Consider the following 144,179-nt stretch of genomic DNA (forward strand, 5'->3'; position numbering starts at 1 on the left):
TTATAATAAACAAACCAACATCATAATATTAACTCAATTATTTTATGATAGTTTTCATCATGTCGAATTTGTCAAAGCTTGAATTTGTGGCACTTGACATTTCTGGAAAGAACTATTTGTCATGGGTACTTGATGCTGAAATTCACCTTACCGCTAAGGGTCTTGGTGATTGTATAATCGAAGGAAATAAGGCATCAAGTCAGGATAAAGCGAAAGCTATGATTTTCCTTCGTCATCATCTTGATGAAAGCCTGAAGGTTGAATACTTAACAGTGAAAGATCCACTTGAATTGTGGATAGGTTTGAAAGGGAGGTATGACCACCTCAAGGCAACGGTATTGCCAAGGGCTCGTTATGAGTGGATGCACTTACGGTTTCAAGATTATAAAACCGTAATTGAGTATAACTCTGTTGTATTCAGAATCACTTCCCAATTAAAATTATGTGGGGAAGTTATAAAAGATGAGGACATGTTGGAAAAGACACTAACTACTTTCCATGCCTCCAATATGATATTCGGCAGCAATACCGTGAAATGGGTTTTAAAAAATACTCTGAATTAATCTCATGCCTTCTGGTGGCTGAGCAGCATAATGACCTTTTAATAAAAAATCATGAAGTCCGTCCCACTGGAAGTGCTCCATTACCGGAGGCCCACAGGGTAGAAGCACACGACCAGTCTGAAATAAGACAAAATAATCGGGGCCATGATAATGTGCGTGGACGTGGCAAAGGCAAAAGACGATATAATAATCATCGAGGTGGTGGTCATAACAAAAGGGAGAACAATATGGGTTCTCAAAATAATCCTTCAAAAGGCAAGGGCGATCACTGTTATCGTTGTGGCCTTAAAGGTCACTGGAAAAATGAATGTCGGGCACCTGAGCATTTTGGCAGGCTGTATCAAAATTCCTTTAAAAGGAAAGGGAATAAAGGTGGTGCCTCCTCTTATAATGCCCGAGTAGAGTCACATTTGACTCTCACAGATGATGCTCAGGCAGGGTCTTCTCAAAAATATGATGAGAATGTTGAGGCGAATTTAGCATTGAAAGATGATGCTTTTGATGGGTTCGATGATATTACTCATCTAGAAGCTGAGGACTTCTTTGGGGATCACAACTGAAGATTGATAATTGAACTGGAAAATGAATAGTGTTTTTTTTAATGTATTTTTAATGTCTTCATTAAAGTTTATGTACTTAAGATTTGTTTTGTTAAATTTCGTACTTCTTATTAAGTATTTTTATTTTTATGAAGATAAATAAATTTTTCCAGTCTTCAGTTGGATCCAATATGAGTAATGGAGATATGTGCCTTTTGGACAGTGCCACAACTCATACGATACTAAGAGAAAAGAAATATTTCTCTCATTTGGTAATGAAAAAGGCATATATTAATACAATATCCGGTAGTACAAAATTGATTGAGGGTTCTGGAAGAGCGGCCTTATTACTACCTAGAGGAACATTATTGATAATTGATAATGCATTGTATTGTAGTAAGTCTCAAAGAAACTTGTTAAGTTTCAAGGTTATTCGCCAAAATGGCTATCATGTTGAAACTGCGAATGAAGGAAAGGTTGAATACCTTTATATTACTACAATAAATGCAGAGAAGAAAACTGTGCATGAAAAATTGTCTGCACTTTCTTCTGGGTTGTACCATACAAATATTGGTACAATTGAATCACATGCCGTGGTAAACAAAAGGTTTACTGGTTCTAATAATTTTATCATTTGGCATGACCGGTTAGGCCATCCCGGTTATAATATGATGCGCAAAATAATTGAAAATTCACATGGGCATACTTTGAAGAACCAAAATGTTCTTCAATCAAAGGAATTCTCTTGTGCTGCTTGTTCACAAGGAAAGTTGGTTATCAAACCATCAGTGACTAAGGTTGGGATGGAATCCCCTGCATTTCTGGAACGGATACAGGGTGATATATGTGGACCTATTCATCCTGCATGTGGACCATTTAAATATTTTATGGTCTTGATAGATGCATCTACAAGATGGTCTCATGTGTGCTTATTATCAACTCGCAATATGGCTTTTGCGAGGTTGTTGGCTCAAATAATAAGGTTAAAAGCACAATTTCCAGATTATGCAATAAAAACAATTCGTTTTGATAATGCTGGTGAATTTACATCTCAGGCATTTAATGATTATTGTTTGTCCACGGGAATAACAATTGAACATCCTGTTGCACATGTTCATACTCAAAATGGTTTAGCAGAGTCATTGATTTAACGTCTTCAATTAATAGCTAGACCATTGTTGATGAGAATAAAGTTGCCCGTTTCTGTTTGGGGGCATGCTATTTTGCATACAGCGGCACTTGTGCGCATAAGGCCAACCAGTTATCATGATATCTCCCCATTACAATTGGTTTTTGGTCAGGAGCCAAACATTTCCCATCTTAGAATATTTGGTTGTGCGGTATATGTTCCAATTGCTCCACCACAACGCACAAAGATGGGTCCCCAAAGAAGGTCGGGGATATATGTTGGGTATGAATCTCGTTCTATTATAAAATATTTGGAACCTAGAACTAGAGATTTATTTACGGCAAGGTTTGCTGATTGTCATTTTGATGAATCAGTATACCCAACATTAGGGGGAGAACAAAAGCAGTTGGGAAATGAGATAGATTGGAATTCACTTTCACTGTCTAATTTAGACCCTCGAACAAATCAATGTGAGCTGGAAGTTCAAAAGATAATTTATTTGCAGAATATTGCAAATCAACTACCGGATGCATTTACTAACCTTCCACGGGTTACTAAATCATATATCCCAGCTGCTAATGCTCAAGTTCGAGTTGATGTCCCGATAGGACAAAATGTTAAGGCAAATAAGTCTGGACCATGCTTAAAACGTGGTAGACCAGTTGGTTCCAAGGATAAAAATCCTCGAAAAAGGAAAGGAATAAATGATCAAGATGATCATAATATGGAGGCAATTGCGCATGAAGAGCTCCGAGACATAATAAATTATGACACCAAAGAAGAGGTCCATGTACCAGAAAATAATGAGAATGAGGAAATCTCTATCAATTATGTCTCGACGAGAAAAATGTGGAATCGAAATAATATTGTGGTGGATAATATTTTTGCCTATAATGTTGCAGTTGAAATAATGCAACAAGATGAGGATTTGGAGCCAAGATCTGTCAATGAATGTAGACAGAGAAATGATTGGCCAAAATGGAAGGAAGCAATTCAAACAGAATTGGCTTCACTTGAAAAACGTGAAGTTTTTGGACCAATAGTCCGAACACCTGAAGGTGTCAAGCCAGTGGGTACAAATGGGTTTTTGTCCGAAAATGCAATGAAAATGGTAAAGTCGTAAGATATAAAGCACGACTTGTGGCACAAGGATTTTCGCAAAGACCTGGCATTGATTATGAGGAGACATATTCTCCTGTGGTAGACGCAATTACCTTCAGGTATCTAATAAATATGACAGTTCATGAAAAGCTTGAAATGCATCTAATGGACGTTGTCACAGCCTATTTATATGGCTCACTAGACCACAATATTTTTATGAAAATCCCTGAAGCACTCAAAGTGCCTGAAGCATATGAAAATTCAAAAGAAAGTTGTTCAATAAAGCTTCAGAAATCCTTATATGGATTGAAACAATCAGGGCGAATGTGGTATAATCGTCTTAGCGAATATTTGCTAAAAGAAGGGTATAAGAATGACCCTATTTGTCCTTGTATTTTTATACGAAGGTCAAAATCTGAATTTGTAATAATATCTGTTTATGTTGATGACTTGAACATCATTGGAACTCCTACAGAGCTTTCAAAAGCCGTTGAGTGTTTGAAGAAAGAATTTGAAATGAAAGATCTTGGAAAGACAAAATTTTGTCTTGGCCTTCAGATTGAACATTTGAAAAGTGAAATATTTATCCATCAATCAACATATACTGAAAAGGTTTTGAAGCGATTTTACATGGATAAATCACACCCATTGAGTACCCCGATGGTTGTGAGATCTCTCGATATAAATAAAGATCCATTCCGACCTCAAGAAAAGGATGAAGAGATTCTTGGTGATGAAACACCATATCTTAGTGCTATTGGGGCACTAATGTACCTAGCCAACAATACCCGACCAGATATTTGTTTCGCAGTAAGTTTATTGGCGAGATTTAGCTCATGTCCAACAAGAAGACATTGGAAAGGTGTTAAGCATATATTCAGATATCTTCAAGGAACAATTGATATGGGATTGTTGTATTCTAATGCATCCAAGTCAGAATTGATCGGTTATGCAGATGCTGGCTATTTGTCTGATCCACATAAAGCTCGATCTCAGACAGGCTATTTATTCACATATGGAGGTACAGCTATATCATGGCGTTCGATGAAGAAAACAATAGTTGCTACTTCTTCAAATCATGCAGAGATAATAGCCATTCATGAAGCCAGTCGAGAGTGTGTATGGTTGAGATCAATGACTCAACACATTTTGCAATTATGCGGTCTTTCTGTACAAACAAAGACTCCAACAATATTGTATAGAGATAATGCTGCTTGCATAGCTCAATTAAAGGGAGGATATATCAAAGGAGACCGAACAAAGAATATTTCACCTAAGTTCTTTTTCACACATGATCTTCAACAAAATGGTGAGATAAATGTTCAACAGATTCGTTCGAGTGATAATATTGCAGATTTATTCACTAAGGCATTGCCAACGTCAACATTTGAGAAGCTAAGATATAAGATTGGAATGCGTCGTCTCCAAGATATCAAATAATTTTTTCATCAGGGGGAGTAAAATACGCGTTGCACTCTTTTTCCCTTAGCCAAGGTTTTGTCCCATTGGGTTTTCCTGGTAAGGTTTTTAATGAGGCAACACTCAAGGCGTATTACAAGATGTGTGTACTCTTTTTCCTTCACTAGGCTTTTTCCCATTGGATTTTTCCTAGTAAGGTTTTAATGAGGCACATTATCTATAAACATCCAAAGAGGAGTGTTACAAATCCACTTAATTGTGTGGATGTTTCTCCTAATCTATCCTAACGTAATGTATCCATTTATTATTATAGTAACGTATTGTCAAATGTTGTAAAAGGATGGTTTAAACATCCTATAAAAGGTAGTCTTCACCCTTAGAAAATTGACACTTGAAGAGATTTATATTTTCCATCACCACTTATCTTCCTATATTGTTTAGTATTCTTATATTTTCCTCTTGTTTTACAACACTTAAGTTATTGTTATTATCATTAACTTATTTTGTTGTTACTTCACATTCTTTTCTTTTGTGAGTTATTATGATATCTATTCATTACTCAATTTTACTATTACTTTAATTTAATTTTTAATATTTTTTCTATTCATTATGCTTATCAAAAATGCCTACTTTTTATATTTTTCTATTATATAGAAAGGTAAAGAGAGAACTACCAATGGCATTTTTGATATTCTGATTCATTTTAGGGTAAACCGGTAATTATGTCATTAGTTGAGATGAAGAGGGTGTTTGGTTTGGCTTAAAAGTTGGTCTAACCTACTTTTAAGTCAGTTTTTTACTTCTGGAAGTGTTTGGCAAATATGAAAAATAATTTAAAATAAGTCAAAAATGACTTTAAATAAGTTGGAAAGTGTTTGGCAAGGTAAAAGATGACTTAAAATAAGTTTAAAATAACTTAAAATAAGTCAAAAACTAAAAGTAGTTCTCCCCCTACTTTTATTTTTTGACTTAAAAGTCATTTCAGTTTGACTTTTTTATTTTGACTTAAAAGCTACTTTTTTTAAGTCAATCCAAACGGGCTCGAAGACTCTAGAATGCTCTGTCTTTCTCATCTTTTAAGAAATGAAAACACAGACGCAGCAACCACAACAACTCTTATCTCATCTTCTCATCCGAGTGTCTGTAGGTGTGTTTTTGTTGGAGAGAAGAAGATTTCTATTTCTTCCACCATTGACACACAGAAGAAAGGAGATGAAATGATTGGGACAAGACTTGATGCTTCTAGATCTTGTTGGAGAAAGATTGAAGTTTGGCATGGGCTGAAGTGGGCTGCAGAAAGATACTTGGGGCTTAATGCAATTGGGCCTCTCAAATAGCATTCAGCCCAGTAGTGACACAATGAATAGAGGAATAAAATATCTTCTAGAATAGATGATCTGTACAGAAATTAGTTACAATTTGTTACATAGTTTAGGTATTTACATTTTTGTATGATAGTCCTTATTTACTTGTATAAAGCTATATAATCATTAATTAATACAGGCAGATAAAATTCCCCAAATCATTTTCATTCTTCAATCTTTCATGGTATCAGAGCGGTAATTCGATCTAATCATCTTCAATCTTCTAGATTCTTGATCAATCATGGGAGATAATCTTCCCCCAACACAATCCAAAGAGGATGGAAACAGTGGAACCATTGACAATACCCATCCTTATCATTTGAATAACACAGATTCGCCTGGGATGAATTTGATCAATTCGATTTTCGATGGTAAAGATTTCGCAGGATGGAGACGGTCTATTCTGATTTCTCTTTCAGCCAAAAACAAATTGGGGTTTATCAATGGGTATGCAAAGCTTCAGATCTACTTGCTCTAAATTATGAGCAATGGAGTTGTTGTAATGACATGGTGATGTCTTGGCTGTTGAATGAACTATCTAAGGACATTGGAGGCAGTGTCATCTACTCCAAAACAGCAAAGGAGTTGTTGGATAGCCTAGAGCAAAGGTTTGGGAGATCCAATGGCGCTAAGCTCTATCACCTGTAAAAAGAAATATCAAGTTTAGTACAAGAAAACAATGATGTTGCAGGATATTTCACCAAGCTCAAACGTTTGTGGGATGAGTTGGATTCTCTAGATCTATCGTCTTGTTGTAGTTGTGTGTGCACATGTGAAGGAAAAGGAAAACTCATTAAGTCTTTAGAGGATCAACCACTTGTTCAATTTTTGATGGGATTGAATGACACATATACTCAAGCCAGAGGAACTATCTTAATGATCAATCCATTGCCTTCTATTAACAGTGCTTATGCCTTTGTTTTGCAGGATGAAAACCAAAAGGAAGCATATGTTAATGTTGCTAACACAATCGATGCTTCTTCTTTCATGTTGGTTGGTCAAGGAAGAGGCAGTTACAGATCTGGAAACCCACCATTTAAAGGAACTCAAGCAACACAAAAGGTTGGGAATACTGGAAATCAGAAGTTTAGGTAAGCATTTCCCAAAAACAAACCAAGGAGAGTGAAATATAATCCAAATGTGAGTTGTACCTACTGTGGAAAAACAGGGCATGTGTATGATGACTGTTTTAGGTTGATTGGGTTCCCAGATGATTTTGAGTTCACTAAGACAGAATTTTCAGAACTTGGTCAAAGGAAATGCAGTGGTTACAAGGGAAGAGGCTGAAGCTTTCAGTGGGAATCATGAGGATTCAAGGAACATGTGGAACCCTCAGTTCCCTAACAAAGAAAATTGTAACCAGTTTTTGAGCAAAGAACAATATTCAAATCTAGTCAATCAAGTAAGGATCGATGTGAGAAACAATCAGGGAACCTACTCAGGGACAACAATCAATGCAAATGCAGTTGCCGGTACAATTCTAAAATACTCAGGGTCATGTTTTATAGTCTATAATTCCAGGACTTGGATTATTGACTCAGGAGCCTCTGAGCACATGTGTTTTGACTCTAAATTCTTTATATCTCTTATTTCTTTATCTCTGCCTTTACATCTCACTTTACCTAACTCTTTTAAGGTCATTGTAACACACATAGGTAGTGTAAAAATATTGCCTAATCTCACTCTTCACAATGTCCTATATGTTCCAGATTTCAAATATAACTTATTATCAGTTCATAAGTTAGCAATCATCTCAATTGCACTGTTTTATTTACTCCTAGTGCTTGTGTCTTAAGGACCATTTAATGAGGAAGGAGCAAGTTTTTGGTGAAGTAGGTGATGGTCTTTATCTTCTCAAAGCTCCTAGGATGCAATAAGATTCTCTTAAAGAAGTTGTTTCTTTTCAAAAAGGAAGAAATTCCAAATATGTCTCTAGTGATTTAGTTTCAATTACAAAAGGAAATATTTCCAGTAATGTAACTATTTCTGTTTCTAGCTCTAATCTTAGGTCTGTTTCTGGTCCTGTTTATGCCAATGTTATTCCTGATGTAGCTTTATGGCATGTAATACTGGGGCATTTGCCTTTTTCAGCAATGAAAAATCTTGATTTCATTTCCTTTCCTTCTGCTTCTCCTTACATTTGTCATATCTGTCCTAAAGCTAGACAAAACAGATTACCTTTTCCTGTCAGTAGCATTAAATCTAAAAGGATCTTTGAGTTGATGTATATTGACACATGGGGGCCTTTCAAGACTTCCACTCATGATGGTTACAACTACTTTTTGACCATTGTAGATGATTTTAGCAGGGGTACATGGCCTTTTCTCTTAAAGACTAAGAGTAATGCCTTTCCAGTTCCTAAGGATTTTCTAGTCATGGTAGAAAGACAATTTGAATTAAAGGTGCAAAGAATAAGATTTGACAATGCCTTAGAATTAGGAAGGGGAAGTCAAGAGACACAATTTTTACATTCTCAAGGAATTCTTCATGAGAGATCTTGTGTTGCCACACCTCAACAAAATGGGGTTGTGGAAAGGAAACCCAAACATCTTTTAGAAGTAGCCAGAGAATTTTTTTTCAAGCTAATCTTCCTATTCAGTATTGGGGTGAATGCATTTTAAATGCTACTCATTTGATTAACAGGTTACCCTCTAAAGCTATTCTTGGAAAGACACCTTATGAGATTCTCTTTGGTATTTCACCTCTTTATTCACATCTTAAAGTTTTTGGTTGTCTTTGCTTTTTCTCTACTTTGTCTCATGGTAGGGATAAATTTCAATCTAGAGCAAGGGAATGCATTTTTCTAGGATATCCTTCCAGCCAAAGGGGTTACAAGGTGATGGAGCTAGCCAATAGGAAAATTTTTGTCTCAAGGGATGTCAGATTCCATGAGGATCATTTTCCTTTTTCTGTCCATCTTGATCTTTCTACCAATAATCCTTTCTTTTCCTCCACTACTCCTGTCTCAGATTCAGAGCCCTCTTCTCCCACTAGGATTTCACATCTAAATCCTTTACCTTCTTCACCTGAGTCACCTACATCCTCTTTAGATCCTCTGGTCACAGTGTCCACCACTCCTATATCAACTGCTTCTCCCACAGATTCTACACCTCCTATGAGAACCATCAGATTGAGTCACCAACCTTCTTACCTAAAAGATTTTGTTTGCAACTCAATTTTACTCACTGATGTCACTAACTCTTGTTTTGTTCATTCTCATAGTCCTAATGAGTTTATATTTAGTGCTTTGTCTGTGCCAAATCAAAACATCATGCAGATCACAGAGCCTAAGAGTTTTGTTGAAGCCTGCCTACATTCAGGCTGGCAAGAGGCAATGGAAACAGAGTTTGCAACTCTTCACTTAAATGACACTTGAGAGGTGGTGCAATTTCCACCAGGGAAAAGACCTTCGCCATGTAAATGGGTTTACAAGGTCAAGCATAACTCAGATGAAGGCTAAAAGCTAGATTGGTGGTCAGGGGGGACATTCAAAACGAAGGTGTTGATTTTAGTGAAACTTTTACACCTGTGGTGAAGATCACAACAATCAGATATTTGCTCACTATTGCCATAAAGAAGGGTTGGAGAGTGTCTCAACTTGATGTAAATAATGCCTTTTTGCATGGAGAACTACAAGAGGAAGTGTACATGCAATTTCCTACTGGTTTTTCTCCACCTTCTCCTAATCATGTTTGCCTCTTGAAGAAGTCCCTTTATGGCTTAAAACAAGCTTCAGGGTAGTGGTATGTACGACTTGCTGGTGTTTTGGCATATAAAGGCTATTCTAGTTCCCTCAATGACTATTCTTTATTTTTTAAGACTACTAGTGACCTTATATCAATCTTAGTTGTGTATGTGGATGACATACTGCTAACTGGAGTGACACATCTGAGATTGCTTCTATCACTTATTTTCTGAACTCTAAGTTCCGTGTTAAGAACTTGGGAGACATTCACTATTTCTTGGGCATCGAAGTCATTAGAGAGAAGCAGGGATTCATTTTATGTTAGCGTAAATTCACTCAGGACCTTTTAGGGGAGTTTGATTCTTCAGGATCTGTGGTGTCTTCTCCCCTAGACCCTTATTCTAAACTACAGCATGATGATGGGCCATTGTTGGATAATCCTACTATTTACAGAACATTGGTAGGGAAGTTGAATTATGTTACTCATACTCGCCCTGATCTCTCCTTTGCGGTTCTTTGTCTCAGCCAATATATGTAGCGACCTACTGTGTCTCATTTTTCCGCTGCCCTACGTGTGTTGCGTTATCTCAAGTCTGATCTTGGTCAAGGTATTCTCTTGTCTTCTAATCCTTCTTTCGACTTGCTTGCCTTTTGTGACGCCGATTGGGCTTCCTGCAAAGACACATGGAGATCTGTTAATGGTTTCTTCATCACATTGGGAGGTGCTCCTATTTCTTGGAAATCCAAGAAACAAGCTTCTATTTCACTCTCCTCTGCTGAAGCAGAGTATCGCTCAATGCATCGTGTAACAATTGAACTCACCTGGTTGGTACGTCTACTTGAGGATCTCTCTGTTCCACCAGACCTCCTTGTTCCTATTCAATCTGATAGCAAGGCTACCATTCACATTGCTCGTAATCTAGTGTTTCATGAGCGTATGAAACACGTGGATTTGGATTGCCATTTTGTTCGTCAATAATTTCTCTCTGGTCTTATTTCCCTTTCATTTGTTCCATCAGACGGTCAGCTCGCAGATCTGTTCACCAAGCCTCTCAATGGGGGTTCTCATCAACGCATCTTGGACAAGTTGGGTGTGATTTCCATCTCCTCCAACTTGAGGGGGGATGTTGGAGAGAAGAAGATTTTTTTTCTTCCACCATTGACACACAGAAGAAGGGAGGTAAAATGATTGGGACAAGACTTGATGCTTCTAGATCTTGTCGGAGAAAGACTGAAGTTTGACATGGGCTGAAGTGGGCAGCAGAAAGATACTTGGGGCTTAATGCAATTGGGCCTCTCAAATAGCATTCAGCCCAGTAGTGACACAACGAATAGAGGAATAAATATCTTCTAGAATAGATGATCTGTACAGAAATTAGTTACAATTTGTTACATAGTTTAGGTATTTATTTTGGTAGTCTTTTACATTTGCAGGATAGTCCTATTTACTTGTATAAAGCTATGTAATCATTAATGAATACAAGCAGATAAAGTTCCCCAAATCATCTTCATTCTTCAGTCTTTCAGTTTTGGTTAAAAATTTTGTTCACACTTTTTTTCTATTGACTTCGAGCTAAAATCATGGATTTACAGCCCTCCCCGGAATTTTTTAGATGCTTTGTATGATTCTATAAAAAAAAATTGAAATTGGTATTTCAAAATTTTAATTGAACTCTTATTTCAAAGATAAAATTGACCAGACAATTGAAACACTTGAAGTTCGTACCAATTGAGTTGAAGTAATTTATTTTCCAATGACGGATCTTGTGCTAACTTGGAGCGAACCGAGTTGCAGTATTTATCAAAATCAAGAAATGTTTTTGGATTTATGAGAAATTCATTTGATTCGACATGAGAAAGTAGAGAGACATCGACTCATTCATATCTTTAGAACAGGATTGGTCACTAATAAGATCTTCGTCTTCTCATTCGGATTTTGTAGTAATTGGTAAGTTTTTTTTCTCAATTATTGCCCTGATTTTCTTCCTTCTTTTTCGTTGATAACAAGTAAAAAATATTGTAGTCCTTAAGTTCAAACATGTGTTTAAGGACATGACTGTGGACCATTGTCTATTTGATTTTCTCACCATCAGTTCATGTAAAGAGAATCTCTGTGAATTGCTTTTCATAATGTAGCCCTGCATGTAATTAGTAATACTGTTCCTGCATTTCTGTCCCAAAGTTCTAGACCTCCTAATTTATACATTTATTTTACATTTGTAACATCTCCAACCCTTCATTACATCTTGTGTTTGAGTGAAAAAAATAAAATACACCTTTGGCTGATAAGAGAAAAGAGTCTATTTACGTTCAATGTTGTTCATACTTACATAAAATCACAATCTCTTCGGTGTTCTTGATACTATTAAGATTACTCCATTTGTGAAATAAAACCTTAAATTTATCTTGAGAATGCCGAACAAATAAAAAGTTATCTTAAGTGCAATGTAAAAGCCAAAGACAATGAGATATTTTAATCCATTTCTATCACCTAAGGTATACTATAAAGCTAATTCGACTTCAATATTTTGTATGTTTTTCAAATTCATAATTTTAAGCATGATTGTTCAAATTAATACCTTGCATATATTTTCATTAAAGATAAAATATCATACATTTAGTTGCCTTTCATGTCTCTGTATAAATCGTGCTTCTATCAATTAACGAGATAATGGCTTCAATAGAAATTTGACCAAGGAATTGGGCATTGAATCAAAAATAATAATAGTGTCATTGCTATTACACCTAGCACGTGGGTGATACTGTGATTATGCTTAAACTTGCAATAAAAAAATATAAAATAATAAGATCATGAACTACATTGCTTTATACAAAATTGCAAAACAACTTTGGCATTGCCCATGTTTGTATCAGATGTTGTTTGGTGGTTGGAGCCCTGATGCTTTCTGTACATGTAGCAATCTAAAATAAAGTTATGAACTAAGAGAAAAAAAAAAGACAATTCGGTGTACTAAAGATCCCGCTATAAGGGTCCGAGGAAGGGCGAGGTCTATTATAGGTAGCCTTACCTTTGATTTCTGCCAGTGGCTGTTTCAAAGACTTGAACCCGTGACCTCTGGTCACATGGCAACAAGTTTACCAGTAACTCCAAGGCTCCCCTTCTAAAATTAAAATTGTGAACTACTTGGTGTAATACAATCCTTATTGATTAATCATGTGTCCAAGTCTTATTTTGTAAGACATTTGTCGATGTTTTAATATTTTTGAAATCTCAAACCAAATGTTATATTTGTGCTTGCATGTATTTTGTTTTTTATTGCTAAAACTTAGAATGTTAGTTTTCTTGTGTTTAATATTGTCTATCTTATTTTGTGGCAAATTATCGTGATGCTTCATAATTGTTGTAAGTGTTATTGCACTATATTGATGGAAAAATAAGACTTTCAACATACTACATGAAGACTTATGCTTTCTTGAAAAGGTGCAAGTTTGTTTTCATTCTTTACCTTTTATATTTCTAACAACAAAATGATCAATTTCTATTCGACGGAAGAGGACTGTGGAAGGAAGTGATATCAAAGTTTATTTGGTACTAAGGTCAGTAGTGTTTTAAAAATCAGTATTTATATTAAGGCTCATGATATTGTCTTTATCTTAATAATTGATGGTGGTTCACTGTATTTATAGATTTTTTAAAAATATGATTTTGTATTGTTAGACATATGTGTATTGTTCTTTAGAGCATTTCTAAATTAGGATTTTGTGGAAACATGAGATATTGGTCCCGATGAGCAATTTGATTGTCTTGCATTGTACTGTCACTGGTAAACTTGGGGTAAGTTTCTTCCATTTTTCTTTGGTGAATTTTTCTAAATAAACATCGGGTGCTACGGTGATTTCTTTTCTTGTATGTATTGATGTTTGTCATGGGTCAATATATACTTGCAAAGGGGTTGTAGTTGGATAAGTAACCAGTTTCGAGTTCAAGCATGAGAGCTTGAATCTGAATAAGTTGGCAATTATGTTGATACTCGACACTGAATAAAAAGAAAAAAGTTAAAAATCAAAAAAGTCGAAAATATATTTATGAATTTCATATGACTTATAATTGACTGACTTATAATTAACAGCTCAATCTAATATATATATATATATATATATATATATAGGAAAATATTAAATTTGAAAATCAATTATCTCATCACCAGGGCTCTATTCCCCCTTCTTCGAATTCTGCGAAAATGCTCTCCTCCGTATGCACATCCTCTATTCTCTAGCTCTATTCGTTCCTCTAAGATTTTTTCTCTCAATCCTTTAATCTTCCCAATCTAGGCTTCAACTCCAATACTGACAATGGATGTTAAATTACTCTTGACAAATGCAACTGTTTGGTACATGTACTTTCCACATTTGTTCCTTAAATTGTATTGGAGATTTACTTACTACTCGCTACGTTTTGTCGTAGTTTAATTTGGTACAAATTTTTAGAAAATAAAAATGTGTGGTCTTAAACTAAGGAGATAAATAATGTACCCAAATGTCATTTAATCTTTTATTTTTAAACATGTCATGTGGGATATTGAAATTAAAGAGTTATAAATTAGGAAAAAGATACTTTTGTTTTAAAACTGACTAAAAATGTAAGTGATGATATATTATCAAATACTTATTGAACAAAATCACTAATATAATTACTATTATGTTCTACAATACTACTTAAGAAAAAACTGCTTGAAAGAATTATATTTCAGTAAAGTTGTACATATAAGTGTTGTTCCTTTAAGTAATCTTCTACATTTCTGAATTCATTCAAGTATATGCTTAAACGAGAGAATGAGGGTATCCATCAAATAGTCATTGAACAAAACACATACATGTTGTGATCTTTGTGATAGAAAAGAGCTCAAAGTAATATCTATTGATAACTCAATATTCAACTATGATCCTCATGTAAAGTTGAGATGCATCTTATAAGAGAGATCATGGAGTTCAATGGTTCTGATGACGAAACATTTATGTATTGCTAACTTTTATGGGCATTTTTTGTATTTTTGAGTTATATCTCTTTTCTCTTCTCTACAACATCCTTCCATTTATTAGCCCTTTGTTTTTCTTTTTCTTCATTTGTCCTTGAATAAACCAACTGCTTTCTCTGTATTTTATTCCTTATCTTCTCTTGAGTTTGTCCTGCAAGATGTTGTCCCTTCCTCCACAACTCTCTCTGGCTATCTTATCTTTATTGTTTTTTATGAATAACATGTAACTTGTAAGTATTTATGGCTTTGGGTGTACTCCTTCCTCCTTGAATTTCATAGACCATATTTCATGCTTCACATAGCTCTAGAATGTACGAAATTTTCTGATGCCTACTTTTTTTAGTCTCTTTTTTTTCTTGGTTATGATTTGAGATTATATGGATGCTCATCAGATTAGATGGATGTTGTCGAGATTACACAAATAGAGTTAAATTAGATTTGTTTTCCAAGGGAACAGAGGAGTGTTATTGCTATTGCAGTTCTCCTTCATACTTTCAAGAATATCTTACTATTTTGAGGTATGATTTCCTCTCAACTTTTGCTCAAATCTTTCTTCTTTTCCCACTATTTTCTTCTTATATTTTCTTATTTGTTGTTGGTCATTCTATGGTGACATTTCTCCGTCTATAAATGGAAGGAAAAAGACTGAAATTTTGGGTTGAATAGAACTTTGATTTGATACGATTTTCCTTGCTATTTTTCACCGTCATAGTGAAAAGTGCAAGATCAAAACTAAGAATAAAAGCAAAAAGGGAAACTTAAAGATCAAAATTGGCATCTAAGCTGACATGAGAAAATTTAAGACATGTTTAGCTATGATCTTGTTTGATTTTGTAACCATAATTTTGTTCATCCGAAAAATCCTTATGATGCATACTCTCATTTAACGTCTGATCGCTACTCAGAAATGTCCCAAATGGATCTGAATTCAAATCACTCTGCACTGCTGAGGTAAAATTCTGACAACTAAATGTTGTTGTTGCTTGAAATGTAGGCAAAGGTGTTAATGAAAACATGTTTGCGGCAATGCTAGTATCCATGTGTAGCGTTGAAGGTTGTTCTGTCGATGTGTTTTGTAAAAAAATGTTTAAAGTGGTTAGTTGGTTCTATAACTGGAATTTGATTATAGTTATTCATATTAGAAATTGGTGTTAGGCTACTATTTGAAAACAATGTCAATAACTTCTGATTATACAATCCCAAGTAGGAAGAACTGGGTTTGCTAACGTTGTTAGAGGTGATACGCGATGCTTTTGTTTGTGGAGTTGCTTTGAATAATACCATATTCCAACCACTATTTGGACCATTTCTTGATACTGTTCTGATTCTTGACTTTCTTGAAAGGCATTGAAAGATGGCAATGATGATGACAATCTGAAAGTGTCGTAGTTGTTAATGTTGTTAGCAATAGTAGGATGAAGCTAATATTCTGACTATATTGTCATTTTTAGATATTTTATTCACTTAGAGCTCGATGCTTCAGAAAATTAATGAAAAGGTATAAAAGTTGGTAACATTTGGACAAAAAACATACTGGATTGATTGTGTTGATTTTTCATTTTAGGTTTACATCCAATTCTGACAAGGTGAATAATAAGTATTATCTTGAGTCTGCTTCTTTGGAAGAGATAGTCTGGTAAGGACTTTGGTTCCTTTATTTTCAGCTCGGGTCTTTACCAAGATACAATTGCCGATGCACTAAATTTTATGTCTCTTTTACAAGCAAATTGTGACACCTCTATGTTCATGGTCCTATAGGGACAACAAAGGATACAATTTCAAAATGGATAAGGCTAAGTATAATATTTGTCATGAAGTGTGGAAAATTCTTGAAATCAGGCATAGACTATTGATCTATGTCTAAAATGTTTGATTATGAAATTGTCTTAGTATAATAGAAGTAACTAATTATGCATATATTGTACATAAACTATTGGATATTGTTTGTTTAAACTTTAGTATGTATTAGTATTGATTTTATCTGTCTTGATGTAAGGATAAGTCAATATTATTTAAAGGTACTATATGAGCTTATCCTTTTTGCATATGTACATGAAAAATATCATGTTCTATCCATGTTAGTAGAAAGACATTTGACTATATGTAGTTGAACTGTATAATTTATACTGTTATTACAATAATAATAAAAAAAAAGCAAACAACAAAATCAACCATGTTGGGCTCGTGCTTAGCACGGGCCATATTTAATCTAGTATTAGTATATATATATATATATATATATATGTGTGTGTGTGTGTGTGTGTGTTTGATACGCTCAAATTACACATCCCTAAAGAAGTATACACGATCGTTGTAAAAAAAAGAACTCAACTTGTAGGTTGGGGTCGATTCCACGAGGAATATGGTTCAGACTTAAACTTAACTTACTATTATATTCGTTTAGTCAAACTATTTTCGAGACAAGTAAATAAAGGGGGGGGGGGGGGGGTTGTAAGCAAGTAACAAATTTTATATATATATATATATATATATATATATATAATCAACCATGTTGGGCTTGTGCTTAGCACGGGCCATATTTAATCTAGTATATATATATATATATATATATATATATATGTGTGTGTGTGTGTGTGTGTGTTTGATACTCTCAAATTACACATCCCTAAAGAAGTATACACGATCGTGTCAAAAAAAGAACTCAACTTGTAGGTTGGGATCAATTCCACGAGAAATATGGTTCAGACTTAAACTTAACTTACTATTATATTCGTTTAGTCAAACTATTTTTGAGACAAGTAAATAAAGGGGGAGGGGGGGGGGGGGGTTGTAAGCAAGTAACAAATTGTTGATCAAGTAACAAGTAAGCAGGATTCAAACTTTGAGATATCAATATGAGAGAGAAACTAGGGCATGTGTATTCCCCTCGAGCTTTTAACGTAGTAATCCTAATAATAGTAATCATTTCCTAGTGTTTTACATGCAAAGTTGGTAAGTTAGGTATCCCTAAGTGATTAGTCCTCCAAATAAGGAATTTCACTACGCACCTTGGTTCGGCTATGAATGTATGTTTTACTAACCCTTACCTTTACCCCAGATTAGACATCATATCAATATATGACTTAGTTTTCACCCTCGCACCAATTGACATTAGACTGTTAGATAACATCTACTAAATCTCTGTTGTTAATTCTTTTCTCATTCATTACCTCCTTGGTCCGGCAAGTAGGAGCGAGGTGGGTTCTAACGTTTGCAACCGTTAAAAAGACTTCTAAGCGAAAGAATTACCAATACATGCATAAACACTATTCAAGAATTACTTAATTATTATTCATACGTTGTTAATTTCTCATGGTTCCCACAATCTTAGTTGTGGATTTATCTACTTATGCTTGAAAGGACACAATTCATATTTTGATAAAAAGAATTCATGAACTTACGATTAGAGTAGATAAAACTCGGAATTTTCAATTGAATTTTAAAGTGAAAATCTTATAAAACGAAAACCGAAAATCAAATTGCTAAAGTTTGCAAGTTAATTCCACAAAACGCCAAGAACTAAAAATATAAAATGTTGTCTAACCCAAAAGAAGAAGAAGAAAAGAACCCTCAAAAGTATCTCTTATCAATGATCTCTCCTCCTTCTCAAATAATTATTTTTATGGATTATTTATAGATATAAAAACTCTAAATAAAATAATTAAGTCCAAATCAAATTAGAAAATCAAAACCTAATTGAGTCCAAATCAAATAAAATAATTGAATTCCTAATTGTACGCGTGAATTGTGCCGCCTCAATTTTCTTTTACTGTACAGCCTTCCATTGTGACACGTGCCAGAAAGATTCCTTCAATTTCTCTCTTGTCTTCTTTGTTGCCACGTGGCAGTTCTTCACTTTGCAGTTCGCAATTTGCGATTTGCAAATTTTCAATTTGCTGTAAGTTATATATTATTTATTATTATATTCAATTTAATCTATTAAACTGTCTGCTTAATTTCCTTCTCCAATCTTCTATCTTTAATTCGTTTTAGTTCTAAATTTTTTTATTTTTCCACAAATTTAATTCTACAAATAAAATATATTATTAGCACATTCATAAAATTCAGGCTCAAAAAGACAAATATAAATAATAAATGTGAGACAAATAATGATTAAAAATATGTATTTTAGTTTCACATCAACACCCCACACTTAAACTTTTGTTCGTCCTCAAGCAAACATTAAAGCTCATCTCAAAAAATCAAAATAGGAATGTCATCACTTTGGCTAATACAAACAACTAGGCCATATACCAATTTCAAAACATCAAGTAGATTTCTCAATCATTATGCAAGACATCCAAATAAACAGCACACCTCTAATCTCCTAACCTCAAGGAAGGACTTTGAACTCATCAAATTTAAGCTTGCTCACCTACTCTCATCAAAGAAAGCTAATAAAATCACATATCTATCATGAAACAAGTGCCCTCACAAGAAGAAATAGTCCATACACTCAATTCAAACGATTAAATATAAATTAAGGACTTCATATCAAGAACAACTCTCACACTCGCAAACAAAATTCACATGTATGCACAAAGAACCATAGGCTTGCCCATTATGTACACCTTCACTAATTAAGCATGTTTGAATAGAATCAAATAGCACTTTAACGGGTTGTAATGTAGGCTAGGGGACGGGTAGGAAAACTATATAATAGTGACTTACACTTCCTTAAGCACTTTGCAATTTTAGACTTCATCACCCATTGTTTTCTTCTCTTTATTTTCAACCCTCTCTTCAACAATTATTTCACAAGTAATTCTCATAATCTCAAGAATGATTCAATTTTTTTTAGTTTTCCTTGATAATAGTCACCCTCAACTTACGTATTTTACACGCGTTAAGGTGTACGATGTCCTTGGAAGGACCAGGGCCATCATCAAGGTAACTTCTGAAGTAACCACCCTCAATTTAGGCTTTCAGCCCGAGTTAAAGTGCACAATGTCCAAGGAAGGACCAGGGCCGACACAGAGTTTTACAACTTTTCTTAGGAAAACGTGAGATGTGTGGATCTCAATCATAGGTCATCTTATCTTTTACCTCTTCACGCTCCATTAGCTACAAATCAAGTATTTCCACCCTTTACTTCTACCATTGTTCTCATTTTTCTTCTTACATAGTGCATTAAGGATTTCTTTTTGGCTCGAATAGAATTATGGTAACAATAAAAAGAAATTCGGCTTGATAATGTGGTTTACAAGAAAAATATAGGCAAAAAGGCTCAAAAGGGTGATATAATATCTGAAAAGACTAAAATTTACAAGACAAATCAAAGAAAGCCTATTGTCATCTCCTAAACAAAACAACACTTTTTATTTCGCTTTAATAACATGCAGGGCAAGTTCTAGACTAAGATGCAAAACATGGAATAAACAAATTCTCACCACACATGGCACAAGTATCAATCAAGAAGCATCAATTCCACTTCTAAGAGAAACAAGATCATAACAATCTACAAAATAAAATAAGCTATATACAAAGTCACAACCATGAACCTAGATGTCAAAGAGTTTGCAATTTCACTATTAATCAAACATTCACAAGAAAGTACTATTCAAAAATTAGGTCTAAATAGCAAGTATCACACCACTCAAAATGATTTTTTCTTTTCTCTCAAAAGGGTCTTTTTTTTTCTCTTAAATAATTATTTTTATAAATTTTTATAGATAAAGAAAACCCTAAAATAATTAAGTCCAAATTAAATTAGATAATCAACCCCAGACGAAATTGAATTCCTAATTGTACGCGTGAATTGTGTCGCCTCAATTTTCTTCTACTGTTGTAGCCTTCAATTGTGACACGTGGCAGAAAGATTCCTTCATTTCACTCTTGTCTTTCTTTGCTGCCACGTGGCAGTTCTTCTCTTTGCGTTTGCAATTTGCAATCTTCGGTAAGTTGTATAATATATATTATTATAGTTAATTTAATCCATTAAGCTATCTGTTTGGCTTTTTCAATCTTTTATTTTTAATTCGTTTTATTTTTAAACTTTTTCATTTTTCCATCAATTTAATCCTATATATAAAATATACTATTTAGCACAATCCATAAAATTCAAGCTCAAAAAGGACAAATATAAATAATAAATGTGAGGCAAATAATAATTAAAAATTATATATTTTGGCTTCACATCAATGTTCATGAATTAATATATATATTTTAAATAAAGATGCATAAAAGAAAAAATAAAATAGAAAATACTTTTAAGAAAAAAATAAAAAAAGAAAGAAATTAATAGAACAATTAAGTTGAAAGAAATAATGTCAGCATTAATTTTGGCTCTTTTCAAATCAGAAATTACATTTTCTCTTATTCTACTCCTAATTTGATATGAATTCCATAAATATATTAATTTTTTCTTCAAATAATTATTTCTTATTCTTCTCTTCATTTGATATAAATTTCATAAATAGATTGATTCTTTCTCCAAATATTCTTCTTGCCCTTTGAACATTCTCCACTCTTATAAATTTCTCAACCAAATGAATTTGTTTTCCCAACAAATATCTCTTTGTAGGATAATTATAGTGCAACATCCTTTCAAAAAAGTCTTTTATTTTGAGGAGGTACGCTTATTGCATGACATTTCTTCTTACACTAATATACTCCCGCTTTCTCTGTTCTTTTTTTCTGGATGAAATAGAATTATGTATAATCCTATGTTCTTTCAATTGTAAATATTTACTAAATATTTTAATTTAGTAATATTATATACGAGATGATACTACACACACGTGCAAGTGAAACTAGTTTTTTTTTTTGTGTAAATAAATATGAGTTTAATTTTCCTATAAAGAAAATTGAAAAAGAAAATGGAGCTCCCAAGCATGTTTTAAGTTTGACCAAAAAGGGCTTTGTATTTTGGGGAAAAGCTCCAGTAATTCATAATTTTGTTTTTGTTGACACAAGAGGTGGAGAAGATGGAAGAAGAAAGGGATTCATCCAAAAACAAAGCATGGCACTCTTACATCTCAGAGGATCTGCCTCGCACTGTCCAAGCGTCTACCGACTCCGCCATTCGCTCTGCCCGTTCCATACAAAATACATCCTCCACTCACCTTCGCACTCTTCAGGTTCTTTTAATTTGTATTACCCTCCCATTTGTAGCACTCATTCTACTATATGATTATTATTGAAACCCCATCTATTTGTTTTTCTCTGTTTTGTCCTGTAAGTATCAGAGAAAAAGGATTTACTAGGGTAGAACCATGATTTCAGTGTATGTGTCTTCAAGGTTGTGAAAGTTAGTAATTAGATTTTGAAGCCTTACAGGTATGTATGATGATTGCTAAATTGTCGATAAATAATTATTTGCATTTTTTTTTTTTTTTGGTGAGAGCACTTGTTAGGTATGCAATCTGCACCTCAAATTTCTAGTTTCCTCTCGTAGTTGTTGCTCTAAAAAGAAACTAAATGTAGAAAACTGATCAGGTAGAAGATTAATAGTTTAATTTGAAGGCTTCGCAAGGACCTTAACTTAATTACAGTTCTGTTACTGTAGTTTGAAGGAATAAAACTAACTTTCCTCATGCCTGAAGTGCTAATATGGTGGTATGGGGGAGTGGGGGTTTATAATACATATCCTTCTCTTTGCATTTATGCAAAGAGGCGGTTTTGCATCTTGAACACATGACCTATAGGTCACCAAAGAGCAGTTCTACCCTCGTGCCACGGCCTTTCCTCAAAGAAGTTCAAAGGGTTACCATCTTCTTGTGAGACCATTTGTCGGGCGGGCTGAATTGCTATGAAAAAGTTCCACTGGAGATATGCAGTAGAAATGGAACAAATAATCCTTTGGGCACTCTGTTGAACCACCAGCATTAAGTTGGCTAAATATAAAAGGGAACAAATAATTCATGAGAGGCTGATTAGATATTTGACACTTGCACTTCTCAAATTAGAAAACATGTGCAATTTACCATAAGAAAAAATATAATGTTGATGATAACGATGAAAAAATGTAATATTGATGATTAAAAGAGACAAGTTTTGACAGCTTTTGTAGAAAAGCCAAAAACTCCTTATTACCTGAGTGGAGAAGAACATGATGTTATCTCTTGAGCTTTTCAACATCGAGTTGCCAGCTAAGTTTATCTCCTCTTTCTTTATCTTAAAGTCGGTTTAACTTCTTCAACCAACAACATGTGACAATGAGCTGATACCCAAAGCCATTATGACCCCCAAATCTTTTTGTTTTTGTTTTTGATGAAGTAATAATTTCATTAATGACATCAAGCGGGTGCAAATATTTACACAGATGAACTAAACAAATAGAACGATATTGTCAGTTTTGGAAACTAAAACTACGCTATGACTAGTGAACTGACAAAATCCAAAAATGGTTAAAAGTGTTGGGTTAAACATTTTTCTTTCAGAGAGTGACATGAAGTTGGGATTCCATCAAAACATCTTCTATTCCTATCTCTGACTAAATGCAACAAAAAATAGCTCTAGGGATGTTATGAATCTTTAGGGAAGGATCAATTCACACGGAGATATATAAAGGGAGGCTGAAATCTTAGAGTTCATTCACAGAGACAACTCCTATCTCTTCAGCTCTTCAAAGGGAGACTGAAACCTTAGAGTTCAATGGAAGAGAGAACTCTGATCTCTTGCTTTTAGCTGAAATATGATTTACTGATTTATTCATTTAAATCCCCTTTAAATAGGAGCTTTATTACATCAGTAGGAAGTCTACTTCTTATGAAAGTAGGAGACCTAAATCCTATTTCAAACTAATAACTATAGCTTAACCTAATCCTTATAAAACTATGAAACATAAACCCCATTCTAGAATAATAAATAAAGTTACTTAAATTATAAATAAATAATAAATAAATCTACTTAAGAATATAATTAAATACTTAAATTAATTGACTTCCTCGCATCCACATCAAGGGACCATCAGCCAAATGTTCTTGATGGCCTTATCAACTTTGTATCTCCAGCTCCTACAGGCCTCTTTAATGTTGGATGTCATGATCTAACACATACCAAAAATTGAGAAGAACATATTCCATAACCCTGAAGCTACTACAAAGTGGAGGAGCAGGTGGTTGACACTTCCGGCATTAGGCTTGCACATGTAGCATCCTATTGCGAATTGTATGCTTCTTTTTTTGAGATTTCCAGGGTCAAGCATGCTACATGCAAAGCTGTCCAGTAAAAGCCGATGACTTTAGTGGGTAACTTGGTTCTCCAATTAACTTCCATTGCCAAGAGTCAAATTTTTTGAAATGTGGTGAGCATATCCTGCCTTAATTATGTTTACCATGCCATCCGAATTGTTCCAAGCTATAGTGTCCCTCTCCTGGGGGTTCAAACTTTTTAGTCTTATAAGTAGCTCAATCAAACTTCCCATCTCTCAATCATGCATGTTCCTTCTCAGTTGTAGATTCCATGCATTCCCATCTCTGTTTGAGCACTTGATGAATCATGATTTCTTGCTAGCAAAAAGAGGTGGGGAAACTCATTTTTCAGGATGCTGACCAGCTACTTGTCCTTCTAGAACTTTATGCTAGATTCATTCCCTACTTTGAAGTAAATATTGGGGACAAACTCACCCATAGGTTAATTGTATTTCCAAGACCCAGTTCCATGAGGGCATCTTGTCAGCGTAGTTACCAATGATTATACAAACCATGTTCAGCTGTGACTACATCTTTCCACAACCCATGACATAAATGACCCTAAAATCTTTAAAGTTGGGAAGTAAAAAAGAGAGGCAATTAGGCTAACAAGAAATAGATTATCCTTTCTGTGAAGATCACCTCCTTATAATTTAGGCTCCGGGAAGCAATCTTGAGTCTGGCCAAAGCAATTCTATTACTCAATCGTGAACAACTTGCTTCCAATACTCTTAACTTGCCAAGAAGAATGACTTGACTAGCAAGATAAATTTATTGGAAATAATTAGTGATCTCAGTTGAGCCACTCATAATATAACCATAGTGTTACATAAAGAGACTTATGGTGGTCATCGACCTAGAAAGACATAGGACAAAGTCTTGATAGAGATTTTATGGAGATTTTTTTGAGTCTAGAGGTGTACATGTGGCATATGTTAAAGTGAGTAATGACATGCAAGATGGGGCCAAGACCAAGTAGGACAGTGGGAGGAGACTCAAAACACTTCCCTGAGATAAGGCTGTACCAGGGATCAACTCTCAATGACTCAACTCGTTTTGTTACCCTTGGTAATGGATTAATTGACACTAACATATTCAAGAGGACGTACGATGTTGTATGTTATTTGCAGACAATATAGTATTAAATATTGATCGATAGAGACATGTGGTGGAGTTAATGATAGACGGGAGATATGGAGACAAACCCTAATGTCTAAAGGCTTTGGGCTGAGCAAGACTAAAATAGAGTACATGGAGTGCAAGGTGACTATCTCCATCTCATGAGGCGGATGGGGAAGTGAGGATTGATACACAAGTCATCTCTAGGAGAGGAAGCTTCAAGCGTCTTGGGTCTATAATTGACGAGCGCAAACACACTATAAATTAGTGCTTTGCTAGTCAAATATAGTATAGTATAAAGATAGTCTCCATAGGGATTGGTATAAATTGTAATTCAGTCAAATGTTGCTAACTATTATTCAGGTGATTAAAAAATAAGAGCTGACTGTGGTTATGAACCATGATTATCGACTAAATTGCAAATGACATATAATTGGTAAGTAGAAAGTTTAATATCAATATATATAAGAATATAGGGTATAAGGCAAAACCGCAAAACCGGTGCATAATGCTAGCCGAGATCTGATCATGTTCATGTGTCATATCTAACGTCCTATCGATTCTCTCGAATTCAATATTTGATTAGGGTAACTCATAAGATTCAAATTTCTCTTTCGAGTAAATCTCAAGTTTAAGAATAAACTAATTATACCCCAATGAACACAAATATGCAAGAATATAGTTATGGATTATTTTTAAGGAAGAAACCATTTTCCTGATGATTCAATCAATAATTTTCAACAAGCGCTTTTTGTTTTACTTAGAAGAGATATATTGATTCAAACAACACAAGACTATGCTAACAATATTCACTAATATTCCTCTTTCATATAAATGAAATAATGAACAAGCTTGCAATTAAGTTCAACTCCCATAACTAATTCAAGCATCAAAACGAAAATTATAATCTTAACATATTCATCAATATACCATGTTTGTCAAATACCCTCTAAGAAACTACTCATTCATATCCTCACCTTTATCTCGCTCTTTTTCTCGATAAACTAATTCTGGGACAAGTTCCAAACTCCTATAGCGTTGAGTCTCTTGCGAAATTCTAAAATTACACCTTGTTTTGATGGCGCACCCCACACTGTGTGGTCGTGTAGCTGGGTTTGATCTTTTCTTCTCTATTGTGCGTCGATAGCTTCAGGCTACACAATTGCGCAACTTCGCTGTGAACAACTTCACACTTTTTTTGTTCTTTTCATTCCTTTAGTACTTTTGTTGGTCAATCAATTTTGGGTACTTCGACCAAAATCAATGGAGAAACTCTGGACATATTCAATGGAAAGGAGTGACCCGTTTTGGGTACTTTGAAGAAAATGAAATAAAAATTTCTGTCACTCCTTTTCCTTTTATCTCCCATGATCAATATTTTTTTTGAGAAAGGTAACATTCTTGATCAATATTTTCTACTCAAGTTTTTCACATCATGTCTCAAATTTTACGTTTTATCACCCTATTTTAGATATTTGAATTATTTTTAGCCTAATTCTGCACCCCTATCCATACCTGGATCCGTATCCTGAATCTTAAAATTTAGACCGTGAAGGATCCGATCTCTAGATCCGCACCGATTTGGACACCCACACCTGAGTACGAGGAATTATTTCAGTTGAAATACTCCCCAAACCAAATTTTCAAACTTTAAATACCCTATTGCAAGTTGAAGTTGAAATGATTGACCAAATCGTGAACTAGACTTAATTTGGAAATAATTTTTGAATATTTGAAATAATGTGCATGTCTAAATGGGTCTTTATTACCTTGGTACAAGCACTAAAGCAATGCACCACCTAAGCGAGGGGAAAAAATAACCTAATTTTTTATCTAGTTTCAGAGGTTAAATGCACCTTAAGCTAGCCTTAGACAACATTGATCCCACATTTGTTGAGGGAATGGGTTGTTGTCTTCTTGTATGGTGTTAGGTATCCTTCACCCTGTGAGCTATCTTTTGAGTTTGAATAACATCAAAGGTCCGTTTTCTTCGGGGTTCCATCAAAATCTTTTCATATTATCTTATCTTTATTGCCAATTCTGATCTATAAGTAATGTTTTGCAGGATTTTATTCCGAAGATTAAAGGCCAGTGTAGAACTTATGAAGAGGTTTTCTTTAGGAAAATTAAAGGTAACTTGGACATGCCTTCTTATAGTTTAGTATGGACAATTGTGCTTATATCTTCCTGAATGGATAGATTTAAAATTGATTACTGAATGCTGTCTGCCTTCTATGCATTATAATTGCAATGCTTCTCATCATTTGTTGGTCAGCAAGCTTTTGTTGCACATTTTCAAAAACAAGTGAACCTCGTTGGTTTATAGATGCTGTGAGTCTTGCACACTTCTTATACATGTACTATAAGAGAATTCCTGCTCTATATGTACAAAGAGAAGTCTGTCAATCACCTTTTCCCCCACTTTGAGATCGTGTATGACCTTTCATCACGCGCTGCTTTCTTCAAAATCAAGTGAACGATGCATCATTCATTGAGGAATTTTTATTGACTTGTCAGAGAGTCAACATTGATAAAACTATAAGGAAAAATTTGGGATGAAGTCTGCTTTGCCTGATTGGGGGTCAGTCCAATGGGAAAAAACTGTAGTCTATGTTTTGTGGAGAATCCTTACCAATGAACATGATAAAGGTGTTCTGCATGCTTCCTTGGGCAGGAGAAAGCTGTTCAAGGAGATGATGAGCTTTTCACTTTTCTTTGTTCTTTTGGTAAGCCTAATTAGACTTTAAATTTGACTAGTTCCTATTTTTCTACTTGTGCTACGGTACTTTATGCACTGTCTTGGTGCATTCGTTTATCACTTCAATTTACTCTTCAGTTATCTGAGGGAATAAAAATGAATGCGTGAATGTTCATCTCCTTTAGTTCTACATCGATATCCTTAACTTTTTATTGTTACCTTTCTTAACCTTTTATTGTTACCTTTTGGAATTTGACAGAGACTATTGTGACTATTAATTAATCTGACAGTAGGAATCTGATTTGAGATTAACTTGGTAGATATATTTTTCTCCTATAAATGCTCTTCAATCTATCCTTTCAGATGAGTTGGTATCTGCAAGAGAGCACCCTGCTATTGCTGGGGGAATTGGTATTGCTGCTGGCCTCCTCCTCATGCGAGGTATTACATGTACTTATTTTTATTTTTTCATGCATAATGTGCTGGCAATTGATTCGGTATCACTTATAGCCTGTTTGGACGTTGGCCTAGTTTCTAAAATTAGCTTATTTTGAAAAATGTTCATTTCAAAAGCACTTCCGAAATATGCTTTGAAAAGCACTTTTGGTGGGAATTAGTTTGTGTTTGCCCAATAAATTTGAAAACACTTTTGAACAACAATTAGTGTTTGAACAAGATGTTTTTGAAGTGTTTTTAAGTGTATTTTTCTCAACAGTGCTCTTCGAGAAAAAAAAAAATTTTTTTTAGCTTCTGAAAAACAGCTTTTGCTATTCCCCATAAGCACTTATTTTCTCCCAAAAGCTTGTCCAAACACTTCACTTTTAAAAATAAGCACTTTTTAGAAAAAAATAAGCACTCTTGGGAAAAAATAGGCTGGCCAAACATTCTATTAGTCTTAGATTGCTAAGAAGAAGTTGGCATTTCGTTTGTATACCGACTCCTATTCCTCGTTGTTTTTCTGAGGCTTCCTCATTGATTAATTCAAAATGTTGAGATTACTGTGAAGTGATCTTATGCGTATTGTTTTAAGTTATTCAATGTGAAAAAATTAATCTATTCAGTTAAATGAGGATTAACAAGGCTTAAAAAGTGCTCTCAAATCAACAGACATTGAATTAAGTTATTATAGCAGGAGATAAAGAATATATAAGCCTGTGACCGGTTAAGATCCCATCTCCAATATGCAGTGACAAACTTCTAGTGATTTTCTAAGCTTTTAGACAACTGTGTATGAAATAGCTAGCATTTGCATCTTGTTTTCACTTTCTTTTTGTTATTTTTGATGTTGAGATTTAGTGAACTTTCCTTTTTTCTGTAGATCGATTTAAAAGATCTAATTTGCATTCCCTCAGTTTTTTTTTTGCTTTCAGGATTTGGTCCATTCTGCTTTCTTCTCCTGAATTTTAGTTCTTAACTTGTTATTATTGCTTTATTGCATTACCTATGCCTTTCAAAACTATATGATAGCACCAAAACTTTTGAATTGGGATTAGTAATTCTTTGATATTTGTAAAAGCAATAATTATATTGATGGTGTGGGCAAACACCCAATGTACTAGTGACATACAAAATAATAGAGTATAGTCCTCAACAAATGGAAAGAGTATAGCTCTCCCTTTTTCTCTCTCCACAACATCCACATAAGTTCTGAACAGAATGTGGTCAGGAGATGAAAAACTAAGGACAATACGACATAATATTCATGTACTAAAAGTATAATGCTCATGGCAGGTATATGAGTATTTTGTCTTTAAGGAGAAGGGAGATTCGTGTTAATTATTTCTGAAGCAACTTTGAATGCCGGCTAGAAAGACATAGCATTTAAGATAGGAAACTTCATTAAATGTTCTCCACAATTGGAGATCGTTGAGCCTCTGAGAATCACTGAAGCCAAACTACCTATATGCTAAAGCTGTTAAAGATAGTAAATGGCAATCCAAAAACCCTGGCGAAGCCTCTGTTAGTTCCAAAAAGGGTTACACTCTATCTCTGACTCATTCGGAACGGAGAATGATGGTTTGTTGAATAGATGTGTAGTTTAGTATTTCGGGAAGGAGATTTTAGAGGAACCCACTCTATCAGGCATAAGAAGGTAGACCTCTAGTGCATACAAGCCATATGTACCTAGCTTGTCACAAACGTAATTAAATACGAGGACCGATGAGGGGCTTGGCGAAGATATTTGCAAGTTGATCACTTGACTTCACAAAATTGACTCAATGTGCTTTGTCTTCTCATAAAATACTGAATTTGATTCAAAATGTTGATGAAACGCGGAGTGATCAACTCCAATATGAGTCATGAAAAACTGTGTTGAACTTTCCAAACCAAGCTAGAGAAGACTATTTCAGACCATAGAGTGACCCTCGTAATCGACATTCAAGGCTACTAGGCTCACCCTGATCAACAAAACCATATGGTTGCTCCATATATACTTCTTCCTTGAGATCATCATGGAGAAAACCATTCTGAATGTCCAACGGATTAAAAGGCCAATGGCGAATGACAACCATAGATAGAAAGGCGGACATATGCTATTTTAGCCACGGGAGTGACAGTATCACCATAATCTAGCCAGAAATATTTGGGTATACCCTATTTTGGCAAAAGTGAATATGAAACAGGGAAAGCTCAGATCTACCAGAAACAATGTAAGGGTCGCTGGGAAGTGCTCAAAATCAAGAGACTAGTCGATATTGAACAAGAAAGTCCCTGATAAATTGGATGGCAGGCTCATGCATCGACATAGTCGCTGGAAGCCTAGATTTTGCCGTATGTGAGGGAATTGCGATCAATGACGTTTGTTTGGCTTTGGTCGCCAGAGGTTGGACCTTGAGGTGGTGTTGGATTTTGCACAACATTGACAAAGATTGAAACTTCATATGTCACATAGGAGCTAGTCAACGCACAGAACTACGCAAATCAAATCTGAGGAGTCATCAGAAAGACGCACGACGCGTCACAACTCAAATATAAGAAAGTTGTTTGGAAAGATGCAAGGTGCTACACAAATCAGATATGAGAAAGTAGTCACCGAAGAGATGCATGCTGCTACACAAATTAGATATGAAAAAGTAGTCACCGAAAAGATGCAAGGTGCTAGACAAATCAGTTATGATAAAGCAGTCACCGGAAAGATGCATGGTGCTACGCAAATTGGATATGAGAAAGTAGTCACCAGGAAGATGACACGGTGATGCACAGATCAGATATGAGAAAGTAGTCACCGGAAAGATGCACGGTGCTACTCTCTGTGTCCCGAATGCTTCTCAATTAAGTCCTTAGCATGAATATTTTTCATGCATATAGTATTGCCCGAAATTTCGCTAACATAATCATTGATCAGATGGCGACATATATGGGTTATAGCCACCCGCGGACAGTGGAAGCTCTTTGATTCTCTACTAGGATCGTGTAAGCTCTTATATTATGTGAGAAATATTGAAGAAGAATATTATTGTATTGTGTATCTACATTATTACATTGAGACCCTATTTTCGAACACTACATTAGACTTATTTTCCAACTAGGACACTACATTATAATCATTTTCTAACCTATTCCTATTTCCTATTGAATGTAGGACTGTATAAACTATTCTTGTTCTTATTCCTATTTTAATAGTTTTATATGGGTGTCGTCCACATAAAAATTATGTGATAACATTACCACCTCTCTCCTGTTACTGCCAATATTTAGCCCCCTAATCCTTACTGGCCTTTGTAGGAATATACTGGCAAAAAAACCCCACTACATTACTTGTAAAGTGATTCCATGTTTTGAACCTCCATCGTTCAGTTCTTTTAGTTTCTTCTGAACTTCATACTCCAAAGAGCCGGCTTTCTTGATCACCGTGTACTTGAGCTGTTGATATTCACTTTGGCTCGAGATATAATAGATTGTTGAGAAAGCACTGTTCATAGTGTACCGACTAATACATGTAGCCACCTATGTCTCTAGATACTTATTGTGCCCCTACCCCCAACTACTAAAGTGATGTTTCCGCTGAATTCATCCGGCAGACCCACACCTCTGTGAAGTTTGTCTATACTCTGCACTTGTAAGGTAAGGAAATAGGGTTGCTCCTCCATCTTCTTATAAGTTCGTAACTTTTACTCTAGCCACTTCTGCAGTAAGATTTTGTTAAAGAACCAAATATCACGTCTAATTTATTGGAGGAAACTTGTTTATTGTCCTCCTTTGTGGCTCAAGGAAAATATCTTTGAAGTCTCTCCAATCAATTTGTACCACTAACTGGGACAAGTAGTCTCCTTATTCATACTTGGGCAATTCTTCCTTCACGAGCTAGGTTTTGGGGTTGAATTAGGCCCAAAGACCATATCTCACATAGTATTAGAGCCAAGTCCATTCCTGTTTGAACTCCCATGTTATGTTGCCCATTCTCTAGTTGGCAGTCTAGGCGAGGGAGATTGTTAGAGACCCACATTGGTTTGGAATGGAGGGGTGGTTTTCTAATATGGACTCGGGCAATTCTCCCTTAATGAGTTAGTTTTTGGGATTGGGTTATCTTCACTAAAAAGAGAATTCAATTAGTGGGGTCCATCTTTTGCTGTTTGCCATGTCCCTTTTTATGCTTGTTTCCAGACACAACCTCTTATAGCCACTCCCATTGATTACAAATTGTTCTGTAATGCAACTACAGTACAAAGGGATAATATTGTGGTCCCTTCCCAGAAACAAAGAAAAGATGAAGTCATGAAAATTTTCCAGCATCTCCCACTACGTCAAACGTGATCTCCTTCAGATTGATGCCTTGTCTGACAGCAATGTTTGCAGAAACCAATAGCCGCATTTTCTTTAACTAAATTATCTCTTTTTAAAACCATTTGAGGATCATATCACTAAGGAGATGAATGTTGGAGGATTTAAGCGTGGTTGCTTTAAATGAGTTTGCACTTTACCCTTGAAATAGTGTTAGGTTCATGATCCATAGACAACCATGTGTATTGCTAAGTTTTGTTTTTTTCCTTCTACAAAGATGCTTATTACTTAGTTGCATTCACTAAAATAATGACATTTTTTGGTAGCTAATATCAAGCTTTCTTCTGTGCAACCTAAACGACCCCTTCGTGCAGGGCCGAGAAGATTTCTGTACCGTCAAACACTGGGCCGTCTCCAGAGTGAGGAGGTAGTCTGCTCCCTTGTTCATTCAAATTAAAATTTCACTTAATTTGTATGCATCTCGTACTAAACTTCCATTGGGAGTTCTGGCCCAGCAGCTGACATGATTGAGTCTCGTGCATATGTCATCTTTTTTCAATCTGATTAAGGTAATACTTCAACTTTTCAGGCCAAGTTTATTAAAGCTGAGAAGAATGTGAAAGAGTTGGGCCTGTCTGTTGGCTTAATGAAGAAAGAGAGTAAAAAGTTGCTTGAAAGAGCATCTCTTGCTGAAAAGGATATGAAACGCGGCCATTCTGACCTCATGTAAGCTGTTTCTGTATGTTTGTTTGTATCTTATCTCTGTAGTTTCTGCATTTGATCATTTAGATATTTAGGGTTGCTGGGAATCAGATTCAAAGTGTTGCAAAATCTGTCTACAAGGTTGAAGGTCAAGCTGCTGGTTAGTGTACCCTGGTTTCCTTATTATTTTACAAATATGTACTTTTTCTCATATCCTCCATTACCCACAGCTTCTCATTGTTTGCTACACGAGTCTGCAACCTATGTTTTCTCTTGAATGGACCCATGGTCTAGCAACCAAATTATCTCCACTAAATTAACAGAAAGCTTGAGTTTTTGGACAAAACTAGGTTTGCTTTGCTACATGAAGAAAGTTTTAGCTTATACAAATTCTGGTTCCATAAAGCTTGCACTTTTTCCGGATTGCTTGAAGTGCCTGGTTTTGGAGAACTACAAAGGAAAAAAAATATTAAGGTCCTTATCGGAAACAGATGTAAGGACAGGCTAGTAGTGAATAAACCTGTTGTTTTGCTTAAATCGGAGATTTTTTGATTGCTCGGTATCTTGTTTTCTGCCTAGTGATGTTGATTTAGATTGTTGTATTTTGAAAAGTTACCTTTTATTAATTCGACCCATGTCCTTGCATCAAATGACTTGACAGACATGGAAAATCAGGCCATACCTTGTTTCATTTGTGTTTTATGAAAGGAAAACTTCCCTTTAACCAATGACTCCTTATGTCATTTGTATTTTTTGTAATAAACACAACACTACTTTACTAAAGGTAGTAGGATGGATTTTCTGGAAACTTCATTTCAAACCCCCCAAGTAAAGCTTTGTTGATGTGCAATAAAAAACTTAATGGAACTTATGTTTCTCAACTGATAGATTTGATGGATGTGCTGCGGGAAATTCCAGGTAGAGAGGCATTAAAGCTAAGAGCAGAGGTATGGTGAATGAATATTATTTGCACGTGTTCATCAATTTCTACTATCTAGTTTTTGATTTATATCTGCATTGAATTTTTTCATCCTTACCTGAGTATATCACTCAGGTTGCTTCTATGGCGTCACATCTGCGTCAACAAAGAACTGCAATTGACAAAAGGATTGTCAAAATTTCTGAATTAGGTGTTCCTATATGAGAATTGCCAATTTCAGAAGAAATGATTTAAGACCATTGCACTGATTTTGGTTACCTAATAACTTAGGATGAGAATCAAAGAGGTCCATGACATATGGATGAACAATGAGCTGTGCATTCTCCTACATCGTTTAAGCTTTTGAATGCAATTTGTTTGTAGGAACTGTTACGGCATCTCTGTCGTAAGATTACATACCATAAACTGTAAGCTTGTGGATTTTTTTTATATGTTTTGAGTTGGCTCTGTGCAGAAACTATGATACACAAGAAATGAAAAGGAGATGTCTTCCCTCTTATTTGTCTGCCCCTTCCACCTAAGGTGTGGTGGGGCGAAGTGGGGATTAGAGGTTCCACATATCTTGGTCCATAAGCAATTAATTTAGTTTTACTAGTTAGAAATCCTCCGTTTTCTGCATCATTTGCCTGTGGGGCTGGCTGTGCACAATCTGAACTGATTTATCTTTTTGGTTTGTCCAACGTCGAATTTAGGTTATCTGGTTTGGTTTTAGCATTTCAGGATCAGTTTACGGTTGAGCACATTTAGTAACAAACCGCCTGAAAATCTCCGAACTACTTTAGTTTAGTTACTATCTAATAAAAGGGAATAAGCACACAATTCCCCGTCAACAGCTTGCCGTCATAGGCTACTTGTATTACTTTGTTTGTTCTAGGGACTTGATATTTCCCACTTTGCTTGTTCTAGGAACTTTATTTTTCAACTGTGCTGACCGCAAAACCAATATTATTTCCTCTGATCTCGATTGCACCATTGTGCTGGTAATTGGTTGAGTTCAACTACTTTTTATAAGTCACATTCAATGGATAATGCCCAAATAGGTCACACATGCTTTCACAAATTCGCTAATGTCATGTTCATGTACTGTATTTTTTTTTGGTAATAAAGGAGATACTTATGGATCAATACAAATAAGTGGCAGAGCATTGTTTCTGCTAAAACTGTTTGAGGGGCCAGAGGGATCGACATAATATAAGTTACGAATCATCTGCAAGTATTGCACGTACGTCTAAATAAAGGAAGTTCTTACTTTGTCTGCCTCTAACGTTGTTGAAACAAACAATGGCGGAACTCTCCAAAAAGCAAAAGAGTTAGCATCCGTTAGCTTAGATCCCCCTTTAGCTAAAGCATCTGCCACTTGGTTCTCTTCTCTGAACATTTATTGGACTGGGGTTCCCCAGCTTGCGCATTAATGCCCTGCAATAACACAAAGGGTTGGATTGATAGGAGATCACTCCCTATCCAGGGAGTGTTGGTGGGGTTCTAAGGATGAGGCAAAAGGATTAGCTTCTTGAGATGCTTTGAATAAATTGGAGAAGTAACGATAGACTTGGTTTTTAATGCCATCATAGTCGTATAACCACTGACCACTCTCATTTTGTAGATGAATTATGTGGTTTCTGCATTGTCTGTTTAAGGTTGTTGTATGGAAGAACCTTATATTAGAGTCTCCATCGTTAAGCCATTTTACCTAGATTTTAATTTTCAAAAATCTTCCTCGAGTTTTAAGATATGATTATATTCCAGTATAAGGGTGGCTTCTAATTCATGAAGGAAAGAGCTGGTAATATAGTTAGGGGTCTTTGTATTCCTTCTAACCTTTAACCGTTTTTTTTTTTGAGGAAGATGTTTCCAAATTTAGTATTATTCTATATTGAAACATCGTTTTCAAAGTCGGAGATAGCTCCTGATATAACTTCTTTTTTGTCTCAACTTTTTATGATAATATCTTTTAGATCTGGGTGTGAAGTTCACATTGTTTCAAAGAGGAATAGCTTATTACGCTTAGCAGACCTAGCCTGTGTTAAGGATAAAAGGAGGGGACAATGATCAAAGTGTGTTTGGGGTAGGCGATGACTCAGGCGTTTGGAAACAGTGTATCCATTTTTCGTTAGCCAAAATATGATCTAATCTTTCAAGGATTAGATGAGATTTGTTCTTAAAAAGTTTATTTAGCCAGGTATATTTTCCACCCTTAAACCCCATGTCTATTAGCTTGCAATAATTGACTACGTCCCAAAAGTCGCTTGTACGAGGCTTATTAATAGGTCTTCTATTTTTTCAGGTCTAGACAAAAGTTTGTTCAAATCTTCTCCTGCTATCCATTTATTATCGTAGTTGTCTTTTATTTTCCTAAGGTTATCCCATAGTATTTTACATGAGTTTCTGTAAGTACTAGGATAAATTCAACTAAGAAGCCATGACTCGTTAGTTGAATATACCTTGACCATTGCATGTATTCCCTGTCCAGTTGTAGCAATGTCATCTAGTGTCATCCCAAAGGACCACCATTCCACCGGAATTGCGTACTGCTAGGACTTGGATCATCCTATTGAAAGGGAAGTCGTCTACTAGTTCCTGATGGTTTTCCATTTTAGTTTCTATTAGAGAAATACGGGGTGGTTTGTTCCAATCCATAAGAGACCTAACGTTTCTCCTAAATTCTGGCTCGTTTCCTCCTCTACAATTCTATATTATGAAGTTCATTGAGTTGTTGAGGTTGGAGGGGTTCAATTCTGACATTTGTACTGGGTTCAGTTGGTTCCCAGCCCTTATCATTGGGTTCATTATTACTATAAAGCTCCCTAGCTCCGGGTTTTATGGAGTTCTTATATCTAGCAAACTTTTTTGTAGGTTCAGAGGGCAGATGAGTGTATATTTTTTTTACAAATCTCGCTTTGAATAACATTACTTTAATATCCTTTGGAATCATGATTATGTTCTTGTTTCTCACATGAGTACTGGGGCCTCCTCTAACTCCCCTATGCTTTGATTCACTTCTACGATTTGCACTAAGTTCTTCAGGGGAGGGGAAGGACGGGGTTTGATGGTACCTGGAATGATGAAGCCACATGGTTTGGAGTTGTCAGAGGTGTCATCTCTATTGTACTGACATGGATGATAGGTGGGTTGGCTGGAGGTACCTTGAGAGCTATCATGAGGTTGTTCCAGGGAGTTATCACTACTTCTGGGATCTGTTGAGGAAAAAAGAAGGGAGGGAATATGACATGGTCTAAGTTTGTTACCTAGATCAATGGGTTGTGTAACGACATCTCCCAAGTAGGGACATAATAAAAGAGAATATGGGAAACAATAGAGATAGGTGAGATTGAAGAATAGAGGTCATCCAAAGATGGGTATTGTAGGCTTCCATTGCTAGCCTCATTCCCTCCAAGACTACCTGAGATATAGAGGTCGTGTTTTGGACCACTATGACAACTCAACCCTCCAAAGTCGCCGAGAAGGACTTGGCATGATCTGTAAGCCCATTTCCACCCAAGAATGTGGGATCACATTCTGAGGGGGAGCCTGAGTGGCGTAAAAGGTGTTCCCTCCTATAGTTACTGAGAAAGTTTGGAGGAGAGGAAAGGGAGCTCGGAAGGGGGCTGGAGAGTTCATTTGGTTTACTGGAGTCTGACTGTGGGAGGGACGAGCAGTGTAGGGGGGAGTGTTCCTATTCAAAGGGGATCTCCTTTGTTGAGACAAGATTGGAAGATGAGGCATTATGGCTTAAAGGAGGGAGGCCATTAGTAATTATACTTATGGGAATATTGACTATCTTAGAGTGATTTATTGGTTAAAGTGGTACTAGGTATATTCAAGCTTAGTAGGATTTTATCAATAAAAAGGGGTTTCTATAATTGGAAGGTCATCTAGATTCTTTAGGGGGCCACTAGGATGTAGGGACATTTTCTTCTCACCACATAAATTAATATTAGGTGTGTTACTATTTGAAGTGTTATGTAGGTGAGTCAACTATAAGTATTAGGGGCGTAGGTAGTGTCCATATGTTTATTAAAGATTGGCTGCATTATGGCTTTTGTACTTTCTCCTGAGATCGAAGAGTCGGTTATCATTCCCTCTATGTGGGTAGAGTATGCAATTGTAGGTATTTTAGGGACCAACTTAGGGGGCGTTATAGTATGGTAGGGCACCGTACATGGGGTTTTTGCTAAAATCTCTGTTCTTGTGGAGCACTCAACTTGGGAGTTATTATCAGTATTTTTAATAATTTAGTTCCTTGATTAGTTTACTTATATCAGCCTTAGTGTTGTCATTTGACCTAACGTAAGAGGGTCTACTCTTTTGCACTTCATGTACCTGACCTTGGGATCGAGTCACCGGAGGTTGCATATCTATTTGTTTTTTGAGACTGAGGGTGTATCTCCCGGATTTGGCTCTGGGAACAACTACTTGGATTAATAACATTTATGTGACCCTTATGATTATGGTTACGAAGATCCATGGACTCGATTATGTTGGAACTTTTTATATATTTAAAAACTTGGGAATCAAGGAATTTACCTGTAGATGCTTCAAATAAATTAACATTAATACCAATTTCATTCGTGTTTCTCGGTCGTTTGTTCTGTTTGGATCGTCTGAAGTAGTCAATTGTTTTCCAGTTTTCCTCTATGTTATTATAGTGTACCTCGGTGTTCTGTCTCTCCTCGTGCGGTTTATTAGTGTCTTTTTCCAGATCCATCCAATCCGTGTTGCATTTTTTGGCTTTTGAACTCTAGTAGTTGATGATGTTATGATCTAGAACACCACAATTATTGCAAAAAATGTTTTATCCTTCATAAACTATGTTCTGCTTGTGATGACCAATATAAATAAACTTTCAAACTAGTGTCTAATGGAACTTCAACACAATTACGTGCAAAATGATTTCCCAAAAGTGAGTTTCCTAAGCGTCTATATTGACGCTGTGATCAATAATTTGATAGCATGATGGTGTTTGGGGGAATTTCGAAAGCGGATAGCTCATGTGTGGTAGATTCAAAGTGCTCATGTTTGGCTTTGAGGTAGGCTTCAGTCTACTTTCTTGATTGAGCTTCTTAGATAAGACCTAGTATTAGATTTCTTGTAATTTTGGATGGTATTTGCCGGGTATTTAGCTTTCCTCTTGTTATTCCATCCTTTCTTGATTCCGTAGGAGCCTTGGGCTTATTATTGTGGGTGTTTGGATCCTTAGTTTAGGTTGTGGCTTCACTTGTGGTATAGATGATCTTTCTTATCCTTGTTAGGATTTATTCGTGGTGGCCTTAGACTAGGCTGTACATTAGATGTTTTAGGTTGTGTTTTACCGCCTCGTAGTTATGATTTGCTCCCTTTAGGGCTTGTTTTGGGTGGTTCTCCTTGCGTTGATGCTTGTGACCTTAGTGGCTCGTCGAAGCCATGAGTTGGTCCTAGTTGTGCTAAATCTGGGACTAGAACAGTGTGATTGGGGTAGGGCATTGTCCCTTGAGTTTGCTCCCCCTTCTATTCATTTGAAATCTCTTCTTGATACCTTTGCTTGTTGATTAGTGGTGAGCATGTTGTATCCTTATTGACCTTATGATTGTACTGTTGGGCCCTAGTCTTTATGTGAGGACATATTGGATCCCAGGTTAGTACTGTTTGCTTTGGTAGCGTGATTTCATTGGCGGTATAATTATTTGATTTTGAGTGCCTTGTTTGAATGCATGTGATGACATGCATTGCATTGTTTGATGATTCTCACGGATTTTGTGGTACGATCCCGATCATGCATTGACATATTTATCATTTATGATGAGATATATTTTTACTCGGTTTTTATTCTAAACTTGTTTTAATAAGAGTCGTACCACCTGAATCACTTAACTTACTGATTTTTGAGATTACGAGGCATTGGGGATGTGCTTCTTTTTCTACTTGAGATACTAGAGACATCTGTGATGTGCTCATTCTTTACTTGACTAGTCGATGCATCGACGCTCTTTCTTACATGCTTTTGGTCTTGCTGGCGCCCTTGGGAGTTTATTGGTTGGGTAGTAGGTCCCATTATTGGTTACTCACGGTTCGAGGCCATTACTTCTGGTTGAGGCTGATGCACACGGTTCGAGGTCGTTACTTCCAGTTTGAGGCTGATGCTCATGGTTCAAGGCCGTTATCTCCAAACCGAGGCTGATATTGATGGTTCGAGGCCATTATTCCCAGTTTGAGGTTGATGCTTTACGATTCGAGGCGATTACCTCTGGTTAGAGGGTTGGATGGTTACTGATGGTCTCGTTGCTCACTATACATTCATATGCATCACCATTCACCAGCATAGTTGTTCGTTTATTGTGATAACACTCAACTACACCTCATCCAATACTAGGTGTAGGCGATCACAATCTAGTATAAACCCAAGAAAGAGTTGGGTCGATCCCACATGGAGTGATACAAGTTAGAATTCAGTTACGAAGTGAAGAGCATGTTCTAATCGATTGTAGGAATAGAAATTATCGAGATCATTCAATTAAATCTAAGGGGTTAACAACAAATGTCAAATGGGGGGGGGGTTAAGGTTTGTTTAACAGCTATAGAAAATAGGGGAGTAATCAAGTAGATAAGGGATGCTTGGGGATGTGATCGATTAATTGTCAATTTCGCTATACGGGTGATTATTAATTACCAAAGTTTGTTGAATCTTAGTAGGTAGGCTAAGCTTTAGATGTAATAGCCATCCTTGATCAACTATCACGAATTAAGTGAGTTCTCTCAAACCTCAACAAGAATCAACTATAAACAACTCAAAACCTTAATTTATCTACTCTCTCGAGCTAGATAGGTAGGATCGAATTAAGATTCACTCTCTCGAGCTAAACCCACAACAACCCAATCAATACAATCATCAATCGATAATTTTAATTCTAAAACCTCTCTCTCGAGCAAGCATAGAATGCTAATCCAGAACTGCATTTGCAACTACAATTCATAAGTGAAAACTCAATTACCAACTGAACCCACTTCAAAATAGCATTTAAATTAGTAATTACTAATACCCATAAACTAAATTAGACAATCGATCACATAATCATACCCCAAGAATGGAGGTTTTAGCCATACATCATAAAAAGCAAGAAATCAATACCAATTACATTCTCCATAATCTGGGTATTGCAATCCACGTCATTACAATGATCCAAATTGCTCAATATCAAAAACCCAACTCAAAATCTACTAGAAAACTCCTAAAACTAAGAAAAGTATTGTTCAAAACGAAAGTTCCAAGTTCAACAATGGAGAAAATTACTTAGGATATCACTGGGCTTATTTTGAATTTTAATTTATACGATCTCAATTTTGGCATTCAGGGTCATTCGACGGAGTTAGTCGAGCATCGCCGACCAAGTTGGCGATGCACCAATGGCTCCATTCAATCACCAATTTTATTTGTCTCTTCATCCTTCAGACCCTGTAACTTTAGGCGATCCAAGTTTGTGTCGCCGATCCGTTTGGCGGTTCGCCGAATGTCCAAGTCCATCGCCAAGTTGGCTTCTCACCAAGGCTGGCAGGCTGGAACTTTAGGTGAGCTGAAGTGCCAATCGGCGAATCGCCGAGTGGCTTTGGCGATTCTTAGCTGATAGATACTGAAACTAAAATAACTGAATGTAAAGTCAAAGCATTATTTTTAAAATCATAACATAAGCTTAAATCATAGTCTTTGAGGAATTCATAAAAACCTTTGAAGAAAACATAGTTCTTTCGTGGGATATTTACCATTAATCGACATAGATCATGTGAGCTATAACATGGAATTCGGTGTCTTTACCGCACCGAAAAGAGATTTTCCTACTTTCCAAGGTAAGGACCATACATATTAGTTTAGGTAAATCCACTATCTATGTTTTTCTAAGACAAATCCTACGGGGCACGTAGTTAGGGACAAATGAATTGCTTCTAAAGACCAAATCTCTACGAGCTAGCAGTAGGGCCTCCATTCCAAATTTCTCTCGGTGTTAAGTAATAGAAATAAGCATAATAATATCATAATATTTGGGAAGGTAAGAGTCTTGTACTACCAACCCAATCATAGCTTCATATCGTAGAATAAATCCTTTCAAAATCACGATTTCATAACATATTCATAAAGACACTTATCTCAAAGCATCTAAATTATTATATCTAAAAATATACTGAGAGATACTTTATTTGAAAACATCATAATTTCAAAAAAATCTGATAATTTGATAAATACAGTCTAAAAAGCACAATTTTGAGCCATAAAATGCTTGCATGCTATATATTCATGAAAGTATAATTGAAAATGGAATTATAACCAAAATCATGCAATTAAAGATTAATAATGAAGAAGAAATTGAATTTTAATAGAACCCATGAAGATCATAAAAACTCTGGTTTTAGAGAAATCATAACTTGAAGAAATTGGGGTTTCTTTGGAACTCAATGGATGAAGGGAAACCCACTTCTGAAACTTGAATGAATTTTTTGATAGAATCATTGAACTTGAAACTAAATATAGTTTTATTGAACTCTTCAATAAAGTAATGCACTTGAAATTACATAAAATAATACTTATTTAAAATAATGCACTTGAAGCAAAATATATTTTCTTGAAACTCTTCTAAAATAATGCACTTGAAATTAAAGATATTCATACTCTCTTGAAATACTTCTTGAAAATAATGCAATTGAAGTAAAATATACCTTCTTGAAACTCTTCTAAAATAATGCACTTTAAATTAAAGATAATAATATTTTCTTGAAATACTTCTTGAAAATAATGTAATTGAAGTAAAATATACTTTCTTGAAACTCTTCTAAAATAGTGCACTTGAAATTAAAGATAATAATACTTTCTTTAAATACTCCTTTAAAATCTTGGACATATTTTATTTGTGAAACTAATACATATGAAATACTACGATAAAGTTTTTAAGTAACTTTGATTAGAAAGTGGTCCAAATGGTATAATAAGCATATATCATGAATCAATAATCATTAATGACATGAAGTACCATCATTTTGATGATCAAGAATCAATGATAGGAGATAAAGGAATTTAAAATCATAGAATCTTGGGTAAAATCCATAGATTTGATCTTAAAAATATATATTGTAGAAGTAGAGTGTGAGCAAGATCAAAGTTCCCCACTTTAATAATCTTACATACCTTAAACGCTTTATGAATCTTGAAGTGTCACGACCCAAAATTGGACGTGATGGCACTCGTGTTATCCCACCAAGGCAAGTCAGCCTAAAACTCAATAATTACGATAAAATGCGAAAATTTATAATCAACTTAAAAATAACCCCAAAACCTGGTCACGTGCACAAGCCTCTAAAGTATTACAATTGAATCGAAAGAAAACATAAGTCTGTTGTCTCTAAAATAGAACAAGATCATAAATAGGAGTAAGAAGGTCCTCTTAGATGACAAATAACTACCTCACAAATCTCCACAGGAAGCCTCGGAAAATAAGAGAATAGAGAGTATCACGAAGGTTCGGGCTAGTAACCTACAAAAATGTAGAAGCAAGGGGTGAGTGCCAAACCACACTGTACTCAGCAAGTAAACTTCTAAAACACAAGCTAAGGGAGTAGAATATGGGTCTCCTTACACCCCAACCGAACCTCCACTACTACAACCTGCATAAAATCAGCTCAACCTAACAGTTCACAATTTACAAAGCACACAGCTCAGCAACAACACTCTTAACAATATCATATTCTCAACAACAAGCTCAATATTCATCAATCATAAGTTCCACAGAAAGGCACTCACAAGATCAACAACACACAAGATCAAGTTCACCAATGATAAAGATGTCAATGCAATGAAATGCAATGTCAAGTATAATGATGCATGTCTGACCTATTGATACACACCTATTGTCTCTCAGTCTGGGACCCATGGGGGACATATCTGCCCATGCATCTATCGCGGCGCGCGACACGTCCCTTGATAATAGTATCCATCGGGGCGCGCAATACGTCCCTCGATATATAGTATCCATCGTGGCATGTGACACGTCCCTCGAAATATAGTATCCATCGCGGCGTGCGATACGTCCCTCGAAATGGTACATCCTCTTTAATTTCTTATTCTTTCTCAATTCACACAACACTTGTCACAACCATGTCTCAGAACAATGCAAATGACATGTTCACACAAATAATGAGGAGATGACCATTTTCATAACATTGCACAATTCACAACAACACAATCATATTATTCAACACCAACAATGATTCAATAAGTCTTTCAAAATCATTTTCAACACATCACACAATAACAATTAATCACATTGCATTTTATTACCCCTTTTTATCGTTAGAATTATTCAACAGGGACAAGTCAACCTATCACCAAGTCCCATTACTCCCCAACACATACCACAAGGAAATACACGACTCTATGCACTTAACAAGGGTTTAGAAATTCACTTGCCTCAATCAATCAAGAATTCACTCCGGAACTTGAGCCTTCCCCTTTCGTTGAACTTCCAACTCAAAGATATCTATTTACATTAATAATCACAATAAAATTTCGAAACTAACAACACCCATATCACTATACGTCTAACATAGACCCAAAAACTCACATCGAATCTATAATCAAGTTCCTATATCTTAATGGTAATTAACATGTCAACTTTTTCAATTTTCTCCAAACTTCAAGCGTAAGGTTAAGCCTTACTTCCTCCAATATCATAATTTAATGGTATCATATAGTACAATACACCTAAAATTTTATTACATATTTCAATATACCAAAATTTGATTCATATCCGACAACAAAATTTCAGCTACAAAATAGTATGCGAACCTAATTTATAACATCACAGGTCGTAACTATGAATACTATCACACAATCAACAACTTCAATCATTGTTTCATGATTATCCCTCCATCTTTTTTTCCCTTAATTTTTCCTCTCTAAGTAGACGTTATTAGAGACACTTACTGCTAACCTCAAATTAATAACCAATAAAAATCACCCTAAGTGCTATCAAAGTAATGATAAGAAAATTCCATGAAGGAATTAAAGTGTACGAACTTAAAATAGAAGTTCTTACCTGAAGCACCTAATATTCCTTTTCAAAATAGAGATTTTGAGCGTCTGCGGTAGGGTTGATATTATTTAATTATAATTTTTCATATATAGCGGCCAAGTGGTGTAGGGTATTAATAAGTTATGGGCTTCACCCATTAACTATCAATTAAATAAATAAATTATAATATATATACCCATCAATTAAATAACCGTAGTTATCGAATAGTTTAAAATTCTCAAAACAACTTCATCGACTAATCATAAATGACTCGAAACAACTAATGGGAGGTGTAAAATGGTAATTTATGAAAATTTCTAAAAATGACCTTACGGTTCGTTACATTATTCACCACTAAAAAATCATGTTCGTCCTCAAAAATAAGAAAGAATAACTGACATTATCAAAAGCCTAAGTTATGACTTACCAGTCGATGTTCATATCTCTAAGTGAACTCCTCCTTAAGACCATTTTCCATCAAAATCAACAACTAAGGGCTGAACTTTTGAATCAAACTTTTGAAGATCTATAAATCAAGAGTGATTATCAACTAATCCATGAACCTAAACTAAATTGAAACCCACTGGACCATAACATAACCATCATGACAAATCTTTTCTCACATAACAAAGATAACATTCTGAATTGATACCGACTACATTCAAAAGTGAACTTTAACCAACCACCACACACTCACAATGCACAAACCATCATAGATCTTATCAAGATTTCCTTTGCACACCACAATCTTTTCACGAGCTTAAGTTATAAAAATCTTAACTTCAGACATCAGGTACTCATCAAAGGAGGATTAATTTATCTAACCCAAAAAGAAGAACAAGATCAAGTAATCACCCAACAAGCAGTACACCCAAGTATACAAAACCTCTAACAATACTTATTGAAAATGCTAGATCAATAGTTATGACTATAAACTAACCTTACAAATAGTAAAACTAGACCAATGGTCCTCACATTCAATCACACCTAGTCAAAACGTGACCTCGACGATTATATGAATAATCGTACAACTATAACTATTCACGATAGCTCTTTTATAAGTTCTCATAAGCAAGGTAATACGTATAACGCTACTAGAAAATTTTAACTACCCCAAGGCAACACAATCTGCCATATCTGAAATGTTCAAGTCTATCCAATCATCCTACCTACCAAGAGGACATCACAGGATCGGTACACCCGATGCACCACAAGGAATCCACCCAAAGATGTGAAAATACGCGTAGCATAAGCAGTGAATCATACTCCAAATAATGTACGTCCAGTACGAAAAAGGTGGTCACATAAAAATATACGGAAGCAAGGTCGAATAACACAAGATACTCCTTCCATAGTACCCATATAAAAAAATTCCATTCATTTGACGCCATCTCTCGATTTTTAGCCACCCACAATCACCAATCTACTCCTTATTATAATTGCACACATACTTGGTTTATCGAACCCCACATGCTCTTCACAATACTCTATTGAAGCCAACCCTCCTAATACTAATAAATCATCATAACCACACTGATCATTTACCTTACTCTCAAACCGTTACTAGTATCTAAGTCTTCTGAGCAAACACATTATCGCCTCCAATTTTTTTGAACTATGACTCTCTCTCTTTCCATGTAATCATTCCATGATACGGGTCATACCCAAGACTAATAGCACTAATTACAATTTGATAGTACTTTCTCATCGAAATAAAGCTATTAAATCATGTCCAATGTCAACTCCACACAATCTTTCACATACCAAGTTTCAACTATTATTCAAACCATCGTATACCTCATACCAATACTTAAGAAATTCTTGGTCACTCCAATAATTCAGTATACTATAAGTTCATAACCTCTAAAGTCTACACCCTATCAAATGCCAATGTAACACATCATAACAAGCCTGCATCTTCCCATAAACAAAGTAGTTTCAATCCCCTCAAAATCCTCATTAATCATGTAGAACTGTAGGTTTACACCATTGAACATCCATAAGTTACCTATCATAATTTGAACAATCTAGCTCGACATAACCACATAGAATCTTCCATACATCATTGCTTGTAACCCAAACCAAAACTCTATCCTTATAAAAGTTGATGGTAAAACCCTAGTAAGTTTATACCGAATAAATTCACATCCATTGTCATATTAGAACTTATATATTAAAATCCATACATCCTTCAACTTCGAACCAAGAGTCTATATGAGAGGTCTTATTCCTTCACATCTCTTAAATTCTTTCCATGACGCAAATTTTAAATATCTTAAACTCTTCAATACACCAGACTCTTTTTCTTTGCGCTGACTTGCTTACCAATATTATCCTTTGACCAACATCCCATGATATTTTACCTTATACTTTAAACCTAAACTTTAAGAGAAGTACTTTCTTAGGCCCTTGAACAATCAAAAGTAAGAAACTCTACGACCAAAACCTGCACATGTTCTTCCAAATGCTCAATACCTGATGCGATCGATCATTTCTTATCTTACCAATCCATATCTTGATAGAAATACTGCCATGAACTTGACTCACAATGAAAAAAAATTGAATTCTTATTCCAACCATACAAATTACCAAACTCGAAACCAGAAAAAGGACTTATCACTACACTCGAGCCTGCAGACTTCTTTCTCAAATCTTATACAATAGTTATACTTTTATCTCATATGAATGACACATAACACTATCACCAAAATCAGAGCAAAAGAGATGTAACCACGTATCTGAACCCAATTCTCCACTCTATATGAAGATACATCTTTTGCCCTTGCAATCAGAGTAAATATTCTTGTCCTCGCCCCTTTTCGAAGGCTAAACTACATCCCACTAATTCCTTCCATTTATAACTCTAATTCATTTCAATTCTATTCGAGAGGAGTCTCAAAATATCCTACAATTTTTCATACGATCATGCTACTTACCAAATAGTAGCAAACCATAACTTTAGATACCCGCAAGTTGCAATTATCTTACATAGTCTGTTCAACCAACCATTTTGATGATATATTTACATCCTAAAATTACAATTCATCATGAACTCTTGTTACCATTATGCTTAGTAGCCATTGACATCATCTCGAAGTGAACCTTGTCATCGACATGAAATCTCAAACCCAACTATATCAATCAAATTCAAAGGACTAACTCAATTTTATACGCCCTTTCTTACTAAAATTATCAATTACCTTCACAAAAGTATACTCGTTGGAAATTCCTATACCCATAAGCTTGTCATCCTAATATTGATAAACTTCCATTGAGCTTACGATGAATTCACCACTCATTAAAATCTTCAAGATGCACTTCACAACCTGAACACATTAATACTGTATTAAAGACCCACCATTAAAATCTTTCTTATATACAATGCTTAACCCTAATGTCTGCAGTAACAACTAGTTGGTTGCTCAAATGTGAATGCAACATCGAATCTCATTATACGAGCATGTGATACAACTGATAACTCATTAAGTAGTTAGTATTCACACTTTACAATAGACGTATCCATTTCCATGTACCAGTAGGACCACATTGCAAAAATTTATTAGATCTACCACTAGAACATATCATACCTACCGAGAAGATTGTACCCAAATAGCCCACACACTTTTATCCATTGAATAACTGCAAAACATTGTCGAATTCGTTCAGCCTCTCATCCAAAGTGATATGCATTCCTTCGTATATCAGATCCATAGCAAGAGTAACACAGTCCGTAACTCTAACCAAGAAAGAATTGGTACCATTGTAATAGTCGTATCATGACCCCCTTTGATAAACACTTAATATATAAAATCGTAGTAGAGAATCTGACCTCAATTGGTGCAACATCTTTCTCATCATTCACCAAGCAACCCATACATGTTATGACAACTTTACTTACTGTAATTTCCATAGATACAATGTTCATTACCTAGCCACACCTTTAATGATTCCATTTCTAATTGTTAAACCACTCAAGATATTGCCTATACCACACAATTAATATTTCTCTGTTGGGGCAACTAACCTAAAAAGGGTAACATATTCATGAAGTCTCTCAAACCATTGTTCAAACTCATCATTCGAATATCCTCAAAATGCATTGCCAAGTCATCATCTTACTCAACCTTTTCAAATATGATTACACATCCTTTTCATAAGTATATCACTTCCACCTTAATACCAGATCTAACATCCAACCAATATACAACACAACAACTACTCACATGAGGAACTACGCACGAGTCATCACATAACTGAGAGTGAATGGAATAAAGCGAGAAGGACCAGAACAACAAAGGTTGCACGATAGAGATTCAAGAAGTGAAGATTTTTCCTAAAAGTTACTATAGCATCTCGAATATAATTAGAGACGTTATGGACTGTGAACACATCCACATGAACACCATACAAGTAGTGTCTCCAAATCTTAAGTGCAAACACCACTGCTGCAAGCTCGAGGTCATGAGTCGAATAATTCTTCTCATGCACCTTAATCTGTCTGGAAGCATAAGCTATAACCTTACCTCGCTGTATCAACACACAACCTAGGCTGACCCTGAATGCATCACAATAGATCACATAACCATCTGAACCCTTTAGTAGAGTAAAAAACAGGAGCTGTAGTCAACCTAGTTTTCAGTTATGCAAAGCTTTTCTCACAATCATCTGACCACTGGAACTTAACCTTTTTCTGAGTCAACCTAGTCAATGGTGAGGCTATTGATGAAAATCCTTCCACGAACCACCTGTAATAGCCCGTTAGACCTAAGAAACTATATATCTGTAGCAAAGGTAGGTCTGGGCCATTGTTTCACTGCTTCTATCTTCTGGGAATCTACTCGAATTCCTTCCCTAGACACAATATGTCCAAGGAAGGCAACTGATTGTAACCAAAACTCGCACTTGTTAAATTTTGCAAATAACTGGCGATCTTTAAGAGTTTGCAGAACAACTCTCAAGTGATTCGCATGTTCTTCCTCATTCCTAGAGTAAATGAGGATATCATCAATAAAGACGATAACGAACAAGTCCAAGTACTGCTTGAACACTCTGTTCATTAAATCTATGAAAGCTGCAGGAGCATTGGTTAGTCCAAATGACATAACTACAAATTTGTAATGACCATACCGAGTTCTGAAGGATATCTTCGGAATGTCACTATCTCTGACTCTAAGCTGATGATAACCTGATCTGAGGTCTATCTTTGAGAAATGACTAGCACCCTGAAGTTGGTCGAACAAGTCATTAATCCTGGGGATGGGATACTTATTCTTGATTGTGACTTTGTTCAACTGCCTATAGTCAATGCACATTTTGAGAGAACCATCTTTCTTTTTTATGAACAACACTACCCCATGGCGAAATACTAGGTCCGATGAAGCCCTTATCTAGAAGGTCTTTCAACTACTCTTTCAATTCCTTAAGCTCAGCTAGAGCCATTCTGTAAAAAGGAATAGAGATAGGCTGGGTATCTAGAAGGAGATCAATTCCAAAGTCAATTTCCCTTTCGGGGGAACTCCGGGAAGATCATCTGGAAACACTTCTGGAAACTCATTAACTACAGGGACTGACTCAAGAGTTGGGGATTCGGAACTACAATCCTTAACCCGAACTAGATGATAGAGTTCCTTAGAGATCATCTTTCTAGCCTTAAGGTAGGAAATGAATCGACCCACAGGCACTAAGCTACTACCCTTCCATTATAGGATTGGTTAGTCTGGAAACTGAAAACGAACAATCTTAGTTCTACAATCGACTGAGGCATAATAAGTATGTAACCAATCCATGCCTAGAATGACATCGAAGTTTACCATTTCTAACTCTACAAGATCTGCTGAGGTGACTTTCTGAGAGACTGTGACAGGGCAATTTCTGTATACCCGTCTAGGTATAACTGGGTCACCGACTGGAGTAGAGTCTGAGAAGGGTTCCGAAAGAGTTTCTGGGCTAACACTGAATTGGACTGCTATGTAAGGTGTTACAAAAGGCAAAGTAGCCCTTGGATCTAACAATTAATAAACATCAATATCAAAGACTCGTAACGTACCAGTGACTACATCAAGAGAATCTTCTTGATCTTCATGAGCCTGAAGAGCATAGAGCATGTTTTGGCGATGTCCGCCACCTGTACCAGATGAGTTACCCTGCTTAGTCGGGCGACTTGTTGGTGCTGCTGAAGTTGTAGACTGAGCTCTACCATTATTTCCTCCTTGACCCTGTCTAGAAGGACAATCCTTCAATCTATGACCAGACTGACCACACCCAAAACATCCTTCCTTACCTGCAAGGCACTCGCCAGGATGGGTCTTACTACATTTCGGGCAAATTGGGTAAGTTTTGGTGCCTGAAACTCTACCTTGAGACTTAGAGCCTGACGCCCTACCTTTCTGATCATTACGGAACCTGGGGGATGGAACACTAGCTGATGAAGGGGCTGGAGTCGAAGACTTCTGCTGAAACTGCGAGCGATTTCCACCACCCGATTTTTGTTGGGAATACTCGTAGTTACCTATTCTTGCTTTCTTAGTCTCCTTCGTATGTTCCCTAAGCTTATCACCCTCAACCTATTGAGCATGAGTCATGAGCCTAGAGATGTTCATGTCTCCCAACAACATAGCAATCCTGCACTCCGTTTTCACTAAGTTTGACACTCCATACAGAAACTTATTCATCTGAACCCTGGAGTCAGCAACCATGTGAGGAGCATACCTGGAGAGTTGGTTAAACTTGAGCCCATACTCTTGGACAGTCATGTTACCCTACCTTAAGTTCATAAATTCCTGGGCCCTTGCTTCACTCAGCTCTGTGGGAAAAACCTGTCCAAAAAGGTTTTGCTGAAACAATCCCAAGTAATAGGAGCTGCATCTGTACCCCTGCTCTCCTTCCACTGAGTATACCAAATATGAGCCACATCCTTAAGTTGGTAAGATGCTAACTCAACCCGATCATTCCCAGTTACCTGCATCACTTCAAAGATCTTCTTGACCTCATCAATGAAGTTTTGGGGATCTTCTCTAACTTGTGATCCTAAGAACTCTGGCGGATTGATCCTAACAAAGTCTCGCACCCTGGCTGCAGTTGACCCAACATTGGCATTTACCGGAACTGGAGCCCGCTGATTGTTCTGGTTGGCTACACTCTGAGCCAACATCTGAATAGCGTTCCTGAATTCTGCATTCGACACTTCTTGATCAGGGACTGGAGGATCTATGTTTGCATTCCTAGCATTAGCTCTACGAGGAGGCATGATCACTGAAATGTAGAACATCGAGTTAGAATGGAATTTAGATCATACATTACGCATGATAAGAATAACAAGAAAATGAAGATTTCCTAAAACACTTTGTAGCCTCCCCCTCATTAGATGTGGTGCACGTCACACCCATGAAAAAGACTCTACTTAGTGTGGCTTTTAGACATCCTAGGACACTTAAACCTAGTGCTCTGATACCAAGTTTGTCACGCCCCGAGACTACCCTCGAGACGCGGACACGGGACCTAGGACCACAAGTGATCCCATGCTAACCCTGCTGGCATAATCCTGAGCATACTAAAGATAATAAACTGATGCGGAAGCTAAATCATAAATAAAAATGAAAAGATGGGGAATACCCATATACTATAACTGAGATAAATGAAAACTGATGAGTTTAATACAAAGAAGATATTAACTCAATACTAAGCTGAATCTAACTACGTCTGAAAATAGCCTCTTACGGACTAGAAATGCTGGGACAATCCCCAGCTAAGTCTAGCAAAAACTGAAACTAAAGGACTAAAAATACTGAAAGGAAACTCATGACTATTGTCCTCGGAGAATGAGGACTCACCACTGATTCTACTGAACTGGAGATCGGGAACCGATCTAAGCGTGATCTGAATGCTGAGAACCTGAACATACATCACGAGAAGATGTAGCGCATAGTTTGCGTCAGTACTTGAAAGGTACTGAGCATGCAAGATATAATACAGTTGAAATAACATATAACTGAACAAAGCAAATAAGCAATGACATAATCTGAACATGATATAGATTCTGAATGCTGTGATAATTGAATGCAGTGACCAATTTATAACATGCTGAAACTAAATACTGGATATACTGATAAATGGTCAATGCAATAGGATTTGACTGAACTGTGGGAGCTACTAATAATCGATAATAAAACCACATGAGCTAAATGTGGAGTCCGATGTATACGCCTCATCGAGAGGACCCAATATATCCTGCCAGAGGTATAGAGGCATGCTGGCGTGATCACTGAAATGATGCCCACAGAGGGGACTTACAACCTACGTGGCTAGTAGTTCTGGGACTATTTGGGTACGCTGAACCCTAGTCCAACTCGGTATTATGCTACTCCCAATGGATTAAGTAATTAACACATTATGACTGAGTTTCTGTAAGCTACTAGATAGCTCGAACTGAACATGCAAACTGAGAATGCAACAATTAAACTGATATTGATGCATTAATAACTGAGGCATGTATAACTGAATAACTGAAATATCTGACCTTGCATGTGTAATTCAAGAACTAAAGAAATACATAGCTAGGGTTCTGGAATTCATGCAATAAACTGAATATTAACATACTAATCTGATTTGGATCATTCTAACAGCTAAAAACCCAATAATTCTAACATTCAAGAAACCCTAGGTCTAGTCATAATAAAGGAATCAAGAAACTGACTGAATTCTAGGGACCTAATGGGCGAAAAGAACCCACAAGTGAAATTCCACATACCCGGTGACGAATTCCACGGAGAAATCCTTTGATTTCTGGGCTGACACTGAAGAAAACTTGCTACGTTCTTGGAGTTAGGGTTGGTCGCCTCATTCTCTTCTTACGCTTTTAATTTTCTAAGTTTTGATTAATGATTTGACTTAGGTAAGTTCTAGTTATGTTTCTAGGCTTAAACTGACTAAAACCTCATAATTTAGGGGTCTAAACGATGTAGCTTAGGGGCCAACGAAATAGGAAAAGACCAAAATGACCCTGACTTAAAATCTGCTGAAGCGACCTACGAACTGATCGACGATCCATCGATGGATCCACAATCCGTCCTGTCAGTCCGTTGATGACTTTAGAGACCAGGTTCTGAGGGCCTCGACCTACGGATTGATCGACGATCCGTCGATGGATTCACGATTCGTCATGCCAGTCCGTCGATCGACTTTAGAGACCAGGTTCTGAGGGCCTCGACCTACAGACTGATCGATGATCCGTCAAGTCAGTCTGTGGGTCATGCCTTATAATGGTTTTTGTCTGAATTTCTGGGGATGGTTGCAGATGTGAACCACGGACCACCAGTATGGGTCGTGGGTCACCCTACGGTCCGTGGGTAGCAACCGTGGGTTGCACCTTCAACTTTTGGATATCTGCATGAAGTTCTATTTTCTGATACGGGGTGTTACACACATGGCCATCAAAAAACATCTTGAGTCAAAGTAGGGTCACGACCCTTACAATAGAAAGTCTAAAAAGTGTCTAGTACAATGAAGAAATGAAATGACAATAAAGCACTTGTCCTCGGATCCATGAAGACATACCACAAGCTTGACGATTGGACAACCCAAGCTTGAACTAGAAAAAATTGCCTCAAATGCCGAAACCTACACTTATAGAAAAATGTAGAAATATGGGTTAGCTCACAAAAATGTACTAAGTATGATAGCCATGCAAAAACCATGCTTAAAAAGGACATTTTGGTAAAAAAAAAACCCATGCTAAATGCCAATTTGAGAAACATCATGAACTTTAGTATAAGAGGCATAAGATACAAACATAATCAACATATAAGCCATTATAACACTTTGGAACCTTCAACTTAAGTAACCCTAAGCTATACTTGTGCAATGTAAGAATAACATCCCATACTACTATTCCTACTAAGTACCACTTTGAGGCCACCTTAGATGAACTTACCATTTTTCATACTTATCTTTAATCAATACTCATACATAAGGGACACATACATTTCATAAGTCATGACAAGGAAAGTAACTCATAATACAATCCAAGTAAAGCATGTATCATTACATTAAACATTTAAGTCAACATTCTCATTAGCTTCATTAAGAGCACATTCATTCTTTAGACATTAAGACATTGGAGAATCACACCATGGCCTTCTCAAAGCCTACTCGTGCAATGCATGAATGGCATCCCATACTACCACTCACACTTCATAGAACCTCTTGAGTAATCATAACATGTATCTCACATGATGGGAATAAGCATTAATCGACATAGACCATGTGAGCTTAACATGCCGGTGTCTATCCCACACTGTAAAGGGTTGGTCTACTTGCCTAAGGTAGGACCGGTTACATTTTAGCTTAGGTGGATCCACTAGCTAATAACCTATGTGGGCACATAGTTATGGGATAAGAAAGATGTTCATTGAAACCTGACCTAACGTGGGGAGAGCTTCCATCTTACCATATCCACTCGGTACTAAGCCACCATTCCCATAGAGTAGTTCATTTTCATTAACATTATTATACTTGAGAGGAATGCCATTGGCCTATCGACCCAAGGTACATTATTACACACATGAAAGGAATGCCATTGGCCTATCAATTCATGGTACATTATTAGGATAGCTCATTGAATCCACATGAAAGGAATGCCATTGGCCTATTGATTCAAGATTCAACATTACATTAGTTCATTGACTCATTATGAAAGGAATGCCATTGGCCTATCGATTCAAGACAAAGCCTTAGAATACTTCATTAGTCATTTATGAAAGGAATGCCATTGTCCTATCGATTCATGTTCATTAAGTCAAGATACATTAGTTACACAAGAAGAAGGTGTCTAAGCCTACCAATTCGAGGTACATCAATCAAGATTACCTTCATTTACACAAGAGGATGCCCTAAGCCTACCAATTCAAGATGTAACATTACATTGAAGAAACCTTTCACATATATCATCATCATTCATAAGTGTATAATTGAGAATAACCTTTCAATAATAACACAATTGCATTCTAGACATGATCACATTACTTGCATTGAAATCACAAAGCACACACATAGCATCATGATTATACATCAATCCTTTATAATTTTCCCTCCAAGGCCATGAATCACAATTCACCAACAAACCTAGAATACTACAATTTATGCATGAATAATGACATAATTCAATAAACTAAATCAATATAAACTTAATCTCTTCACATGCTTCCATAATCAATCAATCCCAAATCACAATTTAGTATTTTGGGGGAATCATGGGTTCGTGGGGAAATTTTATCATAAATCAACATTAATTCCTCAATTAAATCATAATTCATCATAAAACAATCAATTAAAACGTTTTGAAGTTGAACCCATGACTTAGATTGAAACCCTAACTTTTGGGGGAATTTGGAAACTTTGAAATCGTGTTTTGAAGGGACTCGTTGGATGGAAACTAACCAAGGATGAAGACTACCATACCTTGAGTGAAGAAGCTCCACGAAATTGGGTGAGAAAGATGAACTCTTGAACTCCAAACCTTGACTTCTTCTTCTTCTTCTTCTTCTCCAATGATGGTTTCTGTAGAGAATTATTTGGAGAGGAGGTAGTTTCTATTTTTGAGTTTTGGGAATAATGAGTTATAAAAGGGTGTTTAATAGATTAAAAATCCTTAAATAACTCTAATTAATCAAAATAAACCCACCCCTAACTAATCTAACCACCCTAGGAATTTACCACATTGCCCCCAACTTGGCTGAACTTAGGCAGAACTCAGGGGTGACCTACGCCAACCAACCCACAGACTGTAGGTGGGCTCACGCCCCGTCCTGCAGGTCTGTGGTTTGTTTCAGCAACCCCTCATCTAGGGCCTTGACCTACAGACCTCCCCCACGAGGCGTGGATGGACCTACGAGGCGTAGATCCTAAGGTTTTTGACAGCTTTGGGGTTTAGACTTTAGGGTCCTCCTCAAGGACCCTTGGTTGGTCCTTGGGGAGTCGTACCTAGACATTTAACCCCTAAACCCTCAACCTAATCTCGAGAACTCATTTTACAACATAAAACCCCATAACAAACTCAACAACACACTCGTAAGGCTCTAGTTTCACCAACTAGTTGTCCGAGTCGTTACAACTAATATCAAAGTCTTCTAAGCAAACACGTTATCGCCTCCAAAATTTTTGAACTATGACTCTCTCTCTTTCCATGTACTCATTTCATGATACGGGTCCCATCCAAGACTAATAGCACTAATTACAATCTGATAGTACTTTCTCTTCGAAATAAAACTATTAAATCACGTCCAATGTCAACTCCACACAATCTTTAACATACCAAGTTTCAAATATTATTCAAACCATCGTATAACTCATACCAATACTTAAGAAATTCTTGGTCACTCCAATAATTTGGTAGACTATAAGTTCATAACTTCTACGCCCCCATCAAATGCCAATGTAACACATCATAACAAGCCTGTATCGTCCCATAAACAAAGTAGTTTCAATCCCCTCAAAATCCTCATTAACCATGTAGAACTGTAGGTCTACACCGTTGAACATCCATAAGTTACCTATCATAATTTGAACAATCTAGCTCGACACAACCACATTGAATCTTCCACACATCATTGCTTGTAACCCAAACCAAAACTCGATCCTTATAAAAGTTGATGCTAAAACCCTAGTAAGTCTATACCGAATCAATTCACATCCATAGTCATATTAGAACTTATATATGAAAATCCATACCTCCTTCAACTTCGAACCAAGAGTCTATATGAGAGGTCTTCTTCCTTCACATCTCTTAAATTCTTCCCATGACGCAAATTTTATATACCTTGAACTCTTTAATACACCAGACTCTTTTTCTTTTTGCTGACTTGCTTACCAGTCGTATCCTTTGACCAACATCCCATGATATTTTACCTTATACTTTAAACCAAAATTTTAAGAGAAGTACTTTCTTAGGCCCTTTAACAATCAAAAGTAACAAACTCTACGATCCAAACCATGCACATGTTCTTCCAAATGCTCAATACCTAATGCGATCGATCATTTCTTATCTTACCAATCCATATCTTGACAGAAATACTGCCATGAACTTAGACTCACAATGAAAAAAAAATTAAATTTTGATTCCAACCATACAAATTACCAGACTCGAAACCACAAAAGAACTTATCACTACACTCGAGTCAAATGTCTATAGACTTCTTTCACAAATCTTATACAATAGTTATTTTTTTAACCCATATGAATGACATGTAACACTATCACCATAATCTGAGCAAAAGAGATGTAACCACGTATCTGAACCCAATTCTCCACTCTATATGAAGATACATCTTTGTCCCTTGCAATCAAAGTAAATATTCTTGTTCTCGCTCCTTTTCGAAGGCTAAACTACATCCCACTAATTCCTTCAATTTATAACTCTAATTCATTTCAATTCTATTCGAGCTGAGTCTCAAAATATCCTACAATTTTTCATACGAACATGCTACTCACCAAATAGTAGCAAACCACAACTTTAGATACCTGCAAGTTGCCATTATCTTACAAAATCTGTTCAACCAACAATTTTGATGATATAATTACATCCCAAAATTACAATTCATCACGAACTCTTGTTACCATTATGCTTAGTAGCCATTGCCATCATCTCGAAGTGAACCTTGTCATTGACATGGCATCTCACCCAACTATATCAATCAAATTCAATGGACTAACTCAATTTTATATGCCCTTTCTTACTAAAATTATCAATTACCTTCACACAAGTATACTCGTTGGAAATTCCTTTACCCATAAGCTTGTCATCCTAATATTGATACACTTCCATTGAGTTTACGATGAAATCACCACTCATTTAAAATCTTCAAGATACACTTCACAACCTGAACACATTAATACCGTATTAAAGATCCACCATTAAAATCTTTCTTATAAACAATGCTTAACCCTAATATCTGCAGTAACAACTAGTTCGTTGCTCAAATGTGAATAGAACATCGAATCTCATTATACGAGCATGTGATACAACTGATAACTCATTAAGTAGTTGTATTCACACTTTACAATCGACGTATCCATTTTCATGTACCACTAGAATCACATTGCAAAAAATTATTAGATCCACCACTAGAACATATCATACCTACCGAGAAGATTGTACCCAAATAGCCCACACATTTCTATCCATTGAATAACTGCAAAACATTGTCAAATTCATTCAGCCTCTCATCCAAAGCGATATGCATTCCTTCGTAAATCAGATTCATAACAAGAGTAACACAGTCATAACTCTAACCAAGTAAGAATTGGTACCATTGTAATAGTCGTATCATGGCCCCCTTTGATATACACTCAATATATAAAATCGTAGTAGAGAATCTGACCTCAATTGGTGCAACATCTTTCTCATCATTCGCTAAGCAACCCATACATGTTATGACAACTTTACTTACTGTAATTTCCATAGTTACAATGTTCATTACCTGGCCACCCCTTTAATCATTCCATTTCCAATTGTCAAACCACTAAAGATATTGTCTATACCACACAATTAATATTTCTCTGTTGGGGCAACTAACCTGAAAAAAAGGTAACATATTCATGAAGTCCCTCAAATCATTGTTCAAACTCATCATTCAAATATCCTCCAAATGAATCGTCAAGTCATCACCTTACTCAACCCTTTCAAATATGATTACACATCATTTTCATAAGTATATCACTTCTACCTTAATACCAGATCTAACATCCAACCAATACACGACACACCAACTACTCACATGAGGAACTACGCATGAGTCATCACATTAGTGAGAGTGAATGGAATAAAGAGATAAGAACCAGAACGACAAAGGATGCACAATAGAGATTCAAGAAGTAAAGATTCTTCCTAAAAATCACTATAGCATCTCGAAGATAAATAAAGACGTCTCCGTACCGATCCTCGAGACTCTACTTATACTCGAATTGTACACATGTGAGACCTATGAACCTGGGGCTCTGATATTATTTTGTCACGACCCAAAATTGGACATGATGGCACTCGTCTTATTCCACCTAGACAAGTCAGTCTAAAACTCAAAAATTACGATAAAATGCAGAAATTTATAATCAACTTAAAAATAATCGCAAAATCTGGTTGTCACGTGCACAAGCCTCTACAGTATTACAACTGAATCAAAAGAAAACATAAGTTTTGAATGATGTTGTCTATAAAATAGAACAAGATCATAAATTGGAGCAAGAAGGTCCGCTGAGATGACAAACAACTACCTCACAAATCACCACAGGAAGCCTTAGAAAATAAGAGAGAGTATCACGAAGGTATGGGCTAGTAACCTTACAAAAATGTAGAAGCGAAAGGGTGAGTACCAAACCACATGGTAGTCAGCAAGTAAACTTATAAATACAGGCTAAGGGAATAGAATATGGGTACTCCTTACACCCCAACCGAACCTCCACAACTACAACCTGTATAAAACTGACCCAACCTAACAATTCACAATTTACAAAGCACACAACTCAGCAACAACACTCTAACAATATCATATTCTCAACAACAAGCTCAATATTCATCAATCACAAGTTCCACAGAAAGGCACTCACAAGATCAAGTTCACCAATGATAAAGTTGTCAATGCAATGAAATGCAATGTCAAGTATAATGATGCATGTCTAACCTATTGATACACACCCGTTGTCTCTCAGTCCGGGACCCATGGGGAACATATCTGTACATGCATCTGTCTGGGCGCGTGACACGTCCCTCAGTAATAGTATCCATCGCGGCGCGCGATACGTCTCTTGATATATAGTATCCATCGCGGCGCGTGACACGTCCCTCAAAATATAGTATTCATTGCGGTGCGGGATACGTCCCTTGAAAAGGTACATCCTCTTTAATTTCTTATTCTTTCTCAATTCACATAACACTTGTCACAGCCATGTCTTAGAACAATGCAAATGACATGTTCACACAAATAATGAGGAGATGATCATTTTCATAACATTGCACAATTCACAACAACACAATCATTATTCAACACCAACAATGATTCAATAAGTCTTTCAAAATTATTTTCAACACATCACACAACAACAATTAATCGCATTGCATTTTATTACCATTTTTCATCGTTAGAATTATTCAACAGGGACAAGTGAACCCATCACCAAGTCCCATTACTCCCCAACACATACCACAAGAAAATACACGACTTTATGCACTTAACAAGGGTTTAGAAATTCACTTGCCTCAATCAATCAAGAATTCACCCCGGAACTTGAGCCTTCCCCTTTCGTTGAACTTCCAACTCAAACAAATCTATTCACATTAATAATCACAATAAGATTTCAAAACTAACAACACCCATATAACTATATGTCCAACATAGACCCAAAAACTCACATCGAATCTATAATCAAGTTCCTATATCTTAATGTTAATTAACATGTCAACTCTTTCAATTTTCTCCAAACTTCAAGCGTAGGATTAAGTCTTACTTCCTCAAATATCATAATTTAATGGTATCATATAGTACAATACACCTAAAAGTTTATTACATATCTCAATATACCAAAATTTGATTCATATCCGACAACAAAATTTCAGCTACAAAATAGGATGCGAACCTAATTTTATAACATCACAGGTCGTAACTATGAATCCGAAGAATAGAATGGAGACCCTTTTGAAATAATACTATCACTTCAATCATTGTTTCATGATTATCCCTCCATCTTTTGTTTTCCTCAATTTTTCCTCTCTATGTAGACGATATTAGAGACACTTACTGCTAACCTCAAATTAATAACCAATAAAAATCATCCTAAGTGCTATCAAAGTATTGATAAGAAAATTCCAAGAAGGAATTAAAGTGCACGAACTTAAAATAGAAGTTCTTACCTGAAGCACCAAATATTCCTTTTCAAAATTGAGATTTTGAGCGTCTGCGGATATTATTTAATTCTAATTTTTCATATATAGGGGCCAAGTGGTGTAGGGTATTAATAAGTTATGGGCTTGACCCATTAACTATCAACTAAATAAATTAATTATAATATATATACCCATCAATTAAATAACCGTAGTTATCGAATAGTTTAAAATTCTCAAAACAACTTCACAGACTAATCATAAATGACTTGCAACAACTATTGGAAGGGGTAAAATGATAATTTATGAAAATTTCTAAAAATGACCTTACGGGTCGTTACATGATGAGAACCCTAACTTGAATAAAAATTATCAAAATATCTTTTCTTGAGATTCTTGAATTAGTTTCTTGAAAATCCTATGGCCAAGTATTAATATTTCTATTAATGATTCATGATTACAAGAAGGAATAAGAACTAGAAAAATTGAAATGTTTAGAGAAAAATTTGGAGAAAACACATTAAAAATCCCTAAACTTGGAAGCACAACTTACTTTAGCACTTATACTACACGGGCTTCTTTGGGGTGATTCTTTTTTGTTTGTTTTTATATATACAATTTTAGAAAGGTAAAAAAATAGAAAAAAAATGATGATTAATCCAAGATTATTAAAGTAAAAATAAAATCTCGAAAAAAAATCAAACTCTATAGATTCAAGACTAAAAAACATTCAATTTTTAAAACACATTACCAAATGAATAAATAATACAAATTTAAAAACTAAAATGTGCTGAAGAAATTATAAATTTTTTAATTAAAAAGCTTCAAGTTCTTCACAATCAATAAACCATTCCATAAGTAAGATTTTGAAGCAACAATAAATTGTTGGCTTTTTCACTTTTTCTTGTTCATCACTTCTAAGAATAAACAAGAATAGTTTGAAATGAAGGAGTGGGTGGGGTTTTTTTTTTGAAGAAGAAAAAAGGTGACAGGGAAGGGGCTCGAAGAAGAAGAAGAAGAAAGGGGTGAGGTAGGTGTGGATGGCGGGCGGGGGGGGGGGTGGGTTCGAAAAAGGTGAAAGAAGGGTGCATGCAGATGGGGGTTCGAAGAATGAGAAATAAAGTGGGGGTGGAGATTTCGAAGAAGGATAAAGCAGGTGGAGGGTTCGTCGAAGAAGAGAGTGGTGCATGTTGTGCCTGGCAAGAGGCGGCGATGATGGGTGTGAGCAAGAAGAAAGGTTAGGGCTCTTGGTTGATAAAGATGGTGGGGTGGTGGGGTGTGAAACCTTATTAGTTGGAAAGAAAAAAAGGGGCCTACTTACAATATGTGAATATATTGTTGTGATAGCACTAAGGTTTTCTTCCTTCATTCATTCACAATAGTACTCATTCATTAATGATATCATGATAGTATATATATATATATATATACTACTACTACTATGGTATCGTTAAGTTTTGTACGTTGATTCATGTACAATCAACTTATCCCTCAATGATATCAACAACTATACAACAACAACAACAATGACGACGACCACGACGACTAATGAGCAGTTCAAGAGAGAATTCATATTTCTCAATGATACCATCACATCATATCATATATTGATATGGTATCATTAAGGACTATTTCATATAATATGTAGCATTCTTCAGATTATGTATGATACCATCATAATATATGAATATGTTGTTGTGGTAGCACTAAGATTTTCATCACTAATTTATTTACAAATCTACTCATTTGTTAATGATACCATAACAATATATTCATATACTACTATGGCCTCCTTTTAGCACAAAAAAAAATACTACTATGATATCATTAATGTTTCCTACCGTCATTCATGTACAACCAACTCATTTCTCAATGATATCGTCACAACATATCATAAATTGACATGGTATCAATAAGGAATTGTTAGTTTTATAAATAAATTAGTGGATTTAATATTGTTTTTATTTTATTTTTATTAATCTTAATCTAGTTAGGTAATAGTTTCATCTTTGTTTTTGTTAAAAATGAAAATTTCAAAAGAGAAAGAATGAAAATAAGATAAATAATTAAAAAGGAGTAAAAGGGAAAAAAATAAATGATAAAAATGATACCATGACAATATATAGATAATGTGATGGTATCATTACAAATTGAAGCAAATAGAAAATATAAGAAACAAAAACAATTTTTTAAAAGATGGAATGAGAAAAAATAAAACATAAATAAAATTAAAAAATAAAATATAGAATAACCAATAATATGAAATTAAATTGTGGTAAAAATATTAAAGAATATTATGATTTAAGAAAATGAAAGGAAAAGAAAGAAAAATAATAAAGAAGAGACAAAATCAGAAAAAGAAACGAAAAGTAAGGAATAGGAAAAAAGGTAAATCTTACCAAACAACATAAAGAAAATTAGATGAAAAGAGAAACAACATAAATTTATCAAAAAATAATAGTAATGAACAACTAGAGAGAAAAAAGAGATTACAAAAAAGAGTTGGTTCCACGGTTTAAGAAAGTGGGAAAATGGTGCACAATTTAAGGACCACAAATCATGGTGGAAAAATATCAAATTAAATTATTTTCCCTATTTGTGGTGGATAGGGCAGTCTAGTAAAATATTTGGCAAGTGCATCCAATAAGGTTAAATATGTTGGATTGGGTCCAATTTGTGTGGTTTTCCCTTTGTATTATGTATCAAATGTATTTGTATTTTATATCAACTATATTTTGTATATGTATCAATTGTATACGTATTATGTATCAATTGTATTATGACAATTTGTATTCTGTCAATTGTATTTGTCGATACAAATCGTGTTTGTTAATACATTTGATACAATTATATTCGATATATGATACAAATCAATTGTATTCACACAATTATATTTATATAAAAAAAATTTCTATCAAATGTCTTTGTATTCTTTATCAATTGTATTCGTTATACAACAAATACACATGTATTCACCCTCTCTCCTCCCTCTCTCAATCTCACTCGCTCTCCTCCCTTTCTCAATCTCACACGCCTCTCTCCTCCTAAAATGAATATAAATCACCTTCATTTTGATACAAATCAGTTGTATCAATTGTATTTGTGATACAACCTAATACAACGAATACAACAAACATTCAACCTGTCTTCTCCCTCTCCTAGTCTCACTTGTCTCTCTCTTTTCCTAACATGAGCTATAATTCATTATTAAGCAAAACTATAATTATAGATCTCCAATTAAACCCAAACTATAGTCATTTTTGAAAGTTTCCTATCATGTAATAGTCGAAGTAGTTACTATAAAGGAAAGTTTACTTGAATGCAATAAATAATTACTGATTTTAGCGATAATTTTTATTTATTACCATTTATAGTAATACATAACAATACTATGTTAAATCTGCAATATGTATTAAAAGTGAATTATGTATGCAATATATATGTATTATAACTGTTTTTAAAAAATATATTATGCTTGTTTGGTAAGAAATTGACACATTATATTATAAGTATATTAAAATGTGTTATAAATGTTTTATTTATCAATAAAACTTGTATTAGATGTGAATAATAAATTGTTGTTTGTAATATGTATTAAATTGTATTATAAATGTATTAAAAGTGATCAAGTGAAAAAAATGTTATTGCTATAAATGATAAATATTTTTTTAATATAGTATATTTATGTAAGTTTCCCCACTATAAATAGCTAATTCTAGAGTTCACTTCACAAGTCTAGATTTTAATGAAAAAGTATGAATGTGACTACTAGGTGAGTGAATAGGTAATATCCCTTCTATCTGTTTAGTGAACCCATTTGGAATTTCCTTATTATGGATTCATTTTATGAGTTCAAACTCTTCTCCCTCGAATTGATTATCCTTTCTTCTGTTTTAATTTCTTGTGTTATCCCCTTTATCTTATCTTGTTTCTTCACCTGTCTATTCTATTTGCTTCCGCATACTTCAGTTCGTATCAATTTTTAACTAAAACTAGACATGTTTTTCTTCTTCAAATTTTTGGGAACCCTCTTGAGAGTCTAAAGAGCCCACACTAGTCTTTTTGTCTTATGCCATACATATGGTTTCCCTAATAGGAGAAGTCAAGAAAGACATCGTCCAAACAGTTTCATAGTTTTCTCACAAGATTCTTCATAATAAATAATGGACTCACTTCTTTAAGTCTTTTTGCTGTTTTAAAATTTCACATTTCAATAAATTTCAATCAAATAGGAATGATTTGGTCTAAATATAGCAGAGCTGCTATCTGAAAAGCCTGACCGAACAACAATTGGAGCAACAAATCCACCACCGGCTGTGGCAGAAGCTCCAAATCCACCAGCAGATGTGGCAGCAGCTCCAAATCCACCAGCACCTGTGGCAAGACCCAGACTGGAAAACCCGCCACCAGTAGAAGAAACTCCAGAAAACCCACCTCCGAAACCACCAGCAGAGCTATTGCTCATAAAACCTCTCCCAAAAGAGATTGCAGATCCCACACCAGTTCCAGGTATCCCAGCACCAAGCTACCTTGATTGTCCAAAAGTCCCAAGAATTGAACCTAAAGCGTGCTGCTCTTGTCCAACCTGAGCCGGCTGGCCAAACCCAGTCACTGCTGGAGCCTGACTCGTGGAAGTGAGGCTGAAGCTACTAGGAAAGGTACCAAAATTGGCAGGTGATGATGGTTGACGTGGATGTATCGGTTGAAAACTAAATGATGCTAGTCGAAATAACTCACCGCCGGAAGCTGTACTTGTAAATAAGGAGCTTGCTGGAGATGAAGCTTTATTCAGTGACACTGCACCAAATGGATTAGGTTTTGTAGAAACTGGAGCAGCAGCAGTTCCAATACCAAACCCAGCTAGGTTACCAAGTGCATTCACAGTCATCTGACTATTCTCAGGAGCTTCCTCTTCCATCTCATCCTCATGGCTGACAACATATGAATAACCACTCTTCACATTAATTGCACTATCAGCCCCTGATGGTGGAATGGAAGAAGCAGAAAGTGGCTGTCCAGGTATAGTATTCAAGCCGACATTTGAGACTTGACTTGATGCCTCACGAAGATTGACCTGATCTGCAGATTTCAAACTGGCAGACGGTTCATTTGTGTAATTTGATTGGACCAAAGGTTTAGCTTGTAAATTAGACACACTTATAGATACCACAGGCTGTGAAGCTGAATCTTGTAGTGTATTGGTCTTCGTACTTGGATTTACAAGTGAAGCTGGTGTGTCAGAATTTGTATCTGCCTTTCTATCATGGAAACTGAAGGCTGATACAGGATTGTAGGGGACGCGGACCTTGTCCTATCTGAGGAAGGAATAATGGGTAAGGAATCCAATTTTTGAGTGCTTGGAAGAGATGAAGACTGCGTCAGAGAAGCAACTGATGATTGAGATTGAGAGTCCTTTTGATTAGAACCCATATTGGCTTTAGAAATGGACCACGTAGATGATATTGTTGACAACATTGGCCTTTGTGAAGAAGATGAAGATGCTGATGGCATGATTTTTGCTTGTGACAAGGAACTCTCTGTTGATGCTTGGGAAGAAAATGAAATCTCATTACCCTGTCTTTTATTTACAACTTCTGAGTGTATGACCTTCACAGACAGAGTGAAGGCAGAATTAGCAGCAGTAGCAGTTGGTAAGGAATAGTTAGGACTACTGTCAGATTCAAACTGTGTGCTTCCACTTGTCATAGGTGCATTCTTCCAATCTCTGACAGGTTGGGTGATTCCAGGTTTACCATCAGCATTTGAAGTCTCAATTGTAAACTTGATTGGGGTCAATGTCTGTGCAGGAGGACTTGACGTGTTTGGCTACTGCATTTTGTTCCCTGATTGCTGAATGCAGGGGCGGCTCAAATCCATTGGTGGCCTAAGTTCAAAATCAAACTAGAGGCCTTAAAAACAAAATTATAAATGTTTTTATTTTAAATTTATTTTTCTAGCTTTTTGAGATGCAAAGTTATTAATAATTTTTGTGTATTCAATCTCTTCTAATAATTCTTTTTCAATCGATAATATAGTCAAACTACTTAATCTTTCTTGAGACATTATTGATCTTAAATAAGATTTTATTATTTTTAATTTTGAAAAACTTCTTTCGGCTGAGGCGACTGTTACGGGAATTGTTAACATTATTCTATAAGCAATGTAAGCATTTGGAAAAGAATCAAGTCTTTTTATTTGATTGAGTATCTCAATTAGAGTATTGCCTTCTACTTTTATGATTTCCCTTAACACTTTTAATTCAGAAAATAAGTCTAAACCGTCAATATCGGAGTGAGTATTATGTTTTAAGGAACATTCAAGATTAAGACAATATTTTTTTAAATTCTCATCATCTAATGATCTCAATTTTTTCCCACTAAATAAAAAACCAAAAATATTTTCATATACTTCAAATTGTTCAAATCTATTTTGAAGTGAAAAGGTGACTTGGTCTACTATGTATAAGAAGTAATCAACTCTAAATGATTCTTCAAGAGATCTTGTGATTTCATTATCAACATTCTCATCAAATTGTTTTTTTTTATAAATTACACGTTTCTTACGAAATACAGGTTCAATATTCATCTCTAATGTAATTTCCTTAGCCGAAATCATAGCACTTGTAAATCCTTCTTCTCTATATGTTTTAAGAAAAGAAACTAAACCTCTTAATTGATCTATAGCGACATCAATATGCATATCTTTTTATTGTAAACTTTTGCTAATTGAATTTACAGCAAATAGTACATCATACCAAATAGTCATACCCAATAAAAATTCAAAATTTTCAAGCTCAAAAATTGCTAAACAATTAGCTTCACTTTTTATTTTTGGATCATCACTAACTTCTTCTAATTTAAATAAAGCATCTCTTATTTGTGGAGTTTGAAACCTTATTGCTTTAACACTTTCAATACGACTTTCCCACCGTGTTTGTAACAATGATTTAAGAGTTAAACTAGGTACACTATCTTTTAAAATTTTCCACCGCTTAGTAGACGAAGAAAATTCCTTGGTGTTTTCCCTTCATATTAAACCCATTATCATATCCTTGTCCTCTTAAATTATCAATATCAAGTCCAATACATTTTATTTCATCTAAAATAACTTCAAAAAGACCTTTTCCACTTGTATCATCCACTTTTAAGAATTCTAAGAAATATTCGGTTACATTTATTGGAGTTGTCGAAATATCTACAATCCGTATTATAAAAGACATTTGGTCTTGATGACTTGTATCTGGCGTGCAATCAAGTATGATAGAGAAATACTTTGTTTTTATAACTTTTTCAATAATCTTGTTCTTAATTTCACTTGCCAATAAATTTATTAATTCATTTTGTATATTATGTCCAAGATAATGATTATGAATTTCATCATGTTTGATTCGTCGAATATGTTCTTGCATAATTGGATCAAATTCTGCAATCATTTCAATAAGACTCAAGAAGTTTCCGTTATTTTCTTGATAGATTTTTTCATTTTCCCCCCTAAATGCCAAATTATTTCTTTCAAGAGTTTTTATGACAAAAATAATTCTTGACAATACATTTTTCCAATGTTCTCTATCTCTATTAATTTGGTCTTGAATGTTTTTATCGATCGTTTTATTATTATGCAATCTAAATTCTAAATCAATCCATGAACTCATATTAGTAATATGTTGGTTAGTTGTTTCATGGGTTCTAAGCTTAGTAGTAAGATTTTTCCAATCTCTACTACCTTCATTAGCTAACTTATTATTCTTTGCATTAAAGGTCGTATTAAATAACTTACAAAAAAACAAAATATCTTATTCAAATATTTGGAATAAACGAACCATCTTCTTTCATGTCTTTCTCCATTTGCCAACTTTTGAAAATAATATGTAGTAGAAAAGTGCCTTAAAAATTTATCCTTTGGAAAACATGTGTCGGTAATTCTAATTGGTCCCTTTTCTACTAATAAGTCTCTTAACTTTGTATCAACAATATTCCATTGACTAGGATCATAGATATTTTTAGGAGTATGATTATTTAATTCATTTATAAGTTCTTGATTTTCTTGGGAATCTACATCCGACTTTTCACTAATTTCCTCTCCTTCTTCTTTTTGATTTATATCATTATCTAACTCAACTTCTACTAAGTTTGTAACTTGTTCTTCTAAAGAGCATTCCGCTACCTTTTTTGATTTAATTTTATCATTGTTTTCCAAAAATTTATCAAGAGCACCTTTTTGAGATTTTATCAAGTTATCGACTTTTCTTTTTTTTTTTAAGTTTTGAATGACCGGATTCATATTTTCTAGTTGACATATTAAAATCTAACAAATATTTTAAACACAATTTACAATATCAAATAAAAAATATAATAAACATAAGACACGAAACAAAAATAATATTAGAAATTAGAATGATATTACCGAATTCAAAAGCTATGAAGACTTGATTTCCGAAAATGAATCGGGCTGCTGCAATATAGTTTTCTCCAAATTTAAAATATAAACTATCAATATAACAAGTAAATTTTTTAGCTTTGAATAAGAGAGATGTAAGATTAGAAAAGAGAAAGTGAGAAGAATAGAAGGGAGGAGAATAGAATATATAAAAATAAAATTAGAAAAAAAAGAAGGTAAAAAAAAGAAGATAACTTGTACATTAAAAAAAAGTACACAACTTTTTATTGAAAAGTTAAAAAGTCATAGTCATATCTATGATTATCACTTCATTTAGTCGTTTACATTTATTGACTTAGCTCTAACAATTTTTTTTTAAAAAAATTACTTTCCTAATTAACTAAAAAATGGGGCCTTTGCATTTATTGTCTTAGTTCTAATTTTTTTTAAAATTTAATCCTACCTATTAACTAAAAAATGGACCCCCCAATTTGCCAAGGACATTTTTACAAGCCTTACCAACCGCCCCTGGCAGAATGGCCTTTGGTCCACCTATTTGCACAATATCTTTAAGTGATATTATGCTTCTCCTTGATCTTGTCGTAGCAAGATTGGGAGTATCTACCAAACTATATTGGCTAGTGACTGCAGTCAACTGTGATTCATGCTGCAGTAAAGAGACTGGAGAACTCATTGGTGGTGTGTCAGTTGCATGTCTCGAAAGTCCATCCGCCCATTGGAAAAAAGGATTTCAGTGGACTGTTTTGCTGGTAAATCATGAAGACCTGCATATGTTTTAGCAAAATATATTAAAATTGCATTACATCAATTCATTGAACACACATTCAGCATATTTATTGGTTTAGGTTGGGAACCTTCGCCTCTAACTTGCTGTGAAGAGGTGGAAGAGGCATTAAAGTTATTCAATTGAGCAGTCACTGGTCTCTCTCGCGTCTTAGACTGGTGATGTTTCTGATCCAGTGACAAAGATGCTTAAGTTTCTCCTCTTATTTGAATAGATGCTTAAGTTTCTCCTCTTAATTGCAAGTTCCCAACTATCTACCCCACACCAACCTACATAATTTACTCAACCTAGTCAAATAATAACAGACAGCAAAACATAACAGTCTTTACTTTTGTGCTTAACTATGTAATCTAGGATTCAGAAAGCCCGATAACTTGTCTTTCTTTTTCTTTTGCAAAATATTTGTAAGTACATATACCCTTCCATTGTACTCACTTTTTTAAATAAATATTTTTATACAATGCATATTATTTTCAATATACCAAACCAAACAATGCATAAGAAATAATCTATGCATAAATAATACAAATATAACTAATACAAGCATTACTAATGCACGCATTACTAATACACTCTATTGAACATTATTTTTATACACTTTACCAAACGACCACTCTTAGATCTTCACTCCCACTTTATTACCAACTTGTTGGTTTTTTAAAAGATGGGGCAGCAAAAAAAGGGTTGGAAATGTCTATCAATAATTTTCTTAAGCATAGGACTTTAAATAGCCAACTTACAACAAAAAATCTGCATAATTTAAAATTCAAAAAACCTAAAATATCTCAACAAACTAACAATCTAGTAAAAAATTAAAATTCAAATCATTCTAAACCTAAGCAACTTAATTATTAGGCTAAAAAGGCAATTACTACAGTAACTTAAAAACAATTTTCAACCCTCCTCATTTACTTTAGTTACTGCAAATTCAAAAAGTTGCTCCTCAATTATTTTTTTGATAGTCGATGCTGAATTCTTTTGATTATGTTGAACTTGCACAATTTTTGATATTGATCTTTCTCTTCTTTTTTTTCCATCGGTTTTGTGCTTAAAAACAACCTCAAGAATCTTGTCCTGTTTTAAAGCTCTTTTGAAAGTGCTCTCATCTGGACAATGATAGGATTTGCAAGGAGTTGTTTCAAGGATTGATCTTCCATCATAACATCCCATAAAACATAGGTTCTAAAGTATGGTTTCATTCTCACCCACCAAATTTAATAGTTTTCATCGGTAAAAAATTGTGGGGCATTGAAAGAGAGATTGTTGCTTGTCATGGTTGAAAAGTGGGTTAAAATTGATATTGGTTAAAAACAGTATGTGCGTTGAAAATAACCGTGATGGGTTAAAAATAGTGTTTTAAAAGAACTCAAATATCCCTTCAGATCAAGGAGGCTCTTCATACCAATGTTAGTTTTTTCAAAAGACGGGGTAGCAAAAAAAGGGTTGAAAATGTCTCTAAATATTTTTCTTAAGCATAAGAGGGGGCTTTAAATAGCAAACTTACAACAAAAATCTGCATAGTTCAAAATTCAAAAAATTAAAATATCTCAACAAACTAAAACAACCTAGTAAAAATTAAAATTAAAATTATCCTAAACCTAAGCAACTTATTATTAGGCTAAAAATAAAATTATTGCAGTAACTTAAAGCAATTTTCAACACAACCTATGTGTGGTTACCCCAATTTCCAACAACCTAGTGAAGGTCCCTGTAATTCCATACATGTTAGGTCTTCTTTTTGCTCTACAATCAATGGTTAATGCCACCAAAGTTGCATCCAAGATCTGCCTACCTTCCACAAAAGTATTATGTGAAGATGAAACAGTCTCATTCAGAACCTTTTTAAGTCTATTAGAAAGCACCTTAGATATGATCTTGTAGATGCTTCCCACTACATCAATAGGCCTATAGTCCCCAAGGCGCGTAGCTCCCTCCCGTTTAGGAGTACTAAAAATGAATGAAGCACTTAAGATCCTCTCGAACTCCCCTCTTTCATGGAACTCATCAATGGTCTCCATAATATTGCTCTTAACTCTACTCCAACAATGTTGGAAGAACGCCAAAGTAAATCCATCAGGGCCTAGGGCCTTCCCTTATACTACACAGTTGTGTTAAAAGTCACTTCCTCATGTGCACAATGAGTGAAATAATGAGGTTTAAAGTGGTCAGATCATCAATATATAACAACAACAACTATTCATACCAAAATATGATATTTTACACAACAAAGCAACAACCCACCTAAAGGTGATCCAGGTGTCAACTTGGAAATGGAAATTTCATTGGCATCTCAAGAGAAGGCTAGAATATTACCCGATCAAGTGAGTCACAACATCTCCTTGCTGTCTCTGGTTCAGAGCTCTTCACAGGACTTGTCTGCTTTCTCCTGGATCATTCTTTAACATCAAGAAAGACTGCTACTGCCTTGTTGAAAGGTGTATTTACAACCTTTTCCCTAACTGGAGACTTGTAAGAGGCACCATCATAGGATAGACCAATTGTTTCAAATAATTCCTTCCTAACATTCTGACCTTTTGCAGGATAATGTATGCTCAAATCAGTCACCAGTTTTGAGTGACTTTCAGAAAGTTGTTCTTCTACTGATAGCTGTGTATTCATTGTATTACGTAAATTGTGCAAGGACTGGAAATTCCTGAAATGCAAATAGCTCCAACGTTCACCCTAACTTTAATCACTAAAGATGAAAAAAAAAGTTTTGGTACAGAGGGAATGCATGATGGAGAAGCAAATTTATTATTCTCGTGAAGGAAAGTTGGAAGCAATACGTGCAATGATATTGAAGTGAGAGTATAAAGTAGACAATCATAACCAAGATAAACCTATTTGTGTATCGAAAGACAACGGGAAAAACCCAATACCTAGGTTGTCCACTGCTCTGGAAACCCCTTTTACTTGTTTGTATCCCGTCAGCGTCACCAAACTTATTCAACTCAAGATTGTTAAAATGTCTATCCAATTGAATCAGCTGGTTTGTTAAGCTCTACAAAAAAGAGAAAATTCAAGTGATGAGGAAAACATTAGGAAGGGAAGGAACAAAAGCATTAACATTGATCATTCTGATGGCACCTTATTAACTTCGTTTACATGTTGCCTCTTTAACTCCAGTTCAAAAGATAATTTTTGGCGATTCCAAAGATCCCAATACCGTTGATCAGTAACTTGCTTAAATATTCCTTCCATGTATACTTTCTTCGCCAAAACTGGAAATTAAAAAAGAGAGAGGATACATCATAATGATGGCATCAATGTCATCAACAATAATAACTACGCCTCAATAAGTTGGGATCACCTATATGAATCCCTACTTCTTCATTTAAGCTCATTTGATATCATCAGCATACTCAATATAATTTATCCTATAGAAAATCTAGTAACAAGAAGATTTAATCAGAATTATAAACTCTTGTGGAAAATGAAATTCAAAAAGAGCATAAATAAATATGAAACGAAAAAATATTAGTTCTCTATCAAGTCTAAAACCTATCCTTAGCTAGTAGCCATCACTTATATGGTTACTAAATTGTGTTGGAATTAATGCATTCACACATGTTTAGTATTTCAATATTGTCTCTTAGTTTTTCAAGAAGTCTTTTAGGATTTTGTAATACATGTATCTAGTAATTTGTGATACATGTATCTAGTTAATTGTGCAAGACTTTTTGTTTTCTATTTTGAGTAGTATAAATAGTGATGTAGTAGATGATTGTAATCATCTCAAGTGGCCTTAAGTAGCTTATATAAACCTTGAGCATTCTCTAAAGATAGTATTCTCGTTCTATATTTCCTACAAATTGTACATGTAATTCGTCCAATGTCACAATCAGTTTTTTTTCCCAAATAAATAGTGATTGTACTATTGTTATATGGTTTAAGCTCCAATATCCCGAAAGAGAGTCAACTAGAGGCAAAAATTGAAGAGAGACAAAGCAGAGAGCTCGGGAGATAATGTTTGTCCTCTGAACATATCCCTTGTGTTTATAGATGTACATTCTGAAGCTGATGCAACAAAGCACAAGAATTTCATAAGATAATGTCCTTTTGTCACGACCTAGACCGTCGTGATTGGTACCCACACTAACCATCCGGTGGGAGAACCCCTACTACAACCCAAACTAAGCAACTAAACTAAACCAAGGCAATTAAGTTACGGAAGTAAGTTAATTAACTAAACAAATGCGGAATTAAATACATAGAACTTGAAAGTCATTGTACCAAAACTCTACTAATGACAAGTTTAAGAACAAGGGGTACAATCCCGAAACTATACAACAACAAATAGTCTGAGTCCGAAAAGAGTGGACTTACACAAGAGAGATCCATGGCAGCCCGAAAGAACTGGCTCACCTTTGAATCCGGTCACGCTCATTAGTCACATAGCTGAGGTCTATCAATAGCCAACTGACGATGCCCTGTACTCAACAAAGAAAGAGCAAGTGTAGAATCAGTACACAACCACTGTGTACTAGTAGGATCACATGGCTATCCCACAAAGTGTAACATACATTAGTCAATACGACAATATAATCACATGCACATATCGAACATATACAATATCATCAACATATACGAACAATGAACAACTTCATGATTCTCACATATCACAATTATATCAATTTTGAGAAACATACCGTCTTTCAATATCAATCATCATTAGATATAAACGAACTCATCACAAGTAGATACACAACATAATTCAATGGTTCTCTCACAGAACCCAATTCAATGGTTCTCTCATGGAACCCAAACCCAAACAGTTAGCATGCCGGAATGTGGCAATCCAATCCCATATTTATGCCGGAACGTGGCAATCCGATCCCAGTTAGGTATGCTGGAACGTGGCAATCCGATCCCATATTTATGCCGAAACGTGGCAACCGATGCCAGTTAGTGTGTCGGATTGTGACACCTTCCCATTCAACAAACCACAACCACAATCACAATCACAATGTATATTCTCACAATCATACAATAAGAGGTGATTCATGACATACAATTATTCAATTATCCTCACTTACAACAAGTGTGATCAATAATGCAACATTCTCATACATACATGTATCATAATGAAGTAAGAACAAACATACATACATCACACAATCATAGAATCACAACTATCACCTACCTCGAATCCAAGCTTGAATCTCCTAAGGCACTTGAATCTTCCCTTTTCGGATTCTTCCTGCTTGTTCGTGGTCTAAAAACATACAATTAACGCAAGGATCAACAATCAAAGGTCTAATTATCTGGATTATAACAAACCCAATAACCCTAGACCAAACCCAAGATCCTAATACCCAATTTAGGGTTGTTTCCACCATAGAATTATTAACAAAATCCTCCCCCATCAATATTTATCCATTCTATTACGTTCTACGGATCAAAAAATGGATTCGGGGAGTGAAAAGCTTACCTTTGGCCTCAAGAATGGTGAGAAACGATCAAGAACTCGTCTGGGGTAGTCTCCTTATCTTTAAATATCGAAAAGTGCCAAATACGGTCATTTAGGGGTTTATATGACTTTAAGCTGAATTTTTCCCACTATAGCGTATCCCATCCCACTCTGGAGGCCCTAATCCCGGTCCGACGGCTTGCACAGAGACAAATTGTTACCCGTTCACGCTAAGATCATTTTGGGAGTTCTACTAGCCCGAATTCAATTCTGTAAAGTCGTACGGGTTCCTTATAGTCTTAGCTATTCACTCATGTAATCAAATTCATAATTAGATCTCTCATTCATTACTAGATTTCCCTAGACCTCACTGACTCAAATTTCATCCAAATCTGGACTAGGTTAGGGAATTCCAAGTTACTACCAAAAATTTTCCGACCCTAATTCTTTCTCCATTGGTTTTTCCCTAACGACAAAATCAGGTCGTTACACCTTTGAATCTGTTTGGATTGGCGTAAAAGTTGTTCAAACCTATTTTAAGTCATTTTTGGCTTTTGGAAGTGTTTGACAATGTTAAAATAACTTAAAATAAGTTAAAATGACTTAAAAACTGTTTAAAACCAAAAGTAGGTCTCCCCTTTTTTTTATTTTTTTACTTAAAAGTCATTTAATTTTGACTTTTATTTTTTGACTTAAAAGCTATTTTTGTTAAGCCAATCCAAACAGGCTCTTAATTATTTGGCATTGGCAAAGACCAGTGAGAAATAAGAGAAATTGGAAGAGGATAGTGCTATAAATTAGGACATTTTCCTTAAAAGAAATTATTAACATGGTAAGAACCCATTCCTATAAATATGGGAAATGGTCCGATGTGAATGGTTGTGTGAATAGGAATAGGAATTATTTTATTTTCCTTTTAATGATTACTAGTAAACACTATTTAAATCCCAACATGCTTGAGGGAATAATAAAAAAACTCTATTCCCAAAGTTTGTCCTATTTTCACGAAGTCTAACAAATTAAAGATATTTTTTCACATGTAAGCCATATATATGCGAAGTACTAAAATTATCGTTTTAAATGAGGGGTGGTTACTGAATAAATAGTTTCCAAAAATAGAAAGGTTAATTCTTTTAGAGACAGACTAGATAGTAAAGTGTCACAAAAATTGGGACCATATGAATGTTGTTTAGCCTTGTTAGAGTCCCACAATGGTCGAGTGCATACATTGTGTCTATTCTATATGGTTGTGGCCAATTCTCACCTCATATTGGTCTTAGAATTGAGCGAGATCTTAAGTCTACTTTCACCAACATAGTATAAGAGTTAGACTCATACATATTTTGTTTTTACCTAGTGTAGGGTCCTACATTATATTATTCATGCTCCAAAGGTCAAGTCAAGGGCATGTACAAGAGGCATAAAAATCTCGCACTGATTAAGGATATAAGTTGCAGTCTATTTGCATGATTGTGCACAAACACCTTCTCACGAGCTACCTTGGAGGTTGAGAGGCAGATCCAAAATCCACTTAATAAGTCTAGATTGAACAAACTCATCTTTACCCAATAAACTTTGAAGAGGCTAAGTCATAACAATTTATTGGCTCTCCCCATTTTACTTGCCCGCACAATCCACCTGTTTGACACCTCTCACTAAAACTACTATAATTGGTAAATAAATGGTTTTAGCGTTAGTCACTTTTGTGCAGCATTTTGTGCACACACTACAGTGGTCAGTGATGTTTGCGGAATCAAGACACAACTTCCGATGCAAGTGTCTACGATCGCACAATAGTTTAGTAACCCAACTAAGGGCTGGGATCGTCCTAAGAGAGTGGTTGTGAGAATTTAAAGAAAAATAAAATTTCGTTCTAACTAGTCATAGCTAAAGACATTAACGAGTAAAAACATTGTAAATTAAAGGGGGGGGGGGGGACATAAGAGTGTCAATTAACAATGGGTTTTTTTTGTCACAAGTAAGTTAAAAATAGCTAAATCAACAAGGGTTTCTAAGTAATCAGAGGGGATCCTTGGGATGTGATGGGAATACGGGTTAAGCTAGATTATTGGGTACATGCTTTCGATAGAAGATTCATAGAGTAATTGTGACTAGGCTAGACTTTAAGGGGGATAAGCTCTCTCTCGAGCAACTTACCCTGTTTCAAATGTGTTCCTCTCGGACACTCATTTGCCACATGAAGACCATCCTACGCCTTAACCCACTCACTCTCTCGAGCTGAGTGTGTGGACATGGGACTAGGGTTCACTCTCTCGAGCTGAACCTCATGTCGACCCACTCACATTGGCCATCAATCTAGTGGTCTTAGTTTTACGACCTCTCTCTCGAGCAAGCCAAAAACACATAAATAAAATTGTATTTGCAATTACAAATTCATTAAATTCATCCACAACCACATTTAAACTACGAATATACTATCAACAAGCAAAACTCAACAATTATCTTAACCCATATTCGCTAAATCACACCCCAAGAATTGGGGTTTTTAGCCACACATCAAGAGATAGAAATTTATACCTAAATGAGCTTGCATTCAAATGGGTATGAAGATTTAAGTCTTGTTACAGACCAAGAATGAAGAATCCAAGAGATCCAAGTCCAAATCCTTTGAGATGAAACCCTCTTCTTCTTCAAGTATTCAAAACCCTCTCAAACTTAGAGCAAAATATCAAAAAGTACTATTTTCTAAGTGAAAATTATAATAATTGTTCCACACTAAAAACTAGAACTCTAACTAGTATTTATAGTTTTCACAGATTTGTGCTGCAGCGGATCACTTGGCATCGTTAGTCGGAATCGCCGATCAACTCGGCGATTCGCCCTTTGGTGTAGTTTATCGCCCTCTTGCACCAGCCTTCAACATCGTCGTGCTCTAGGTCATTGGGCGACATGGTACTGCTTCGCGGAACTTCTCGGCGATGCACCGACTGCTCCCTTTTTCCGCCGACTTGATCATTTCCTTCAGGGCTCAGCACACTGGAACAAAAGGCGAAGTAAGACCCTTCAGCGACTCGCCAAGTGGACTCAGCAATCCTCAGGCCTTCATTTCTTCATTCTTTTCAGCCTCTTCGTTCCTTTTTGCGATGTAGTGTCCATGCTTTCCTTCAAACTTCAAATAGCTGAAACTTAAGGGTTTTCATCAGATATTGAGATAAAATAAGCATTTGAGGACACAATTTCTATTAAAATATAGCCCTAAATGAGTCCAATTTGTGGACTCATGAACACCCCCAACTTAAACTTTTGCTTGTCCTCAAGTAAAACTCAAGTTCTGCAGTTTAACAAGGATGTCTCAAACAGTTCTACACAAGATTCAATTATGAATGTACACAACAAGGTCCAATTTACTTATGCAAGGATCAATTGTGTACTCAAAGATTCAAGTTGTGACACACTATTACCAAAGATTCTCAAGCTCGCAATACTTGCTTCAAATGCAAGTTTAAGCTCAACAAAAGTCTTCGAATGCCCTCACACAAATGATGATTCCATTTTCACACGTAAAGGTATAATCAATTTAAAGTTCAAGAATCAAATACAATGCTCACACTCACAAAGATGAACACAATGCATGCTTTCACCCATAGGTTTGCCCGTATTTTCCAATCAACATTTGTTTTGACTTTCTCAAGATCACAAAGGTCTTAACAAGGTTTGTAACGGGGCTGAGTGTAAAGGTATGGTCATTTAGGCTCAGTGACTTTTATCCTCATGAAATGTGGTACTCTCAACACTTCCTTTCTTTTTCCTTCATCATTTCAATTAGTGCATCATAGGTCATCCTATTATTCGCTTCCCATGGATTGTTTGGTACCCCATTTCTTTGGTACTTTATTCCACAACTTTCTTTTTCATTCTTTTTCTTCTTTCTTCTTTCTTTCACTTTTTTTTCGATATATATGGAGGGGTTCTATTTTTCTCAACACCATGGGTTTAAAGGAGACTTTCCTTGCACTTCTTGATTGCCCTTATCTTTTCACCACACCTCCAACTTAGGCTTTTAGCCTAAGTTGGCTATTCAACCAACCACAACTTCATGAGGATTATGGGTGATGGATAAAGAGAGGTCATTGTTTTCATCAAGTTTCTTCCAAAGAAAAGTAAGGCTCAAGGGGTGTTCAAAAATGGTTCACACACTCACAAGGTAGGTCACAAAAGATGTATATGTCAAATTGTCTCACACTCTTAGAAGTTGCCTAAGATCATGTCAAGAGAAAGCCTTAATTAGTCAATCAGACTAATGGGGCAAATTCTAGGATCCATCATGCATGGTTCAAGGTAAGATCATCACATAAGGCATTGACACTAAAGTCAAACAAGACTCCACACTTTTGCTACTGTGCAATGGTCACCACAAGAGACTCGATTCGACAATAGGCTAGTCATAACGAGATGTAAAGAGTTCACATATTGTCTATGCCACTTCATTTGGTCTCATCATAGCTGTACATTCATGTTCGTTCGATTGCTAGCACTATTCAAGTCATCGATATTGATCGAAATTGAGACTCAAATTTGCCGAGGAACAACCACATTCAATACAGACAAGAGGTGGCAAAATTTTTCGAAACGGTAAAAAATCATTCACAATTAAAAACATGGAGCCACAAGCTCAAACATCCACAAGATGCAGTGTATAAAACACAATTTCATTTCACAACCCAATATATAAACAAAACCAGAGAGTCACAAAATCACAAAAGGTGAGCCTCATCCCACCACAAATAAAACAATTGTCCTCAAATGCAAACAAAAATATCCAAAAGTGAAATAAAGTAAGATAGAGAGGGAGGTAAAGAGGGGGTCCTGTCTACATAGTCGCTCCATCTGTCTGGGCATCAGTGCCCGGTGCATCACTCTGGTCCTGGGTCTCAGTACCCAGAGTCGCTTCAGAAGAAACAACAGTATCAGACCCACTAGGAGCTGCCAAGAGTGTTTTCACCAAAAAGGCCTGCACAGTTGCATAGAATCCCTGGGCCCACGAAGGAACTTTAGGATCTTTGATAGTGGTCTTCCTATCAGAAGTGGGCCTCTTGCCCTTGCCTTTATTTCTAGGTGGAGGTTCTTGTCTTCCCGTCATTGGAGGATTTGACCCCCCTTCATTTATTGTGATATCCCGTGCTCTTTTCTGGGGTGGCATGACAATATTGGTCTTTACCATATCTTCGAGATACTTGGAATTCTCCCTGCTAGACTCAACAACATGCAAGCACAACCCCAGAAAATTTAACCAATTTTAAGGCACAAAAAATATGGGATTTTAACAATATAAACACTACGGGAAAGATTTTCACAAGCATAAGTAAAAACAATTAAGATCAGAGAGGCCCAACACATATCACTAAGATAAGATCATTGCAAATGAGTAGAAAATTACTAAAAATAAATTCGGGGTTTAGAAAACCAACCTTAGATGCCGATTAAAATACTTTTGAAATGCTACGCGGTAATGTAATCCAACTCCGAGCACCAATCAACAACTCAAATACAGTAAAAATGCAAGAAATATTGAAAATACTAAACGGGTGCGAGTTTGTGAAGGTCTAAAGTGAGGGAAATTGTAGAGTTTGAAAGTTTAAACCTTTGGGCTTGTAAGAAACCGTCCAGTTCTAGCCCATTCTACGACTCACCGAGTGGATACTTACCTCGTCGAGTTTTACCGGACTTCCAATTTAATTGGGGGTCCAAACGGCGAACTAGATCGCAATTGCCAACCAGGTTGGCAATTCGCCAATAATTTCCTGGGCACGTCGAGTTTTACAGACTCCACTTTGAAATCATCTTTAGTCCAACGACGGTGTAAGTTGGGGTGGCCGACTTCTTCGGCGATGCGCCAACTAGACCTTTGGCTCGCTAATTTGCACTTTTCACTCACTTTCCATACTTTAACCTACACAAACAACACACCATTATTTCTTAAAGCAAAAATAAAGCGGTAAAACCTTGGGTTGCCTCCCAAGAAGCACCTTATTTAACGTCGTGGCACGACGGAACTCCTCACTCAAGTTCCATTAGTGAGGTTTGCCTCATTTTCATGATGTCACCCCTCTTTTGTCTCTGGGTAGAGAGAAGATAACACTTGGTCCATTTGGGATCTTTGTCATCATTCCCACTCATTCTTCCTATTTCAACACACAAACAAGCAAAACAAAACTAAAAATTAAGTTAGTAAACTACGACTAACAAAAGCAAAATTCTACTCTACTAATTATTCTCAAGTAACACAACTCCCCAGCAGCGGCACCATTTTGATGTTTGCGTAATCAAGACACAACTTCCGATGCAAGTGTCTACGATCGTACAATAGTTTAGTAACCCAACCAAGGGTTGGGATCGTCCCAAGAGAGTGGTTTTGAGAATTTATAGAAAAATAAAATTTTATTCTAACTAGTCGTAGCTAAAGACATTAATGAGTAAAAATATTGTAAATTAAAGGGGGGGACACAAGAGTGTCAATTAACAATTTGGGGTTTTTATCACTAGTAAGTAAAAAACAACAAAATCAACAAGGGTTTCTAAGTAATGAGAGGGGATCCTTGGGATGTGATGGAAATACGGGTTAAGCTAGATTATTGGATACATGCTTTCGATAGAAGATTAATAGAGTAAGTGTTACTAGGCTAGACTTTAAGGGGGATAAGCTCTCTCTCGAGCAACTTACCTCGTTTCAAATGTGTTCCTCTCGAACACCCATTTGCCGCATGAAGACCAACATACGCCTTAACTCAGTCACTCTCACTCTCTCTGGAGCTGAGTGTGTGGACATGGGACTAGGGTTCACTCTCTCGAGCTGAACCTCATGTCGACCCATTCACACTGGCCATCAATCTAGTGGTCTTAATTTTATAACCTCTCTCTCGAGCAAGCCAAAAACACATATATAAACTTGTATTTGCAACTACAAATTCATTAAATTCATCCACAACTACTAAACGAAATCACATTTAAACTATGAATATACTATCAGCAAGTAAGACCCAATAATTATCTTAACCCATATTCACTAAATCACACCCCAAGAATTGGGGTTTTTAGCCACACATCAAGAGATAGAAATTTATACCTAAATGAGCTTACATTCAAATGCATATGAATATTTAAGTCTTGTTACAGGCCAAGAATGAAGAATCAAAGAGACCTAAGTCCAAATCCTTGGAGATGAAACCCTCTTCTTCTTCAAGTCTTCAAAACCCTCTCAAACTTAGAGCAAAAATATCAAAAAGTACTATTCTCTAAGTGAAAATTATAATAATTGTTCCACACTTAAAACTACAACTCTACCAAGTATTTATAGTTTTCACTAATTTGTGCTGCAGCGGATCACTCGGAGTCATTAGTCAGAATCGTCGATCAACTCGACGATTAGCCCTTTGGTGTAGTTCATCTCCGTCTTGCACCAGCCTTCAGCATCGTCGTGCTTTGGGTCATTGGGCGACATGGTACTGCTTTGCGAAACTTTTCGGCGATGTACCGACTGGTCCCTTTTTCCACCGACTTGATCGTTTCCTTCAGGGCTCAGCATACTGGAACAAAAGGTGAAGTAAGACCCTTCGGCGACTCGCCATGTGGACTTGGCGATCCTCAGGCCTTCATTTCTTTTTTCTTTTCAGCCTTTTCATTCCTTTTTGCAACGTATTGTCCATGCTTTCCTTCAAACTTCAAATACCTGAAACTCAAGGGTTTTCATCAGATATTGAGATAAAATAAGCATTTAAGGACACAATTTCTATTAAAATATATCCCTAAATGAGTCCAATTTGTGGACTCATCAGTTAGTCGATCAATTTTAGCTAAGCTGAATCCTTAACAAAGACAAAGCTTTCAAGAGGCGTGCTCTATCACTTTCTTCCAACATAACCCACCTAGCCAAAGACAAGAACATAAGAGGATGAAATATTAAAAATATTCAATGCTTGGAAACAAGCATGATAGGATTTATTCTACACGTAATCCAATATGTGTTGCTAAAGAACATAAGAAAATATCCATCTGACATCTACATGGAATACGTAAAAGCAACAAGAAACTAGATCCTCAAACATTCAGTATGCACCCTTCGTGGATACACTACAGAAAATCTCACATACCATTACAATTAATAAACTTGTGAATTTGCAAATTTGATGACACCAGTTGACTTTTTTTCTCCACAACTTTTTCTTTAGATAACAGTTGTATTCAGTAAAAAGTTAGCCACCCAGAAAAAGGTGCTAAGTTGGAAATTTTACAATCATCGAAAGGGTGATTAAACCCCTGCGGCCCTGACCATAACCTATACAATTATAATTGCCAATTCAATATACTAACTCTCCTACTTCCCCCAACAGATTCTGCTTACACCAAAAAAAGAACAAACTAAGACAATTAATCTTATTTTTTTCTGGATAGAAATGTTAGTACCATTCCTTTCTTTCCACACTGTCCACCAAATGCAAGCTGGAATGATCTTCCACCCGTCCTCCTCCCACCTCTATTCCCAATACTCCATCAACTGTTTAGCAGTGCAAAGTAGAACTAGGTATTATCCAAGTTTTTTTTTGAGAAGGTAACAACTTGTATTCTATTCCAAAACAAAAATAAGAACCTGCCACAACAAATTACAGGTTGCTAATTACAATCGTGGAGAGTAGCAGGAGGATCTTTAATCCTATAGCAAAATTTACAAGGAACCTAAAACATTTGTAACTGATTCTAGATCTACCGTGTGCTCCTGTTTACACCAAAAAAGAAACAAAATGAAGCAGTTCATCTTAATCTTCTGGATGGAATTACTCTTGTTTTGGAAGCATATGAGATTTCTTTGTTTCCACACAGACCACTAGATGCAAGCTGGAATGATTTTCCATCTTTCTTTATGCCCAATAATGCCTGCATAATTGCTCCATATCTTAAGAGTTTGCGTAACTTTCCTAGGCATAATCCATTTCATGCCCTTCAAATTGAGGAAGAAATTCCACAAAATGTTGGTTATTCTATGGTGAAGGAAGAGATGGTTGACAGTCTCTACTTCTTCTTCACCATACAGATGCTTCTTCTTACCCAAGTTATTCCCAAAATACAAAAGAACATGTGCCACAGATTTATAGTTGTCATGCAGTGTAGGAATAAGTGTTCATTGTTTTCTCCCTCCTGTACACTAAGAAGACCCCTCTACTATCTAGTTTCCCCCTAATCAATGCATCCACCAAAAGTTCCCAATATCTGAAGCATTGTGACAAAAATCTCTACTTCCTAGTCATTAAGTGACAAAATCTATCTATACTTCAACTAAGTTTGGTTCGTCTCTCCTAAGTTGATAGGACTCTTCACTTTTAGTGTTGTATCTGTGTCGACAGGACATGGTGTGGATGTGGGATCCGTATTGTATTTGGTCAACCCAATTTGGTACTTTGACCAAAATCGACAAAACATTTGGGACAACAACAATGATTTTGTTTTATCAAAAGAAAAGTTAAGCTGAAATTGAAGAAATAATAACATGTATATATCGACGTCTTTGCTATGATATTCCCAACAATTTATATAGGAGTTGTAGCAGTTTGAGTCCATTAGTTTATTACCTCTTTATGGGATTCTCCTCTTGACCAATATATTTTCCTCGAAATACCTTGACAGATTTCCATGTAATGTCTCATAATTTAAACATAGATCCCGTTTGGATTAGCTGATTTTAAATAGTTAATTTTAAATAGCTGATAAGTTTTAAGTTCTCAGAACAAAGAAATGCTAGAACACAAATTTTATATTCACGGTTCAAATTAAAGGCAACACGATAAATGACAAGCAACAACTAATAGAAAATGTTGCAAGATTTGGAGAAAGGAGTCCAAACACAGGGTAAGAGCTCAAGCGTACAATAATAATGAAAAAGAGGTCATAGACCTTTTTGATGAAAAAGCTCATTTACACCCATCAATAGATCAATCTTTTGATGTAGTCTCAAGAGTGGATAGACCAAGATTGAGAATGTTACCTATGAAATCCTTAACTAAGATACAAAAAGTGCTTGGAATATTGTTAGACAAAGAAAGAAGAAGTAGTTGGATATTATGAACATATGGTGATAGGGCATTCCATTTAGAATCTCTTTCCTAATCTAGTGGATGTGGTTTCAAAGAATACCTATAGGAGAGGTGTTGGTTACAAACAGAATAGCAGATGTTGTGGAACGTTGTTGTTGCTCCAATTCTGTACAAGAGACCTTTGACCATCTATCTGTGTCCTGTACTGATTCTAATTTTCTATGGATAACATTTGCAGGAGCATCTGGAGTTTAGGGTCTTTTTTTTCAGCGGAAACAAACCATATATAAATGGTGAAGTGCTAGTTGTGTTGTTAAACTGAATCCACTGTTTAGACCTCTTTCAATTTTTCATCAGTTGGAAGATTTGAAAAAAAATGGATGTTACAAAGCATGGAGGAAGAATGACTAGGAATGTTATGGTGAGGGAGATAAATTGAAACATTTTTTAATGACTCTTTTCTAAATATCCTTGGCTTAATAATGTGCCCAACTCCTACCTTGGATGGTTATATCCTTCTGCAGGGGTGTATAAGTTTAACACTGATGGTCCTAGTAGGTATAAGGATGAATGTAGTTCGAAGGCTTTTTGTGTGAGAGACAGTCATGGTGACTTGTATTTGCTGAAGCTGAGAGGTTTGCCCTGTGTGATGCTTTAGAAGTTGAGGTGAAATTTTATTAATAGTCCTTATAAAAGTTAAATGGTATTTAAAAAACTCGTTACCCATATATTTAATTATTTCTAAGGACTATTAATAAAATTTTACTCTCTCTGAGCTATGGCGCACGTTAGAGTGTACTGACTTGCACCTTGCCGGAAATGGGGAGGGGACAGCCACACAGACACACGAAGGCATCGTGAGGAAGAAATAAGTCAGGGTATTGCTAGTAGCTACACAACAGGACCACCACAAGTAACTAGGAGTTGATTGCTGATCCACAATTGAAAACACCAGAAGAAGCTTCAATTTGTCCGGCGATTGCATTAAGTTAGGAGAAGGGGAAAGTAATAAGGAATAAGTAGTGGCCGGAGCTGTCAAAGCAGAACGGAATTAGAGCTGGGCTGCAATAGATTTCGATAGAAATCAATGGAACAGTAATACAGATAAAACACTCAGGTCAAGCACAAAGGAGGCTTGAATTGAATAGTGAAGCACCAGAGGTATCTTTGGCAAACTTTTTTGCTACTAATCTAACCTACATACCACTTGTGATAGTCGAAGGGGAAAAAGTAGTAGAAATTATGACAGAAGATGTTGCTCAAGATAATGAGAAATGGGCACCATCGATAGTAGTGTATGTGGTGGGCACAACACCATCCATTGGAGCTGTGGAGAGATTCATCCTTGGTCAGGGTACCTTCTCTGCGAAACCTACAATCTTATATCATAGAGATGGCTATTTTGTGCTAAGATTTGCCAATGAGGAAGAGAGGGATATGGTGCCATGTTCAGGGACTCATTACTTAGTGAAAAGACCTGTTATAATGAAGCCATGGGTTCCAGAGTTTAATTCTAAGGAGGAGATACTCACCACCGCACCATTATGGATTAAGCTCCCAAACTTACCTCTTAATTGCTGGAATCCAAAGGTACTAATTAAGATGGGCAGTAGCTTGGAGAAGCCACAATATGCAGAGGAATGTACAACCCAAGTAAATAGAATTTCATTTGCCAGAATACTAGTTGAAGTTGATATCACAAAACCTCTGCCCAAGGTAATTAAAATTCATGTTCCTAAGGGGAGAGTTTCGGAGAAGCAAATATGGTTTGAATGGAAGCCTATGTTTTGCCAGAAATGCTTACAAGTGGGTCATTCATGTGTGGATAAGCTAGCAGCACATCCACAAGTTCAGAAAAAAATCCAAGGACAGGGACAAAAGAAAGAATGGATACCTATCACTGTAATAGGTAAGGAGCAGGCTAATGAGATGGGGCAGGTTTTGCCTCAGGCTCAAAAGGTAACATATCAGCCAGAGATAGATGTAGCACGGGTGATGGGAGCAAGGTGAATGGCAAACTGTTAGATATAGAAATTCCGCAAGGAAAGGCATAATAATATCCAGGATGCAAGGGCATGTACATATATTGATGCAGGGAACCCTAGCCATACAGGAAGTCAACAGAGTGGGGAAGAAAATGGGGGAAGCATGGAGGTACCACCTAAACCCACCTTAACCTTATGATAGTAACATGGAATGTGAGAGGTTTCAACCAAGAGGTGAAGCATAAAGAGATGAGGTAGTTTGTAAGGAGAAATAAGGTAAAGATCATAACAATATATGAACATATAGTAATATCAACAAGAACAAGTCTGATTATTAAGAAGAGCCTGCCAGGATGGGAATGGTGCACAAATGACAACATCACTATGAGAGGGAGAATTTGGGTGGTTTGGAATCCCAATGAAATTACTTTCACCATGATGGAAGATGTAGAACCATACATACATGGTTTGGTGGTTACAAAAAACAACAATATATAATTTCAATATATGGATTGCACACAATAGCTACCAGGATTCCTTTGTGGACACCACTTCAGCAACTAAACAATCATATCAGAGATCCTTGGTTGATTATGGGGAACTTCAACTCTACACCAACACAAGAGGACAATCCTGTTGGTAGTCAAGTACAAGATGCAAAGACAAGGGATTTTCGAAATGTTTAATCGATTGTAACCTAGCAAAATTACATATAGGAGGAAGGAAATACACTTCATATGAGCATGTTTATAATAGAATTGACAAAGGTTTAGTCAATGATGCATGGATGGAAACAATGTCAGTATAACAAGTCATGGCTATGGATCAATTTCAAAAAACAAGTCATGGCTATAGATCCACTATTCTCAGACCATTCTCCATTAGGTTTTATAGTAGAGGAACAAAAAGATACACAAAAGAGACCATTCAGATTTTACAGCTCTATAGGGAAACATCCAGAATTCAGAGTGTAACACCCTAGAAATTCTATGACTTAAGTTAGAGCTTGACCTTATGAATAATGACTTAAAAATAGTTAAAATGATGTTTTTAAACCTAAATTAATTCAATTGACTCGGTTTGGAAGAGTAATAGTCTAAACGTCAAGAAACAACCACGATGTCTGGAAACTAGAGAAGAATGTGTTCTAGTGTGTCCTTAGGTTTTGGACAGGTTTAGGAGTGTCGTATGATGGTATAATCTTGTAAAAAGGTTTACATTAGGTAAATATATGTTTACAGGGTCAAAACATTTGAATACGATTCCCTGGGGCCACCTAAGGGCCCCCGAAGAGGATCCCAACCTTGGCCAAGCAAGCTGCCAAGACAGCTTGCAGATTGGACTTGGAGGGAATAGCTCTACATCGCGGACTAGCTCCCCCAAGGAGAAAAAAGTTAGTTCGCGACGCGGTCGTGTCGTGGACTCTACTATCTCGAAATTGAATTCCAAATATCTTCAGGGAATAGCTCCGCGTCGCGGACTTGTTCCGCGATAAAAATGCAGAAATTTAGAAATCAATTTTTAGTTCATTAAAGAGTCCAACTAAGTGAGGGGTATTTAGGATACTTTAGGGGGCGTATATATAATGATTTTTAAGTCAATTTACCTCACTTTTATCACTCAAACACAAAACCCCAAAGATCAAACCTAAAGTTCCTTCTTCTCTCTACTCTCTCTTTCTCTCTTCCCAATAACTCCATTGAAGAAGATTGGAGCTTCAAGAAGAAGACCAAATATCCAAGGTTTCAACTCAGATTTTCGTGGTTAATTCATCAATAAGGTATGGTTGCTTATCACTCTTGGGATTCCTTTCCCCAAGAGGCCCCTTCAAGATGAATTTCAAAATTTCCAATTTCTAGGTTTCAATCCAAAAACGTGGGTCTTCTTTCTAAAGTGAAATTGATGTTATAAACTGAATTTGATTGATGTTATATGAACAATTATGGATGAATTTATATTGTATTGGTGGTTTCTTGAAGAATTCCCCATGAGATCCATGTTTCTCTTTCTTTTCCTAATTCTAACCCTAGTTTGTGTTGGATATCAATTGAAGGCTATGAATTGAATGTGATGTTATGTAATTCATGTTTGTATGATGATTCTACCATAGGTTATGTATAATTTCTATGAAATTAGGGTTGGGTCTTTGAATGAATCCTTCAAGTCTATGAAGGGAATATGTCAATTGCTTATATTGATGTTGATTATGTTATTACTTCATGAATTACCTTGTATTATGTATTGGTTATGAATTAATTGGTAATTGAAGTATGGATGTCCCAAGAAGGGAAATAAGGTATGGAGGTTGTTTCTTCTTTGAACTCGAGTTTAAAAGGTGAATTGCTTATATTGTAATGATGCTATACCTAATGTGTTGTTGTAGTGTTGATGACCTAGTTTCCTCATCCTTAACTCTCTACACTTGAATTAGCTATGAAGTATGTATGCATGTTATGGTATGATTGCTATATGATTGAAAGGTAGTCCTCATGATTATAATGTAATGTAAAGTGAAAGGTTTACTCACTTGCTAAGTGTTTCTTAAGAGAAAGAATTGTTACTCACTTATGAACACATATGAGCTATTATGGTAAGAAGTCTACATAAGAGTCTAGTAAAGTAAATGTGAACTATGTGATGACTAAAGATGATTACAAAATGGAATTAGATGCTTAGCACCGAAAGGGCATGTAAATGAGATGGGGGTCTCACGTTTAGTAAGTTCGGCTCCCCATATGGGTTTCCTCACGTTTAGCAAGTCAGAATTACCTACGGTATGTGTTGTCTCATGAGATGAAAACCCCCACGTTTAGTAAGTTAGGGTTTCTAGAAGCAATATCCTTGACCCTTAACTATGTGCCCACATAGGACTTTAGCTTAGTGGATCCACCTAGATAGCTATGTACGAATGGTTACACCTTAGGCAAGTGTTAACCCTCTCTTTTCGGTGTGGGAGTAGAACACCGGATTCCATGTAGCTCTCATGGTGTATGTCGGTTATTGCAATATTTTCCCTAATGTAAAAGTAAATGAAGGTATGAAAGGTGTGAACTCTTACTAGGGCTTTCTTAAGGGTTGCTACATAGTGTAAGGGAGGGTATGGGACTTCTCTTGCGCATTGCACTTGTGGGATCCTAAGAGATTGTTGTAGTAGTGTTCTCTTATGATTATGATGATTATGACTTATGTATGTTGAAGCTATGTTATGTATGATCATTATGAGTATGGTAAGTTATGATGAAATATGATCTTATGAATGTATGTATGAAGTAGGTTGCTTAATGTGATACTTGGCTTTGAATAGGGTTATGGCGTTCTATTCTTTGCATTGCATTAGTATTGCTTGGGTTGTCTACATGTTGGGATGATATTATGTTTGATTGAACTATGATGCTTAATTTGTGTGCATAATGGATTTACTTGGTAAAAATCATGTTTTGAATAAATGTCCTTTTATGCATGTTTCAATGGTTTTTATGCATAGTAGCCATACTTAGTACGTGTGTTGTACTAACCCATATTTTCTCCCTTTTCCCCAAATATTTAGGTTCGGGCCGTTGAGGATTCAAGCTTACTTCTCAAGACACTTGGAGTTGTTTCCCCAAGTTGGTTAGTCCTCAAGTCTGAGGACAAGACCCTATGATCTAGCTTCTATGTTTAGTTCTTTGATTATGTTGAAAGACATTGTTGTACTTTCCTATTTCAAGACTTCTTATTGATGTAAGGGTTAAGTCCCATTTTCGATACTCATATGTCTAGATGGTACATTGTGACGAAGTTAGATTCTGTTTTTCATATGTGAAGTGAAGTTGAACTTCCAATGTAAAAAGTTTTAAATTTTCCGTGATTTTATTCTATGATACATCTTATGACGAATGCTAAGCGCTTTTATAAGACCTCTTCGAGGTCGAATATGCCGGTAGCGACTACGGGGTGCTCTCAGGTCATTACAAACTTGGTATCAGAGGATAAGGTTGAGAATAATGTAGGATTCATGTCACAAGATACCACATCGAGTAGAGTCTTGTTCATGGGTGTGAAGCGCGCCACACTTATGAATGAGAGGCTACGAGATGCTTAGGAACTTTCACTCTTTTGTTATTCCATAGTCATGCCTAAGAGTCTTCACTCTATTTAGTTCTTTTCTTCTAATCCTTCTCTTGTGCTTATAGGCAATGAATACAAGAAGGAACAATGCAAGGAGGGCCAGCGAGGAGAATGTGAATGAGGTGGTACCCTCTCAAGCTCCTCAAAACCCTAAAGTTCCAATTGAAGAAGGGGCAATGTCTAATGTTGAGATAAGGTCGGCTATTCATAATTTGACTCAAGTGTTGGCCACTCAAGTTACTAGGGATACTAGGGTGCAAGTGAACCCCAATGCTAGCACTACCGCTTCTAGGATAAGGGATTTCACAAGGATGAATCCCCCTACTTTCTTTGGCTCCAAAGTGGAAGAGGATCCACAAGGGTTCATCAATGAAGTGTTTAAGGTTCTAGAGGCTATGGGTGTGTCTTCTTAAGAAAAGGCGGAGTTAGATGCCTATCAACTCAAAATGTGGCATAAGTGTGGTATGATCAATGGAAGGAGGGAAGACCTATTAGAGAGGGTCTGATAAGTTGGGCTACATTCAAGACGGCTTTTCTTGATAGGTTTTCCCCCTTGGAACTAAGGGAGAGGAAAATGTAAGAATTCATCAACCTCCGTCAAGGGGGTGTGAGTATGAAGGAGTATGGCCTCAAGTTCACTCAATTGTCCAAGCATGCTCCTACTTTGGTGTCGAACTCTAGAGCTACAATGAACAAATTTGTTATGGGGGTATCCGATCTTGTGGTGAATGAATGTAGGTCGGCTATGCTAATCCCAAGCATGGACATTTCTCGCCTTATGGTTCATGCCGAGCAAATTGTGGAGCAAAAACTTAAGCAAGTTAGTAGAGAATTGAAGAGGTCAAGGGCCGATGATGGAAATTCTTCTAAGGTTAGGTTTGAGATCCAAGATAAGTCAAAGTTCAAAAAGAGGTTTTCCAACCAAGGTCCTCCTAACACTCCAAGGGTCAACAAAGGTAAAATGTCTACCTCCAAGCCTCAAGAAGCAAGAGGTGGTGGTCCTTATGTTGAGAAGCCTATTTGTTCAAAGTATGGTCGAAAACATGAAGGCAAGTGCCTAGTTGGCATGGGAAATTGCTATGGTTGTGGTAACGACGGCCACATGAGGAGGGACTGCCCTATGCTAAAGGCTCAAGGAAGGGAAAATGCTCAAGCACAAGCAAGTGGCCCAAATCCCAATGCTCCTAAGAAGAATCGCTTCTATGCTCTCCAATCCCGAGGTGATCAAGAGAGCTTTCCGGATGTTGTGACCGGTTTGTTACAAGTATTTTCAATTAGTGTTTATGCATTGTTGGATCCCGGTGCCACTTTGTCTTTTGTAACCCCTTTAGTGGCTATGAAGTTTGATATGTTTCCTGATGTCTTAGATAAACCCTTTTCGGTTTCTACCCCGGTGGGTGATTCCATAGTTGCAAAAAGAGTTTATAGGGGTTGTCCCATATCATTGCCCAATAGAGTCACTTTAGTTGATTTGGTGGAACTTGATTTGTTAGACTTTGATGTTATATTGGGGATGGATTGGCTTTATGCTTGTTTTGCGTCCATAGATTGTAGGACCCGAATTATGAAGTTTCAATTTCCTAAGGAGCCCATTTTAGAATGGAAGGGAGGAAATTCCGTTCCTAGGGGAAGGATCATTTCATGTCTAAAAGCTTGTAAGTTAATTTCTAAGGATTGTCTCTATCATATTGTGAGGGTCAAGAATCTTACGTTCGAGATTCCTCTTTTGGAGTCGGTCCCCGTAGTGAAGGATTTTCTGGAAGTCTTTCTCGATGACTTACCCGGGATTCCTCCCGAACGGGAAATAGATTTCGGCATAGATTTATTGCCGGATACACAACCCATTTCAATCCCTCCTTACCGGATGGCCCCGACGGAGTTGAAGGAATTAAAAGCTCAACTCAAAGATTTGTTGGATAAGGGTTTCATCCAACCTAGTATATCTCCTTGGGGTGCGCCGGTGTTATTTGTGAAGAAGAAGGATGGATCTCTTCGTATGTGGTGACCATTAAGAACAAGTATCCACTCCCTAGGATTGATGACTTATTTGATCAACTTCAAGGAGCGAGTTACTTTTCAAAAATTGATTTGAGGTCGGGTTATCACCAACTTAGGGTGAGAGGTGTTATGTTCCGAAAACAGCCTTCCGAATAAGATATGGTCATTTTGAGTTCTTAGTGATGTCCTTTGGTCTTACAAACGCCCCGACAACTTTCGTGGACCTTATGAATCGTGTGTTTAGAAATTTTCTAGACTCATTTGTTATTTGTCTTTATTGATGACATCTTGATATACTCTAAAAGTGAGGATGATCACATGAATCATTTAAGGATAGTATTGCAAGTCCTCAAAGATCACCAACTCTATGCTAACTTTAGCAAGTGCGAGTTTTGGCTAAGATCGGTTTCTTTCCTTGGTCACATTGTTTCTAGTGAGGGTATAAAAGTTGATCCAAAGAAAACTGATGCGGTCAAAAGTTGGCCTAGACCTTTGAGTCCTTCAGACATCCAAAGTTTTTTGGGTTTGGCCGGTTACTACCAGAGGTTTATTGAGGGATTCTCATCTATTGCATCTCCATTAACGACCCTAACTCAAAAGAAGTCCAAGTTTGAATGGTCGGAATCTAGTGAAAAGAGCTTCCAATTGTTGAAACATAAGCTCACCTCCGCTCTGGTTTTGACCTTACTGGAGGGCACCAAAGGGTTTGTAGTATATTGTGATGCTTCCCGAGTGGGTTTGGGTTGTGTCTTCATGCAGCATGGTAAGGTTATAGCTTATGCCTCGATACAACTCAAGGTGCATGAGAAGAATTATCCAACTCATGACCTTGAGCTAGCGACCGTAGTCTTTGCTTTAAAGATTTGGAGACACTATTTCTATGGGGTACATGTGGATGTGTTTACCGACCACAAGAGTCTTCAATATGTTTTTACCCAAAAAAAATTGAATCTCTGACAAAGGAGGTGGTTGGAACTCTTGAAAGATTATGATATGAGTCTCATTTACCACCCCGAAAAAGCAAATGTGGTTGCGGACGCTTTGAGTCATGTATCTATGGGTAGTGTGTGACATGTGGAAGAAGATAAAAAGGGAGTTAGCCCGTGATGTACATAGGCTAGCCCGGTTGGGTGTCCGACTAGAAGATTCCCCAAAAGGAGGTGTCATGGTCCGTCAAAATTCCAAGTCATCGGTTGTTGTTGACGTGAAGTCTAAGCAACATCTTGACCCTATTTTGATGGAACTAAAACAGTCGGTTCTCAACAAAGAAATAGAAACTTTCTCTCAAGGAGAGGATGGGGTGCTTAGACACCAAGGGAGGTTATTTGTGCCGGATGTGGATGGCCTAAGAGAGACAATCTTAGAGGAGGCCCATGGGTCCCGATATTCCATCCATCCGAGAGCCACCAAAATGTATCGTGACTTACGTGAGATTTATTGGTGGAACGGAATGAAAAGAGACATAGCAAATTTTGTGGCTAGGTGGTCAAATTGCCAACAAGTCAAAGCCAAGCACCAAGGACCGGGAGGTCTAACTCAAGATATTGATACCCCCACTTGGAAGTGGGAAGAGATCAATATGGACTTCGTCGTAGGTTTACCTCGAACCCGTAGGCAACATGACTCCATTTTGGTCATTGTGGATAGATTGAATAAATCAGCCCATTTCCTTCACGTCAAGGTTTCTTATTCGGCAGAAGATTATGCTAAGTTGTACATTAAGGAGATTGTGAAGTTGCATAGGGCCCCGTTGTCGATTATTTTGGATAGAGGTGCCCAATTTACTTTCTATTTTTGGAGGTGTTTCCAGAGTGGGCTTGGTACACAAGTGAAACTTAGTACCGCATTCACCCTCAAACGAATGGTCAAGCGGAACGCACCATCCAAACCCTAGAGGACATGTTGAGAGCGTGTGTCATTGACTTCAAAGGTAATTGGGATGACCACCTACCTTTGATAGAATTTTCCTACAACAATAGCTACGACTCGAGTATTTCTATGGCACCCTTTGAAGAACTTTATGGTAGAAGGTGTCGATCTTCGGTTGGGTGGTTTGAAGCAGGCGAATTTCCTCTTCTTGGTCCCAAGGTAGTCTATGAGGCTACGGAAAAAGTTTGACTTATAAGGGATAGGTTGAAAATGGATCATAGTCGGCAAAAGTTTTATGCGATAATAGAAAGAGGAATCTTGAATTTGAAGTAGGTGATTGGGTATACTTGAAGATCTCACCCATGAAAGGGGTGATGAGGTTTGGTAAGAAGGGGAAATTAGCCCCCGGTATGTTGGGCCTTATGAGATCTTGAATCGTGTCGGAAAGGTCGCTTATGAGTTGAAATTGCCTATTGAATTGGCCCCGGTTCACCCGATGTTCAATATTTCTATGTTAAAGAAGTGTATAGGTGACCCGGTGTCCATTCTCCCTCTAGAAGGTTTAGGGGTGAATGAGAACCTTTCGTATTGTAACACCCCTCATAATAAAGTAGGATAGAGTAGAGCCTCACATGGGTTTTATGCATTAATAAGTTGTTAAAATAATGAAGAATAGCCTTTTTAGTCATTTTTAAAGAGTTTGGAAGTCAAACGTCAAGGGACGACCAAGACGTTCGGAAACTAGTCTTTTACGTATTGGTGTGTTCTAGTATGTTGTTCTTGTTTTTATGTGTTGTTTGGAGTCTAAAATCAGTGGAGGTGACCCTAGTGCCTTAATAAATGTTTTTAGGGTCAAAACGTTTGGGTACGACTCCTCGGGACCACCCTAAGGGTCCCCGAGGAGGACCCCAACCCTTGGACAAAAAAGTTGCCAAGGCAGCTTGAAAATGTGCATGGAGGGAGCATGTCCGCGTCGCGGACTAGCTCAACCAAGGGCTAAAAGTTTAGTCCACGTCAAGACGTGTCGCAGACTCTACTGTCTCGAAATTTAATTTCCAGAAACTTGTGGGAACACCTCCGCGTCGCGGACTTGTTTCCCGACAAAATCTGCGAAAATAAAACTCAAGTTTGACTTGTTTAAAAGGTCCAACTAAGTGAGGGGTAGTTTGGGTACTTTGGGGAATTATTATAAAGTTTTACTAAAATAGCATAGGGCATGACTTTTAACCAAATGTCCTTTTTAGCATGTTTTTGTATGGTTTCCATACTGAGTACTTAATTGTGCTAACCCCTTTCTTTCCCTTTTGACTAAAGTGTAGGGAATTGGAGATGTTGATATTCCATGGTTGATGGATAGGTTTCGAAGGTGTTTGAAGATGAAGACTTGGTGAGTCCTCATATATTCGAGGACAATAACCAACATGTTCCTTTATGTCTTGTAGTTTTGTTATAGTTTTGAGTGGGCTTAGTCCCATTGTTGTATTCAAGTATTAGATGGTTTTGAGACATCTTGGATAAAGTCTAGAAAGTCTTCCGCTTGTTATTTGATGAAAGTTTCTCCGTGTGTGAAGAAAGTGTTTTTTTCCTTGGGGGTTTTAGTGTCTATACGATGAATGAATGATCCATGAGGCTTGTATTTGACCTCTTCGAGGTCGAATACGCCGGTTACGACTAGAGAGTGCTCTCGGTTTGTGACAAGTAGGGTCATTGAATCATCATAAGTGTTTTAAGTGTCATTCGAGGGCGAATGTTCCCAAGTGGGGGATATTGTAACACCCCTCATAATGAAGTAGGATAAAGTAGAGCCTCACATGGGTTTCATGCATTAATAACTTGTTAAAATAATGAAGAATAGCCTTTTTAGTCAGTTTTAAAGAGTTTGGAAGTCAAACTTCAAGGGACGACCAAGACGTTCGGAAACTAGTCTTTTACGTGTTGGTGTGTTCTAGTATGTTGTTCATGTTTTTATGTGTTGTTTGGAGTCTAAAATCAGTGGAGGTGACCCTAGTGACTTAATAAATGTTTTTTGGGTCAAAACGTTCGGGTACGACTCCTCGGGACCACCCTAAGGGTCCCCGAGGAGGACCCCAACCCTTGGCCAAACAAGCTGCCAAGGCAGCTTGAAAATGTGCATGAAGATAGCATGTCCGCGTCACGGACTAGCTCCACCAAGGGCCAAAAGTTTGATCAGCGTCGCGAACGTGTCGCAGACTCTACTCTCTAGAAATTTAATTTCCAGAAACTTGTGGGAACACCTCCGCGTCGCGGACTTGTTTCCCGACAAAATCTGCGAAAATAAAACTCAAGTTTGACTTGTTTAAAAGGTCCAACTAAGTGAGGGGTAGTTTGAGTACTTTGGGGAATTATTATAAACGGTTATTCTACCTATTTTAGGGTATTTTAAGTGGTTAAAATCCCAAAATCTAGAATTAGACCTCATTATCCAAATTGAACCTTCCCTTTCAAATAAATTCTCTCTCTAGAACTCCATGGAAGACATTGATGAAGCTTCAAGCTAAGGGATGGGTTCCTACTGATTTCACCTTCAAATTCCTAGGAAATTAATCATAAAGGTATGGGGATTTTATCTTTGATCCTCCTTTCAATCAAAGAGCCAAATCAAAGTGATTTCAATGTTTTTCAAAAACACTAAGAACCCCAATTTCAATTCTAAGCTTGGGTTCATTCATGAAAGTATTTCAAATGATTAGTTATGTTAATATTGATGGTTTTAAGATCAAAAACTCCATGAACCCTTGCATATCTTGAAATCCTAATTTTTGGGTCTAAAGTGGATCTATTGATTATGAGCTAATAATGTGATATTAATGTGTAGATTGTTATGGGCTATTGATTTATCTATATTGAATTATGAGGAATTGATGGTCAATTGTGTTATATTGGATGTTGGCCTTGAATGGGCAATTGTGACCTAAGGCTTATCATGATGATGAAGTTGTGAATAAATTATCGATTCTAGTATTTTATATATATAGATATATATATATATATATATATGTAGTAAATGTTAGAATTGTGAGGTTTGATCCCTTTGAAAGTGGGGAGGTGTTTACTTTATAAGCATGTTGTGATCATGGCCTTGTAGGCAAAGTTAGATGATTGTTGTTTTGAGTAATGTTGATTATGTTAAGGTAATGTGATATGATGTGAATTTGTGTATGGTCTAAGAGCATGAAAGGTGACCTTGTGTAAGAGACTTTATGTGTTATGTTTGGTTGTTGTCTTCTTTGAATGACTTATAATGAACGTGAGGTTAGGGTAGACTATGTTTACCTACTCTCACACCTAGTGAAGAATGAATGAAAAAAATGTAAGATTGAATGAAAAGAATGGGAGTTAATGCTAATGAATGAAAGTTGGGTCTATTGTAGGGATAGTCTCATAAAGTACTCTTTAAATGAATGGGGTTCCTAGCTGATCCAGGAGCTTTCTTAATGAATGAATGAGGGTTAGGATGGGTATTCCTTCGTGAGTTGAGATGAGAATACTTAGTAGCAATCCTTATCTCTAAATGAATAAATGAAATGAATGTCCTAACTCCATGGGGGAGTAGTTTCTAGCACCGAGAGGATATGAAGATGAGTGGATACTCCTTCGTTAGTTGAGATGTGAGTATTTAGTAGCAACCCTTAAGATGGGTTCTCCTTTGTGAGTTGAGATGAGAGTACTTAGAAGCAATCCTTCTATCCCTTAACTATGTGCCCACATAGGACTAGCTAGTGGTCTCTACCACGTAAAGGCTAAAAAATGACCCTACCTTAGGCAAGTAGGGATCCCTCATCCGGTAAGGGTACTACCGGGATTCCATGTCAAGCTCCATGGTCTATGTCGTTTAAGGCTCTTTCCTCACATTAATGAATGAATGAACTAGGGTCTCTTAAGGGTGTACTACTTAGGATAGGTGGTGGAATGGGACATCATCTAGACATTGCACAAGTAGACATTTAAGGGAGATCTTGGTGTGTCTTAGTAATGATAATGAATGAATGAGTCTTATTGGGCTAATTAATGAAAGTTTTGGTCTTTGAGCATGCTAATGTGAAAGTGAGTCATAATGAATTGAATGTAAGTGCTTATGTTGAATTGAATGTATGTGATGATCTTATGTCATTAGTGAATGAAGTTGTGTAAATGCATTAAGTTGAATCAACGATTTATGTTGAGATGTGAAGGGAGCTTGTCTTGTGTAGCCTTAAGGATCACTTGGGTGTGGTATGGAGAGGTAGTATGGGCTGCCTCACCATGTCTTACTTAGGTGAGTCTTGGGATGACATTTGATCGGTGTTCTAGTTTTATGAAGTGACTTGTTGGCTTATGTGCTTATATGTCTCATATGATTAATTGGTGAAGGTTGAGGTATGCATGGTAAGTGCACTTTGTGTGACCTTATGGTGGTGCCTTAGTGTGGGTGATGGTATGGGACGTTGCCCATACATTGCACAAAGGTATTGCTTAAAAGTTACTTAAGGTGGAGGTCCAAGGCAAGAAGGTAAAAGGTAAATGGGTTATGCATGTTTAAGAGCTTTTGTGAAGCATATGACTTTGTATTATTGGTTGTGACTTGTAAGGTGCCTATTATGTTGATGTTCATGAGATTTTATCAAAATGGCATGAAAGCATAACTTCCGAACAAATGTCCTTTTTGGCATGTTTTGCATATCCTCATACTTAGTATGTATGTTGTACTAACCCCTTTCTTCTATTTTACTACAAGTGTAGGTTGTGGTAACTAGGAGGAGATTGTGCTTTGGAGTTGCTTAGATTGCTTCACTCTTCCAAGTCTTTGGTATGTCCTCAAGATTCGAGGACTATGTTTAGAAGTTTCTTAGTCATTGTAATAGACACTTAAGTTTCATTTCATTTGTAAAGGGGCCGTGTCCCTTAGTACGTTTCAAGTTCTTGTCTAAGATTGGCTAAAGAGAATTAGTAGTTCCGCTTGCGTATTGATGTTTTCAAATGTTGTTGACTCTTGAAGTCTTATGGCATTTATTGAATAAAAGTTTTAAATTCTTAGTGATTTTTATGACCTATGCGATGAGTGAATGCTAAGGCTTGTATAAGACCTCCGAGAGGTCGAATACGCATGTAACGGTTAGGAGGTGCTCTCGGTTCATTACACTTATGAAAAGGTTCTGGTCGAAATCTTTGATCGTCAAGTTAAGAAGTTGAGGAATAAGGAGGTTGTCTCCGTAAAAGTCCTATGGAGATACCACCTAGTTGAGGGTGCAACATGGGAGGCCGAGGCCGACATGAAGTCCCGCTACCCTCATTTTTTTCCTCCTACTCCTAGAAAAAGTTGAGGTTAGTAGTCTGTCTTAATTTGGTATAAATTGAAAATCATGTGTGTTGATGATTATGACATGATTTCCTTGTATGTGTATATTTTTGTGAAAATTCATGCTTAAGTTGTATTTTGAGTTTTCATGAATTTTGTTTCTCATGGTTGAAATTGCACCCATAGATGTTGTGAGATGTTGTCTTCATGAGAAGTTGTAATGAGCATGCTTGATGTTGTCTTGTGAAAGAAATGTCTTGTTGATTGCTTAATATATATGTTGATGCTCATTGAATATGGAGAAGGTAGTTCCTCCTATACTTATGTGCAGTAAAGAATTTTGAGCATAGTGATGATGTGGATTAAATTCCTATATGATATGATGAAACAATGTGGTTGATGTGACTGGTTGTTGTGTTGCTAGTTTGAGTCATTGTCTCCTTAGAAAGAAGTCCAAGTGACATTCGGGGACGAATGTTCCTAAGGGTGGGATATTGTAACACCTCGGAAATTCTATGACTTAAGTTAGAGCCTCACCTTATGAATAATGACTTAAAAATAGTTAAAATGATATTTCTAAATCTAAATTAATGCAATTGACTCTGTTTGGAAGAGTAATAGTCTAAACGTCAAGAAACGACCACGATGTTCGGAAACTAGAGAAAAATGTGTTCTAGTGTGTCCTTAGGTTTTGGGAAGGTTTGGGAGTGTCGTATGATGGTATAATCTTGTAAAAAGGTTTAAATTAGGTAAATATATTTTTATAGGGTCAAAACGTTCGAATACGATGCCCTGGGGCCACCATAAGGGGACCCGAGAAGGACCCCAACCTTGGCCAAGCAAGCTGCCAAGGCAGCTTGCAGATTGCACTTGGAGGGAATAGCTCCGCATCGCGGACAAGCTCCCCCAAGGAGCAAAAAGTTAGTTCGCAACGCGGTCGAATCGCAGACTCTACTGTCTCAAAATTGAATTCCAAATATCTTCAGGGAACAGCCAAGTCCGCGACGAAAATGCAGAAATTTAGAAATCGATTTTTAGTTCATTAAAGAGTCCAACTAAGTGAGGGGTATATAGGGTACTTTAGGGGACGTGTATATAATGATTTTTAAGTCAATTTACCTCACTTTTATCACTCAAACACAAAACCCCAAAGCTCAAACCTAAAGTTCCTCCTTCTCTCTACTCTCTCTCTCTTCCCAATAACTCTATTGAAGAAGATTGGAGCTTCAAGAAGAAGACCAACTCTCCAAGGTTTCAACTCGGATTTTCGTGGTTAATTCGTCAATAAGGTATGGTTGCTTATCACTCTTGGGATTCCTCTCCCCAAGAGGCCCTTCAATATGAATTTCAAAATCTCCAATTTCTAGGTTTCAATCCAAAAACGTAGGTCTTCTTTCTAAAGTAAAATTGATGTTATAAACTGACTTTGATTGATTCTATATGAACAATTATGGATGAATTTATATTGTATTGGTGGTTTCTTGAAGAATTCCCCATAAGATCCATGTTTCTCCTTCTTTTCCTAATTCTAACCCTAGTTTGTGTTGGATATCAATTGAAGGCTATGAATTGAATGTGATGTTATGTAATTCATGTTTGTATGATTATTCTACCCTAGGTTATGTATAATTTCTATGAAATTTGGGTTGGGTCATTGAATGAAGCCTTCAAGGCTATGAAGGGAATATGTCAATTGCTTATATTGATGTTGATTATGTTATTACTTCATGAATTACCTTGTATTATGTATTGGTTATGAATTAATTGGTAATTGAAGTATGGATGTCCCAAGAAGGGCAATAAGGTATGAAGGTTGGTTCTTCTTTGAACTCAAGTATGAAAGGTGAATTGCTTAGTTGTAATGATGTTATACCTAATGTGTTGTTGTAGTGTTGATGACCTAGTTTCCTCATCCTTAACCCTCTACACTTGAATTAGCTATGAAGTATGTATGTATGTTACGGTATGATTGATATATGATTGAAAGGTAGTCCTCATGATTATAGTGTAATGTAAAGTGAAAGGTTTACTCACTTGCTAAATGTTTCTAAAGTGAATGGATTGTTACTCACTTATGAACACATATGAGCTATTATGGTAAGAAGTCTACATAAGAGTCTAGTAAAGGCTAATGTGAACTTATGTGATGACTAAATATGATTACAAAAGGGAATTAGATGCTTAGCACCGAAAGGGCATGTAAATGAGATGGGGGTCTCACGTTTAGTAAGTCCGGCTCCCCATATGGGTTTCCTCACGTTTAGCAAGTCCGGATTACCCACGGTATGTGTTGTCTCATGATATGGAAACCCCCACGTTTAGTAAGTTAGGGTTTCTAGAAGTAATATCCTTGACCCTTAACTATGTGCCCACATAGGACTTTAGCTTAGTGGATCCACCTAGATAGCTATGTACGAATGGTTACACCTTAGGCAAGTGTTAACCCTCTCTTTTCGGTGTAGGAGTAGAACACTGGATTCCTGTAGCTCTCATGGTCTATGTCGGTTATTACAATATTTTCCCTAATGTAAAAGTAAATGAAGGTATGAAAGGTGTGAACTCTTACTAGGGCTTTCTTAAGGGTTGCTACATAGTGTAAGGGAGGGTATGGGACTTCTTTTGCGCATTGCACTTGTGGGATCCTAAGAGATTGTTGTAGTAGTGTTCTCTTATGATTATGTTGATTATGACTTATGTATGTTGAAGCTATGTTATGTATGATCATTATGAGTATGGTAAGTTATGATGAAATATGATCTTATGAATGTATGCATGAAGTAGGTTGCTTAATGTGATACTTGGCTTTGAATAGGGTTATGGGGATCTATTCTTTGCATTGCACTAGTATTGCTTGGGTTGTCTAGATGTTGGGATGATATTATGTTGGATTGGACTATGATGCTTAATTTGTGTGAATAGTGGATTTACTTGGTAAAAAGCATGTTTTGAATAAATGTCCTTTTATGCATGTTTCAATGGTTTTTATGCATAGTAGCCATACTTAGTACGTGTGTTGTACTAACCCATATTTTCTCCCTTTTCCCCAAACATTTAGGTTCGGGCTGTTGAGGATTCCAGCTTACTTCTCAAGACACTTGGAGTTGCTTCCCCAAGTTGGTGAGTCCTCAAGTCCGAGGACAAGACCCTATGATCTAGCTTCTATGTTTAGTTCTTTGCTTATGTTGAAAGACATTGTTGTACTTTTCTATTTCAAGACTTCTTATTGATGTAAGGGCTAAGTCCCATTTTCGATACTCCTATGTCTATATGGTACATTGTGACGAAGTTAGATTCTGTTTTTCATATGTGAAGTAAAGTTGAACTTCCAAAGTAAAAGTTTTAAATTTTCCATGATTTTATTCTATGATACATGTTATGACAAATGCTAAGGGCTTGTATAAGACCTCTTCGAGGTCGAATACGCCGGTAGCGAATACGGGGTGCTCTCGGGTTTTACACAGAGATAGGGTGCAGGAAAGCTGGTAGATACTAGGTGGTGGTATGGAAGGGATATGGAGAAATTTAAAAATGGTAAGGAGAGAAATGCAGAAATTAAATAAGGATGAGTTTATGGGTGTTTCTGACATAGTTCAAATGCTTAGGAGGGAACTTATAAACAAACAAATCAACATGAGGGTAATTCCAATACCTCAAAATATGATAGATATGGAGAAAATACTTACAGAAAAATTGGCCAAATGGAGTCTAGAGGACGACATCTGTAAACAGAAGTCTAGAATACAATGGCTTAGCTAGGTGATGCCAATACTGCATATTTCTTTGCTAGTATGAAGGGTAGAAAATCACATAATCAGATCAATATGCTAACTAAGGAAGATGACACGATCATTACAGAACCAACAAATATAATTAAAGAAGTTATGAGTTTCTATCAAAAGCTACTAGGACAGAATAACAGACACATGCCAACTACACAACCAGAAGTGATCAAAGTTGGACCTATACTTAACAGAACACAACAATTGTCTATTATACAATCATTCATTGATGCTGATTTAAAGGAAGCACTGAAAAGTATAGGGGATTCTAAGGCTCTAGGAGAGGATGGTTTAAATACTTATTTCTTCAAACAAGCTTGTCCAATCATATGGGATGAGGTAACTACAACTGTCCTAAACTTTTTCCAAACAAATGAAACGTATGCCCCTATAAACAAAATCTTTGTCACTCTTATTTCACAAGTACATCACTAATTTCATGTATCAGGACACTTCATCCAATTCTAAGTGTCAACGATCGTTAGTTAGTAATATAACCCAACTAAATGAGTTGTTGTCGAATCCCACAGGAAGTGGTACATGTTTGAGAATCCATAGGCAAGTACGAATATGCTCAAGTCAATCATAGGAATAGACATTATCGAATAAAAACATAATTCAAATTAAGGGGTGACACGAATGTCAAATAACATGGGGATTTTGGTTTCAACGATCTGCTACAACAACAACAAATAACACGAATTTAATAATAATGAGACGAGTTCTTAGGATGTGATTCGATTATAGGCTAATATACACAAATGGGTAATTGCAACAGTTAGTAAATAACTGTAAATTAGTGAATAAGCTAGACTTTAGTGGGGATAAATTTTCTATCAAACAATTTACCCCGAATCAAGTTGGTTTCTCTCGAACACCAACAAGCATGCAAATAAGAACAACCTACGCTTTAGTCCATTCACTCTCTCGAGCTGAATGTGTGGAAAAGGATTTAGGATTTACTCTCTCGAGCTTAACCCATGACAACCCAATACCCACAGACCATCAATTCAATAATCTTAGTTTTAAAACCTCTCTCTCGAGCAAGCCAAAAATACGAAGGTAGGACTACATTTGCAACTACAATCCTTTAATTTCAACGACAATTTCTGAATGAAATCACTTCTAAATAACATTTAAACTAACAAATAGCAATATCCAACGGCTAAATTAACCCATAATCACATAATCATACCCTAAGAATTGGGGTTTTAGCTAGACATCATAAAAAGATAAAAATCGTTACCAAATTGTGTTTTCATCAACTGGGTAAGATTAATTTCGTCTTTACAAAGGTCCAAATAGAAGAATCTCAAAGAACCACTTCCAATTTCACAAAAATGGAAAACTTCAATTCTTCAAAGCTAAAGAAAAGTTGTCTCAATACTCTCAGTTCAAACTCCAAAAATTATTTATTATGAAAACTGATACTAAACTTAATATTCAGAAATGTATTTATAGTCGCCAAAAATATGCTGCGAAAGACCATTCGGCACAGTAAGTCGGGATCGGCGATCCGCCCTTTGGTCGATTCCATCACCTTTTTGTTTTGGCCTTCAGCATCCTCATATTCTGTAACTTTGGGCGATCCAACACTGCATCGCAGAACCGTTCGACGACACGCGAACTGCTGTTTTCTCTCGCTGACCTGACTTTCTCCTTCAGGGCTTGGCACACTGGTCTTTAGGTGAGATAATAGCCATTCGGCGACTCGCCCAATGGATTAGGCGATCAACATGCCTTCTTTTCTTCGTTCTTTCAGCTGCCTTGTTCCTCTTTATTCATTAGTGTCCATGCTTTATTCCTCAATCCAAATACCTAGAAATCAAGGAGTTTACATCAGTTATTGGCACAAAATAAGCATTTGAGGACACTAAATCTATCCAAATAAAGCGCTAAATGTGTCCAAATCGTGGACTCATCAACACTCCCAACTTAAACTTTTGTTTGTCCTCAAGTAAAACTCAAGTTCAACAGTTCAAAAAGGATGTCTCAAATAGTGCTACACAAGACTAAATCATGAATGCAGATAAAAAGACTCAACTTACTCATGCAAGGGTCAATTGTGCACTTAAAGATTCAAGTTGTGACTCACCATTAGCAAAGATTCTCAAGTTCACCATACTTGCTTCAAATGCAAATTCAAGCTCAACAAAGGTACTCATATGCCCTCACACAAAGAATGATTCCATATTCACACACAATGGTTCAACAATTTATAACTCCAGAATCTCTATCAACACTCACACTCACAAAGATGAACATAATGCATGATTTCACCCATAGGTTTACCCGTATTTTCCAATCAACACTTGTTTCAGCTCACTCAAGATCAAAAAGGTCTTTTCAAGGATTGTAACGGGGCTGAGTGTAAATGTATGGTCATTTAGGCTTAGTAACTTCTATCCTCATGAAATGTGGTATGAACAACACCTCATTTCCTTCTCCTCATCACTCTCATTTATGCTCAAAGGTCACACTCATTATTCACTTTTCATGGAATACCGGACACCCCATTTTCTTTGCACTTTCATAAACTTTTTCATTCTTTTTTTCTTTTTCATTTCTCTTTTTTCTTCTTCTCTATTTTTTTTGTATGGAGGCGCTCCATCTTTTCTAAAACCATGGGTAAAGGGGACTTCTTTGCACTTCTTGATTTACCTTCTCTTTTCACCGCACCCCCAACTTAGGCTTTTGGCCTAAGTTGGCTATTCACACAAACCACATCTTATGAGGATTAAAGGTGAAGGGATAAAGATAGGTCACAATTTCATCAAGTTTTTTCCAAGGAAAGGCTAAGGCTCAAAAGGTGTTCAAGAGAAGTTCACACATCAAACAAGGTAGGCCACAAAAGAGGTATAATGTCAAATTGTTTCACTCTTCAATAGTTTCCTAAGATCATCTCAAGAGCTTGCATCACTTAGTCAACCGGACCAACGGGGAAAATTCTAGGTGTCTTCACACATGGTTCACGGTAAGCTCATCACACAAGGCATTGACACCAATGTCAAACAAGACTCCACACTTTCGCTAGTGTACAATGTTCATCACAAGAGACTCAATTTGATAATTGGCTAGTCACAACGAGATGCAAAAAGTTCAACTATTGCCTATGCAACTTCATTTGGCCTCATCGTAGCTGCACATTCATTTTTGTTCGATTATGAGTACTATTCAAGTCATCAATATTGATCAAGACCGATACTGAAATTTTCAATAGAACAACCACATTCAAACACAAACAGGAGGTGGCACAAAATTATTCGGAAGGGTCCAAAAACCATTTACAATTAAAACAAGGAGCCACAAGCTCAATCATCCACAAAAACAGTGTTAAACACAATTTATAGCTCAAAAACCCAATATATAACTAAAAAATTAATAATAAAAGGTGGGCCTCACCCCACCACAAAACAAAAGCTATTTGTCCTCAAATGCAAGCAATAAAATATCCAAAAGTCAATAAAATAAGACAGAGAGGGAGGTAAAAAGATTCATGTCTAGAAAGTCACTCCGTCTGTCGGGGCATCAGTGCCCGTGGTCACCTCAGAAGGAGTGGGTCCACTAGGAGCTACCATGGACGTCTTTGTCAGCGATATCTGGATCACCGACTGTACAATTGTCTCCTCTAGATTTGGCAAGTCTCCACATATGCTCTCCTCCCTCACCTCTATATGCTCTTCGTCGGTCTCTGCCTCCGACTCATCAGTTGATATGCCATCCCGATATACATCTCTGGTGGTGGCCGGAGGAATCTCAGAAGTCTATGGGGCACCCATATCATCAGCTGCCTTAAATAGGAAAGTGAAGTCAATGGAGTTCAAGTACTCCACGCCCTTCCTCAGATATGCAACCTCGACTTTCAAAGTCGTAACCTCAGAAGTCTCCCCCTGTCTGCTCTCACAAACCTCAACTTTCGCAGTAAGAGTGTTAATGGAAGTCCGGAGGGGGGTCAGTGCAGCAAGAAGGGCGCTCTCGATCATCCACGGGACTACAGTCTCCAGACGGGTAGCTCTCGCGTCATCTGAATGGGCCAGGTGCCCTATCTTCAGGATCATAGCCTGAGTAATCTTGGCGGGCAGGGAAAAGGTAGAATTACCCGGGGCCTATGAAAAAGAAGTAGGAGCAGATGTACCTGAAGGCTCGAAGGCCGAAGTAGGCAAAGATGCCTCTGCAGGTATCGAATCAATGTCCACCTCTGGAGATGTATCCACCGGAGCTGCTTTCCTCCTGTCGGCCTCCTCTCACGTGTACTCGACCTCTATACGCCAAATGTCTGTAGAAGATGAAGGAGTGACTTCAATATCCCTCGTCTCATCACGAGGTACTCCAGCACGCCTACATATCTCTGAAATCAGCACAAGGAATGGCAAGGCGGTCTTACTCTGCTTGGACCTCATGGCCATCTCTTGCTCGATAAGAAGTCCCAGGTTAATGCTCCTCCGGGATATGATCAACCCAAGGCAGGCCGCCTTAAGGTGGCATAAGATGGACTCGTTCTGGGATGGCATAATGGTGCTGCTAATAAAGCCAAACCAGAACCGAGCAACAATACTCATCCCTCTTCTCTATGGGGACCCCTACCTCGATCCACCTCGGAGTGGTATCAGAAATCAATGGAGCAAGCCATCCCTTTAAATCATCCAAGGACTGAGTAGTAGGCAAGCACACATATGCCATTGTAGCTCCTAGACCTCTGCCAAGTACAATATTAATGTACTCGCTACTGCACCCGACTTCCTTTCCCCAGACCATGACCGACTTAATTAGTCTGAACTCACTGGCCTACTTCTTTCTTTTAGTAACCAGATCACCATATGCTAAGTAAACTTACCGGAACCATGCAAGAATGTATGTGCCTTGGGGCCTGGTGAACTACTGAAAATGGTGGAAATGGAGGGTGTCCCTCACCTCGGAGTATCTGCCTTCAAGGCCCTCTGTAGATAACAACTTCTCCTCGAGGATAGTTCGCAATCAATCAGCTTTTAGTCTATTAAGTAGCCTGGGAGGAGGGACCACTGGTGGCACTGGAGCTACAGGGGGTGCCAGAGCTGGCATAGTGGTTGATACTGGAGCTCTAGAGGAGTCAGTGTGAGATCTAGCACGAATCTCAGCCCATCGAGACTGTAGTTTCTTGTCGTCATCCGGCTCAGAGAACGCGGCTTGGGAGCCCTCACTATCTGAGTTGTGCTTCGGAGCCTCAGTAGCGGGACTTTTTCCCTTGCCTTGTCCTCTTTTTGGAGGCTCTTGCCTTCCCTTTTTGGGAGGGTTGGCTCTTCCTTCATTTATAGTAATGCCCCGTGCTCTTTTTCGGGAGGGGGGATGTCAAGATTTGTCCTTGTCATATATGCAAAACATCAGAAAAAGTTAGAAATAATTCAAGCAAAAGCACAGAAGAAAACAGTTGCAGAAAGACACGCCGAACCAGTCGACGAGTCGCCGAATCTCTTTGGCGAGCTAGATCGGACTCGCCGAAAGGATTGGCTCAAAAATTCCCAAAAGAATTATCATGTCGGTGATGGGAAGGGCCTTTAAGCGAATCCTCGACAACATTCGGCGAGCAAGGACTAGCCCACCGAAATTTACAGTGCTTTTAGGGATTAGGGGCGCAGACAAAGGGAGATCAAGAAGAACTTTCGGGAAGTCGCCGAGTGCACTTGGCGAACTCAGGCTTCTCGTCGAAAGTTACAGAACCCAAATCAAGATTAAGCATGAAATTAAAGGCGATAAGGGGTGATTCAGCGAATCGCCGAGTGGTTCGGTGAGCTCGACCCAGATTGTCAAACGACCCAACGTGCCTACTTTCAACCCAACTTCACAAATTCAACCCCACAGCCCCCGAAGAAAAAATAAAAAACATACACTCCTCTAATTAAACTAAGACCCATTACACCCATTCCCCCGAGATACTCAGACTTCTCCCGGTTTGGCCAAATTTGGCCATTTGATGGCTTTTGCCCTTAGGAATGACGTCAACCGCTCCATCACTGGGCAAATTACGTCATTTGGCACAAATGTGGGTGACTTAGACTTCACCCGACTAGACCCAACAACATGCAAGCACAAGCTCACAATTTTAAACATTTTCAAGCACGACAATTTCGAGAATAGAACATTAAAGGCATTATAGGCACGATATTCAAATTAAATCAAGCACACACATACACAATTATGATCAAAGAGGCCCAACACACATCACTAAGATAAAAATCAATTGCAAATGAGTCAAAATCGCTAAATAAAGAATTTGGGGTTCGGAAAACCAACCTTAGATGTCGAATATATACTTTGAAGCGCCAGGCGGCAAAGAAATCGAACTCTGAACACAAACTCGATGACTAAAATACGAGAAAAATAGAAGAAATATAGAATACTATAATGCGGGTGTGATTTTGGGAAGTTGAAAAGTTAAGGAAAGTGAAAGAGTTTGAAAGTTTAAACCTTTGGCCTTTAAAAACCGTCCAGTTCTCGCCCATTCAGCGCTATAAGTTTTGCTCGCCGACCCGCTCAGCGACACGCTGAGTGGGCACTTACCTCGCCGAGTTTTACCGAACCTCCAGTTAATGTGAGGGTCCAAATGGCGACTAGGTCGTGATCGCCGACCTGGTCGGCGATTTGCCAATTTGCTTCTGGGCTCGTCGATTACAGACTCCAATTTCAAATTGTCTTGAGTCCAGCGGCGGTCCAAGTCGGGCTCGCTGATCTCTTCAGCAAGTCCCCGACTGGACTTTTAGCTTGCCAACCTATTTTCAAAAAAATTCCACACTTTGACCTGCACAATCAACATACCATTATTTCATATCCAAAAAAAAAAAAAAAACTTGGGTTGCCTCCCAAGCAGTGCCTTAGTTAACATCGCGGCACGACGCAAGTCCACGCTCAAACCTCATTCTTGGGGTTGACCATAGTATCACTAGGCAACCCCCTTGCTGTCTCGGGTTTAGATGAGATGAGATATGACCCATTTGGGTCTCCAACTACTTGATAGAGACGTAATGGGAGGTAATTGTCTGGCTAAGGGTCGACACATCGTCTTTCAAAATCTTGTCCGACCCCTCAACCTTGTTGATGATACGAGAAAGCATATCCTCATACCGGCCATCTTCTGAATCCTTTGGCTTTTGACGCTCGTGGGGAGGCACATACCTATTCTTCCCCCACCCTTCCAATTGGGATTTCGATCCATCCATTCTCTATCACGATCTCTCCAACCTTCATCCCTTCTCCAACCTTGGTTACCACCCTGCCTCCGATAGTTTGAACAATAACCACCACCTTGGTTGGCTAGGAAATTCACCTCCTCATTATACAAAGCTTCGAACTTGGCTTCTTCGGGATTCACACACAACACCCACGAAATTGATACTTCGAGCACCAGCTCCCATGACATTTTAAAACAAAATGTCAAATTATGTCATGATCTTAGCCATGTTCTGGTCCCTCTCTTCGTCTTTCTCTATCTTTTCCTTGGTTAATTTGAATTCAGAGGAGAGACCTGGTCTTCACGTGTGTACCATTCTCAGTTGATTGTGGTCATGCCATCCAAGAGTTGAGCTGCTATCACATAAGGTTGCTGCATCAAACCTCCAGGAGAAAGTTGGTCAGCAACACCCTTGTTTACCGAGTCAAGGCTTTGGTAAAAATACTATGGCAAGACATTGTCAATCAAGCCATGAGGCCAAGTTTCATGAATTGGCTCACCTTCTAGACGCTTGAAGCTCTGAATGTTGTCCCGAAGTGTCATTATCTTTGAGGGAGGGAAAAATCACACTCGAAATGCAGTGACAAGCTCTTCCTAAGAAGTGATTGAGTCTCGTGGAAATTCAGCTAGCCACTTGCACGCTTCTCCCATCAGAGAGGACAAGAACAATCTTAGCTGGGCCGACTCTTGGGATATATTCTTGAAGGAGAATGGTCCGCAAACATCAACAAAATTTCTATTATGCTCATGGGGATCCTCATGAGCCAAACCACTGAACTGCCCATCAATTGCAAGAGCTGAAGCATAGTGCTAGTAATATGGAACACCGTGTTCCCTTCAACAAGCGGCAAGCAAATGACACTAATTCCACCCATAAGATGAGGGTCATTAGCATTAGGCTCATTGACATTGTTGAGGTTGACGATGTCATCTTGGTGGCCTACTTGGCTACCATTGCTTCCGTTCACACTCATACTTCATGTTCCAAAACACTAACAAGCAAACCAAAACTAAAAATAAGTAGATTCAACTATAACTAACCAGAACAATATTCAACTTAACTAAAAATTCTCAAACAACACCACTCCTTGGCAGTGGCGCCATTTTGATTTCACTTATCAGGACACTTCATCCAATTCTAAGTGTCAACGATCGTTAGTTAGTAATATAACTCAACTAAATGAGTTGGGGTCGAATCCCACAGGGAATGGTACGTGTTTGAGAATCAATAGGAAAGCACGAATATGCTCAAGTCAATCATAGGAATAGACATTATCGAATAAAAACATAATTCAAATTAAGGGGTGGCACGAATGTCAAATAACAGTGGGGTTTTGGTTTCAACTATCAGCTACAACAATAACAAATAACACGAATTTAACAATAATGAGACAGGTTCTTGGGATGTGATTCAATTATAGGCTAATATAGACAAATGGGTAATTGCAACTGTTAGTAAATAACTGTAAATTAGTGAATAAGCTAAACTTTAGTGGGGATAAACTTTCTCTCAAACAATTTACCCCGAATCAAGTTGGTTTCTCTCGAACACCAACAAGCATGCAAATAAGAACAACCTACGCTTTAGTCCATTCACTCTCTCGAGCTGAATGTGTGGAAAAGAGTTTAGGATTCACTCTCTCGAGCTGAACCCATGACAACCCAATACCCACAGACCATCAATTCAATAATCTTGATTTTAAAATCTCTCTCTCGAGCAAGCCAAAAACACGAAGGTATGACTGTATTTGCAACTACAATCCTTTAATTTCAACTACAATTACTGAATGAAATCACTTCTAAACAACATTTAAACTAACAATTAGCAATACCCATGAGCTAAATCAACCATAATCCCATAATCACACCCCAAGAATTGGGGTTTTAGCAAGACATCATAAAAAGATGAAAATTGTTACCAAATTTTGTTTCCATCAACTGGGTTAGATTAATTTCGTCTTTACAAAGGTCCAAATTAAAGAATCTCAAAGACCCACTTCCAATTTCTCAAAAATGTAAAGCTTCAATTCTTCAAAGCTAAGGAAAAGTTTTGTCTCAATACTCTCAATTCAAACTCAAAAAATTCTATATTATGAAAATGATACTAATATTCAGAAATGTATTTATAGTCGCCAAAAATATGCTACGAAGGACCATTCGGTGCAGTAAGTCAGGATCGCCGATCATCTCGGTGATCCGCCCTTTGGTCAATTCCATCGCCTTTTTGCTTTGGCCTTCAACATCCTTAAGTTTTGTAACTTTGGCCGATCCAACATTGCATCGCGAAACCGTTCGGTGACACGCTGACTGCTCTTTTCTCTCGCCGACTTGACTTTCTCCTTCAAGGCTTGGCACACTGGAACTTTAGGTGAGATAATAGCCATTCAACGACTCGCCCAATGGATTAGGTGATCAACATGCCTTTTTTTCTTCGTTCTTTAAGCTGCCTTGTTCCTCTTTGCTCAGTAGTGTCCATGCTTTGTTCCTCAATCCAAATACCTAGAAATCAAGGAGTTTACATCAATTATTGGCACAAAATAAGCATTTGAGGACACTAAATCTATCCAAATAAAGCCCTAAATGAGTCCAAATCATGGACTCATCAACCACCCTACCTCAATCAGGAATACATGCCTTATCTTGTTGCACTACTATATATAAGATCATTTCAAAGATGCTCACAAATAGACTTCACAATGTTATGGAATATCTAGAGGATTCAAGTTAGGCTACTTTTGTACTTGGTAGAGTGCTAACTGATAAAGTTCTTATTAGTCATGAATTGGTCAAAGGCTATGGAAGGAAAGGCATATCACCAAGATGCATGTTTAAGATTGATATGCAGAAGGCTTATGACTCCTTGGAATGGCATTTCCGGGAGGAGGTACTAGTTGGCATGGAGGTTCCTTACAAGCTCATATCATGGTTAATGAGTTGTGTTAGGAAGAAATCTTATTATATCATGATAAATGGTTGCCCTAGTCCACCTTTTCAAGCAAAGAGAGGGTTGAGACAACAGAACCCTCTATCTCTATATCTTTTTTCCTTGGTATGGAATATCTAACCAGGCTATTGAAAACTCTGAGATCCACACCAGTTTTCAAATACCATCCAAGATGCCACAAATAACAAATCATTTAGCTAAGCTTTGTTGATGATATCTTGTTGTTTAGAAGAGAAGATATACAATCAACCACCCTGTTGTATGAATGCGTTCAACAATTTGCTAATGTTTTTGGACTCATAGCTAATCAGGCCAAGAGCAGTGTATACTTTGGTGGAGTTTCAGAAGCTATCAACATATGATACTGCACCATATAGGTTTCACAAAGGGATTACTTCCTTTCAGTATCTTGGTGTACCTCTGAGTTCAAAGAAATTATCAGTAGATCAATGTCAACCACTCATAGATAGGATGATGTGAATAATAACTACATGGACAGTAAAATTCATATATTATGCAGGAAGCATCCAACTGGTGAATAGTGTCTTTACAACCATGCAGGTTCTGGTCACAGATATTCCTGTTGCCTAAGCAAATATTACAAAGAGTAGAAACAATGTGCAAAAGGTTTCTATGGAATGGTTAAAGCAAAGGGAAGGCACTTATAGCATGGGAAACACTTTGCTGCCAAGGGTTGCCGAAGGACTTAATGTCAGAGATATATGTGTGGAATAAAGAAGCTATACTAAAGCACCTATGGAACCACAACAACAAAAAGATAACTCTATGGATTGTCTGGGTCCATACATTTTATCTCAAGGGTAGGGAACCATGGAATGTGATAGTTAATCAAGCCTCCTGGATTCTGAGTAAAATTCTCAAGGCAGGGCACTGGCTACAAGTGACAGAAATCATGAAGGCAGAAGAATTCAGTATTAAAGGAATGTACAAGAAGTTAAAAGGAGAATACAATAAGGTCCCAAGGAGAAGACTGACATGCAACAATCTAGGCAATCATAGGTGGATATTTGCGCTTTACTTGGCTATAATTAGAAGGCTATAAGCCAAAGATAGGCTGGGCAAATGGGGAATTATTACTGATGTTGTATGTTAATGGCCACAATATTCAATATACAACATAGAGATTCGAACTTTATATCTTGGGAACATTGTAAGAGCCGACATGGAGGACGGAGAACTTTGATTTATTCATTCTTCTCTTTTATTGTTTATTTGTATTCGTGATTTTTGGAAGATATTTTAGCTATTATTTTTAATTTTTTATGATTGACACAAATAAATTTATTTTTATGAATTTTGATTGTGTTTTTGAGATAATGTGTAGCTAAATTTCATAATTAGGGTTGTGAGAGCCATAATGAATTATCAAAGTAAGTTAATGTAAGAAGTGATTCTTGAATGGTTTTCATGCATGTATTGTTTTTCTCTGCTTTGATTGCTTTTTAATGAGGATCCACGTTAGAACTCACTTTGTTCTTACTTGATGGACTAAGGTGGTAACAAATGGGAAAATGGATTGTACAACGAAGATTTGAGGCTATATAAACCCTCGTCTAATAGCTTGAAGGGACCAAGGGATACCAATATGGGATCAAAGATAAGGGTTAGTAAAGCATACACCTATAGAAGGACCAAGTTGTGTTGTAAAATTCACTTATATAAGTGATCATCCACTTAGATGATAAATAACTTACTGATCTTGCATGTTAAGAACTGAAATAGATCACTGATACAATATTCTTTCTAAGTTATGCAATCATGGGAACACATTCATATTCGTTATTTCTAATAATTTAAAACAGATAAATATTTAGTCTAAGCTATTGTTATTCTTTTTATTTTTGTTTCAATTTAAATCTCTCTTTTTTATATAACGGCTACCGAGTTAAATATTTGCTATTGATAATATTTTTCCACATTCTCTATGACCTTACAAACAACCGTCTATATTTCCTTTTAAGAAGTATATTTGATGTTATCACCTTCTCACTTTTTAAATTTTAAATTAGAACCACTACTTGATATGCTTATTCAAAAGTATTATTAATTATTCATTTATTGATAATTAAAGATTATGGTAAAATAGTGAGTATTTGACCGATCTTAAATGATTTAAGAATATGGTGACAATAGAAGTTATAAAATTTAAATTTAAATTATATTTCTAAATCGAACCTTAAAAAATATTGAAACATCACACAAAAACACAAAAATACATTAACCACTTGATAGACAACTTTAAAAGAAGTGATTATATTAGAAGAAGAGAATAGGAATATAATGAGAGGAGTTGATCCATATTCCTACTACTAGTAACAGTTGTACTAGGGAACTATAGAGTAAAGCCAACTAAAATTTAAAGTCACTTTTTAGAAAAAAATAAATATATTCAAATTTAGCGGAGAAGTCAGAATTTTCATAATAGTTAAGCTTTTTTCTTTTAAAAATGACAAATTTAACCTATTATTTTATTAATGACAATTGACAAGGGCAGTTTTACACCGATTACTAATAAATTTGACCATAATCTATATATATATATATATATATATATATATATATATATATATATATATTATCACACATGAGTTATTCACTATGTATGAAAGAATTGTGTATGAATTGTATTAACACATAAATGTGTTGATCATGGGTTGTAATTCAACAATTTGTTTAGTCAAAAATTAAAAAAAGAAAAGAAAAGAGAGGCTTAATGCATATAAGGCCCTTTAAACTTGTCCCCTTTTTTTCATTTAGACACTTAAATTATAAGACTTACCGATTGAATGATTGAACTCAAGTCATAGTGTGCGTATTGAACACAATCTATTCAGCAAGTCCAAATGCTTTGTGCATGACCTTCAAATGCTCCTTATGTGGCATTATTACAAATAAGAAAATGACATATCGATAATAAAATAAAAGCATTTTTTTCTTCAACAATCTCTTCAGCAAGCCTATATTTTTTTATACATTTTTTTTATTGTTATTTTACATTTAATTTCTAGTAAAATTGGGGCGTTCCATTCTCTCAAAGGAGAGTGTACTACACAAGTTGTGCTATGTTGGCATAGTCTGTCCAATAGACACATTATAGTTTGAGTTTGAGTGTTCAATCGGTAAACTTAAGCATCTAAACGAAAAAATATGAATAGGTTTAAGGCGCTGCATATGCATTAATCCTAAAAAAATATATAGCAAGATTATATTTTTGTCATATGCTTTGTTTTATATGATAAGAATTCAAAATAGAAAGTTCATGGCATATTTTTAGCTAGCATTTGACCATATATTTTAAGAGTAGATTTTAATTAATCTTCACTTATTTATTTGACCATGAAATTTGACCAAATTTTAAAATTTTGTTTTTCAAACATTTTATGTTCCCCAAAACCGACTAAGATTAATTTTTTGGATTTTGGTAACTTCCACTCAGAAAAACTTCAAAAGAAAATCTAAGAAAATTTAGGCAAGAAATTTATTTTTCTTCTAATTATATTAATTTTTGTCGTCTATAATTATAGTATCATATTAAAACATTTTCCTATTATATTGAATTTTTTAAGATTTTGATAGGTAGATTATTTCATTTCTAATTATGCTCTCACCTACTTTCCTCAATTTGATAAAGTCATTAACCATATTTGAATACTAATCTTTTTAATTTGAAAATTTTGAGTATTCTTTATTTTTATGGTTAGTGCAAGGCTATATTTAGTATCTATATAAATTTATTTCGTTACTATAATTTTAACATATAATGAAGAGATTTGTTTTCATTTATAGTATGGCAATAAATTAATTACAACATAGTAGATATTTTTGTATAAATAAGCAACACATTTTTTGGAGAGCCTCATCAATTAACATCTCATTTTCATCTGAGTCAAGACAGAAAAAAAAAGACTCTAGGACGTCAAAAGATTCTAATGGCCAAAATAGAATATGAAGATGATCGTACTGAACATTTTCAAAGCGTTGCGCAAGTTTATACAAAAATAAAGCGATATGATTGGAAAATATGACATTGATGTGGGAATAATAGTACTTTCCCCTACTGGTAATCCTTTCTTTTTTTTACAACCTACAATAGATGTTGTTGTTGATCGTTTTTTAAGTCCATGGACTAAAAAAAGGATCAATAACAACATCAATTGTAGGATGGAAAAAAGAGAAATGATTATGGGAAAATATTATTATTCCCACATCAATGTCATATTTCCCAATCTTATTGCTTGCTTTCTTGTATAAACTTGCACAACGCTTTGAAAATGTTGTGTATAGATCATCTTCGTCTTCTATTCTGGCCATCAGAATCTTTTGACGTCCTAGAGTCTTTTTTTCTGCCATAACTCTAATATGATATGTTAATTGATAAGGCTCTAGCTCCAAAAAAAATGTAGTTCTTATTTTTACAAAAATATTCTTCAATATTGTAATTAATTTCTTGCTATACTACAAAATGAAAACAAATCTCCTCATTATGTTAAAATTATAGTAACAAAATATATTTATATAGATACGTAAAAAAAATATAGTCTTGCACTTACCATAATAATACAAAATAAATCAAAATTTTCAAATTAAAGAGATTAATATTCTAATTTGGTTAATGACTTTATCAAATTGAGGAAAGTAGGTGAGAACATAATTTGAAATGAAATAATCTACATATCAAAATCTTCAAAAAAATCAACATAATAGGAAAGTGTTTTAATAAGCTACTATAATTGTAGACAACAAAAGTTAATAAAATGTTGCTGCTTCTTTTGCACAGGCTCCTCAAGAAAATGCTAATTAAGCATACAACGGTTCCTAATACATTTGAGTTTCATGCAATGAAATAATTAAGTTTCTTAAATGTTTCTTTTTAAGTTTTAATATCTATTATTATTTTAAAGTTGATGGTGTTATTTGAATTATTTAGTAGTGATTTTCATTTATGATATGAATTTAGTGAACTCAAAGACTCGTATTTATGTATTAATTATGAGTTCAATATTTAAATTTCTTATGGTACGTTTTAGAATTTTTAATATATATGTCAATGATTCAAATAAAATGTGATTAAATTGAATCTATTTAATGATACCATCATTGTGAAGACCTTAAATCTTGGCTTTTGACTAATAAATAAAAATTAGTTTTCAGGGTTTTAATCTAATCGCACCCATATAATGTGTTCAAAATTAATTCAAATTTATTCCTACACGTTTTGGGCTATTTAGATAAATCTAAACGGTTTTCAGGATAAAAATATCCTTAGAAAAATAAATAATCGGAGCTAGAAGGCGAAATTTAATTCGGATAGTGGTCCATTTTCTCTCTGTATCGTAGAAGATTATGTCAGGTTAAAGCGTCTCTAGTAGTTGAACTATAGATTGAGCCAACTAAAAGGTCAAGTCACTTTTTTGAGAAAATATTTAAATTTAACAGTGAAATCAGAATTTTCATGATGGCTAAGCTTTCGTAAATGACAAATTTAGCCTATTTTCTGAATAACGAGCACAGTTTTTCACCCATTACTAACAAATTTGACCATTTCTTTATATATATATATATATATCATCACACATAAGTTGTTATATGAATAAATATGATAATTATAAAATAATTGCGTATGGATTGTATTAACACATAAATATGTTGATTATGGTTTTTAATTCAACAATTTGCTTAGTCAAAAATAAAAAAAATGGGAAAATTAGTAAAGTAGTCAAATCCCTAACATAATTAGCTAAAACATTTACATTATAAAATAATTATTAAAAATGTCATTATGTCATTATTTTAGCAAATATATTATATCCTAATATAATTAATTTACTATCATTTTATTTCTCAAATCAGTTACCTAGTTTGACTCTACTACTTAAAAGTTAAAAAAAAAAAAAAGACCCCACATTCTAATATTCTCTCTATATTTTTATCCTAAATCTCTCCACTCCCTCTACTGATTCCACCATTCTTATCTCCTATAATTTTTTAAGAATTCTCTTCGACTTGTATGATTTCAACACTGACAATTCTTCGTGCAAATTGGGGTATAATATCTGATTTTGCTCTCTCCTACGTCTGATCAGGAGTCGGACCTGCTCCACAACTTCTTTGCTTATTGCGCTCAGGCGGTTTCCCTGTCAAGTTCTAGATAAACAATATCATATCATATTAAGAGTGTATTTGGATTGTCTTAGCGTAACAATTGATATTAGAATAGTCAATGGTTCTACAAGATGAATATATATAGCTATGGGGCTCGACTTACTAGCTTTGCCTACCTGCAAATTAAACCGATTTTTACCTCTGGCTTTGGAGACATGTACACATAAAAGAAGCGAGTGAGTTTTGGTGATCATAGTTAAATACTCGATTGTGAATAGTACACAGTCTATCTCTAGATAATATCACGAGGTATCAAATTTTAAACGTACTAAGAGGGAGAGAAAATTATCGGATGCACTACAAGAAAAAGCCTTAATTAAGACCAACATTTAAGGATGAGTCTATATTCTTGTCTCTAAAAGTATATCTATTGGCACGAAATTATATTTCGGTCCTTATTGGTATATGTTTTTGGGAAGATATTAAATCCGGTCACTAAAAAAGTTACTAACTAGTCCTAAAATGTAATTGAGGTATTATATTGAGGCTTGAGCGGGAAATTTTTCCGCCTAATGAAAACTTTTCTTTTAACAAAACTTTAGGCGCTAAAAAAAATATTCTGAAAGTAAAAAGTAAAAAACTTTATCCTCAAAATAGAAGCTTGTTCCTAAAAGTTGCCCTAGATAATCTCTTCATATCGATCACCACTACAACTAATGAATTTGCTGCCCTAATCTCAACGTTGCTCTGCCCTAATCCCATCGACATTCTTCCATTAATTCTATGCCGCCGCTCTATGGATGGTTCAAAAAAGACTCATCTTGAATCCATGAAACTTGATGAATCAATTGTCGGATCGAAATATTTAATTGTCCATTCATTCTCAATTCTAAAAAATCAAATACAGTTTATTTACATATTTATTATTTTGGTATTCTTCCTAATTACATATGTAAAAAAAACTTTTCATTTTATTTTGCTTATTTTTTATTTACAATATCACTTTGTATACCAAATTGTTTGTATTTAGATTTGATTTCGTATTCGTCCTAATGGTATACCATCAAGTTTAGCATTTATATTTGATTTTGTATTCATTCGCAATTCTAAATAACCAAAATACAGTTTAGTTATGTTATATAGGTATCCATCCTAATTGCATCAGTAAAACAAAATTTGTACTTTATGTTACTCATTTTGTATTTTCAATGTCACTTTGTATACTAGGTAGTTTGTATTTAGATTTGATTTTGTATTCATTTTGAATTCTGAATAACCAAAATACCATTTATTTACATATTCATTATATAGGTATTCATACTAATTGCATTAGTAAAATATATTTTGTATTTTATTTGGCTCATTTTGTATTTTCAATATCACTTTGTATACCAGCTAGTTTGTATTTATATTTGAATTTGTATTCGTCATATTAGTATACAATCAGGTTTTGAATTGTATGGTCTATCTTTTCAATTTAAATGAGTATTTATCATGCTCAGTTTATAAAAGGAAGTTCATCCGAATACACACAATCATATTTAAAGAAGTTCATCCGAATACATTTTAGATAAAATTATATTTTAAAAAGTTCAAACAAGTAAGGATAACAAACTAAGGGAAATATTTTTACCTTTTTAAAACTATTTTCTCCCATGATTCTCTCCATTATTTTATTAAATTTTGTATTCTTTTAAATTAAATAAATACAGCCAGCATTATAATAAACCAAAATATTGACATTTTAAATAATTATGGAAAGTGTTCACAAGGGGTCCTATTAGATGCTAAAATATTGTTGTTTTGAAAAATTTCCCTAAAAAAATTAAGATTATCTTTTCATAGTGTGCTACGTTATATAGGATAAAAATTCAAAAAGGAAGTTCATGGAGAATTTTTGGGAACTTACATAAGTTCCACTAGTTTAGGAGTTAATTAATTACTTAAATACACTATAGTTTGGAATATTATTTATTTTACCAGATTTTGGTGCACTCAAATACTTCCAAATACATGTATCCCATATACATGGGGTCAAATTTAAGTGTAATTTGTTCTAGATACATAATATCCAAGTGGATCCGCGTGTATTTGGTGCACATATATAGCAAATCTTGCTCGCCTCTCTCCCATTTCACTCGCCACTCTCTCATGTAAATGGTATCCCAAATACATGTGAATCACTCAAGATACATACAAATATATGTATCTAGTGTGTATCTAGTGTGATTCACATGTGTCTGAGATACATATAAATCTCGCTCACCTCGCTTCCCATTCTCGCTCGCCTGTCACCCTTTTTATATATCTGGTAGCAAAAATACATATATCTAAGCATAATATACGTAGATAATTCTAAATTAGTGGTAAGATACATAATATTTTGACAATATAGATAATAATAATAATAATATATATATATATATATATAGTAGTAAAGTATGTCTAATCATATAATTTTCTAGTAATTTTAACTAGCATTGACCATATATTCTGAGAGTAGATTTTAAAAATTCACCTTTAATTATTTATTTGACTATAAAATTTGATCAGATTTTGAAATTTTGGTCATCAAATATTTTGAAGTTCCCCAACACTAACTAAGATTTGTTTTTGGATTTTGGTAACTTCCATTTACGAAACTTCAAGAAATTTATTTTTCTTCTAATTATATTAACTTTTGTCATCTACAATTATAGTAGCATATTAAAACATTTTCCTATTATATTGAATTTTCAAAGATTTTGATATATAGATATTTCATTTCAAATTGTGTTCTCACCTACTTTCCTCAATTTGATAATGTAATTAAGCATATTATAATATTAATCTCTTTAATTTAATTTTTCTATTTCTTTTTATTATTATGGCAAGTGCAAGAGTATATTTGAAGTATCTATATAAATTTATTTTGAACTATCAAATTAAAGGTTTATGAGTCCTCTTTCCAATGCCATCAAGTTTGCCTCACTCCGAGTTTTGATTAAAGAGATATGACTGATTTACTAGAGACGTTCTAACCTAGTAGCAGCTCCGTGATAGCTCCACAGTACAGAGTGGATACAGACATTACCGTCCGCTTGAAAAATATCCCGACTTCCAGCTCATTTTTGTTTATTTTTAAAGGGTATTTTATTCATAAAAACCCTTAGGAAGTCATCTAAATTACCCTAAACGTATAGAAAAATCAGATTTCATAATAAAACCCTCTCATTCACTCCTAAATTTCTACGCTCAAGAACTTCAAGAAACGCTAAGGCTAGGGTTCATCTTCCATGAATTTCCTTCAAGTTTCTTTAAGAACATTGTTCTTCTACGTATGTGAGGTTTCTATTATTGATGGACTTGTTCGTCCTCACGCCAATCATGTAATCCTTTCATTAATTTGTCCATGAAATCATTTATGTAAAGATTCTTGAAAAGTTCTTGAGTTTCGCCCCATTCGTTAACAATTGAGGTTTTGAGTACTTGAGGTGAGGGTCTTGCGAATGAGTTGTGTTTCTTGAGAGAATTTGAGTGAGATTTCATTGAATTTATGTTAGGTTTATGAATCAAATATAGTTTGAAAGAAACCAAACGATTCTAGATGAGTTAGGACCTGAAATTAAATAAGAAAATTCGTCGGGTTTCTGGGTTTGGGATGGGGCAATGCACCACCAAAGCATCAGGTGGGATGCCACCATGTGCCTGCAATGCGCCCCAAAGTACTCCCAGGCCTCTTGGGGTAGGCGCAACACGCCTGGCCTTTTTCTTCTCCATTCTTCGTCCCGTATGTGTTACTTTGAATCGTGTCTTCGTTCTCTTCTTGATATTAACTCTTAAAGTCATTATTAATCCTTGAGAGAGTCTATATGTCCCACTCACATTTCTTCATTTACATTCCAAATTAACTTAATACAATAGGAAAGTTTAAAGGCTCTATTTCATAAAAACATAAGAGCTTCAAATGTTATTTATATATATGTATATATATGTACCTATGTTGATTATTTGCCTTGAAAGATAAGTTCAGGAGTGCATGTTTTAAAAATGCAAATATGTCTCACGTTTTAAAGAGTACTTCAATAAAGTAAAACGTTCCTTCTTTGAAATGGGTGAATTGAGAATAAGGTTATATTTATTATTTTGGGAGTAGTATGGAGCACCAAATTGAGTTAGAGTCTTTTATAACTCGGAAGTCCCATAAATTATGTAGCCAACGTAGGATAGGATAATATTGATTCTTCATGCGACTCCTCACTGCCTCTGAGAAGGCCTATTAGAAGGATCCATAGTCACAATATCATCCTATACCCCCGACAATGTATAGGATGTCCCTTGCAACGTGGGCAAAATGTTGTATCATTACTAGGCTTATAGTAATGGTTTTCGTTTAGAAAAACTCCCCACAAAGTAAAGTATATCATTCTCATGTTACTTTCATTGCAAATCTCATTGTAAAGCTCAAATGGTTTTCACTCCATATTTATGTATTGATCCAATTATGTTGCTTTCAGTCATTCAGGTAAGGTAATTGTTTACTCTAGCCCTATCACTTAATAGTACATTTAATGTACTGATGTCATTTGACCTACATCTTATTATGATGCAGTTACATGTGCTTAGAATCCTCAACATGCATTTCGTTGAGATCACTATTCACTCACATACAATATTTTTTTAGGCCTCCTTGTTTTTGGGAGACTTCATTTTCATTAAGCTTAGTAGTATTGAAGGTGTCATGGGTCTTGTCCTAACATCTATCTTACATTGTTAGAGACTTCATAGGCAGACAAGCTTAGATGCTTCCATTGTTTTCTTAGGATGTTTATTTAACTTATGACTTACGTTAAGTATTTGCAAGACAATATTTTAAGTCTTTGTTAACTATCTAAATTTTCATCTATTTTAAGCTTTTGCGTATTGCTTAGAGTCATGTAAGTCACGTAGTCTGGCCAAGGGTTCGCTTGGGGATTACAAATGGTTCTTGAGTGTTGGCCACGTCCAGGGTGTAGGCTCAGAGCGTGACAAACTTGGTATCAGAGCACACACTTCAAGTGTCCTAGGGTGTTAGTAGAATCTTATTTATGGTTGTGAGGGCTCCACTTATATAAATGAGGGACTACAGACATTTAAGAAAAGTTTCTCTTCTTTCATACTCTAAATCGTACAGTATAGTTGTGTCATAAATAACTTATTCATACTCGTGTGTTTCTCAAATCCATTCGACTACCCCACATACTCAAGGTGGTTGAAAAGAAAATTCAGATTCTTATCGATGAGTTACTCTAAGCAGAAAAATCTTCATAATGTCATGAGACTGTAGAGGGGCTTAAGAGAAGCCTGTGAGTGAGCTTAAGTGTTGAGATTCTAAATAATGCACTCTTATTGATATGAATCGTATGTTCAAGCTAAAAGCGAGATGTATTACCATGCTCTCTTCTCTAAACCTCTTTTCAGGTGAGACCCTTATGAGGGAAGTGTGTTTTAGAATAATCTAATGGTATTTTTTTTCCAAAGAGATAGTATGAGTTGCGATGTTATAAGTAGTAGTAGTAGTAAAAGTACCCAAAGTTAAAAGAATGCATGCAGGTGTATAGTAATATAAGAAAGGGAGATAGTGATGAGGCAAATTATGTTGTTGTAGTCATGTACCTAGTAAGTCATTAACAATGAGTTTTTCTTTATGTGTATACTAAAGAATAATAATTTTGTATGGAGTTCCTGATAGAGGGTAGAGGAATAGTTACGAGTTAGGATGAGTTAGAGTATACTTTAACTAGAAAGGAGTTTATAATGATGTTTCATTGTGTTAGTAGCGACCAAGTGTAGGTGTTGTATACAAGAGCAATAGTATTCATGAGGGGATAGCTCTAATATAGGCATATGACTTTTAAGGGAGAGCCCATTATATTCAGAGGGTTACAGAGCTAATTAGGCAATAATGTATAGTGAATGAGTAAATAGTTCTTAGGTTGTGAAATGGAATGTGACAGTAATATGTAAGTATGGAGACTGGGAGATAAAGATTGACTACTTTTCATGAGGTCTTAATGGGAGAGTATTTCTTAATTTTATCTAGTAGTTGTAAGTTAGTATAGTAAGCGAGTAATAATATTGATATCGGTGTTTAGAAATAGACACTAATCTTGAATTTGAGATGAGTGTCGTGATCAAAAGGATGGAAGTATGAGGGTGATGATGTTAGTTTTAAAATCTGATCTAGTAGGTTTGACATAAATTAGGTGAGCAGTTAAGGTGTTACTTTTATATAGATGTGAATGGTACAAGTGGAGTATTATGACTCTTAGATGAGAGCAATAAAGTGAGGCTAAGTCACTAGATTAGTAAGAGCATTAAGAGGTGTACCCGAGATTTTATGTAGTCAAAGGAGGTTTTAATTAAGTTTATGACTTTCTATATGTGCTTAGAGAGTATAATTGAGTTATCAATATGGAGTAGACTGATGTAAGAATTATTTATTACCCTTAAGAGTTTGGTCGAAGGGACTATATATAGACAATGATGAGCCTTTCAAAGATAACTCAAGTTTTCTCCAGTTAGATTGATATGAACTCAGAAGGACAATATTAGTGGGCTAAGAAGGAGAAGTCAAACAACTAAGAGTTAGATTGAGCAGTTTTATACACCAATGAGAAGAGGTTAAAAGAAGCATCTTAGAACGAAGCCCTAGAAGGAATCTTGGTATTTGCACATGGAGAGTTCTGTAGACATGAGATTAGCACTTTCTTGAGTATTAGAGTAAAGTGAATGTAGACCAGTTTAGAGATGGTTGAATAGATCTATAGGTTTAAAGTATCAGCTTTAAACCTAAGAGGGAGATGTTAAGATGAGAAACCAAATCAAGTGTTGATAATTAGATAGTTAAATGTTCAGGTTGAGTTAAAGTGTTATATCAATCCAGTCATACTCTAGCGTATTCCTCAAAGTCAGTCGTCACAACGTCATGTTGATGTCTCTTATATCAGAATTATGTTCATGACCTATGTTCATACACTACAACCATATTTACATCTATGCTCAGTTCACAGAATGAGGGGAAAAGACTTTAACCCATTGATCTCAATCTTACTCCATAAAGTTATGGATATCAGCCTCATGATATGAACCTATTCATATCAGCACTCATGTCTCATAGTATGCTCAGTCTCACAAAATTATGACTTACTCTCAGTGTCTAACAATATAATGTTATTCCATGAATATTCTTATATCAGATATCTCGAATGAATCGTGCTTATGATCTTTCTCCCTAAAGTCCTTCCAATGATCCTTTCCAGTTATGTTAGTGACAGTGATAATAAGTAGTATTCCAAAAAGAGTGGGGTGGAAAATGTAGCAAAACTTGTCAGCTACCAATCTATCACTTAATGCATAGTATTTCTATTCTTACTTCGTGCCCAGATTCGTTTGATTCATGTAAAATAATTTCAGATAGAGTGTGACTATGTTCAAACTCATATCGTTCATTACTTATGTACTCTAGTCCACTTTCAAAACTATTAGTATCAATCAGTCCCACCTATGTTAGTAGGCAAGCTCAGAAGTCAAGAGAGCTAGTCATAGTAAAAATTTTCCCTCCATTCTCAGTTTAACCATCATTCGAGGATGAATGATTCCAAGGGTGAGATATTGTATCACCCCAAAAATCTCCAAGTTAAGACCCAAACCATTCTTGAATTGCGTATAAGGTCGTACCGAGTGATTCTTCATTGTTCTTATATTCTAAGGTCAATTCATTAGTGTAGAATGGTTTTTGATATGAATTAAGATCACTAAAATCCGCTAGCACAAAAGTAAGTTGAAGTCTAACTTACTTATTAAGTTTTTTATAAGATTCTACTTAGGTCAACTTCAAACAATCATATATCCCAGCACATAAAGAATTAGGTGACCCATTAACTATCAAATTAACCGTCTTCGAGTCATCTTTCCAACGCTACCAAGTTTGCCTCACTCAGAGTTTTGAGTAAAAAGATATGGTTGATTTACTAGAGACGCTCTAACCTAGCAGCAGCTCCGCGATGGCTCTAGGTTACGGAGTGAATATAGACCTCACTGTCCGCTGGAATAATATCCTGACTGCCATCTCGTTTTATTTATTTTTAAGGGTATTTTAGTCCTAACAAACCCCGAAGAAATCATTGAAATTACCCTAAACGTGTAGAAAATCAGTTTTCATAATCAAACCCTCTCATTCACTCCTAAATTTCTACGCTCAAACACTTTAAGAAACATTAAGGCTAGGGCAAATCTTCCAAGAATTTCCTTCAAGTTTCTTCAAGAACATTGTTCTTCCAGGTATGTGAGGCTTTTGATAGTGATGGGCTTGTTCGTCCTCACGCCAATCATGTAATCATTTCATTGATTTTTCCATGAAATCATTTATGTAAGGATTCCTGAAGAGTTCTTGAGTCTAGCCCCATTCTTCAACAATGGAGGTTTTGAGTTCTTGAGGTGAGGGTTTTACGAATGAGTGGTGTTTCTTGAGAGAATTTGAGTGAGATTTCATTGAATTTGTGTTGGGTTTATGAATCAAAGAGAGTTTAGAAGAACATCGGTTCTAGATGAGTTAGGACCCGAAATTGAACAAGAACATTCTTCGGATTTCTGGGTTCGCAATGGAGAAAAGCACCACCAAAGCCCCAGAATGGCTTTTGCGCCTGCTGTGCACCCCAAAGTACTCCCAGTACTCTTGGGGCTAGCACGACGCGCCAATGATGCACCTGGATCACCTTGCCTTTTTCTTCCCGTATGTAAATCGTGTCTTCGTTCTCTTCTTGATATTAACTCTTAAAGTCTTCATTAATCCTTAAGAGAGCAAACATTTCACTTTTATATGTCTTCATGTACATTCCAAATTCAACGTAAGATAAGAGAAAGTTTAAAGGCTCTATTTTATAAACTTAAGAGCTTCAAATGTTATTTTTATATATGTATATAAATATGTACCTTTGTTGATTATTGGGATTGAAAGATAAGTTCATGAGTGTATTCTTTAAGAATGTAAATACGTCTAATTTGTTGAAGAGTACTTCTATAAAGTAAAAAAGTCCCTTATTTTAAATGGGCGAATTGATCATAAGGTTATATTGATTATTTTAGAAGTAGTATCGAGCATCCAATTCGGTTAGAGTCTTTTATAAATCAGAAGTCCCATAAACTACGTGGCCAGCGTAGGATATGATAGAATTGATTCTTCATATGACTCATCACTGCCTCTGAGAAGGCCTATTAGATGGATCCATAATCACAATATCATCCTAAACCCCGGCAAGGTATAGGATGGCCCTTGCAACGTGGACGAAACAGTGTATCATTGCTAGACTCATAGTAATGGTTGTCAGTTAGAGAAACTCCCCACAAATGAAAGTATATTATTTTCATGTTGCTTTTATTGCACATCTTATTGTAACGTTTAAATGGTTTTCACTCCATATTCATGTATAGATCCAATTATGTTGCTTTCAGTCATTCAGGTCAGTTAATTTTTTACTCTATGTAACACCCTAGAAAAATTTTGAGCTAAGACTTGAACCATTTTTCGTTGTGAGTAAGATTTTATCGAGGAATTTAAAATTTTCTTAACTCTTGAGGACGCTAGATATAACACCTTGACTTCGAAAAAGAACTAAAAAAAAAGTTCATTCAAGTCATTCCTAAGTTCTTCTAAGTTTTGGGTCAACTTCAAAATGACCATAACTTTTAGCACATGATGAGTTAGGAGACCCATAAGATATCAAATGATAGATATCTGATTCAGCTTTCCAGCGCCACTGAGTTTGCTAATTTTTGAGCTCATATGAGGGAGATATGCCCGTTTGAAGTCAGGTTGTTCATTTAAAGAAAGTTGCCTAAAAATATGAGGGGTATTTTAGTCTTTTCGTTGTCCCATCATCTTAAAATGATTTATAGTAATATTTAGGGTTCTAAACTGATTTGGTTCAGTTTTATAAATCCTAATTACACTTAGGGTTTTAGAAAAGAGTTCAAGAGGAGGAAAAGAGGAGAAAAGAGGGTGGTTCAAGACGTTCGTCAAGATTCTTGAGTTTTGTTGCAGATTTTCGCCAAGGATTCGATCCTAAGAGGTATGTAAGTTTCCATAGTGTTTGGTTCATTCACCCACATGCCAATCATGAGTTTCTTTTGCAAATATATCCGTAAATATTGAGAAATTTAAGTTCTTGATTAGTGTCCATGAATTATTGTTTTCGTTCTTGAATTAGGATGAGTTGATGTGTTATTGAGAGGAAAGTTAGGAGTTTAAGAGTTATTTTTTACTAGATTTTGATGTACTTATGGTAGGTATTAGAATCTAAGTAAGTTGGGAAAAAAACATTTGATTATAGGCGAATTAGAGCCAAAAATCAAAGAAGAAAATTCATCGGATTGTTTTGGGGGAGGGTTGGGGCGGCACGCCCCAAATGCGCCAGAGGGGCTGGGGCGGCGCCCCAGAAGTGAGCTTGGTTGCTGCCTCTGATGCTTAGGGGATGGCGCCCCGCGCCAATAGTGTGACAGGGTCCCCTGGCTTCCGTCGTTTTACCCGTCTAAGTTCTTTCAAAGTGTACATTTACTCCCTATTGATTCTGACTACTCTAAACTACATCTAAACATCGAGAGATCATTCACAACATGAATCATAAACCTTGAATTCATAATTCAATTTGAAGGAAGAGTTTAGAGTAAAGTTTGAGAAAGTCCCTTTGAGTCTATTCGAGGAGTCTTCTGCAATAACTTATAAATTATTTCAAGACCCAAGTAACTGAGTATGAGAATGAAGAGAATGTATTCATGAGTCTACATTATCATTCAGATCCTTGAGTCAAGTCATTCATGCCCATAAAATCTGCATGAACTCCATAATTTGAGTATCTTTGAGAGGAGTAGTATCTTCAAGTTCTATGTCTTGAGTATTGAGTTCCTAATAATTTTGGGATTATATCCCTAATAATGGGACTACTACATGTTACCCATGAAAGTCCATGAGTTGAGTAGTTCATGCCCATAATTTCGCATGAACCCTCTGAGTTGAGCACTCTTGAGATGAGAAGTATCATTGAGTCCTTGAGTTGAGTAGTTCATGCCCATAATTCCGCATGAACCCTCTGAGTCGAGCATTTTTTAGCTGAGTAGTATCATTGATTCCTTGAGTTCTTGAGTTCCAAGTATTGAGTTCGGTTATTGAAAACCTTAAATTGAGTCGTTCACGTCCATAATTCGGCATGAACCCTATTTTAAGAAGTACTTTTACAAATTGTTTGAAAATTTGTTTTAAAGACTTGAGCACTAAGTTGAGGAAGAGTAGAGTTGAGTTCATTTTCTTTAAAATGATATAAGGAAACTAACTATTCCTAAGAGTAAATGTTTTTACATTTAAGATGAGAGGAAACACAAATTTCCAAAAGAGTTCATGAGCATTTTTGAATACTATCTCTTTTAAGTGAAACCTTTTGAGTAATAATCTCAAATAATGAGGAGGAGGAAATGTTTTCTTAAAACATAATGAGCTAAGTTACATTTTGGGAGTAGTATTGAGCACAGTATGGGGGAGAGTTCTAACGACTCACAGCCCCCATAAACTATGTAGCCAACGTGGGTAGAAAGAGTCATATTTTTTAGATGATTCCTTATTTATTTTTGACATAGACTAGTGGATCCCCTTAGTTAGTAGGTTCTATAACCCGACAAAGTATATGACAGTTATGGCAACGCGGGCTAGACGTTATATCATCACATAGCTCATAGTGATGGTTGTCGGTTAGAGAATTTCCCAAATAGAGTTATTTTGTATCCTTACATTCAAATAAGTGTTATTATTGTATTTTCATACAATTGAGTTATTATTGTATCTTTGCATACAACTGAGTTATTATATATTGTTTAACAACTTTTCAGATATTGCATCATTTATTGTTGCTTTCATCTTGAGTTGAGTATCTTGAGTCAAAGTTGAGTACCTTATTGTTAAGTTGAGCCTTATTTCTCTGTGTTGAGTTGAATTATCTATCACACAGTTGAGTATCTTATTGTTGAGTTAAGCCCTATTTTTCTATGTTGAGTTGAACTATGCTTTATTGAGTTGAGTTGAGTTGAGTTAAGTTGAGTGAGTGGAGAAGAGGTAAGTATGTTTGTTTTCCATTAGTTCAAGTTTATGTTTATGCTTTAGAATTCCACTTTCATGCTCGTTTATTAAATATACTGACACTATTTGGCCTGCATCATTTTATGATGCAGATATAGGTATTCAGGGTCATCAATAAAAGCTTCGTTGATACCACTTGCAGTTCCAGTCATCTTTGGTGAGCCTTCTTATATTCCGGAGGACTTCACCTTTACCTTGCAGTTAGTTGGTTTTGAGATGTCGTGGGTTTTGTCCCAATATCTTTCTGTATAGTAGAGGCTTCATATATAGACAAAGTTGAGTAGTTTCAATATGTATCTTCTTTGAGTTGTTTTTACAAACTCTGAGTTCATCTATTGAGTATTGTTTAGATTATTTTGAAAGTTAGTATTGGAGTTATTGAATTTATTTCAGTTGAAAGGTTTTGTATGCTTAAGTTAGTCTTTCGCTTGTAGTCAGTCAAGATGAGGGTTAGCTTGGGGACCAGCAATGGTTCTTGAGTGTCGGCCACATCTAGGGTGTAGACTCGGGTCGTGACAAACTTGGTATCAGAGCGCAGGATTCAAGTGTCATGGGGTGTCTATGAAGCCGTGTAAAGTAGGATCTTATTTATGATTGTGAGGGCCCCAGTTTCCCTTCTTTCATACTCTTAATCGTGCAATAGAGTTATGTCATAGAGACTTATTCTAACTTGCACGTTCTTATATCCATTCGACTACCCCTTATACTAGATGTGGTTGGAAAGCAAAATCAGTTTTTTATCAATGAGTTACTCTTAGCAAAATCTTGAGGAAGTCATGAGACTCAAGAGGGGCTTGAGAGAAGCCCATGAGTGAGTTAATTGTTGAGTTTCAAAGGAATGCGCTCATGTTCATATGAATCGTGTGTTCAAGCTAAAGGCGAGTTGGACTATCTTCTCTAAGCCATGTTTTAGCTGAGATCCTTATGAGGAAGTATGTTTAGAACTTCAGTAGTATTTTCATCGAAAAAGGTAGCATGAGTTACAAAATTATGAGCAGTAGTAGTCAAAGTCCCCAGAGTTGGTGGAAAGTATGTAAAGGTTCAATAATCTAAGAAAAAGAGACAATGATGGGGAAGATTATGTTATTGAAATCATGCACCCAGTGACTTATAAGTGATGAGTTCCTTTATGAGTGAAATAAGGGATAATAATGTTGTAGAGAGTTCTTGATAGAAGGAAGAGGAATAGTTACTAGTCTGCATGAGATAGAGTATACTTTTAACCAGAATAGAGTTGATGTCGATGTGCCATCGTGTTAGAGGAGACTAAATATATGTGTTGAATAAAAGCACAAAGTATTTATGAAGTGATAGATCTAAGCTAGGCTTATGATTTACTTGAGAGGGTCATGATGTTCCAAAGGTTATAGAACCGATTGAGTAATGAGGTATAATCAGTGAGCAAATAGTACTTAAGTTGTGAAAAAGGGATGTAGACCATCTTAGAGATAATGGAATAGGTCCATAGCTTCCAAGTGTCAACTTTAGACCTAAGGGTAGGGGGATGATAAGATGAGAAATAAAGCCCTGTGTTGAGAGTAAGGTAGTAATGAGATCAAAAGAATATATGGGATATCTTTTCAGAGGTCCTTTTAGTGGTGGAGTGATCTTAGAAGAAGAAGGTTAATGTTCTTAACATAATAATGATGATGTGATAATTCCATCTAAGGTCATAAATAAGAAGGAAGAGGAGGATGAGGTTTTACTATGAGAAATAGTTAAATGAGAGCCCATAGTTGGTTTCAAGTAGTAATGCGGGAAATTCTAGTTGGTATGGCAGAGATGATGAGAGAATGAGAACTTCTTAAGGAGTTAGTAAGTAAGAGTCCATGAAGTGGTTCGAATGCTAAGCTTGAATGTGGTGTTGTTAAACATTAGATGGTTCTTGATATGAGCCCAATGTTGATTTAGTGTGGTGGTAAAGAGCAATATTCTTAGAATGAGATTCCCTATAGAGAGGTATAGAACCCGAACCTTAGGATTTGGTTTAAGCTTGAATATAGTAAGAGCATGTCATTAGACTTAGGCCTTGGTAAGAGAAGTCATGTACCCTTAAGGGAACTATGAGTTACATCCAATGCGGCATGGTATAATGAAAGAAGAGCGTAGTTGAAAAGTGTTGCTAAGCTTAATATTTAGCAGTCATATTACCCAAGGCATGGTATTCCTATTCTTACTCCATGCCCAGATTTCTTTTGTTTCAAATAAGGTAACTTCAGAGAGAGAGTGACTATGTTCACAATAGCATCATTCTTGATTTAGGTGCTATAGAAGGTCCCAACTCTTGGAACGAATCAGTCCAGCCTGTGTTAGTAGGCAAGTTCACAAGTCAGAAGAGATAGTGAGAGTAACCCCTTTCATACCCAGTCAAGGTGTCATTCGAGGGCGAATGATCCCAAGGGGGAGATAATGTAACACCCCGAAATTTTTTTGAGCTAAGACTCGAACAATTCTTTGTTGTGAGTAAGATATTACCGAGAAATTTAAAATTTTCTTATGTTTTAAGGTCACTAGATTTAGCACCTTGAGTTCCAAAAAGAACTAAAGAAAGTTCATTCAAGTCATTCTTAAGTTCTTTTATGTTTTGGGTCAACTTCAAACAACCATAACTTTTAGCACAGGATGAGTTATGAGACCCATAAGATATCAAATGAAAGATATCTGAGTCATCTTTCCAACGCCACCAAGTTTGCTAATTTTCGAGCTTGTATGAGGGAGATATGACCGTTTGAAGTGAAGTTGTTCATTTAAGAAAAGTTACTCGAAAATAAGAGGGGTATTTTAGTCTTTTCCTTATCCCATTGATGAGTCCACAAATTGGACTCATTTAGGGCTTCATTTTGATAGAAATCGTGTCCTCAAATGCTTCTTTTGTATCAATATATGATGAATACTCTTAAGTTTCAGGTATTTAAAGTTTTAGTGGAAGCATGCACACTTAGGCGCAAAAAGGAACAAAAGAACGAAGAAGCTGAAGCCTGAGCATCAACAAGCACCTTTGGCGATTCGCCGAAAAGACAGATTCCGCCCTTTGTTCCAGTATGCGAAGCCCTGAAGGAAGAGGATAAAAAAGGTGATAAAAGAAGCAGTCGGCGCTTCGCCGAATAGTTCCGCGAAGCAGTACTATACTGCCCAATGGCCAGAACGTGAAGATGTTGAAGGTAAGCACTAAACGACGATGAGACAGAAGAAGGGCGAGTCGTCGAGTCATTCGGCGGACTCGACTAACCTCGCCAAACTATCCTCCAACACTAATTTCTGATGGCTATAAATAATAAACTTTTTCTTAAATTTACAGTTCCGAACCATTATTATTTTCTGAAGAATAGAATAGTACTTTTTAGGTATTTTTCTCACAAGTTTGGAGAGGGTTTTGTGGGAGACTTGAAGAAAGAAAGATTTCATCTTCCCCAAGTTGGAAGTGGGTCTTCTCTATTCTTATTCCTTTGCTTAAATCAAGGTTTAATTTCTTATACCCATTTGATTTTAGTATCATTTAAGGTGTATTTTGTTATTTCTTGATGTGTGGCTAAAAACCCCCATTCTTGGAGTGTGATTTAGCAAATATGTGTTGATATTGTTGTTAGGTCTTGCTTGCTAATAGAGTAGATGTATTTTAATGGTTATTTCACCTAGTGGTTGTGGTTTAATTTAATGGGTTTGTAGTTGCAAATACAAAACCACCCATGTGTTTTTGGCTTGCCCGAGAGGGAGGTTGCGAAACCAAGACCACTAGATTGATGGCCTAAGGAGTGGGTTGATTTAGCCCGAGAGGGTGAGCCCTAGTCTCATATCCTAACACTCAGCTCGAGAGAATGAGTGGGGTAAGGCGTAGGCTGGTCTTCATGCGGCAAATGGGTGTCCGAGAGGAACCCATTTGAAACGGGGTAAGTTGCCCGAGAGGGAACTTATTTCCATATAAAGCTTAGCCTAGTCACTATTATCTTGCAAATTTCCTATTTAAAGCATGTACCCAACGATTTATCCCAACGTGTATTGCGGTCACACCCCAAGAACATTTCCCCATACTTGAGTTTCTTGTTAATTTTTGTTGTTTTTACTACTTGTGACTAAACCCCCAATTGATATTTGACACTTTTGTGTCACCCCTTTAATTTACTATGTTTTTGCTCGTTAATGTCTTTAGCTACGACTAGTTAGAGCTAAATTTTATTTTTCTATCAATTCTCAAAACCACTCCCTTGGTACACGATCCCAACCTTTAGTTGGGTTACTATACTATCGACGATCGTAGACACTCATACTGTAGGTTAGTGTCGTTGGTCACGATAAGCATCAAAATGGCGCCGTTGTCGGGGAGTGGTGTTACTTGAGAATTCTTAGATAAGTAGGATCTTTATTCTTCTTAGTTGTAGTTTTACTTACTTAATTTTTAGTTTTGTTTTGCTTGTTTCTGTATTGAAACAAGAAAGATGAGCATGAATGGTAATTATGGGTAACAAATGGACCAAGTGCTATCTTCTCTCTACCCAGAGCCAAAAGAGGAGTGACCTCATGAAAATGAGGCAAACCTCACTAATGGAACTTGAGTGAGGAGTTGCGTTGTGCCACGACGTTACATAAAGCGCTTCTTTGGAGGCAACCTAAGGTTTTACCGCTTTATTTTTGCTTTAAGAAATAATGGTGTGTTGTTTGTGTAGGTCAAAGTATGGAAAGTGAGTGAAAAATGCAAGGGGCGAGCCAAAGGTCCAGTCGGTGCATCACCTAAGAAGTCGGCGACCTCGACTTAGACCATCGTTGGACTAAATACAACTTCAAAGTGGAGTCTGTAAAACTCGGTGTTCCCAAGAAATTATTGGAGAATCGCCGATTGCGATCTAGTCTGCCGTTTGGACCCCCAGTTTAACTGGAGGTCCGGTAAAACTCGGCGAGGTAAGTATCTACTCAGCGAGTCACTGAATGGATCTGCGACCACGACTAATGTTGCCGAATGGGTGAGAACTGGACGGTTTCTTAACAGGACAAAGGTTTAAACTTCCAACTCTTTCACTTTCCTTCGCTTTTAATCTTCCAAATCTCGCACCTAGTTAGTATTTTAAATATTTTTGCATTCCATAAGTATTTTGGTTGTTGATTTGTGCTCGGAGTTGGATTTCATTGCCGCCTAGCATTTCAAAGTACTTTAATCGGCATAAAGGTTTGTTTTCCGAACCTCGAGTTTACTTTCGAAGATTTGGTACTCATTTGCAATGATCATATCGTATTGTCGTGTGCTGGTCCTTCTGAGGGCACTTCGGGCAGTGATGCCCATATCTCGAGCACTACACAGGGCACTGATGCCCACACAGATGGAGTGACTGCATAGATAGGATCCCCTCTTTACGTCCCTCTCTGTCTTACTTTATTTCACTTTTGGATATTTTTGTTTGCATTTGAGGACAAATGTTTTATTTGTGGTGGGGTGAGGCCCGCCTTTTGTGATTTTATGACTCTCTGGTTTTGTTTAGATATTGGGTTGTGAGCTAAAATTGTGTTTATATACTGTTTCTGTGGATGTTTGAGTTTATGGCTCCCTTTTGTTTTAATTGAAAAATGATTTTGACCCTTCCGAAAAATTTTCGCAAATTTTTGCCACCTTTTGTATGCACTAGAATGTGGTTGTTCCTTGGCAAATTTGAGTCTCATTTTCGATCAATACCGATGACTTGAATAGTGCTTGCAATCGAACGAACATTAATGTACGGCTACGATGAGGCCAAATGAAGTTGCATAGACAATATGTGAACTCTTTGCATCTCGTTATGACTAGCCTATTGTCGAATCAAGTCTCTTGTGATGACCGCTGCACACTAGCGAAAGTGTTGAGTCTTGTTTGACTTTAGTGTCGATGCCTTGTGTGATGAGTTTACCTTGAACCATGCATGATGGACCCTAGAATTTGCCCCGTTAGTCCAGTTGACTAAGTAAGGCTTTCTCTTGACATGATCTTAGGCAACTTTTAAGAGTGTGAGGCAATTTGACATATACCCTTTTTGTGACCTACCTTGTAAGTGTGTGAACCGCTTTTGAACACCCTTTGAGCCTTACCTTTCTTTGGAATAAACTTGATGAAAACAATGACCTTTCTTTATCCATTACCCATAATCCTCATGATGTTTTGGTTTGTTTGAATAGCCAACTTAGGTGGTGAGAAGAAAAAGGAAAGTCAAGAAGTGCAAGGAAAGTCTCTTTTAACCCATTGTGTTAAGGAAAATGGAACCCCTCCATATAAAAAAAAATGAAAAAGAAAAGTTGTGGAATAAAGTTGAAAAGTACAAAAGAAATGGGGTTTCCAAGCATTCCATGGAAAGTGAATAAAAGGATGACTTATGAGCACTAATGAAAATGATGAAAGGGAAAGGAAAGGAAGTGTTATGAGCACCACATTTAAAGAGGATGAAAGTCACTAAGCCTAAATGACTATACATTTGCACTCAGCCCTATTACAAGCCTTAGAAAGACCTTTTAATCTTGAGTAAGCCGAATCGAAAGTCGATTGGAAAATAAGGGCAAACCTATGAGTGAAAACATGCATTGTATTCCTCTTTTTGAGTGTGAGTGTTGCATCTGATTCCGGATCTTGAATTAATTAACCTATGTGTGAGGATATGGAATCATTCTTTATGTGAGGGCATTTAGTTACTTTTTGTTGAACTTGAACTTGCACTAGTAGCAAGTGTTGCGAGCATGAGAATCTTTGGTAATGGTGTGCCACAACTTGAAACATTGAGTACACAATTGATCCTTGCATAAGTAGATTGAGTCTTGTTGTGTGCATTCATGATTGAGTCTTGTGTAGCACTGTTTGAGACACCCTTTTTGAACGGCTGGACTTAAGTTACTTGAGGACAAGCAAAAGTTTAAGTTGGGGGTGTTGATGAGTCCATAAATTGGACTCATTTAAGGCGTTATTTTTGATAGAAATAGTGTCCTCAAATGCTTATTTTGTCTAAATATCTGATGAAAACTCTTAAGTTTCAGGTATTGAAGTTTTAGTGGAAGCATGGACACTTAGATGCAAAAAGGAACAAAAAGGCTGAAAAGAACGAAGAAGTTGAAGCATGAGCATCGCCAAGCACCTTTGGCGATTCGCCGAAAAGACAGACTCCGCCCTTTGTTCCAGTATGAGAAGCCTTGAAGGAAGAGGATCAAAAAGGCGATGAAAGGAGCAGTCGGTGCTTCGCCGAATAGTTCCGCGAAGAAGTACTATACCGCCCAATGATCTAGAACGTGAAGATGCTGAAGGCAAGCACTAAACGGCGATGAGACAAAAGAAGGGCGAGTCGTTGAGTCATTCGGCGGACTCGACTAACCTCGTCGAACTATTCGCCAGCACTAATTTCTGATGGCTATAAATAATAAAAATTTTATTAATCTTAAAGTTCCGAACCACTATTATTTTCTGAAGAATAGAATAGTACTTTTTAGATATTTTTCTCTCAAGTTTGGAGAGGGTTTTGTGGGAGACTTGAAGAAAGAAGAATTTCATCTTTCCCAAGTTGGAAGTGGGTCTTCTCCATTATTCTTCCTTTGCTCAAATCAAGGTTTAATTTCTTATACCCATTTGATTTTAGTATCATTTAAGGTGTATTTTGTTATTTCTTGATGTGTGGCTAAAAACCCCATTCTTGGGGTGTGATTTAGCAAATATGTGTTGATATTGTTGTTGGGTCGTGCTTGCTGATAGAGTAGATGTATTTTAATGGTGATTTCACCTAGTGTTTGTGGTTTAATTTAATGGGTTTATAGTTGCAAATACAAAACCACCCATGTGTTTTCGGCTTGCCCTAGAGGGAGGTCGCGAAACCAAGACCACTAGACTGATTGCCTAAGGAGTGGGTCGACATGAGGTTCAGCCTGAGAGGGTGAGCCCTAGTCCCATATCCTAACACTCAGCTCGAGAGAATGAGTGGGGTAAGGCGTAGGCTGGTCTTCATGCGACAAATGGGTGTCCAAGATGAACCCATTTGAAACGGGGTAAGTTGCCCGAGAGGGAACTTATTTCCATCTAAAGCTTAGCCTAGTCACTATTATCTTGCAAATTTCCTATTGAAAGCATGTACCCAACGATTTATCTCAACGTGTATTGCGGTCACACCCCAAGAACATTTCCCCATACTTTGAGTTTCTTGTTAATTTTTGTTGTTTTTACTACTTGTGACAAAAACTCCCAATTGATATTTGACACTTTTGTGTCACCCCCTTTAATTTACTATGTTTTTGCTCGTTAATATCTTTAGCTACGACTAGTCAGAGCTAAATTTTATTTTTCTATCAATTCTCAAAACCACTTCCTTGGGACACGACCCCAACCTTTAGTTGGGTTACTATACTATTGACGATCGTAGACACTCATACTGTAGGTTAGTGTCGTTGGTCACGATAAGCATCACCCATCAAGTTTAAATGATTTTTAGTAATATTTAGGGGTCTAAACTGATTTGGTTCAGTTTTACAAATCCTAATTACGCTTAGGGTTTTAGAAGAGAGTTCAAGAAGAGGAAAGGAGGGAAGGTTCAAGGCGTTCGTCAAGATTCTTGTGTTTTGTTGCGGATTTTCGCCAAGGATTCGATCCTAAGAGCTATGTAAGTGTCCATAGTGTTGTGTTCGTTCACCCCCACACCAATCATGAGTTCTTTTGTGAATCTATCCATAAATATTGAGAAATTTAAGTTCTTGATTAGTGTTCTTGAAATATTTTTTTCGTTATTGAATTAGGATGGGCATCGCTGTATTTTATGGTGCATGTTGGTTTGAAATAGTCATCACTATAAGTTGGAATAAATTCAGACTGGAGCGGAGTTAGGTAGGACTAATAGAATTTTTTTGAATTTTTTTCGACGAAAAATTATTCACATTAGCTTTTAAGTTGGTCACTCTATAGTTCTACCAGTACAACTACTACTAGTAATAAGAATATGGATAAAGTCCACTCATTATATTCCTACTCTCTTCTTCTAACCACTTCTTTTTAAGTTGTTTATCGAATGAATAATATCTTTTGTAGTTTTTATTCGATGTTTGATATTTTTTTTAATGTTTGATTTAGAGATCGAATTAAAATTTAAAATTTAATAAGTTCTGAATTTGTTACTTAATTCATAGATCATTTAAGATTAAACGAGTATTTACCGCTTTATCATAACACTTAATTATCAATAAATGGATAATTGCTTAGTACTTTTGAATAAGCATAACAAATAGTGGTTCCAATTGAAAATTTAAAAATTTAAAAATTTAAAAGTGAGAAGGACCCCAAGTAGTAACATATATATATATATATATATATATGTTCTCGTTTATCTGATATTGGTCTTTTTGTGGTCCATTAAAGGAAATAATATGTTAGAATTTTGTTTTAAGAATTTATTTTAAAAGGAATAAATTTCATTTCTCTTATGCAATATCTTTTTATAAGATTTTTTTTAATTGAATAAAAGATTCAATGCATATGTGATTGTACAACAAATTAACAATGTATGTCTAAACTCTTTGAAATAATAGGGGAAAAGGTCTTAAATATATTTGAACTTTGATCAAAATTGCTATAACAATACCGAATCTTGGAAAGGATCTTTTACCCCGTGCACTATTTAATAGTGTATTTTAAAGGTATATATGTGTCCACGTGGACATCATAAATATTGCATCATTATAAATAGTAATGTGTCGACGTGGACACATATATACCTTTAAAATACACTATTAAATAGTGTAGGGGGTAAAAGGTCCTCCATAAAGTTTAGTATCGTAACAACAATTTTGGCCAAAGTTAGAGCATTTTTCAAACCTTTTTCCTGAAATAACATTACATGGAGATGAAAGAAACCAAAGTAATTGATAAAAAGAACTATTACAAAATTAAAAGTAGTTCTAATTTATGGTCAAATGAATGAATACAACATTTGAAAGCTCATGTGAGAATTGATTTGACTGTCCTAAAATATTTCGTGTTAATGAGTGGAAGGCTTATTTCATAAGAATTTTTAAAAATGCAAATTAATTAAGTCAAGATTATTCTATTTAAATACCACTAAAGTAGCATCATATGACTTTAATTATTTATTATATACTCCATTCGTCATATTCAATGTGACA

General features: G+C 36.1%; 4 protein-coding genes and 1 pseudogene across 7 annotated transcripts; 3 read left to right on the forward strand and 2 right to left on the reverse strand.

Annotated features, from left to right (window-relative positions):
* Nucleotides 1-59: 59 nt before the first annotated feature.
* Nucleotides 60-1,123, forward strand: LOC125834467 (uncharacterized). Its single transcript, XM_049513612.1, has 2 exons — nt 60-392; nt 590-1,123. Exons 1-2 carry the CDS (start codon nt 60-62, stop codon nt 1,121-1,123), a joined length of 867 nt encoding a protein of 288 aa, XP_049369569.1.
* A 20,516-nt stretch (nt 1,124-21,639) lies between these two features.
* Nucleotides 21,640-117,955, forward strand: LOC125834475 (RGS1-HXK1-interacting protein 1). 4 transcript variants are annotated; one of them, XM_049513621.1, is made up of 9 exons: nt 21,683-21,876; nt 27,116-27,182; nt 28,112-28,189; nt 32,845-32,897; nt 33,060-33,196; nt 33,268-33,332; nt 34,061-34,119; nt 34,227-34,340; nt 117,944-117,955. In XM_049513621.1, exons 1-8 carry the CDS (start codon nt 21,724-21,726, stop codon nt 34,314-34,316), a joined length of 702 nt encoding a protein of 233 aa, XP_049369578.1. In that variant the 5' UTR covers nt 21,683-21,723; the 3' UTR covers nt 34,317-34,340; nt 117,944-117,955. The 4 variants fall into 4 exon arrangements, with proteins under 4 accessions (XP_049369575.1, XP_049369578.1, XP_049369577.1 ...); XM_049513620.1 differs by lacking the exon at nt 117,944-117,955 and adding an exon at nt 68,944-68,955; XM_049513619.1 differs by lacking the exon at nt 117,944-117,955 and adding an exon at nt 64,300-64,310 and having other exon boundaries at nt 34,227-34,341.
* Nucleotides 66,214-78,696, reverse strand: LOC125834468 (nuclear pore complex protein NUP214-like; annotated as a pseudogene).
* Nucleotides 68,995-69,654, reverse strand: LOC125834477 (uncharacterized). The gene is made up of 2 exons (XM_049513626.1): nt 69,288-69,654; nt 68,995-69,149 (listed from the first exon to the last, which is right to left on the reverse strand). Exons 1-2 carry the CDS (start codon nt 69,652-69,654, stop codon nt 68,995-68,997), a joined length of 522 nt encoding a protein of 173 aa, XP_049369583.1.
* On the forward strand, nt 86,416-88,647 carry LOC125834469 (uncharacterized). Its single transcript, XM_049513614.1, has 3 exons — nt 86,416-86,452; nt 87,162-87,272; nt 87,854-88,647. The coding sequence occupies exons 1-3, from the start codon at nt 86,416-86,418 to the stop codon at nt 88,645-88,647; spliced, it is 942 nt and encodes a 313-aa protein (XP_049369571.1).
* Nucleotides 117,956-144,179: the final 26,224 nt, after the last annotated feature.

The sequence above is a fragment of the Solanum verrucosum genome, unplaced genomic scaffold (assembly GCF_900185275.1).
Source record: "Solanum verrucosum unplaced genomic scaffold, falcon-dt-bn FXZP01000223.1, whole genome shotgun sequence".
Classification (NCBI taxonomy): Eukaryota; Viridiplantae; Streptophyta; class Magnoliopsida; order Solanales; family Solanaceae; genus Solanum; species Solanum verrucosum.

Excerpts from the sequence above, each read along its gene's own strand:
- LOC125834467 (XM_049513612.1), top strand. The coding sequence starts at position 60 with ATGTCGAATTTGTCAAAGCTTGAATTTGTGGCACTTGACATTTCTGGA. Across the intron at positions 393-589 it reads GGTTTCAAGATTATAAAACC|CATAATGACCTTTTAATAAA; the intron begins GTAATTGAGTAT and ends GTGGCTGAGCAG.
- LOC125834475 (XM_049513618.1), top strand. The coding sequence starts at position 21,724 with ATGGAAGAAGAAAGGGATTCATCCAAAAACAAAGCATGGCACTCTTAC. Across the intron at positions 21,877-27,115 it reads CTCACCTTCGCACTCTTCAG|GATTTTATTCCGAAGATTAA; the intron begins GTTCTTTTAATT and ends AATGTTTTGCAG. Across the intron at positions 33,197-33,267 it reads CGCGGCCATTCTGACCTCAT|GGTTGCTGGGAATCAGATTC; the intron begins GTAAGCTGTTTC and ends TTAGATATTTAG.
- LOC125834477 (XM_049513626.1), bottom strand. The coding sequence starts at position 69,654 with ATGAGTTCATGGATTGATTTAGAATTTAGATTGCATAATAATAAAACG. Across the intron at positions 69,150-69,287 it reads GAACAAGATTATTGAAAAAG|TAAAAGTGGATGATACAAGT; the intron begins TTATAAAAACAA and ends TCTTAGAATTCT.
- LOC125834469 (XM_049513614.1), top strand. The coding sequence starts at position 86,416 with ATGTTGCAAGATTTGGAGAAAGGAGTCCAAACACAGG. Across the intron at positions 86,453-87,161 it reads GAAAGGAGTCCAAACACAGG|GGGTGTATAAGTTTAACACT; the intron begins GTAAGAGCTCAA and ends ATCCTTCTGCAG. Across the intron at positions 87,273-87,853 it reads GTATTTGCTGAAGCTGAGAG|TCGAAGGGGAAAAAGTAGTA; the intron begins GTTTGCCCTGTG and ends CACTTGTGATAG.